Raw genomic sequence first — 131,641 nt, 5'->3', positions numbered from 1 at the left:
AGTTCCCAATTCTCTGGTGTCACACTTGGAAAACTTTACATTTTTATTGTTAGATCAATCTAAAGAAGACGCAGAATTTATTACTTATATTCTACAGAAAGGGTTAGTTTTAAAGTCAGTTACTGGATACAATACTGATTGTAATTCATTACTATCTCTCTTTCCAGGTGGATCTAAGAAGTGTCAATTTAACTATGTCCATCCTTATTATCAAGGTTGTAATTTAACGTGGAAACTCAAGTCTGTTAATTTGATGTAAAGTTAATAATTAAGAGTTATTAGAAAAAATTTAGTCAAATCATTTAACCATTCTTAATTATCAACTTCATGTGAAATTGACTTCATCTAAATTTTCATCACTAGTTTAATTTATGTACATTCTATTCTCTAAGACCCGCTTGTTATTTTGCCCTGCTTGTACGTGTAGCTTATAAAGTTATAATCCTTACTTTAAAATATTTTGGTAACTATATTCTCCAAATATTTAGTTTCTATTTAACTGCTTTTAATTTGATTTCCTCTCACAACTTTTGCAATGAATTGATTCATGGTATCAACGAGTTATAACTCAAATGGCATAATCCTCTCAAACTCACCGTGAATTTGAACTTTTTTATCTTTGATAAAAAAAAAATGAATAGATTCATAGTGGGCATTAAATATAGGAACTATAAAGAAGTAACATAGAGAGAGTGTGAAGAAAAGTGGAGGTGAAAGTGAAAGAATTAAGAGGAGTTAATGTGTCTCTCGCAAACCTTTTCCCTCACACCCGCGCCCCACCTCGCTCCCCACAACTCCCCCTCCACCCGTTCTCTCGCAAACCACTGCACACATTCTGGCTCCCTCGTGCATCTGCAATTGCCGTACACATCTGTGTTTTGTCGTGCCTCTCCAACCTCCATTGCGTGCGTCCCTCCCCTTGCCGTCGATCTTCTTCTTTTCCTCCTTCCACTGTGCGGGACACCCTCCATCAATCATGTCCTACAATATATATTTTTTTTATTATACATGAATGTTTCATTTTTATTATATATAGACGTGTCTTCTAAATTTGATGAATGTTACTTTTTATTGTACATGAATATTCTTTTGCTGCGATGTGGAGTGACTACGATAAAATAGAATAATAAAAAAAAATAAAAAATATAATTAAAAATAAAATGAATAATTATATTGAATTTTTTTTATTTAATAAATTTAAAATATAATCTATTATTTATATTATTTGTATTTTTTATTGTCTATATAACAGAATCAAATTGGATTTAATATTTGAAAAAAAAAAGTCACCAAAAAATTGGATTTAAGTTGAAACACTTCTTAATATTTGAGTTTGTCTTTTCTGTGCAGTCAAACTCAAACGCAAAGTAATGTTCCGTAACTAATAATATATAATTTATACTTTAATTAATATTTTTATATTATATAATATTATTTTTATTCGATAATTATTTATTTACATGAAAAAATAATGAACACGTAACTATTTTATATATATATATATATATATATATATATATATATATATTAAAAATATTATTTATATATTAAAATTAATTATTATATAATTTTTTATAAATATATATTATTTAATTTATTTTTAATATATATTTTATATTAATAACTAATTATTGCCAACGAATTATAATTTAAATGGTATATACTCCTTATTCATCTAAAAGTTATGAGTTTAAGTAATCTCACTTCTAATTCAAAAAAAAAAATAATTTTAATTATTACTTTGTATACACCTAGCTCTTTTTTTTATATATGGCTAGTTGGCTACTTCCTAACCAGGGGAAGATTCTGCCTGAAGCAACGTTTGAAAAAGTTGCTTCTAAATAAAATCCTTGAACTTTTATATAATGTTAACTAATTTTTTAATTTAGAATTTATAATTTGAATTCAGAATTTATAGTTTATAGCCTAAATTTTAAAATTTTAAATTTTCGATTTTAAATTTTACTATTTTAGAGTAAAGAATTTAATATTTATAATTTAAATACTAAACAAATCAAATTTTCACGATATTCAAATATAATATTTCTTGTACTTTTTAGAAATTGAAACAAACATCCACTAAATCATATATTTTTAGATACACGATGATAACTACTTTTCAAGCCATTATTTGAAATTTTGAAATAGTTAAAAAGTAAAAATCTTTTTGATATTTCAATCATAAATTTAATTTCGAATTTCTATATATTTTTTAATCAAACTAACTGAAATCAAATGGCCAACACAACCTAACTAGCAGTACTGCCATAGTCAAACAACACACAACCCAGCTAACAAGACCTTTGACCAAGTCTCTCCCATACTACCATGGCATAATCATGCAGCAACAAAAGAAGAAAGCTTTTAGAAGATCCTAAACAAAGCAATGAGTCAACAACAACAACAACAGTTCCGTCAACGGTCAACAAAATTGACAGGATCAGTACTCTACCGCACTCTTTGCTCTGCCACACCCTGTCCTTCCTCCCAACCACAACTTCCGTTGTTGCCACCACCAGCCTCCTCTCTCGCCGGTGGCGCAACCTTTCCTTACCAATGACAACGGTGAATCTCAGTACTATTGTACGGCCAACACACCATTATTCGCCTCGGTTGAAAAATTTCTTTCCCTCCGCACGACACGTGGCTTTCGAAAGATTCATCTCGACTGCGCCATTGAAGAAAAAGAACTAGGTACCGTGCAGTCATGGCTTAAAGCCGCCATTGGATCCAACCTTGAAGAACTACAGCTCAATCTCTTAGTAGAAGGAAAGCAGAATCTGGTGATGCCTCTCACCATATTCAGTTGCACGAAGCTCGTGACTTTAAATTTGCATACTTTCGGCGATGCCGTTACAGTACTAGACCAAGTCTCATCCTTTCACTTCCATCCCTCAATACATTGTCTTTGCTTCTCAAATCTTCCAATAACCTCGAACCTCTTCTTTCCGGTTGTCCAGTTCTTGAAAGTTGAAACCCTAAATCTTTCAATTATCCACATATGCCCTAACCCTAACCCTAAAAATCAACCAACTACGGAAGCGATTCGCGTGGTTTCTTCTTCCTTAAAGAAATTAACCATCAACACTCGTTATCGAGGTGTAATTATCGAAGAACTTGAGATAGATTCGCCATGTCTTGAATACCTTATATTATTATTGTTTGCTCACTACATTTATTTCGATCACTCATAGAAATTACTTTTGTGATAGTCAAATAATTCATATAAGAAATGTTATGTATATATAAAAAAATAATTAACTATATATAATCAGTATTATTTAATTTATTTTTAATATATATTTTATATTTAATATGTATTTTATATTAATAATTAATTTAGTAGTTAATTTTTAACATACATCTAACATGGTTAAATCCGAATAAACCAAAAAAGAATAATTAAATAATTTAGTGATCGATTTTTATTATTTTGGTCTTCAACGTTTGGATGGAATTTTAATTTAGTCTCTAACATTTTAAACGTCTTATTCTCTCCCAAAAAATTTTATTGATGTCTTACCATTAAAATTTTGACAATAATAAAAAATATAATCAAAATTTTCAAGTAACACTTCTTTTTTTTAATTTTCTTTTAATACAAAACTCCAAATCCTAACAATAAATCATCAATACTTCAAAATTGAAGAAAAAACTTTTATGTTAGTGATTGTTGATAGATCGATTTTACTTACACACTGAAATTGAATGTTATTGACTCTTCAATATGCAAATTATTTGTGTCAAATTTAATGGTGGAACAAAATTAAATCCGTTTAATTTTTTTTTTTTTGGATTGAAATAGGATATTTAAAAGTTTTTAAACTAAAATAAGACGTTTGAAATCTTAAGACGAAATTAAAATTCGACCTAAATGTTGAAGACCAAAATAATATTTTACTCTTAATAAAAAAACCACTAAAACGATAATTATTGACCGATTTTAATAACCAATTGCTTGACATGTGAGATAGATAACTAACTTGATATTATTTTATTTTAGGGTCTGCTACACATACAAGTAAAAAGACCGTACAAGTTTTACAAGTTATCAGCCCAAACTTTATTAACACGCGCACTAACTCATTTTGAATGGAGCGTAACTACACGCGCCCCACTCAAACGGTTCCTCTTCGTCTTCTTCTTCTTCTTCTTCCTCTTCCTCTTCCTCTTCCTCTTCGTCTTCTTCTTCTTCTTCTTCTTCTCTTCTTCTTCTTCTTCGTCTTCGTCTTCTTCTTCTTCTTCTTCTTCCTCTTCCTCTTCCTCTTCCTCTTCCTCTTCTTCTTCTTCTTTTTCGTTTTTTTCGATTTTCATGGTTTCTGAAATTCTTTTTCTTCTTGCTGCACGTTCTTCTTCCTCTTACTCTTCTTCTTCTCCTTTTCTTTCGTTTCTGCACGTTCTTCTTCCTCGTTTTCTTCTTCTTCTTCTTCATTTACGTCTTTTCTCTCTGTTTTCTCGTTTTTTTTTTTCAATTTTTCATGGTAAAATCGTTTTTGAAGAAGAAGAAGCAATAGAAGACGAGGAGGAGAAAGAGAAAGAGTTCTGAATTATGTATAAGATGTACTTCAACGAATTTTAGGTGTATTTTCTTAAATCCTTTGGGTGTATTTTCTGTAACCCTTTGGGTGTATTCTATAATCGTTTGGGTGAATTCTTGTAACCGTTTGGGTGTATTTTCTGTAATCCTTTGGGTGTATTTCTGTAATCATTTGGGTGTATTTGAGTGATATCTGACTGATATCTATGGGTGTATCTAACTCATATCTATGGGTGTATCTTACTGATATCTATGGGTGTATTTTTCATTTTAGAAAAAATGGCAGGCATTACAGAAATACACCCAAACGATTACATAAAATACACCCAAGAGATTACCGATTACATAAAATACACCCAAGAGATTACAGAAATACACCCAAACGGTTACAGGAATTCACCCAAACGATTATAGAAATACACCCAAAAGATTACAGAAAATACACCCAAAGGATTTAAGAAAATACACCCAAAATCATGCATAATTCAGAACTCTTTCTCTTTCTCCTCCTCATCTTCTGCTACTTCTTCTTCTTCAAAAAAGATTTCAGAGCTTGATGTCAAAAAACAATAGAAATCGAGAATAACGAAAAAAGAAAACAGAGAGAAAAGCACGTAAATGAAGAAGAAGAACAGAAAGAGTAAGAAGAACGTGTAGCAAGAAGAAGAAGAAGGAGGAGAAAGAGAAGGCAAGAAACGTACCTTGAATAATATTTTTTCGTTTTTTCTAGTGATTTTGATGAAGGGAAAAGAGAAAACGAAAAGAGGAGAAGAAATTTCAATAAAAAAAAGATGGAGGAAGAGAAGAAAAAGAGACATAGAGAAAGAAAAAGAAGAAGAAGAAGAAGAAGAAGAAGAAGAAGAGGAAGAGAAAGAGGAAGAGGAAGAGGAAGAAGAAGAGGAAGCACGGAGAAAGAAGAAGAAGAAAAAGAGGCACAAAAAAAACGTGAAACAGCATGAATAAAGCGCGTGTAAGTGACGTAGGAGTTACAACACGTTTTAGTGGATTAGGCATTAATAAACTTGTAATAGTTACAAGCCCTAAACGCTTGTATACTGAGCTTTTCCCTTTATTTTATTGTTCTAGGAGGGTGAATCACAAGAATGGAAAGAGCCCGAAGAAGTTCCTAATTGTTTTGTGTCACATTTGGAACGTGTTACATTTTACATGTATCATGACTCGGAAGAGGAAAAAGAATTTATTCTAAAACAGGGGCTCATTTTGAAATCAGTTAAAATTTGGGCGGATCCGATGGGATTTGATGTTCATACTTCATAGCACTGATGAGGAAGAGTTATATCATATACCAACTGGAGCTAAGATGTGCCAACTTGAGATTATATCATCTTAGCTTGTTTAGGTATCATCTCTATATCTATTCGAACTATGGGGCTATGGGCCATGTTACATTTCTTGTCTTTTTTGTGACATATAATCCTTATTTCATGGATCATCAATTTTGGAATCCAAATTAATCTATGTATATGATGACCATGCAATAATTGTGTTGGAATGGTGGATTGATAGTTGATGATGTGAAGGATAACAAAGATAAAGATTTTAAATCTTTATTAGAAATAGAGTGTTAGTTTGGTTAATTAGTAGTTTGTTATTAACTCTCTCCTTTGTGTTAGTATATATATCAGTAGTTAACCCTTTAGAAAGAATATAGCATTGTATTCATTTCATACATCTAGGTATTCATAAATCAAAGAATTCTTTTTTTGTTTCATTTTGTTTTCCTTTCTTTTCTTCATTTTTGATTTTTTGCTAAACTAGTTCGTGTTCCAAAGCTTCTTTATGGTATCAAGAACTTAGGTCTTTTGAAAATCCATGATTTCTCCGTCAGATGATTCTATTATCTCTGCTAATAAAGATTCAAATACTATAAATACAATTTTTTTTTCAGATTCCACTTCAATTCTTCAACCAAAGGCCCTTTAATCCGATTCAAGATAAGTTGGGGGGAAATAACCACAAGACATGAGAGCAACAAGCTTTGGCAGCCATTCGAGGATAAGCATTAGAAAATCACCTTTATCAAGAAAAGATCCCTGCACCTTTTGAAAATTCAGAAAATTAATCTGCTGGTATTGAATCTTCTCAATACAAACAATGGATTCAAGATGATCAAAACCTAATTTCATGGTTGTTGGCCTCTATGGATTCTGCTATCAAACCTAAAATGGTTGGATGTACTTATAGCTACCAGATTTGGAATAGGATTGAGGCATATTTTGTTGAGTCTATAAAACTTCGAATCAAATAATTAAAGGCACAGTTTAAGCTTATCAAGAAACACAACTTCACTGTTTCAGAATATATTTCAAAGATTAAAGTCATTGCAGATTCATTAGCAGTCTTGGAAAAGCCTCTCAAACTAGAAAAATAGGTTAAAGCTATTCTTGAAGGTCTAAATGAAAATTATCAAATGCTTATGACTACCATCAATTCAAAACCAGATATATTTACCCTATATGAAGTTGAAATTATGTTGTTAACTCATGATAAAATGTTGGACAAGTATAGAAAACTAGAGAATTTAGTGATGCAAGCTAACATCACACAAACCTCCTTTCCATCCATTCCAAACTTCAATTGTGGAACTGGAGGAAGAAGAGGGAAACGAGGTAAAAGATTCACAAGAGGAGGAAGAAGATCTTTCTATAATTCTTCTAGACCTCAGTGCCAAGTTTGTGGGCATTTTGGCCACATTGCTTGGCACTGCTTCTATCGATTTAATCAAAAAATTTCACCCCTTCTCAGTTTCAATCCTTTAGGCCTAATAATTCTAGATACAAGATTGCGTTACCAGCTTCCTCTTCACAAAATAATACCTCAACTTCTACTCCTCCACCACCAACTTCATCTTTTCATAATCCACAAGCTTTTCTAGCTGCACCATCTACCATTTCTGATCCAGCATGATTTTCAGATACAGGAGCCTCACATCATGTGACTCCACATCAATCAAACATGATATCTTGCTCTGAATACTCTGGTCTTGAGCAGGTTCAAGTTGGCAATAGTTCAGGTATCTCTATCTCTCATATTAGTAGTTCTTCTTTGTATTCTTTGGATTCTAAATGCTTGTTTTTATTGCAACAGTTAATTCACACACCTCACATTACTAAAAACCTAATTAGTGTATCTAAGTTTGCTTAAAATAATTTTATTTATTTCGAATTTCATGCAACTTACTGTCTTGTTCATTGTCAGTTCACCCAGAAAGTTCTACTGCAAGGTTTTAGAAGAGGAGGCCTTTATCAGTTTGTGAATATGGCTGTGCCTCAAACTACATCAGTTTCTAATCTTCCTCATGTCTTTACTATTTCTTGTTCTATTTTTTATTTGTGGCACAAACGTTTAGGACATTCAACTACTAAAATAGTTCATTTAGTTCTCAATCAATGTAATATAGCTCACAATACTTTCAATTCTAATTTAGTTTCTAAGACTTGTAATAATTGTGCTGAAGCAAGAATGCATAAACTTCCTTTTTCAGATTCTACTACATCTTATACTTCTCTTTTACAATTAGTTTATAGTGATGTATGGGGTCCTGCCCCTATTGTGTGTCATCTTAGTTATCGATATTATGTTACTTTTATAGATGCTTTTAGTAGATATACTTGTACTTATTTGCTTGTTAACAAGTCACAAGTTTTACATGCCTTTAAACAATACAAAAATCTAATAGAAAATCTTACTAATTGCAAAATTAAGGGGTTTCAATCTGACAATGGCGGTGAATATAAATCTCTTGCTTTTGCTAATTTTATAGCACAAGAAGGCATCTTACATAGATTTTCATGTCCTTATGTTCCAAAACAGAATGGTTGTGCAGAGAGAAAGCATAAACACCTCATTGAAATGAGTTTGTCTATGTTATCTACTGCCTTTATGCCCTTAACTTATTGGGATGAAGCTGTTATCACATCCACTTATTTAATCTGATGGTAATCAGTGGCTAAGAGAAGAGGGGTTGAATCTTAGCCCCTTTTTCTGAATATTACTTTCTGCCTTTTAAGATAGCTTCATGAGATATTTCAGCTTTTTGTCTCATAACAAGTCAAGAGACACTTTCTTTTTGTCTCGTAACCAGTTAGGAGATATTTTTTAACTTTTTCTCATACGCAACAAAAATAGAAATAGAGTAGAAGAGAAAGAGAGAATCACACCCAGAAGTATCTTGCTTCAGCTGCTAAGTGCAATGCAGCCTACATCCAGTCTCCATCACAACAGTGACAGAATTCACTATAATCATCAGATTACATACACCAATTCTTCTCTAGGAACTACCCAATCCTATATGGGACAAATTCAGATTCTATCCCCAAATCTGAACTTGACTTGGACACCTACCAAACTTTCAACTGCAAAGTGCTAACCCAACTTGCAAGGGAATCCCCATAGGATCATGAAACACAACATACAGATGTACAAAGTAACTCTTAGACATCTATGGCTTTTTCTTTAATTTTGCACTCTCTTTCCTTTTTCTCTCACTAGCTTTTTCTTACAAACCTCACTTTGTTTACCTTTTTCACCATGAGACTCAGACAGACAAAACTAAAGAAAAAAAAACAAAATAAAATACATTGAATGAGAAGAACTTCTGTTAGCTTAGGATAGCTATGAGAACTCTGTGCTTACTTTCCTTGTCTCAACCTTTGGCCGTTCACCCTTATTATAGAAGGGGAAGCTTCCAAGGTTGAAACCGATTCAACCAAGCCATCAACATCTTCTCCAACAAATAACCGGTTCAGATAGAGAAGAGAGAGAGAGAGAGAGAGGGAAAACCAAAGCTGAAATCAATATGCATGTACCTCTTTCAACCCTTCTCATCAAGCTTCTTCAATCTGAGCCTTCCATCTTGACTTTGGCCTCAAGAATAAATTTCAACCCTTGATGATTCTCTAATCCTTGACGGCTCCAACTTTTCCATATTTGCTTCTTCCTCTTCATAGCTCCAGTAGCTACTTTCTCTCTTGGATGAACAAAAATGGAACTGAGCTTTAGCCACAGAAATCTTCTTCTCTAACCAAAACCGATCCTTTACATTTTTGGCATGAAGATCTTGAAGTTTCTGCTTGAAATCTTTCCTTCAAAGGCAAAGATTTTAGCCACGTCATGCTTTAGATCTCTTCCTTTTGCAAAGGCCATCATCAACTTAGCATTTTCCTTCTTCATAACTTCACTGTGTCTCTGATAACTTGTTCTTGCTATCTTCTTCTCTGACAATGAAATGACCGAAACAAAGAGAGGGAAGAGAGAGAAGAAACAAAGAAACTTTCAAAGGAAGCAATGAATGATATTAAAATAAATTAATTTCCACTTCCATTCTCCTATGCATAAAGTAACGTGTGGACCATTTAATGCAATTAAATTAATTTTAATTTTCTCTTTCAGTTACCAATGCATGTACTTAATTGAATTAAAATTTGAATTTCATAATCAATGGAAGTAGATAACCGAATAGAGCATGCTCCATCTTTTGCTTTCTTTTCAATTTCGGACCAAGGCTTGTTAGTCTTTCAACCAAATTGTTTTGGGTTGCACATTGGTTTCCTGGCCCAATTCATCTTGCTATCCAATTAAATAATTCAACCACATTGCATGTGATATTTTTGCACAAAGGCTGAATACTTTCTTATCACATTGGGCTTCTATTGCCTTTTAGCCCAACAGAAAAATTTTATTTTTTTTGCACACTCACAAAACCATTAAACAAACAATTGGAAGCAAAATATTAAATTAACAATTTTTCTAATTAACATTTTTAAAATTTTGTTTGATCATCATAATAAATCAAGTTTTCCAAACTCAACATAATCAATCGTTTACCTACTGTTATTTTGGCTAACAAATCACCACATGAAGTCTTATTCAATCGTAAACCAAATTATAGTTTTCTAAAAATTTTTGGCTGTTCTTACTATCTATTATTGAGACCTTACACTAATAACAAACTTGAATCTAGATCTAAGAAATGCTTGTTTTTAGGTTATGCTACAAATTACAAGGTTATAAATGTCTTGATTCCAATGGTAGAATTTATATATCTCGACATGTATACTTTAATGAGTCTGAATTTTCCTACCTTGAATTAATTCATCAATCTTCTTCTGCAAATTCTTCACAGGTTTCTCTCAATACTGATCAGGTAATAAGTTCTAATTTTCCGACTTTGGTGTCACATAATAAGCTTTGCACTACTCTTAATTCTCCTTTTATCAGTATAGATTCTTTTATGCTAAGTAACACTAGCACTACCACTAATATTAATGATTGTCCTTCTCGTACTACTAGAAATGATGATATAGTTACCACTAATAATAATTTAAATCATCCTGACACTCAAACTCACCAAGATACTTTTACTACTAGAAATGATGATATAGTTACTACTAATACTGATTTTATAATACCCATATTAGATATCCACATAGAGCCTTCTTCTGTTGAGAGACAAGATGATTCTCTATCTGAGTCACAACAATCTAAACCTTCTCTAAATGTACACCCTATGGCAACCAGGTCTAAAACTAGTTCTTCTAGACCAAAAATCTTTACTGCTACGGTTAATACTATCACCAATAATCTAGATTATATCCCTAAAACACCAACTATTTCTCTTGGTATTCCACATTGGCATGGAGTTATGATTGAAGAGTATAATGCTCTTCTAAGAACTAAAACCTGGGAATTAGCCCCTATACCTCAAAATGCCAAAATTAATGGGTGCAAATGGGTGTACACAATCAAGAAGCTACCTGATGGATCAATTCCAAAATACAAAACTAGGTTAATTGCACAAAGATTTCATCAACAAGAGGGCTTTGATTTTGAGCAAGTTTTTAATCCCGTTATAAGGCTAACTACCATTAGATTAGTTTTAAGTATAGCATTATCTAAAAATTGGATCATTAGGCAATTTAATTTTAATAATATTTTTTTGAATGGTGATTTACAACACACTATTTACAAGTCTCAACCAATTAGATTTGAACAAAAAAGTGATACTCATATTTGTAAATTAAACAAGTCTCTTTATGGCTTAAAACAAGCCCCAAGAGAATGGTTTTTAAAACTCTGTAAGACTTTGAATCTATTTGGCTTTAAAAGTGCTAATTGTGACACATCTCTCTTTATTAGAAGGACTTCAGATTCATTAATCTACATCTTATGTTATGTTGATGATATAATTATAACTGGGAATAACTCTAATCAAATAACCTCTATGATTCAACAACTTGATCAAATATTTTCATTGAAAGATTTGGGACCATTAAGTTATTTTTGGGCATTGAAGTTCAAAACACCAAATATGATATCTTGCATCTGTCACAAACTAAATACATAACAGATTTGTTGTCTAAAGTTGGCATGGGAGAGGCATCTCCAATGCCAAGACCAATGATTTCTTCTCTGCGGCTCTTGTCTTCAGGAGCTGAAGCTTTTGAAGATCCTAAGTTATTCCGGATAGTGGTGGGTTCCTTGCAATATCTAACCATCACCCATCCAGATCTCTCTTTTTCAGTCAACAAATTAAGTCAGTTTATGCATGCACCTCTTCTTCCTCATTGGAACGCAGCAAAGAGGATATTAAGATACTTGTAAGGGACAAAGGAGTTTGGATTGACATTTCACAAATGCAATGATACAAGGCTCTATGCTTTCTCATATTCGAATTGGGCTGCTGATATTGAGGATCGAAGGTCAGTATCTGGATTTTGTGTGTATTTTGACACTAATTTAGTGTCTTGGTCTTGTAGGAAGCAATCTACTGTTAGTAGGAGCTCTACTGAGGCAGAATTCAGAAGTTTGACATCCTGTGAAGCTGAGTTAGTCTGACTTAAAAACCTTCTTCAGGAGTTAGATGTTTCCCTTCCAACTCCTTCCACTATTTACTGTGATAACCTTAGCACAGTTCTGCTTATGCACAACCCAATCTTGCATGAAAAGACCAAGCATTTTCAGCTTGAAGTCCAGCTGATTCGAGACAAATTGAGGGACAACTCCCTGCATATTGTGCATATCCCAGGGATTGAACAGATTGCAAATATCCTTACTAAGCCATTATCAGCTGCTGCCTTTGAGAGATTACGGGTCAAACTGCCAGTAGCTCTTTGACCATACTCCAATTTGAGGGGGGTGTGAAGGATAACAAAGATAAAGATTGTAAATCTTTATAAATAGAGTGTTAGTTTGGTTAATTAGTGGTTTGTTATTAACTCTCTCTCTTGTGCTAGTATATATACCATAGTTGACCCTTTAGGAAGGATATAGCATTGTATTCATTTCATACATCTCTAGGTATTCATAAATCAAAGAAGTCCTTTTCTACTTCGTTTTGCTTTCCTTTCTTTTCTCCATTTTTGATTTCTTGCTAAACTAGTTAGTGTTTCAAAGCTTCTTTAGATGACGGTGTTTGATACATGCATGTATGGATGTATCGTTGTACTTTATGTGTTAATAGTAATTAAGGTAGTGTTTGATTTTAGATACTAAAACTGAAATTGAGAGATTGGGATTTAATCTTATATTTAGTGATTCAGTCTTGAAATATAAAATTTTAGTTTTTTTAATATTTTCAAAAACTATAGACAAAAAAGACTGAAATTTTAATGATATTTTTTAAAAAAAATATTTTTATTTAATTTTAAATTTACCTCTTAATTTTTATATTTATCTTAAATTAAACATGATATTTAAAATATAACTCAATTTAGTATATTTTATACTAAATATAATATAAAAACTTAATTTATTCATAATTTCTTTTTCTAAACACAGCCTAATAAATAAAAACCATCACTTAAATTATCTTAATAATTATGTTAGGTATACAAAAAAAATTAACTATTAAATTAATTATTAGTATAAAATATATATTAAAATATAAAATATACTAAAATAAACATATTTATATATAAATATATAATAATTAATTTAGTAATTAATTTTTTGTGTGAGACGTAGTATTTATTATATCTTGATATGGTGTATTTTTCTTGTTCATCATGGTGTTAATTCCTATATGAATGCTCCTAATACTTTTTTCCCCTTTCCTTAGACAAATCTATTAAAGTTAAGAATTATATTCTAGAGTATGGCATATGGGAAACGCAATCATTTGGGACGTCTACGTTTCAATGAATATATATAGATATAGTTTCTACAATTGGTAATAATAACTCGAATTGGTCTTTTTGTTAGTTCTTTAACAGACTAATTTAACTTATATTAAAAGACTCATTTGACTTATGTTTATTATCTATATATCTGTTTTGATTTGTTAAAATTTATGCCTATATATATGTTTTCATTAAGCCTGTATTACTACGAGAGATACGCCGAATAGCAGCAGTTTTTATAGGGTTAAAAATCGCCGCAAAACAATATACTAGCGGTTTTGCAAACGTTGCAAGTTAGGGGTGGAGATTTGATTTTGCGACGATTCTAATGAACCGTTGGCACAACCGCAGCAAATCAGATAACTGATTTTGCAGCGGTTGCAAAACCGCCGCTATTTGGATAGTGGATTTAAAAAAAAACTGCGGCGGTTTTAAAACTGCCGCAAATCTATGTAAGTTTTTTTAAAAAAATGAGACGGTTAACTGCTACAATTTCATACATGGACTTATTTAAAAACTGAATAATTACATTCAGATTAAGGGAATGAAGAATTCAGAACAGAATAGGGGCATTTTCTTTTCTTTTTCCCTCTCTTTTCATTCAGATTGATGAAAATGATGCCTTTTTTCTTTCGCAATTGAATGTATGTAAGCATGTTCCCTTCAAATCACTATAGTTTCACAATGCAGAAGAGCCTGAAAAACGGGTTAAAAAGCTAAACAAGTAAATAAAGATGAAAGGACTTGGAAGAAGAGAGAGAGTCAGCAGGTATATAAAAGCTATTAGCTATATAGCTAGTGATAAAAAAGAAAGATATATTAGAAAGAGAAAGAATTTCACATCTGATGTATGTATATAGGTTAGGATAATGGTGATGGCTTCAGTGGCTTTCTTGTCCACGTGAAGTAAGCTAAACATTCCTTGGGCACAGAGACAAAGCTACTACTACTACTATTTCACCTTTTTATATATCTATCTTAACCATGAATTAACATACATAGATATATAGCAGAAAACAAGACACATTTCAAGCATACGTACTTGATTACTTGTCTGTCTTTCAGTTTGGGTGATTTCGGCTTAGTTATATCTAAATCTAATAAGCTCCATCTCTTTGCTTTTCTAAAAGAGGTTACTAATAAATTTATTCATAACACAAGTTAATAAAACCATCATGTATGTTAAGCTGTACTTTCTTAATTGCTTGAAAATTGAGGGAAAAAGCTAATGAAGTATAGATTAGGCATTCAAAGCAAAATTTTTTAATTAACAATAAAAAATAGAAATGTACCTGGGAACAAAAATGTTGGCACAAAATTAAACTCCAATGTGATACCTATTAAACCCAATGCTGGGTATGAGTAGATCATATCAAATTCAGATTCCACCATTCTAACATGTGTAAGAGGATTAACCTGATCAAAATCTTGAAGCTGTTTTATAGCCTTAGCAATTTTCTCCTGGTTTTTCTCGTCCCACTTTTTCTTTCTTTCTTTCTGCCAGTGAACATTTCATAAGAAGAAAAGGGAAATTAGATCTATTTACCAAGGGTAAGAAACCAAAAAGAAGACTCAATATTTCTCAAGATTGTGATTCTACCTTCAAACGAGAAGTTAATTCTTCTGTAAAAATCTCATAAATAAATTTGTAACCAATATGCCATTCACCAGAAGGATTTTTCTATGAAGTATTGATGATCAAAGATGCCCCTGTTCAACATTTTTTCATGGAACTCCAACCTCAGATAACAGCTTAATAATTGAACAATTTAAGTTCATTGACTAACAAGAAAAAAGTTGTGCAAAAAGAAAAAGAAAAAGACAATTGCATGCAAGCACACAAAGTTACAAAGAGGGAAAACAGAATGGAGAAAGAAAGAACACAGACAATTTGGAGAAGGAAAACTTAAAGGGCTTCTTGTTATAACAAAGAATAAAGAATCACCAAAACTGTTTGAAAGAGTATTTTTTTATCTTTAATATTAAAACACAATAGAACAAATGTGTTCCGAAAATATGAACAAGAGCATTGTTAATAAGTTTTAAATTAATATCTTGTGATAAAAAATTAAAATTGTATACAGCCTCATTATTTGAAGAATGTCAGACCATCATAACTTGCATATAAAGGCTATAAAAATGGTATATAGCCTCACTAGTTGAAGAATGTCAGACCATCATAACTTGTATATAAAGGTATTTAATATTCCAAACCACTAACCTGATGCACCGCAAATACAACCATCAGCATCAGCCTTCACCACCTTTGAGGTATCAACATCTCCACTGCCAGAACTGAAGATACAAAAAAGCAACATACATTTATTTTAAAAACTAATATAAACTCAAAAGTTATCAGCTAAGAAACAACAACAACAACAACAAAAGGTTTTCTTTGTACCAATCAATGACATCAAGAATTTTGGGTTTCTCATCTAAGGTAACCTGCAATCCAGCAGCGGCCGGGTCTACGCCAGAATCTGTAAACACGCAGATCGAATAATTGAACAAACTTGCACTATCATGTGAAACTGTAACAAATAACACCAGAACATACAAGTACACCAGAACATGCACACCAAAATGCATTTTAAAACTGGAAAACTAGATCCCACAGATCCAGTAGCTGAAAACTAGATTGCCACCAAAACAACTTTACATTATTACTAGTATGAAAATTCATCATTTAATATAAGGAAATAGCATACATGAATCTGATCATGAAGACAACAGGAAAAAGAAGAAGAGCAATAGTAATGCAAGTTTAGTAGTGCACTGTAGCATAGCTCATGAAGTACACAGCACGGAAAGCAAGTATATGATACATTCATCACATATATGTGTATATTGAGTTATTGACACAACGCAATACAATAACAACATCGAGTTTTAGTAATTAGAAATACTAATAAGAAGTGAAATGTTCCTTTTTTAAAAGCACTAAACGAAATAAAATACTCTGTTTCTCCTCCTTTATTTCAATATCAATGTTGTATTCAGCTTTCATTTATAGCATAGCTCAACAAATGCTGCAAACACAGCTAACTATTACATCACTAACACTATCTACCATTAACAACTAACTACTCATGCAAGCTCAATAACTCTTAGTAGTAGTGGAGCAAAACAAAGTGCTATACACTTAATTAATTTGGAAATTAACAAAAAGGAATAATGTAAGGGCAATCTCCTTCTTAGGCATGTGTGAGGCCAAGAAGGTTGTCTTGTTCAGCTTGAAATCGGAGGAAGCATCATCATCGTTGTCATGTTGAGGAGTGATTATTGAAGAACAAGGCATTGGCTTAGCTTTTCTCTCTCTCTGAAATCCAATCCCTAATTAATCAAATCACAAGAGTGTGTAGCTTCCTCACTCTTCAGTGAGTGTAGTGTCTGTTGCAGTGTGAGAAGATTAATGGTTATGATTACGAAGATGAGGTAGTTGGTAGTAACAATGATCGACACCAATGTTAGCACACCAATATGGTCCTTACAAGTATTTGCCAATGTTAGCACACCAACAACATCAACACCAATAGATTCTATTTTGTTAGCCCCAAACCACTCCAAATTAAATGCACTAGTGAAATCATCAACATTAAAAACATGAGTAAACTTACTAGTCTCAATAACAACCAAGGTTCATGACCTGTCTTCTAAGCTCCCCTTTCCAAACTCAAAGGGTATCACCTGATTCTGACAAATTTATAAAAATATTTGTAAAAATTATTCTCATACTGTAATTTACAACTTGGTTTAGATATTGAATGAAATATACTAAAAAGATTTGCTATTGAGCTTTCTCTTCTTCGAATAAGTAAAACAATCAATTTAATTAGTAGAAAAACCTAAGAGCAGAACTAGAATCAGGATTTAGAGTGAGCGAAAAATCTGAACAAAAAAAATACATATACTATGACGCCAATAGCTCCGAACATGACTTAGCGATGTCAAGGAGAAGACATATGCAAATATTGAGGAAAATAGGATTCAAATTTTGTAAGTAATCAAAAATGAAAACAAGAAAGAAAGAGCAATGTAGAAGAACAAACCAGTGATAGGGAGAGGCCGCGATAACTCAGATTTGCTCACGGTGGAGGAGAGGAGAACGGTCGATGGCGGTGAGAGGAGGATGTCTGGGCAGCAACGCAACTCAAAGACAGCACAAATGCACACGGGGAGTAGAGAATAGGGGTAGGTTGCGCACACCGTGAATGAGGGATTTGGGGTTTCACGCCCTGTAGAGTAGAGGGGAACGGTCGACAACAGGGAGAGAAGGTTGGGTTGGCAGCCATGCGACTCCACGGTGACACAGCGGCGCACGGTAGAGCAGAGAACAGGGGTTTGCCGCTTCCATTCTCCACAGGTTTTCCACTGAACAGATTTGGAGTGAAATTAGTATATTGGGTTAGGGTTAGCGGCGGGGCTTCATGAAATCGATGCTAATCCAGTTGATTCCGCGTCACATTGAAGAGATCGAATGCCATCCGCAGCTATCTTGGCTAAACTGGGCTTTAATCCAATTATTATTTGGTGTAGCAAAAAAGCTACATATATATAGTGACGGATCCAGAAAATTTTATCAGTGGGGCAAAATATATATATATATATATATATATATATATATATATATATATATATAACATAATAATAATTTTTATAATTATACTATGGTATTATAAAATATGATATTTCTCAAATTATTTAACTAACAAATTAAAACAATAAAATAATAATTCAAAATAATAAATAATTTAAAATTTCATTCTTCTAGGTTTCATACTTTGAAAAGATTAAATAATCTTTTTATTGTCAATACAATCAAATGTCTCTCTTTCTATATATGTCACTAAATAATCATTTAAAAATTTATCTCCCATACGGTTACGGAGCCGACTCTTTTTGATGTTCATAGTAGAAAAAGTTCTTTCAACTGATGCAGTTGCTACAGGCAAAACTAAAGCTAACTTCAAAAGAAGAAACACTAATGAATAAACAATATTTTTTCGAGTCTCAACCAATTTCTGAGAAAGAGCACCAATCCCATTTAAATTTGAGAATTGATCATCAGAACGCACATCTAATATGAAATTCTCAAGTTGACTATCAAGTGCCAAAAGTTGAGTAGAAGAAAATTCTAATAGATAGAATTGAGCTAACTGGATCAACTTCTCCTTATCAAATGCAAAAAATGAGTGTCTTAGATTCAGACAAGCTATACATAGAAGCAATTCAGTATTCACCTCTGTAAAATAATTGTTGAGTTCTTGAAGTTGTCTGTCAACTACTTGATGAACATAATACCACCTAACCTAACCAATGCCATGTTACACAAAGTCACGGTCTCACAGACACTAACCATTCCTTATTTCCTTTATTCTCCACGACCCCACCCCAAAATCTTATTTATTTATAATATACATATGCTATAAATCTATAATTAATTGGTTACAGCCTACAGGTAAACTTAAAATTATTTGGTATTTACCACTCTTGAAAGTTGAAAGGTTGATTTATTGGGTTTCCAAATCCTAATTATATACAAGAGCAAGAGTCAAAGTGCAAGACTGAACTCCAAGACCAGGAGGACGACCCAGTAGCAGTGCGACGCCAGCAGCAACAGAGAAGAGGATCGTACCCTAAGAAAGAAGAGCAAGAAGTCCAAAAGAGATTGATGTTTCCTGAAGAAGAAGGTAGAACCGTAGAACGGCAGAAGCATAACTAGACGCCGAACTGCCGAGTGCCGAAGCCCGAAGGAAAGAACGCAAAAGAAGAACAGCGACAGAACCACACAAATCACAAGCAATCAAGCAGTGACGCAAAAGAAGGCAGAACTTGAAAACCACCAGATGCGGTGCAGCGGCGATGCAAGGAGAAACCGACGGTCGATGGACTGGTGGAGACGCAGAGTAGCGGGCTGGCGACAGTAACTCTAGAGCCTGGAGGAGTGGAGGGTGAACCGGTGGAGGCTGGAGGCTGGAGGCTTGGAGCAATTAGGGATTTCAAATTTGAAGAGAAAGGGAGAAGAAGAAGCATCAGGGATTTAGAACTTTGAATTACTGGGAGCAAAAATAATTATACAGTGGGGACAATTATGGTATTTCACTTAGAATTACTACTTATTTTTTCAAATCTCATTAGGAGCAGTTGCCCCACTAGCTTATAAATAAATCCGTCCATATATATATAACATGTTGTAGTCGTTAGTGCATCAAATTCACGTTGCTTTTGCAAGGTGATGGGAGTGCTGTGGAAGCATCAAAATTGCCAAGTCTAGAATCAAGATAGAAGAGGAACATATAGAGTGGTTGTGAAGATCAATCCATATGGTGAGAAGTAGTAAAAGTTTATGATGCGTCGACATTGACACGACTCAAAACACAATACGATATAGAACATACTGAGATATAAATTTTAAAATTTTATAAAATATGGAGATACACGTATATAAAATATGATATATTTTTTAGAAAAATAGTAATAATATTTTGATATTTTATTGATATTAAAATATAAATTAATTTTTTAATTATTTTTAATATCTTATTTTAATTATATAAAATATTTAAAATATTTTTATTTTAATAAATAATAATATATACTATTTCTAAATTTATTTCAAAAATATATGTTAAGAATAAGGTTGGACACGCTGACACGCGTAATGGTGGTATTTAGATGTGTCCAAGTGTGTCCGAAAAATTTTTTATTTTTTATTAAGATACAGTTAAACACGGCAGACATGCGTGTCAGACGAATGTGGATAAGAGTTATGTCCAAAATGTGTTTGTGTCACGTAATATAGCGAAGTGTCTGTATTTCATAAATAGTAAAAGTGAATCAAGAAGAGTTATATATATCTTTTTTATTTTCATTTCAACCAAATGTATGTACTTCATAGGTAAAAGTGAATCAAGAAGAATTATATATATCTTTTTATTTTTATTTTTATTTGACTCTCCCTTCTTTTTTCTATTACTGCAGATTTCCTAAGTTGTTTTAGCGATATGTTTCTTCATCTTGGGTAGTACAGCATTTTGAGATAATCAATGTTCTGAAAATCAGACTGGACTGGCCGGTTCGAACCGGTTCAACCAGGAACTGACGTGAAAAACGGTCCAGTCCTCTTCCTAAAATCGTTGATCTTTAAACTGCTGAAAAATTGATAAATCGGCCGGTTGGACCGGACTGGAAACCAACCAGTTCATGTGAAACGGCACCGTTTTTGTTGCTGTTAAAAAAAAAAAAACCAAAATCCCCTCAACCCATGCGAGTCCTCACCCGGTTACCCACCCCCAATACACACACACCAAACACCCCTCATTCGATAAACACATTCACCAGCAAGCCCTAAGGGTCCCAAACCAAAAATCCAGTCTCGTCAATGGAACCGCTGTCGCCGTCGTCGTCCTGCTATCAGTGGCTCCGTGGACTGTGGTAACTAAGAAGATTATAACTGCTGCAGAAATTATTAGAAACACCAAAACCCCAACAACTAATGCTACATTGCTACTACAGGAATAGCTACATTATTTTTCTTCTTCTCATTTGTTTTGATGTGTTAGTTACATGATGATACAGAATTACATAGGTACGAATTTTACCTCACAACAGCATTTTCATATTAAAATAAAATGATTAAAATTAGATCAAGAATTAAGAATATCTTTGAACTTGTGATTTTAATTTACTGATTATTGATTTTGAATGTATTATGATTATTGATTAGTGATGAGTTGCTGAGTTGTTGTGTAATCTTAATGGAATCTCCTCTTTCTTTTGAATTCTGGAAACAGCATCATGTGTTTGCTTAACCCAAGGCTCAATTATAATGCTGCTTCTGCTGCTATTCACTCTCTTTTCTCTTTCAACAATCACTCATCTATCACAATTTCTTCTTATCAATTCAATTCTTTCCTCATTTCATTTCATGTAATCATATATATCATATTCTTTTTCTCTTCCATAATTAGTTGCTCTTTTTATTCATTGAAAAAATAATTTGCCTATTTAATTTAGTGTTATCAGTGCCTTGCTAATGCTAATGCTTGGTTAATGAATGCTCTGTTTTAAACTTTTGATATGTTGTATAATGTACTGATTTTGTTGTTTTTAGTGTTTAATTTAGTGTCATCACTGTCTTGCTAATTCTCTGTTTAATTTAGTGTCATCACTGTCTTGCTAATGCTAATGCTTGGTTACTGAATGCTTTGTTTTGAACTTTTAATATGTTGTATAATGTACTGATTTTGCTATTTTTATTGTTTAAGTTAGTGTCATCACTCATCACTGCCTTGCTAATGTTCTGTTTAATTTAGTGTCGTCACTTTCTTGCTAATGCTAATGCTGGTTACTGAATGCTCTGTTTTGAATTTTTGATATGTTGTATAATATACTGATTTTGCTGGTTTTAGTGTTTTGTTTAATGTCATCACTGCCTTGTTGAATGGTGTTGCTAATGTACTTGTATTGCTGTTTTAGTATTTTGATAATGTACTGATGTTGCTGTTTTAGTGTTTTATAATGTATTACTGTTTTAACGTTGCTGTTCGATAATGTACTGGTGTTGCTGATGTATTTTTGATATTTTAAGATTTATATTAGACTATAATTATATTTTAGGGTGTTTAATTATAATTTATTTATTATTTTATTCTAAAACAATTTTTTCGGTTGAACCAATAAACCAATAAACTAATAAATCAGTAATTAAAACGGTTCGATGACTGATTCGATTCTCAGTTGGAGATAATAGTTAATTGAAAAATTAAGACCCTTAAACAGTTAACACTTTATAGTTTGTTGTTCATATCGCATTAGTGCGCCATAATAGTAAAACTTATCATATTATAAAGGTTATGGAAAATTCTATATATTTTGCAATTTTATCAGTTTTTTTTTCTTTTTTCAAACTTGAAAATTCTAGGAAAAATTATTTTGAAAAATCGTTAGGAAGATTTAATTATTAAAAAGAACTTTTAATACCAAAATTAGTAAGAAGAACCAAATCTTTTTATAATATTTAAGAAGACGAACCAAATCTTTTTATAATAAAAAGATAAATCTTTTTATAAAAAGTCCTCTTGTCATGAAAGGTGCCCTTGAAGCTTAGCTCATACTGCTGAAGAAACAAATCCACCTTCCACTCCTCCATGATTTTATAGTCCCTTTTGGTGTAGAGTGGATAGTGAAGAGGCATTTGAAACTCTGAACAAGTAGTAGGATACTCTTGTTGGGTCAATCCTTCTTCAGCAGTTTTGTCAATAGGGTAATACTCCAAAACATGGCAAGCTGAGTGAACAAGCCATCTAAGAGCCATTTAGAGGCAGTAGTGCTCCAATTTTTGTTTCATGTGAATCTTGCACATATTAAACATGTTTATATATAGGTGCACTGTGCACAACAATAGCGTATACATGAAACAATTTCGGACAAAATTAATAAAAAAAATATTAAGATATTTAAATATTCATTCATATTCTTGCTAATAATTGAATGGTAGACATTTATTATTTGATTATTTTTTATTAATTACTTATTTATTTTTTTGTTTTTGTGATCTTTAGCTAACGAAAAAAAAAGACAAAAGATCATAAAAGTAAAAAATAAATAAATAATAAAAAAATTGTTAATATAAAAATTATAAAAATAAATAAATAAATAGTTAAAAATTAATATTTTAATAATTAAATTTTTCTAACGATTTTTTAGAGTAATTTTTTTAATTAATTAACTAATTAATCTTAAGTGAATATTCATACATATCTATATAACGTTGAGAATCAAACAACATATATTAAAGATTATAAAAAATAATTAAAGATATATTTATCTCCTTATAAAAAGATTTGATTCTTTTTTTTAAATATTATAAAAAGATTTGGTTCTTCTACTAATTTTGGTATTAAAGGTCCTTTTTAATAATTAAATCTTCTTAATGGTCCTTTATTCTATTTAAGAGAGCAGATTTGTTACTCTTACAGCTGGCAGAGTTTGATTAACGTAATTGCACACCTCGTTGCATAGTTATTACTAATTCAAATATATTTGAAAGATAATTAAAATTAATTAAAAATAATTTTATTTTATATTTAATAATTACTTCTGAAAAAATACATATTAAATATAATAATTAATAAGTAAGTAATTTTTGATAATATATACATGAAATTATAAATATTAAATTAAATAAAATAACTGTGATTATTATCTCGTTGCCATTACTGTTACTAATTATATATCTTCATTCAATGCCGTGCCTTAATATAGTATGTATCACATTATAAATGCACATAATAAATTTAGACTAACTTCAAAGTTTGAAATTAAACTACTTAATTTAGAAGCTGTGGGCTTCATTACTTCACTTTAAGAATATCTTTAAATAGATTAAACTATTAAAGTTTAAAACTACGATAATTATTGCATGAATTTAATTAAATTATAAAACTTAAGCATCACAAATCATTATTTCAATTATTTAAAGGCCTTTCAATATAAACAAAATATATTATTTTAACAGAACAAAGAAACAAGCAATAATAGGTATCTTTTTGTGTTGCCTTAAACAAGTTTTCAGTTATTTCTTGTACGCCAAAAAGAGTATTTTAAGTATATGTGCTTAAATGTAATGGAATTATTCCATGATTCTATGATAATATCCATAGATATAAAATTTATGAAAAAAATTATTTATTCTAAAAATTTTAATTAATAAAAAAATATAAATTTATCATATACCCTCATTCAATATCCACTAAATTAATTTAATTTTTTTAAATTATAAAAATTTTAATATTATATCATAATATCATTTATTCTTATCAAGAGTATATTGCAAATATTTTTTATTGAACAATTATAGTGTGATTACTCGTTTACTCTAAACCGTGTTTTTTTATTCCAAACGTTATATTTTTTAAATTATCAATTTTTTAAAAAAAAATCACAAATTATCAACTAAGTATAAACATTTCTAGCAATTATACGAATAAAATTTATATTATTTTATTTTCTTCTAATTTATATATGTATACTACTCATCTGTTATACCTGATTGGTATTTTATTGTCCAAGTTTAAGAATCATTGTACGTGTCTTAAATTAACCTTAGCTTGTGATTTATTGTTGACTATATATGTATTAAATTAGTAAAAACCAATCATATGAGTTTTGAAAGTTGGTGGCGAAAGTGACAGGTCTTCAAGAACGAATTCTTCAAATCCAACCACGGAAAGAATGTGATGCCCTTTGAGCTTCTCGTTACAAATTTGCATTTGATCAAATCTATGTAATTATCCTTCATAGTTAAGTTAATTAATCCGGTCTCTAATAATATTTCATAGAATATTCCGAGATCGAATTGTGTTATTATTTAATTTGTAAACTTGTACGGACAAGAATAAATCAAATATTGAAAGGTAAAAAGCACCTTTCCTATGAATACTACCTCTAATCTATTACGTATATATATGTTCGTCCTTTACAAAAGAAACAAAAGGGATTATATTTTTTTTTTCGTTTACATTAATTTATTGATTTTATTCTATATCTGCCAAAATTAAGGAGTCAAAAAAAAATTTAAAAGAACACAAGAAAAATATGAGATTTTCAAATATAATTTATGATAAATTAAACTGCCTTATATATTTATTATTTTAGAGTCATTATTTGGTGAATCATGCATCTTATTTTACTCAACTAGATAAATTATTTTATCATTTATTCATTTTAGAAAATTTCATATAAATATAAAAAATTATTAAATACCATAAGAAAAATAGTCTATTGCTACGTTTTTATAGCGTGTCAAAAAATAGAAAAAAAGCGTGACGATAATTTTTTGTCATGTTTTTTAAACTATCAACATACTTTTAAAAGAATCACATCTATAAACATGTTGAGTGTTGGTTATTCTATCGTCATATTTTTATTGATCTATTGACATTTTTTTTTGCCATATTTTATCTATTGTCACGCTTTTGAAAAGATGAGTTATAAAAGCGAGTTATGTTTTAAGCAAATTTTATTCTAAAGATAGGCTCCCTTGAATTATGTTTTTTGGTAAAAAATAAAAAATAAAAAATTAGAGAAATATTTTTCTTTATTTCTATTGGTTTGAAGCTTGCTGTGCAATCCATCCTACAAAGTGTTGACAAAGTCAAAAGTCAATGAAAGCAAGTTATCACACGCATTGGAATACTAAGTTACTTGTCTTAGTGCAACTCAACAGCCTCATATAAATAACTTCGATATAAAATCCAAACCTTCTTCAATAATTTAACAAATATCTTTCAACAAACAACTGCCATGTCGGTGAAGAAATCTCTATCACTTAACGGAGGAAACGCCATTGCCATCCTTAAGGGCCAGAAGCCGGCGAAACGCGGCCGGTTCAAGCGGTGGTTTTCGTCGGCAGAGGAGGTGCCGTTGGAGCCGGGTAAGAAGCTTAAAGAAATGGACTCAAACAAATTGAAAGATGAGATCAAGAAGTGGGCTAAGGCTGTTGTAGCATATGCACGCCAAGTTAGTGGCCGTTTCGGAAGTTCTAGAGTCTAGAGGCAAGTGATGATAGTCGATCATATCGCAAATTCAATTCAATTTGTTACCTAGATTATTTTCTATTAGTAATAAATATAGGCTCAATTATAATTAGTTAATTATTAATGACTAACTAATTACAATTGAGTCTGTATTTATTGTTAATGAAAAATGATCTAGGTAGCATCATTGTTTTTGATTTGGTGGAAGAAATTGGTGATGGAATGGAGAGTTTAATTTTAAGAAGAATATTATGAGTTTTACTTTTACATCAAATGTTAGCGGGAATTTGTGCATATCCGTTAGAGAATTGGTTGTTGATGTATATATATCTTGGTGGGAATCAAGGCGTGGATCATAAGAACTATAGATACGATGAATTCATTGAATTGCATGGTGAATCTCAATGTAGTAAATTATGTGTACATTATTATCTAGAATTGGCAATTTATTGTATTTTTTATTGAACTTAGAAATTGTATTGTGGTGTCTGAAATTTATTTTTATAAAAGAAAATAAAAAAAATAAAGATTGATTTTGGTTTTGTATTTGTATTTTTTGTTTTAATTTTTAATATTTTATATTCTTTAATTTTGTAAAAGAATAAAAATGAGAATAAAAATGAGATTTTATAGTTTTTATTATTCTCTCTCTTTTTTCACAAAATATTAAAAAAATTATTAAAAATAAAAATATAAATCCAATACATCCAAATTGATTTAAAATTTTATAGTTTTTATTATTCTCTCTCTTTTGCTTAAAGGTATTTTCTTGATTGTGAAAAGTTTGTGTGTGTTTAAATTAAACATCTAAATTGATTTAAAACATTTTATATGATATATTTTGATTTATTTTTTTAATTTTTTATTTATCAAAAATTTTAAATTTATTTTTGTCAAATAGATTGATTCCTTCATTATTTTTAATCGAAATTTTAACATACATGTTAGACAAATAAGTATATAATAAATTTTATAAAAAATAATTAGGTAAAAGAATATCATTATATAATAATAAAATTAGTTTACCTCTAAAATAATAAAATGATCAATCTGTCTAATAAAAATAATTTTTGAAAATTTATAAAAAATAAAAATTTAATAAAAACGAAAATGTCTAATTTAAAAAACTTTGAGAATATATATATTGTTAGGAGTTATAAGGCAGCAAGTTAACTTAGCCTCTCAGTTCTGTTTCAGCAGCCCTCCCTTCCTGCAGTTAATCTTGTTAATTCTGTTTTCTATTAAAGTTAATTACTGTGGGTCCTAGCTAATTCAGCAGCAGCTTCTAGTCACTTCTATAGTTTGTTACAGTTAGTTAGCTTAGTGTATGAGTCAAGTCAGTGTTAGTTAGCTAGCTATGTACGTATAAATTGTAATTCCTCACATGCTGTAATTTAGTTGCTTAGTTGAATGCAAGTTCACACTTTCTCAGCTTCTCTCTCTCTACTCTTCTCTCTCTGAACTTCTCCTCTAAGGCCTGGTACCTTTTATGGTATCAGAGCCTCCAAGCTTTGCTGCTCATTTAACAATGACGCAAGGATTCATAGCAACTCCTATATCGATGAAACTGGATGACAAAATTTTTCTGCAATGGAAGGATCAAGCAATCTCAACAATAGAAGGGAACGATATGCTGAGCCACGTCACAGCAAGAGGAATTCCTCCACAGTTTGTGCAATCGAGTGATGGAGCAGATACTGTAGTGAATCCAGATTATCAACAATGGAAGAGGCAGGATGCACTTCTCAAATCTTGGTTACTGATTTCGATGAGTAAGCCGTTCACCACAAGGATGGTAGAGTGTATGTTTACGCATCAAGTGTGAAAAAGGTTAGAGGATCATTCTCCTCTCAAATCAAGGCTAAGGTGATGCAATTGAAGAACAAGCTCAGCATGCTCCAAATTGGAGGATTTGTGACTGAGTACGTATTGATGAATAAAGGCACAATTGATGCTTTAGCATCCGTAGGAGAGTTAGTAAAGGAAAGTGATCATGTAAACACAATATTAAATGGCTTATCTGAAGAGTATTCTTTAGTATATACATATGTGCTTGCAAGATTGGAGAACATAACTGTTGCTGAACTAGAAGTATTGTTGCTAGCTCATGAAAGCATGCTGGCAAAGTTCAAAAAAACAGAGGCATTCACGCAAGCAAACGTAACTCAATTCGGAGGATACAATCAACAGATGCAAGGAAGAAGAGGAGGCTTCAGAGGAGGATTCAGGGGAAGAGGAGGAAGAATGCACAGAGGCGGCAGAAACTTATCCAATGAAGAAAGCATGGTTCAAGAATCTCATATTGTTCCGAGGGTTACCTGAAACGTAGAGCTCGGTCGTCTTGGTGAGACCCGAGGTGAGGGTTCCGTGACCCGAGCTTGATGCGCTGAGCGGCGGGTGGTTGTACCTGCAATGACACTCCGATGCTTAAGTTAGCATGGGTCCAAGCAGATATGTGTAGAATGTAGAATGTATGTTATACCTGGGTGCTCCAGTGTATTTATAGTAGTTGGCCGTGATCTTCCCTGGATAAGATATTCTTATCTTATCTTATCTTTGGGAGTCTTATCTCTATCTTTTGTGGAACCGCCTTTCCTAGGCCTTTTTCGGCCTTTAGGTTTTGGGCTTCGTTCCTTTTGATGGGCCTTCTTCTTTATTTGTCCGAGGTCCGACCTCAGGCGTGGGCCTTTGGGACGAGGTCGGACCTTCTGCGAACTTCCCGAGTTTGGAGAGCTCGGTCAGGGTATGAACAGTGCCCCTGTCCGAGTTCGTCCTTTTGAGAGGTCGAGCTCGGGCATAGTCGTTCTTTTCAAAATTTGAAAATGGCCGTTTTCAGCATTTATTGCTTTTTACCGTTTCTCCTCGATTTCCGTTCGGGCTCTGTGAAGGCATTATTTATTTGCCCCTTTCCTCATTTTCTTTGTTTATTCTGTTCCCTTTCCCTTTTTCTGGGTTTTTCGCTGCCTCTCTTTCGAGCATCTTCCTTCTTTCTCTCTGTTCTTCTTCTCTGATTCTTTCTGTGCGTTGTTTTTCGGGGTTTCCTCTGCGCCGCTGTTTTCGTTCTTCTTGCATCGGAGCTCGTCGTCTTCTTCCTTTCTCCCAGGTTTGTTTCTTGTCTTTACTTTTGCTGTGCACATATGCTGGGGTTGCCCCGGAAAGAGGCGCCGCCATTGCTTTGGTTGTTTGTATGTGGGGGGGGGGGCTCTTTTCTCTTGGTACTTTGTTTTCGGGTTTACTGCATTTTTCTTCTAAAAGAACTTTTGTTTTCTTGCTTCTGCTGAATGGGTTTTTTGCTGTCTGCCTATTTATGTGATTTTTGGCTTGCTGTTGTATTCTTCTTTGTAGGCAAGATTTTTTATGTCTCGAAAGGTGTTTCAAGCAATGTCGACCAAGATTCCGAGTGGTCTTGGTTGGGTAGATCCTGTTCCTCTAAGGGTCCCTTCTGTTGTAGATTCTGAGTATCTAGTTAGGTTCCGTAGGGAGTGTAGTATTTGTGAGAACAGGGAGTCTGAACGGGATTATGAGCTAGTAGCCCCAGAGTCCGAGGAGAGAGTGTGCTTCCCGCCTTTAGAAAGTTCCGAGAAGCTATTCTTTTATGCTTACGATTGTTTTTTCTCTAAGCTGGGTGTACGACTTCCTTTTACCGACTTGGAGTCCGAGGTCCTTTGGTCTTGTAACCTTGCCCCTACGCAACTCCATCCAAATTCTTAGGCGTTTTTAAAGCTGTTTCAACTTTTGTGTCAGTTTTTGGGCGTCTCCCCTTCTGTTTCTCTTTTTTCCTATCTGTTCGCGTTGACGAAGCCGGGGTCGGGTGCTGGGAAGGTGTCTTGGGTCTCTTTTAGGGCTAACCAGGGGAAGAAGTTTTGTACCTTGTATGATGAGTCGTTTCATGATTTCAAGAACTACTATTTCAAGGTCCGGGCTGCTGGAGATGTCCGACCTTTCTTTCTAGATGAGAGTGGGGAGCCTTCTTTTCCTCTTTGTTGGCAGGAGAATGTAGTGTCGGTTAAGTATACTTTTGAGAGTCTAGATGAGGTAGAGCAGGCTTTTGCGGGTGTGTTGAGCAGTTTATGGGGTCGGGCACCTCACTTGGACACGAAGAAAATGTTGGGAGATCCAAGCCTTCTCCGTTCCGAGTTAGGTAGTTCCCGACCTCTCCGAGCTTCATCCTTTTAGTATTTTGCCTGTTTTGGTGGAATTCCTGTTTGTGATAATCCCTTTCTTTTTGTTTCTGCAGAGATGTCTTCTCAGGCGGATTCCATGAAGTTTCTTCGTCAGTCGAAGAAGTCTGCGGCTGCTCGGAATATCGAGGCTGAGGTTTCTGCCCGATCTTCTCCGCAGAAGACTACCGTGGGTGTTCAGACTCGGTCGAAGACCATTCCGACTCCTCAGTTCCGGGCTATAACTCAAGATCCTCCGACCTCCGGACCTGGTCACCTTTCCCCGTCTTCGACCTCGGGTCCTCCCCCCAAGAAACAGAAGACCTCTCAAGAGCTTGCTGGTTTCAATGATAAGGATTTTGACGCTCTTGGTTGGATTGAGCAGCACATTCTCCCCCAGACCTTTATTTCTACTGATGATGCGTCTATGGAGCATCACTTTCAGTATATGGCGCGGAGCTGTGTTCGGATGGCTAGTCTTCATGCCGCTATTGCTCGGGAGTTCAAGAAAGCTCCCCTTGGGGCGACCAGCTCCCGACTTGAGAAGGCACGGTCTGAGCTTGATAAGATTAGTCAACTGAAGGCTGCCAGGATTACTGAGCTGGAGGCCTCTTTGGAGGAAGAGAAAACTAGGGCCACCGCGGCTGTGGCGGCGGCGAAGACATCTGAGGAGATGGCGAGGGTGGCGACGGAGAACTATACTAAGCTGTATGCCGAGCTTGTGGAGACGAAGGAGAAGTTGCAGTATGCTCGGGATGATTTTTACGAGCTGGAAGATAATGTGGCCAAGGGTATGGATGCTATGTTTGTGAATTTGAGGGATCAGGTCCGGGTTCTTGCTCCCGACCTGGATCTGAGCTTATTCAGTACGGAAAACATTGTTGTGGAGGGAAAGATTGTTCCTGCTCCTGCCGAGGATGAGGTTCCGGTGTCCGACCACAAGGCTCCGGTGTCCGACCCCGAGGTTCCGGTTGTGACGTTGCCGTCGATGCAGTCCCGATATCTATGTTTCAGCCTGCTGTCGATGTGGAGTCCGGAAAGGGCCTCGATCCTCTGTAGTCTTGTACTTCTTGGTGTTTTGCCCGATCTGTGGGCTCTTTTGTTTTTGGATGGTTTCTGTTGAACACTTTGGACACCTTTTGTTTTATTTAGCTACTTGTAGTAACTTTATTATGCGGTGTTTTTTGTTCGCGCTTGACTTTTTGTTTCCGCTTTTGTGCTTTTTAGTCGTTTTCGGATAACAACTTTTTAGCTAGCGTTTTGACTTCTTGTTTTCGCTTTTGTGCTTTTTAGTTGTTTTCGATTAACAACTTTTTAGCTAGCGTTTTGACTTCTTACTTTCGCTTTTGTGCTTTTTAGTTGTTTTTGATTAACAACTTTTTAGCTAGCGTTTTGACTTCTTACTTTCGCTTTTGTGCTTTTTAGTTGTTTTTGATTAACAACTTTTTAGCTAGCGTTTTGACTTCTTACTTTCGCTTTTGTGCTTTTTAGTTGTTTTCGATTAACAACTTTTTAGCTAGCGTTTTTCGAAATCTTGGTTCTTGCCGTTTTAAGGCTTCTTTCTTGGGCCGAGCTTTTTCTCGGACATCGGGTGCTCGAGTACCTCCTTTTTGTTAGGTCCGACTTTGTCGTTGGTCGGTTCTTCTGAGTTATTTCTGTAATCTCTTTTTATTTGGCTTTTTGAGCCATTTTAGAGTTACTTTATAACTTTTCCCTTTGTTGGGTCCGACTTCGTCGTTTGGTCGGCCTTTTTAAGTTATTTTTGTAACCTCTTTTTTATTTGGCTTTTCGAGCCATTTTCAGGGTTACTTTATAACTTCTCACATTAATTTGAACCTCGTCGCTTTATCTTTGCCGACCTTGTATGGTCTTTTGGCAAATGATTTTTTGCGTTTTGCCGAGCATAAATTAATGCGCCTTGGTGGGGTACTTTCTAGGATTTGCTTCATCATGAGGAAGAGAAAATAGAGAAATTTGATTAGTATTAAAAAAGAAAGAATATTTACACAGTGTTTACCCTTTAGGTCGGGTATCCTGCTTAACCGGGTGTCTCATTAAAAAACCCTTGTAGGGAAAAAGAGTACACCTCGGGTTAAGTTTTTCTAGCTGTAGTACCGTCTTAGATTACAGGCGTGCCAGGTCCTGGGCAGCTCATTGCCTTCTAGGTCGGATATTTTGTAGTAGCCTGTCCCTAAGACTTCTGTTACCTTGTAGGGCCCTTTCCAATTTGCGGCTAGCTTTCCTTCTCCCGACTTTGTGTTCCGATGTCATTTCGGATTAGAATCAGGTCGTGAATGGAGAAGCTTCGCTTTATTACCTTTTGATTGTATCTGAGGGCCGTTCGCCGTTTTAAGGCTTCTTCTCGAATCCGAGCTCTTTCTCGGACCTCGGGGAGGAGGTCGAGTTCTTCCCTTTGTGCCTGCGGGTTATCTTTTCGTTGTAGAAGATGACTCTGGGCGACCCTTCATCTATTTCGATAGGAATCATTGCCTCCATCCCGTAAGCTAGCCGGAATGGGGATTCTCCCGTTGTAGAGTGCGGGGTTGTCCGATATGCCCATAGTACCTGGGGGAGTTCGTCGGCCCACGCCCCTTTGGCCTCTTGGAGTCTTCGCTTTAACCCGGCCAAGATGACTTTATTTGCAGCCTCTGCTTGTCCATTGGCTTGTGGGTGCTCGACCGATGTGAATTGCTGTTTGATTTTTAGTTCGGCCACCAAGTTCTGAAAACTTGTGTCCGTGAACTGTGTTCCATTGTCTGTTGTGATGGAGTAGGGGACTCCGAACCTCGTGACGATGTTTTTGTATAGGAATTTACGGCTTTTCTGAGCCGTAATAGTGGCTAAGGGTTCGGCTTCGATCCACTTTGTGAAGTAGTCGACCCCTACTATGAGGTATTTGACTTGCCCCGGTCCTTGTGGAAACGGGCCGAGTAGGTCGAGTCCCCATTTTGCGAAGGGCCATGGCGCAGTGATGGTGATAAGGTCTTCGGGCGGTGCTTTGTGAAAATTGGCATGTTTTTGGCAGGGGGGCATATTTTCACAAACTCTGTCGCGTCTCTTTGTAAGGTCGGCCAGTAGAATCCGGCTCTGACTACTTTCTTGGATAGTGCCCGAGCTCCGAGATGGTTCCCACACATGCCTTCGTGGACTTCTTCGAGGACGCCCTTTGTTTCTGAGGTCGGAACGCACCTAAGGAGGGGGTTTGAGAATCCTCTTCTGTATAATACGTCGTGAATTAGCGTATAATTCTGGGCGTCCTTTGTAAGCCTTTTAGCTTCTTTTCTTTCTATGGGGAGAGTTCCTAACTTCAGGTAGTTGAGTATGGGGGTCATCCATCCTTGCTGTTGGTTGGATATATTTAACGTTTCTTCCTCTCTTAGCACGGAGGGAGATTGTAGGGTTTCTTGGAGAAGACTTCTGTTGTTGCCTCCGGGCTTGGTGCTAGCGAGCTTCGAGAGGGCGTCTGCCCGGGCATTTTGTTCCCGAGGTATGTGCTGGATTTGTATTTCCGGAAAGTGTCGTAATTGTGCCTGTGTTTGGTCCAGGTATTTTTTCATAGTAGGGTCTTTGGCCTGGTAACTTCCATTTACTTGTGATGTGACGACCTGGGAGTCGCTGAAGATCGTGATTCTCTGGGCTCCGACCTCTTCGGCTAGCTTTAGTCCTGCTAGTAGGGCCTCGTATTTGGCTTGGTTGTTTGAAGCCTGGAACTCGAATTTTAAGGATAGCTCTATCCGTGTTCCTTGGTCGCTTTCGAGTATAACACCGGCTCCGCTTCCTGTTTTGTTTGAGGACCCGTCGACATACAGATTCCACGAGAGTGGGGTTCCCGGGGTCTCAGTATATTCTGCGATGAAGTCAGCTAGATATTGAGATTTTATGGCAGTCCGGGCTTCATAGAGGAGGTCGAACTCGGACAGTTCCACCGCCCATTGTAGGATTCGTCCTGCCATGTCTGTTTTTTGTAGGATGTGTCTCATGGGTTGGTTCGTCCGGACTTTGATGGTGTGGGCTTGAAAGTAGGGACGGAGCCTCCGAGCCGTGAATACTAGGGCGTAGGCGAATTTCTCTATTTTCTGGTAGTTTAATTCGGCCCCTTGTAGTGCCTTGCTTACGAAGTATATGGGGTGTTGTCCTTGGTCATTTTCTCGTATTAATGCTGAAGCAACTGCCCGATGTTCGACCGAGAGGTATAATACGAGCTCTTCCCCTTTTAAAGGTCGGGTTAGGATTGGTGGCTGCCCGAGGAATTCCTTGAATTCTTGGAAGGCTTTTTCGCACTCCGGGGTCCATGAGAAGGGTTTCCCTTTCTTTAGGAGTGAGTAGAGAGGTAGTGATTTTATCGCTGATCCTGCCAAGAATCTTGATAGGGCGGCTAGCCTTCCATTTAGTTGTTGTACTTCTTTGACACACGTCGGGCTCTTCATTTTGAGTATCGCTTGGCATTTGTCCGGGTTTGCTTCGATGCCTCTTTGAGTCAGCATGAAGCCTAAGAACTTTCCGGCTTCTGCGGCGAAGGTGCACTTGGTCGGGTTAAGTCTCATGTTGTGTTTCCTGAGGGTGCCGAAGACACTTGTGAGGTCGGGAACCAAGTTTCTGTCTTCTTGTGTCTTTACCAGCATATCGTCGACGTATACTTCTAGCTGTAGCCCGATGTGCTCTGAGAATACTTTGTTCATTAGTCTCTGGTAGGTTGCCCCGGCGTTCTTCAGCCCGAAGGGCATTACTACGTAGCAGTAGTTTGCCCTTGGGGTTATGAACGAGGTCTTTTCTTGGTCGGGTCCGTACATCGGGATTTGATTGTATCCCGAGTATGCATCCATGAAGGAGAGATATCTGTAGCCTGAGGCTGCGTCGACTAAGGCGTCGATGTTTGGTAGTGGATATGGGTCTTTGGGGCAGGCTTTGTTGAGATCCGTGTAATCGACGCACATCCTCCATTTTTCGTTGGGCTTTTTTACCAGGACCACGTTTGCGAGCCATAGGGGATATTTTACTTCCCTAATGAATCCTGCATCTAGCAGTGCTTGTACCTGTTCTTCTATTGCCTGCATGCGCTCGGGTCCGAGCTTCCGGCGTCTCTGTTGGACGGGTCTGGATCCCGGGTATACTGATAGCTTATGGCACATCAGGTCGGGACTTATGCCTGGCATGTCGGAGGCCTTCCAGGCGAAGAGGTCGGAATTCTCCCTTAAGAGGGTTATGAGTTCCTCCTTTAGGCCTGCTTCGAGGTTTGCTCCAATGTTTGTTACTTTTTCAGGTGTGTTCCCGATTTGGATCCTTTCGGTTTCTCCCTCTGGTTGTGGCCGAAGGTCTTCTCGGGTTTGAACTCGCCCGAGTTCTATTGTGTTGACTTCTTTCCCTTTTAGGCTTAGACTTTCGTTGTAGCATCGCCGTGCTAATTTTTGGTCGCCTTTTAGGGTGGCGATTCCCTTTGCGGTAGGGAACTTCATACAGAGGTGTGGGGTTGAGACCACAGCTGTCAGTCTGTTTAGGGTTGGTCGCCCAATGAGGGCATTGTATGCTGAGGCAACGTCGACTATAATGTAGTCGATGCTTAACGTTTTAGATTGCTCGCCTCTTCCGAAGGTAGTGTGTAGCGAGATGTATCCTAAGGGATGGATCGGGGTGTCCCCTAGCCCAAATAGGTCGGTGGGATAGGCTTTTAGCTCTTTTTCCTCAAGTCCGAGCTTGTCGAAGGCCGCTTTGAACAGGATATCTGCTGAGCTTCCCTGGTCAATCAGGGTTCGATGTAAGTTGGCGTTTGCTAGAATAACGGTGATCACCATTGGATCGTCGTGCCCGGGTGTTATCCCTTGAGCATCCTCTCGGGTAAATGAGATAGTGGGTAACTCGGGCAGGGGACTGTCTTCTCGGACATGATAGATTTCTTTGAGGTGTCTTTTTCGCGAGGATCTGGATGCTCCTCCGCCTGCGAAACCTCCATTTATCATGTGAACGTGTCTTTCAGGGGTTCGCGGGACTTGTTCGGCCCGACCTTCATTGTCTCCTCGTCTTCTCTTCCTGGTCTCTTCTCCTTTCTCTGCTATGTATCTGTCGAGCTTTCCTTCTCTGGCTAGCTTTTCTATAACATTCTTTAGGTCGTGGCAGTCGTTAGTAGAATGACCGTAGAGCTTGTGATATTCGCAGTATTCGGACCGATCTCTCCCCGCTCTTTTGTGTTTTAGAGGTCGGGGTGGTGGGATCTTTTCGGTGTGGCATACTTCTCTGTAGATGTCTACCAGGGAGACTCGGAGGGGGGTATAGTTGTGGTACTTCCGTGGCTTGTCCGAGTTGGGTTCTTCTTTCTTCTTCTGTTCTCGATCTCGATCTCGGAGTGGGTAGGTTGATTCCTTCCTAGAAGAGTCTCTTAGCTGGGAGGTTTCCTCCATATTGATATATTTTTCTGCCCGCTCCTGCACCTCGTATAGGGAGGTCGGGTATCGTTTGGAGAGGGATTGGCTAAACGGTCCTTCCTTTAGGCCGTTTGCCAATCCCATGATAGCTGCTTCAGTGGGCAAGTGTTGTATGTCCAGGCAGGCTTTGTTGAATCGCTCCATGTATTCTCGGAGAGTTTCTTGGTTACCTTGTTTGATCCCGAGTAGACTGGGGGCATGTTTTGCCTTGTCCTTTTGAATGGAGAACCTTGTTAGGAATTTCTTAGTTAGGTCTTCGAAGCTGGTGATTGATCTCGGTGGCAGGTTGTCGAACCACCTCATGGCTGACTTGGTGAGAGTGGTGGGGAAGGCTTTGCACCGAATCGCGTCGGAGGCGTCGACTAGGTACATTCTGCTTCTGAAGTTGCTGAGGTGGTGACTTGGATCGGTGGTGCCGTCGTAGAGATCCATATCGGGTGGTTTGAAGTTTCGCGGTACCTTCTCCTTCATGATCTCTTTCGTGAAGGGATCATGATTGCCTTCGGGGGTGGTGTCGCGTTCTGTTCGATCTTTCAGGTTGGCCTCTATTTTCCGTAGTTTTTCTTCTAATTCTCTGCGCTTGCGAGCCTCCCTTCTCAGATCTTGTTCGGTTTCTTTTTGCTTCTTTATGTCCTCTTCGAGTTGTTTCAGTCGGTTTTGTTGTGCCCGGACTGCTTCTAGAATTTCCGAGCTCTTTTCTCTTTCGGGATTTTGTGGATCTTTGTTTGGGAGTGATGTACTTGGGCGATTCTGTTTGTTTCCTCCTGGAGTGCGTGGTGATAGAGGGCTGTCCGGTCGTTCTCGGTGTCAATTTCCTCCTCTTGTTCCGAAGCAGCGTGGTCATTGTTGAGAGGATCGTCCGCCATGGTAAAGGGATGACTTCCAGGTCCCCGGCAACGGCGCCAATGTTCCGAGGGTTACCTGAAACGTGGAGCTCGGTCGTCTTGGTGAGACCCGAGGTGAGGGTTCCGTGACCCGAGCTTGATGCGCTGAGCGGCGGGTGGTTGTACCTGCAATGACACTCCGATGCTTAAGTTAGCATGGGTCCAAGCAGATATGTGTAGAATGTAGAATGTATGTTATACCTGGGTGCTCCAGTGTATTTATAGTAGTTGGCCGTGATCTTCCCTGGATAAGATATTCTTATCTTATCTTATCTTTGGGAGTCTTATCTCTATCTTTTGTGGAACCGCCTTTCCTAGGCCTTTTTCGGCCTTTAGGTTTTGGGCTTCGTTCCTTTTGATGGGCCTTCTTCTTTATTTGTCCGAGGTCCGACCTCAGGCGTGGGCCTTTGGGACGAGGTCGGACCTTCTGCGAACTTCCCGAGTTTGGAGAGCTCGGTCAGGGTATGAACACATATGAACAAACAGTTCACAAGTGATGGTCAGTTCGCGAATGGAAGAGGATAGTCCGACAGAGAAGGCAGAATGTACAATTCAAGAAACTATGAATACGACAGGCTATAGTGTCAGCTGTGTAATAAATTCGGCCACACTGTAAGGACTTGCGGGTACAGATACAGTGAGGATCAATATGAAGAAGAAGGTTATGGTGGAGAAGGTTACCACAATGTGAGCTACTGTCAGAACACTCAACCACATGCAAATCTATGCAATCTGATAGCAACACCAGCAACAGTCCAGGACTCCAATTGGTATACTAACTCAGGAGCTATATATCACATGACACATGATGAGAAGAATCTGATATAGAAGGAAGAATACTGTGAAAATGAGCAAGTAGTAGTTGGCAATAGAACAGGTTTGCATATCTCTTTTGTTGGAAACTCTTATTTCAAGATTGACTTGAGCTCTAAGCTACCGCACATGAGAAACTTGTTGTGTGTGCCTGAAATTACAAAGAACCTAATGAGTGTGCATAAATTGTGCTGTGATAATCAAATTTTCTTTTAATTTCATGATGATAGGTGCTATGTAAAGAGTAAAGACACTGAGAAGATTGTGCTTGAAGGCACTGTGGAAAACGGCCTTTATAGATTTCCTAGTATTAACAAGCTGCAAGCACCAACTAGTTATACTGCTGCATATGCTACTGTAGTAAGTAATAGCAATAAAAGTGATTCCCTTGTTTGGCATGCTAGGCTAGGACACCCTAACCATGACGTATTGTCAAAAATACTAAAAGTCTATAAGCTTTCACCTATACCAGTCAAAATAAATTGCTCAGCCTATTGTATTGGGAAGTCTCATCAGCTCCCATTTCCTTCTTCACAAACTGAGTTCACACACCCCTTAGACCTTGTATACTCAGACATTTGGGGCTCTGCCCCAGTGCCAGATAACAATGGAAACTGGTATTATATTAATTTTGTTGATGTCTTTTCAAAATACACTTTGCTTTATCTAATTAAGTCCAGAGCTCAATTAAAAACAGTCTTTGAAATTTTTCAACAAAAAGTTGAATTGTAGTTGAACACTAAGCTTAAAATATTGCAAAGTGATAATGCAGCCGAGTATAGAAGTCTGTCAAAGATTCTGCAGGATAAAGGAGTTCAGCATAGGTTTGCTTGCCCTCATATTCATAAACAAAAGGGTTCTGCTAAAAGAAAACACAGGCATGTGGTAGAAATGGGACTCACCTTATTGGCAGGAGCTTCAATGCCTACAAGGTTCTGGGGAGAAGCCTTCTGCATAGCAGCAAAACTAATCAACATCCTTCCAACACTAGTTCTAAATGGTGTATCTCCAGTTGAGAAACTGCTTGGCAAGCAACCCTCGTATGACCAACTCAGAGTGTTTGGATGCCTCTGCTTCCCATATCAGAGACCATACAACAAGCAGAAACTAGACTTTAGGTCCTCTCCTTGCACATTCTTTGGGTATAGAACTGATAAAAAAGGCTATAAATGCCTTACTCAACAGGGAAAGGTCATCATCACACCAAATGTGGTGTTCTTTGAAGATCAATTCCCATTTAAGCAAGCTAGTCAAAGTCTCAAGACAACAACAGCCTCAGCTCCTCAACACTCAATTTCAACAATTTCAAGACTCTCAGCACCTACTCAAGCTCTTCCTGCTGACCACCAACCCCAATCCACCTTGTCCTAACAAAATACCTCAAACAATAACTCTCAGTCCATCCTACCTCATAATAATTCTTTGAACACTTCAACAAAAGTGCCTTTACATCAGTCAAAACAACCAACAACAACCTTTAACAACTATCAACCCTGCCTCCCTACAGTCACACCCTTCTAGCAGCCTGCAAGAAATCAAAGCACCAGTAGCAACTTCTTCAGTCCCAACTCCTATTCCCATCAATGACATTGAAATTGTTCTCCCTTTAACTAACCCTAAACCTAGAAACACTACACTCACCCAAAACACTCATCCGATGATGACAAGAGGCAAAGTAGGAATTGTCAAGCCAAGGCTGTTCTTAGCAAATGTAGAGCCAAGGAATGTTAAACAAGCACTCAAATTCCCTGAGTGGAAGGAAGCAATGGATCTGGAGTATGAGGCCCTACTCAGGAACAATACTTGAAAGCTGGTGAAGCTCCCACCTAATAGAGAGGCAATTGGAAGTAAATGGGTGTTTAGGATTAAGTATAATGCAGATGGTTCACTTCAGAAGCACAAAGCCAGGTTGGTTGCTCAAGGCTTTGCTCAAAAATCAGGTTTTGACTTCAAAGAAATCTATAGTCTAGTTGTTAAGTCCACCTCTATTAGACTGCTGCTATCAGTTGCACTATCAAGATCCTGGACAATAAGGCAGTTAGATGTAAATAATGCCTTCTTGCATGGTGATTAGTTGAGGAAGTATATATAAGGCAGCCCCAAGGATATGAGTAAAGAGATCCCTCATTCGTATGCAAATTTAATAAGGCTTTGTATGACTTGAAACAAGCATCCAGGGAGTGGTACTATAAGCTTGCACATGGGTTAAAGGAACTTGGATTTGCAGCTACAAAATCTGACATAGCAATGTTCACTCGTGATACAAATCACTTAAAAACATATGTCCTAGTATATGTAGATGATATCATTGTAACAGGTGAATGTGATAACTCTATTAGTTAAGTGATCAAACAGTTGAATAGCAAGTTTACTCTAAAAGACCTAGGTGATCTGCACTACTTTCTTGAAATTCAAGCCACAAAAACTAAGAGTGGAGACTTAGTGTTTACTCAGCAAAAATACATTGAAGAAGTAATAAAGAAGGCTGGTATGGTGGGATGCACAGCCTGTTACACTCTTCTTCCCTCTACAACAAAAATCTCTGCTCTTGGAGGGTCAAACTTTCATGATCCAAGTCTGTATCGCTCTGTCATTGGGAGCTTGCAATATCTAACCATTACCATGCCTAAAATCAGCTTATGTGTCAATAAACTTGCTCAGTTTGTTCAATTTCCTCTGGATTCACACTGGAAAATGGTGAAACGTGTGCTGAAGTACAACATTTCATAACCTGCACCTCAAGAAGGACTCTGCAATGAACACTGCTATGAAAATCACTGCTTACAATGATTCTGACTGGACTGGTGACCCTGATGATAGAAAGTCAATCACTGGTTATTGTGTGTTTCTTGGCTCAATTTGGTGTCCTAGGCTTTGAAGAAACAAATAGCTGTAGCCAGGTCCAGTACGGAGGCCAAGTACAGGAGTATGGCAGAGACAGTAGCAGAGTTAGTATGGATAAGAAACCTAATGGCTGAATTAAAGCTAGCTATCTCTGAAGCACCAATGGTGTATTGTGACAACTTGAGTGTTGTAATGTTGGCAGCAAATTCAATCCTCCATTCCAAGTTAAAACATTTCGAAATAAACCTCCATTTCGTTAGAGATCATGTCAACAACAAGGAAGTTCAAGTGAGTCATATCTCAAACTCAATGCAAGTGGCTGATATCTTCACAAAAGCAATACCCTCTGAGACTTTTCTACACTTTCGAACCAGGATGAACATTTGTGATTAACAAGCAGTTGCAAGTGCTGAAGAAAGGAAAAACTAGCGATGATGTTAGGAGTTATAAAGCAGCAAGTTAACTCAGCCTCTCAATTCTGTTTCAGCAGCTCTCCCTCTCTGCAGTTAATTCTGTTAATTCTATTTTTTGTTAAAATTAGTTACTGTAGGTCCTAATTGACTCAACAACAACTTCTAATCACTTCTATAATTTGTTACAGTTAGTTAGTTTAGTGTATGAGTCAAGTTAGTGTTAGTTAACTAGCTATGTACATATAAATTGTAATTTCTTACATGTTGAAATTCAGTTGCTTAGTTAAATGTAATGTAAATTCACACTTTCTCAGTTTCTCTATCTACTCTTCTCTCTTTCTGAACTTCTTCTCTAAGACCTAGTACCTTTTATATATAATTGTCATTAATTACGTGCATATTTTTATTTAATTTTTTTTATAAAGTCAAAAACTGACATAATTAATTTTCCTATGAACATATATAACACATGGATATATGATTGTCATTAATTACACGATGTATTGATCTAATGTTCTTTCACATATACTTTAGTTGTTAGATTATTTAAATTGGAATCTACTACTTCGACTATGCTAGATCGCCAGAAAGCATTATTGATATAATATTGTGGTTTCCGTATTTTGAAAAGACAAAGTTAAAAAAATATAAAATTCCAAAAGCAAAAATAGGTGAATTAAAAATATATATTCTTACTTTTCGCTAATGAAAAAAGTTAATATATTAGTCTGGATAAAGTATTGCTTTTAATTTTAATGTTTAAATTAAAAATTTAATTATTCTATTAGTTTTTATAATTTTATCAAAATTTTAATTAAACTAATGATCTACCGTAATAAAAATATTATTAAAATTAATAGAATATTCTATTAATTTAACATTTTTATCACAATAAAAATTTAACTATAAATCTAATACAGTATAAGAAGTTTATTGAATATATATATATATATATATATATATATATATATATATATATATATATATATATATAAAGATTTAATTAAAAATTTAATAAAATTATAGAGATGGATATAATAATTAAATTTAAATTAAATTCTAATTTAATATCTAAGGTATGAAATGTCTTTTTTTTGTCTAACACTTTATTGTGTTATTTTTGTTTCTTTTTATTTAAAATTAAAATTTTTTTTATTTAAAATTCATCTTTTTCTATTATTATAATTTTTATTGTATATATTATTCTATCAATTTTATTACCAAATTACTACAATCATCAGAACGACTGCCACAATTATTATGTGATTATTACTAATTTACTACTACTTAAAATTAAAGAAATTGATGACGAAAGAAAAGAGGATATATTTAGAAGAAAAAAATGAACTAAAAAATAAAATAAAATAAATAGAAAAAAAAGTCATTTCAAAGAAGGTTAAACAAAATTATTACTTAATCCTAAACATTAGTTTATCTTTATGAAGTACGAACACATTTTAAACACACATTTATCAATATTTGTCCGATACATATATTTGTTGTGTTTAATTGTATCTTATTAAAAATTAAAAAAAAAATTTTAAATACGTCTGAATACACACTTAAATACCATTACGTGTCAGCATATTCAACCTTATTTTTAATATGTATTCTTGAAATAAATTTAGAAATAGTATATATTATTATTATTTATTAAAATAAAAAATATTTTAAATATTTAATATAATTAAAATTAAAAATTAAAAATAATTAAAAATTTAATTTATATTTTAATATTAATAAAATATTAAAATATTATTATAATTTGTCTAAAAAATATTTTATATTATATATATATATGTTCCCGTGTCTTATAAAATTTTAAAATTTATGTATCACTATGTTACATATTGTGTCGTGTCTAGTATATCAGTCTCCCCGTATATCATAGGTTTACACTATTAATATATTTCTTTCTTAATATACTTGACTCTTGGCTTTCTATATTGGCTAGATAATTGACTAAACCTTCATAATATAATAATTTGCTTGCGAGAGAAGGTATAGATGTTATGATGGATTCCTGACATTATTATAAGAAGGTATTGATGAATCACTACATTCCATTCAAGCCAGAGAGTTACAACATGATTAACCCAAAGCTCTACCTTCCCTTTATTCTTCTTTTTATTTTTCATTTATTCTCTCTTGTCTTGACACGAAAAATATCTGAGGGTAAGTATGATCGTTTCTTTTCATTTCAATTTTGCACTCAAACAAAATAGTCGTACTATATATTGAATAATTTTTTTCCATCAATTTTATGTAAAAAATAATTACCCTTAAATTAAAAGTAATTGTATCTTAAACTTTAGTTTTAGAGAATTCCGTATTAATACTATATCTTGTTATATCCTTTATATACTTAAAAAAAATAATGTAATATATTTATTTAAAATATAAATATTTTTTCAATTATATATATATTTATTTATTAATATATGCATCATTAAAAAATCTTCATTATTTCTCAGAATTATGAATAATATATATAGATATAATACCAATTAATTTGGTCCATGAGGTTTTCACTAAGTAATCAAATTGATTTTTGAATTTTAAATTGATTAAATTAATACTATTATGACTAGCCATTAAACTAGTTGATACGATACTAAAAATGATGCATTAAAAATGAAGAAAATAAAATATATTTTTAAAAATATTGGATGAATGTCAATTATTTTTTTTAATCAAGTTTCGACTAAGTCTCTAAAATATTATTTTAAAAGAAATAAAAACAAAAAAACTTTTGGAAAAAACAAAAATTTCTTACAACCAACATAAAAATGTTTGAGAAAATTATTTTATAAAAACATAAATATTTTATATAAATAATAGTGGTATGAATAAGAGAAGAAGAAGAAATATGTTGAGAAGGAAGAAAATGAGAAGAAAGAAAAAAATTGTAATAACGGTGAAGAAGGAAAAAAAAAAACATGTTAGGAGACAAAATAAAAGGAGGAGAAAAGAGAGGAAAAAAGAAAGAAGAAGGTGGGAGGAAGAAAAAGAGAAAATAAGAGACAGAAGAAAAAGAAAGAACACTAATTTTATGTTTTGGACTTTTTGAGATATTTGATTTTGAATTTAATTTAATAAAAAATGACTTATCACCCAACAGTACTCTTATATTTTTAGTCTTTTATATAATATAAAGACCAAGAAAAACACATTACATTAAAATTGCCTTTACTTAATATATAAATCCTAGAGTTAAATTTATGGTAATCAATAATAGAGAAAATAAATTACATTTCTAATTGATAATTGAAATTATTTTAACTTTGCATCTTACCTAAATATATTCATTCATTTTTTTTAAGCAACAATTGTCTGCCATTTTTTTTAGTAATATTAAGAAGATAAAAAATAATTTAAATTTATTTTATTTAATATTTATTAATTTTAATAATAATTAATAAATATTAAATAAGATATTAAATTTTTTTAAATAATTTTGTTATCAAATATTTTTTTTTGGAATTTTTTTTTATTTTTAAACTTTCTAATTTCGTTAATTTTTCATCTTATCCTACTCATTTAGTTAGCTATTATCTCATTTATCACCAAAGCGGATTCATAATATATCCAATGGGATTAGAACCAATTCCTGTGCCGCCTCCGGGTTCACCTCCGCCACCCCCTCCACCTCCAGATTGGCCGCCTCGTCGGCCGCGTCCTCGCCCACCTCCTCGTCCTAATTTGCTACCTTATCATACTGATTTGTTGGGTTACCATTCTAATGCCTTTCAAGGGATTAAGAAAAACCCTATGTATACGTCTCACCTAGTTGGTTACTATCCTTATTATGATTATCAACCTTATATTCCTTTTCTGGTGCCTTCAACAACAAGCAATCACTATACTCATACATCTACCCCTCCTGCCTTAATAAGCATGCAAGATACTATTGGTAAGAAATTCTAATATTTAAAACTTCTTTTCTTTCTGCCATAGTCTTTTAATATTACAAGTATAACTTCATCTTAAAATGTTATTTATAGGTAAAATATATACGAATTTAATTTTGATGTATTGAAAATTTATATAAAAAAAAAATACGATAATCTAATTAGATTCATATGTTTAGATAAATTTTTTGAATAATAAATTTAAAAAATAATTATTTTTATTGATATAAAAATATACAATTAATTATTTATGTAAATGTAGGGGTAGAATACTTTGACAAGGATGTGAGAAACAATTTCAAGCATCCAACATTGTTGAAGGATTTGGAAAGAGGACAAAGACATGACCCTGCATATGTAGGTATGGTGAATTTCCAAATAATCTTGATTGCTTCTTAAAATAATTAATGATCATTCCAAGGACATTCCATGGATTATTCCTTCTTTATTACTCCTTTAGTTAGAGATGATCCCAGTTACTACTATCAAGGAGGAATAATGGTGTATCCAATGAAAATTGAACCAATTCCAACAGTTCCATATCCAAATCCAGAACATCCTTCTCCGATTCCAACTATACCAATTTTGCCTCCGCCTCTGCCTCGCCGTCCCCGTCCCCGTCATCGTCAACCTCCTAGGCTACGAAAAGTTAAAAGAAACCATGAATATCAACCTTCACTACAAGAAAAATACCCATTCAGCCACACTTTTTTTAAGCTACATTTGAAAAGCGTAGCCTATTCATAGAATAGGCTACGCTTTTTTCAGTGTTGTCTTTTTTTTAGAGAAAAGGAAACACAATTCTGGCATCATTTAAAAAGTGTAGCCTTAGGTATTATAAAAATCACTTATAAAACGTAGCTGAATGTTAATACCTATGGATTCACTTTTTGTGTCAAAGAGAATGCTTTTTGAGCGTAGCCTGTTTATTAAGTTTTGGGAATGCTTCAAAAGTGATGCCTAATGCCCTAATAAGCGCTTTTCCCTTTTTTTTTTCCCGATCCAAAGCAAACTCAAAACACTTGGTGAAACTTTTGTTCCCTCCAAAGCTCATTATCCTCTTTCTGAAACTCACAGCACTTGGTGAATCACAGTGCCTTTATCCCCTTTCTGGAACTAGACGAATCACATCGTCTTTGTTCCCTCTAAAGCTCATCACTCATCATCGCGAAGAACCCTCTCTGAAATTTTTGTTATCAAATGCCTTTATCCCCCTTTCTGAAACCCTCTCAACATCGCGAAGAACCACACGCAGCACTCACTATCGCCACTGACCGTCGCTCCTCTTCGCCCTCCTGCACTGAGCTGCGCCACTCTCAGCATCGTCATCTTTGCGCTTCTCATCGTCTTCCCCTTTCAGTTCGATCGTCATCTCTGTAACCATCACCTTCGCCATTCTCAGTTTCTCACCGTTGCTGGTGACCGTCGCCACCCAGTAACCACTCAACGCCAATCACCGTCGCTGTTGCTGCACTAATCATCGCTCTTCTTCGCCATTCTTCTCATCATCGTCTTCTCTGTGCTGCTTACATCGTTGAGTATGTATGTATTGATTTGTATTTGGTTCTACAATTTCAGAGTTTTAGGGTTCCAATTTTTGGGGTTTTAATTTGGGGGTTTTAATCTGTGAAATATGGGTTTGTAAATTGTGATTTGATAATATGCATGCTGTTCTTGATAAAGATGCATGGATTAATAGATTATTTTTCTGCCTGTTTTGTACTTATAAATAACTAACTCATTCGGGGGAAATTATTTCTGATATTCTGTTATTTATTAAGAATTAGAATGCTCATGATAAGACACAAGTAAAAACTGGAAGAAGTTAGGGAAAAGAGTATTGGCTTTTACAACAATGATGAAAATCTTGGTTCATTGAAATATTAATTCAATTGGACACAAGGGAAAACTTAAGAAAAATTTTTAGTGTGGTGAAAGACAAGGAAAATCACCATTCTCCTATGTGAATAGAATTGCAGCATTTGCAGGAAAACTGTTGATTAGTGAAAATAAATTCAGTTATTAATGAATTCTAACCTATGACTAGAATCATATTCAAATGCTGCTGCACATATAGACTATAGTGAAATTCTAACTAAAAGCATGTATCGAAGCTCAAAAATTATATTCATTCATATGATTGCTGATTGCAGATCCTTCTTCACGGGGCATCTACCTGAGGGAGGCTAGTGCTTTCCAACAATCTACTGAGGTGAGAGCATAATCAGCTTGTTGTCCATTGATGATCAAAGCATATCTTTAGGTCAGATATTTGAAAACTGTGATGTGAAAATGGATTAAAGATCGGAATGTGGGAAAACTAATAAATGATGAGTGATGACTGTGCATTTTCTAATTCTAATAAACTCTTGGATGAAATAACAAAAAATTGTTGAATTCATGAACAATATTAGTGTACCTTCTGAGGTGATAAAAGGACAAGAGTAGTGTTTCCTTAGATTTAGTTTGTTAACAGAAATTGTTGATGAGGCATGTAATGAAACTTGATAACAGTCTCACAATTGTTCTTTTGCTGGTGTAATTGCTGATAAGTGCAATGTTGTTTGCCATTCTAAGTTAATTGTAAATTTTAGTTTGTGCTCAAATGGCAATTTATTTTATGACTTGTATTTACAGTGGACAGTGGAAGTTGATCCAAAATTTCATGAGGATGCCAACAAAATTGGAGAATTGGCTGTGTTTGAGGAGCACATTGAATTACATTCTACAGATAGCTCAGTTGTGAAAGCCCCTGATTATCTACTGCTCACTAAGAATGGTCGTACCTTCAAGTTAGTCAATGTTCCTTCACCGTTATGTTTTCAGTTTTAGGGTACATGGCCATTTATTTAAAATGCAAGTGTTTTCAGTCAGGTGTGCTTTAGTCAATTAAGTTTATTTCTATGCTTCTTTCTGCTGGTGACTTAATGGTTTTCAAATTTTAAGATTATGTATAATGCATTGAGATCATGTTGTGTAGGCTATTTTCCAGTTGTCTTTTATTTTCTCTAATAAAGAAAGTGTTATTGGACACCTTACTTTGTCTTGAAATTGTTTTATCATATGGCATTTGTCGTTCTGGTCGAGTTTCTGTTCTCCAGTTGTCTTAAAAGCAATAATTGTGTTAAAATTTTTTGCTTCATTACTCCATTACGTGTTTCATTATATTTGAATGTTTAGATTGTCTTTTCTTATTATTCTGCTACTTTTGCATTTGTCTTTACTTAAGCATGTTTAGGTGTACCAATTAACAAAAGAAAAATAGAAATTTTGTTGATAGTTTAGACTTAGAGTATTTTGATTGTTTACTTGTTCAATTGCTTTTGTGTTTTTGTTCATTTATATATGTTTTGTAGGACTCATGATGACCTTTTTGTGCTTTCCTATTCTCTCTTAAGAGTAATTTTATTTTATCATAACTTTTTAGTAATTCATTATGCTTATAAGATATTTTTGAAATGTAAAGTTTACACAAACTGAGACTAACTTTTTCCTGAAGCACTGAGATATCCTCATATATGAGTTGGTTCTGCAAGTTATATATTACATATAAGTAAAATCAGAATCATCATCACTATATATATGGCCAAAAACACCCAAGGTTTGCATGGTTTTACTACCCTTCATGATCTAACTTATTTGAGGGCAGAATCAAGCTGCTGTTCTAAATTCTGAAGCTCTTTTAGACTTAAGCATTGCAGATCTTGTCCCATAAAATTCCTAAAAAAGAAAAATTAAAAAGCATATAATATAGGAACACAAACCCTTGCTTTTACTTAATTATTTTCTTTGATACCTTTGATTTCTCTCTAAGACTTCCACCCTTGCTTTGAGCCTTGCATATTCTGGAGTCCAATTTTCCTGACAGCGTGGATAGATATGAATAATTGAATAATCGTAGCGAATTAATAATAAGTAATTAGATAAAAAAAGTTAAACAATTCATTAGAAGAGTTAAATCCAAGCAATAATACTTCAGTTGTATTCATTATTGTCCTATTGTTAGAATCTTTGATAGAAATCAAGGGATTGCTGAGTGAAATTACTTGTTGTGTTTTCTTTGGTGTTTGCTTTGTACTGTGCTACATTTTCCTTATCTTGTTCCTCTCTTCACAGCAACATTTGGATTGACTCTGAGTATGCACCATATGGAACCTCGAGTGTATATTGGGTGCATAAAATCCGGCCCTGTGCTTGCTCAGAAGTAAGAAAAGCTTCGCTTTTACTTTTTAGATAAATTAAATTCGAATCCATTTTCTAGTGTAACTGTTTTACCACAGGGGAGTGAAATATCATAAACATGAATACTGGAAGTTTGGTGAGGTAGGAAACAAGTACTTTTATTCTGTGAATTTACTTTTGGAATTTCCACTATTGGATCATTGTTTTTGTTTTTGAATGTTGGATGATCTATTTTGTTATGGTAAGAAATATGCATGCTGAGATAGAGATAGGAAGCTTGCGCGATTTGTTAATAATGTTGATGGTTTGATTTATGAGCTTATTGATTGTGTGCTCCTTTTAGTGATTTTGCACTTGAGCTGTTTGATGAAATGCGCAATAGGCTTATACATGTAAAATCTTGATATAACAAAAATTCCATTTAATTTTTATAATTACGAATGTCATTATAAATATTCTTCTAACTACTTTTCTATATAATTATGCAAGGTATCAATGAAGATTATGCAATGAAGATTAAGCTGATTATAATTGTGGTTTATTGGCTAAGATAGAGTACTGTTTAGAATCTTTATATGTATGGTGACTAATGACTTTTATTAGAAAATACTTATGTACGTAGGATATGCTTTTTTGTAGAGTATTACTAGTAAATTCTAAGTGATATTATGGTTATTTTGATATGGCTATGCTTACTTTAGTGTGAAATGTATGAATTTTTACAATTAACTTCATTCTAGTACTTTTGGATCATTATTATAAATATATTTTGGTTAGAGATAATTTTTATTATTTAAAGAAATTATTTAGTATAATTATGTATTTATTTTTATTTTATAATATTCAACTCATTTAAATAAAAATGCAGAATTATTATATATGTAATTATATTATTAACTATTATGTTGTATTAATAATTATTAGAAAATTATATATATATATATATATATATAGAGAAAGAAAAAAAAGAGACCTAAGGCTACACTTATATATAGTAGCTATAGTATATATTAAAAAAAAAAACGAGGGACCTAAGGCTACACTTATAAAAAGTAGCCATGGTATACAATGTGGCTACGCTTTAAAAGTGATGCAGTAGCGTTGAAAAGCGTAGCCTATTCTGGCAAAAATGGAAGCTGAAAAGCGTAGCCTTTGGTCCTGGACAGCATCACTTGAAAAGCGTACCCTATTCCCAAACGCCAAAAGCGTAGCCCTTGGTGCAGAAAAGCGTAGCCTTTGAGAATAGGCAACGGCCGAATAGGAATCACTCCAAAAAGCGTAGCCATAGCCCAAAAAGCGTAGCCGTAGCCTAAGGCATCATTTTTTTTCACTTTTGGCTACACTTTTCAAGTGTACCTGAATGGGTATTTTTCTTGTAGTGCTTCTATTTCTTCTTTGATGCCTTCAACTAAAAGAAATCACTATACTCATTCAGCTACGTACCCATCAAGCCTTAAGCATGGTAGATTTTATTGGTGAGACATTCTAATATATTTATTAATTAAAACTTAATTTCTATCTTTTCTTTTTCTCCCCTAGCTTCATTATTATATAAAATTTGAAAGTATAATTTCATACTAAAAAGGCTTAATTACTCTTATAATCCTTATAATTTTATTCAATTTGTAAATAAATTTGTATACCTTTTTTCTTTTTAATTAGATTCTTATACTGTTTTTAATTTTGTAATTATGTTCTTTTTATGTTAAAAATATTAACAATAACAGGATATTTCTCTCAAAAAATATATAGTCAAAGATTTAATTAGATTCATAATTATGAATACCTTCAATTTGCAGAAAAATATTTAATTAACTCTAACATTTTTTACACTAGAAAGAACCTAATTATAAACATAAACCAGTGTAAGAATTCAATTAAAAAAAATTAAAAAAAATTAATTACAAATTTGATAAAATTATAACGACCATCCGAATAATTAAACATACTAAAAACAAACGTTTTTCTTTTTTTTTTATAATTGAGGAGGAAGCTCAATACTCATATACTCTAAAAACTAAGGAAATGAATTTTTAAAATATATATATATATATATACAATTTTGTTAGAGCGAGATGTAACAAATATTAACTAATTAATAGCCAATCAACAACAAAATATCCTCACATTCAATAAATCAAAAATTGCACATCTAAATTTTAAACCTACATAAATATAATGATGAAAATTTATTATGTGCAGTTAATTTATGCTGTGAAATTAATAGTTAAAAACAGCTAAATAATTTAATTAATTTGACTAAATTTTTATCTAACGACTCTGAGTTATTAACTTCATGTAAAATTCACTACACCTGAGTTTCTATCAAATAATTAGAATGTAAAAATCTTACCATCTTAACTAATCTTACATTTGTGATTATTACACACATTTAACTATAAAAGAGTGCACTAATATATACGTAGATATAAAGACTATCTTGGCTATTTATTTTCCTATTAGTTCACTAATTTTATTTCTTTATCGTTCTCTATCATGTCCTACATTTAGTTATTTGCACTAAAGTGCATGATAAGTGAACTTTTTATTAAAATCATAATCTTATTCTAATTAGCAATATTTCTTGTCAAAACAAACAAAATTTGTTATTATTATATCCTCAATATATATATATATATATATATATATATATATATATATATATACATTATGGGTTTGGGTTCTCTATCTAACTAACACAATAATAAAATCTTAACAGATAAATATGAGAATGATGGACATGAAGTGAGGCATTCAGAAGTTGAGTGGGAAACTTTCATGTATTTGCATCCAAAACATCTACCATGACACATAGCTAGAGTTAGAAAAAAAAAAAAAAAAAAGAGGCTACGCACACATTACTAATGTGACTATATGTGAGTCTATGCATGGAAATATAGATATTAGCTATGATGGATTGTTATATAACTTATTTATACATGTCCTAAATAATAAAGTATGCACCACTGTTCTTCTTTAATAGTTTTTCCATGTTTTATATATATTGTTATGATTAGTTTCTGCTAATTTGTTTTTCCAGTTTAGCTACAAAAATTGTAATTTTATATAATTCTTCGACAAGTGCATTAGGTCGTAGAAATAATATAAAATAAAATTGTTCTAAGTACCACGGTCAATTAATTTGGGAATATTTTGAACTTATAATGTAGGATGAAATTGACTAATTACATATTGGAAATTAAACCAAAAGTGAATAAAAGCAAATTATAAACACAAGAAGTTAATTGAGAAATTCAATAGGAAGAATACTAAGGCATTTGATTTCGCCAAATTATTGAATTTTAGTTACTATATATTTACCCAACTATTTAATAGTAACTTTTGGGTACGATTATAATAATATATTTACCAGAACATTTAATCTTTAATTAATAGAAGTTCTGATAATATATCAGAATATTATTTCTATCAAAAGTTTGAGCAAAGAACTTATGAATGAACAGAGCAACAATGTAAAGACAGTGAACCAAGATGTTACAGCAAGCATAGCATTATTTTATAGGAGTCACTTAGATAAAGATATTAAAAATATATTTTTTTAAGATGTTTTTAATAATAAAAAATTTAACACATATAACTGATTAAATTATAATATTTTTATTAAAATTAGATCAAAAAAATCAATTTAATCAAAAATTAATAAATTAAGTTTTAAATTGGTCTAAATTAATATTTTTTTTAAAAAAATAATTATAATATCCCTATTATAAAAAAATAACTAAAATATTTCTATTATATATATATATATATATATATATATATATATATATTTTTTAAAATTTTAAATTTTAACCCTATGACGGTAAAGAAAAAAGGATTAAAATTTAAAATTCTGAAAATTAATATTTATAATAGGAGTGTTTTAGTCATTTTTTATAATAGGAGTGATGAGTTTGAAAAACTCTAATTTAATTTGATGATGAACAAACATTATTAAAAATAATTAATTACAAAATTATTAATTTGATTTTAATTCATACTTGCTTAATTAATAATTTTGTGTGTGCAGATTTGTTATTGGGCCGAAAAGAAAAGAAAAATCCTAAGCCCAATATTTCAGCCTTGTGCAAGAAAATATTTGGCTGAATTATTTTTTACACCAATTGGACCAGATTTAAATGTGCAAGCCCAAATCTATTGTTGGTATATGACCAACTTGCTTGGTCCGAAATAAAAAGGAGTTGGGGCACAATATTGCTTTATCCATTTAACAAATAAAACCCATTCCTTTAATTATGCTACACACTTCCAAAGAATTCCACTCATACCATGTGATGGAATTTAAATCTCTTTAAAGTGAAGTTAATAAATGCATGGAAACTATGAGAGAAAATATGATTGATTAGATGACTAGTCTTAATGAAGGCACGCTACTCAACAAAAAGGGAAGCAAAAAGCAACTCACTTTTCATTATTTTATTCAAACTAAATTAATTGCTTCTCTTTCTACTCTAACTACTCTCTCATTTTTCTTCTTCTTCGGTTATATCACAGTAGAAACTATGGAAGCTAAGTCTAGCTATCAAAAGGAAGAAGAAGTAATCTACAATACCATCAAAATGATGGCACGAAAAAAGAAAACATAAAGTATGCTGTGGTTGAGATTCTTATCACTTGTAGTAAGATTTTGTGATGAGATCTTGGCTTCTTCATACCAAAAATGGTTGAAGAAGATTCGGCCAGTAAGGTGAATATCCTTGGAGGGATGGCTTGTCTCTGATTCTGCTCAACTACCATAGGAAGTAGCTAGGGTGGCTACGTGATGGAAGAGGCAGAGATTAGAGCAGATGAAGCTATCATCATCATGAAACATCAAGGGCCAGAAATTCATCTTGGAGAGCAAGCCAAGGATGGAGCGCTCGGATTGATGAAGATTGATGACCAAGAAAGGACTAGAGGTAATTGCATGTTGGGTTTTGCATGAGTTATCTCTTCTCTCTCTCTCTGGCCGAACTAGTTCTGTTTTTGAAGGAAGAAGAAGTTGGCTTGATTTTTGATTTCAACTGTGGAGGCTTTTCCCTTCTATAAAAAGGGAGAACAGCCACGGCTTGAAGCAAGGAGAAAGTATGAGAGTGCAAGGCACAGAATTCTCAGAGCTACCTGAGCTAACAGATTTCTCTTCTCCTTCAATGTATTCTATTTTGTAATTTTTTTGTTTAATTTTGTCATGTCTTGAGTCTCATGGAAAAGTCAAACAGTGAGGTTTGTATGAAAAAGTCATAGAGCAGAAAAAGGCAGAGAATGCAAAATTAAAAGAAAAAGTCATAGATATCCTTAGAGTTCCTTTGTTCATCTATGCTGTGTTTTCATGATTCTGTGGGAATCTCTTTGTAAGTTGGGTTAGCACTTTACAGTCTGTAATCAGGAAGATTATAGTGAAATTCCATCATTGTTGTGATGGAGACTGGATGTAGGCTGCACTGCACTTAGCAGCTGAATCAGGATATATCTGGGTGTAATATTCTTTCTCTTCTACTCCATTTCTGTTTCTACTGCACAGGAGATAAAACCGAAAAATATCTCGTGCCAAGTGACGAGACAAAAATAAAAGTCTCGTGGCTAGGAACAAGACAAAAATAAAAAAGTCTCCAGAAGTTGTTTCTAAGACCAATAAGGGTTACTAAGCAGAAAAAAGGGGCTAAGATTCAACTCCTCTTCTCTTAGCCACTGAAAACCATCAAGGAATATTGTAATTATTTTCTATAAAAAAATATTAATTTAGACTAGTTCAAGATTTGATTCACTATTTTTTCGGTCAAATTAATTTATCTGGCCTAATTTTGACAAAAATAACACGCTTTAATCGATTATATGTTTAAATTTTAATTATTCAAAAATATCTTTAAAAAAAAAGACGTTTTAGACGTCTTTATGTGAGTGAGTCCCTACTTTATATTGCACTCTTATGTACTAAAATTGAATAAATTTCTAACTAATTATGTTGCTTGACACTTAAGGCATACCACCAACTAACCAATTTAGATTCTATTAACCATTTTCATTAGCTTGTTCTCTATGTCATTATTACCTTCGCTATTATCCTTCTTACTTAGTAAACAAATTTGCCATATAAACAAAATCTATATAATTTTTGTTGATTAACTTGTTGTCTAATAAAGTGTAAGTCAAACTCAAACTGTTTGATTTTATTACATAAAATTAGATTAACTGCTAAAAAAAATATAGCATTGATATTACCACAAATCACAATAGAGGATAGTCTTAAATTAGAGAGACAAAAATTTTGAACTCAATCATGATATTTGTATCCAAATTCACTTCGAATAGTTACTTACTAAGTCTTCTATACTCAATCTTCAACGCTTGAACGGAAACATAATATTCATATGTTAATCTTCGATATTATCACTGTCATAGTCTCAGTCTGAACCTTAAAAAGCAAAAAGCCCCAAATATTTGATGATTCTTTTCACACAATTTTAGTGAGAACTCAAGGGTATGTGTGCATGTATTAATTGATTTTGTTTACAGGGGAAGAAATCATAGATTTAGTTAATACTATATTAGAATATTTGATTATTTTTTACTCATTTTATTATTATTATTATTATTATTATTATTATTATTATTATTTACATTTTTCATCTATTCACCACTTAGTTGAAGAAAAATAACTACTTTTTATTCTTTCTAGCTAAGAAAAATCCTACTCCTTTATCTTCATTTTTATTAACCATTATTCTCTCGACACTTGCATTCTTCATCTCTTTACTTCCCCGCACAGAGTTCACATTTCATCTTCGTTTTAATCAATTAATAATGGCTTCTATAATCTCATCAACAGTCTTGTATAGACTAAATTCCAAAGGCATCATAGGCATCCATTCATTGTTCCTTGAATACACTTCTAACTAATTATAGTTACTTTACAGTTAAGGGCATACAACCAACTAACCAATTTAGATTCTGTTAATTATTTTTTCTTTGTCTCTTCTATATTATTACTATTATTTTGTTACACATAAATAGTTATATCTTTAGTACAAAATTATATAATTATAATATTATTAAAGCTCTAATTAAAAAGGTTCGGTAGATTTTTAACAAAGAAACACAAAAGACTATAAGAAAAGAAAAAGAAAAACCATTGAAGATAGCCAGAAACAATAAGAGACATAAAACTTTAGAAACATGGGGAATGGTCAAATTCAAGATTGAGAAATGGTAATATGAAATTCAGAAATACCTCAATAGTATCTCATGGTTCAAAAATGCCAGTTAGGGCATTATTATACATGGGATCATGTTACACTAAGATCACCTTTCAATAAAGAATAAAGATTAAAGAGTGTTTATTAATTTTTTATAATGAAAATTGTTTTAAAAATATATCATAAGCAATAAGCAAGGCACGGTACTCTTCTTACAAATTTAACTATAATTTCCACTTTTTACTTAATTCTATCTTTCACAAAAAAACATTTACCTAACAACTATCTATAGGCATCCCCATGACAATAATATGAAAGATGTAGAGTACACGCATACGGCATATCCCAATCTCCATAGCATGCGATCTCCACCTCTTTATCTTTACTATAATGGCCAATAGATATTTGATTGGCTTGTACCATGGATGATTGGTGTTTGCTAGAGAATAAGGGATAATTAAGAAAATATATTGAATGTGAGAAGCTCGTGATTCAAAAAATCCATTATATTATCGATTTTAAACTAAAATATACCATGCATAGTTATTCGAATCGAACTGATAATTAACTCGGTCATACGACTGGATTACTAAATTATTGATTTAATTGATGAATTACTGATTTATCCGATTGATCCAGTTATAATTAAATAAAAATATAAAATTATAAAAATAAAATTAAAATTAAAAATTAAATGCATATTTTTAAAAAATATATTAATAACAATCAAATATCAATTCTTATATATAATTTATGGTGCAAAAAGAGATAATAAATTAGTCACGGGTATAAAATATTTTCTCAATTTAAATGAACGAGTAAAAACAAAAGATGACACAACTAATATCAATATGTTTATATATTATGTGTTGTTACTTATTTGGTATCCATGTTAATACATGCTTAAAAGAATAAAAAAATAAAAATTTATTGATGGTTTATTATATATTTAATTTTTGTCACATAAATTATTAAGAAGTAAGATAGACGGGAGCTCCTACGGTAGTTCAGCACCGCGCAAGCGCACTGTGGACCCACGTGAGTCTGGTGCGGTTTGAAACGTGAACCAATCATTTTTTAATAGATTTGACCACTGTTGACCGGTTCAAATATTGGTATGGTCTACTAATTAAATCGGTCAGATTATTAGTTTATTAATTTTTAGTCGAACCGGCCAATCCGATTCCATTCTGATAACTATGATACCATGTGACTCTTTTATTATAATTAAATTATTTTTTTAAATAAAAATATATCTCTTTTTTTAATCTTTTTTTTTATTTATCCACCTTATTTTTTATATGTTATTGTTAATTATTAATTTTATAACCAAAAATATATATCATATGATATTTTTCATTATAATTAAAATTAAAATTTATTATATATTATTAATTTAAAAATCAAAATATATCATACAACACTCTATTTTATTGTAATTGAAATAAAATATTTGGTGATACTATCTCTGTACAAATGTTCTTATAACTATGTTCAATCAAATTGGCACAAATTTAGCGAAAAAAATACATGCATATATATGTTGTCACTTCTCCTTTTTCACCTTTTTTAGCACAAAAAATTTTGTTAGAAATTACAAATATTATTGACATGGCACAAAAAATTTTACACATAACCAGGGCGGAACTAAATGAAATATTAGAGGGGGCAAAAAATATTTACACAATAAAATAAGACAAATAAAATTTTAAAGGGGACAAAACTAAAATTTACATATAATTTACATGTAAAAAAATTAAAATTAGGAGGCCGTCGCCCCCTTTCTCTCCATGTAGCTCCGCCCCTGCACATAACACTGATTTATCAATATAGTATAGAAATTTTTGCACATAACATGTAAATTTTTACTGCAAATATATTTTATTAGTTGAGTAAGTCAATATTTTAGGTATGTATTATTTCAAATATTTGTGTTACACATTATAACTTTTGTTCTATGCACCAAGATTTATGTGTTGTACATTAAAATTATAGGTTGTACCTATTTTATTGGTTGGGTGTTAATGTTTTAGACACGTAATTCTTCAAAAAATCTTATGTTATATACCAAAAGTTCGGTTGTGCACCAAAATTTATATGATATACATCAAAATTTCTATGTTCTGGTTTTCTAAATATATATAAGAAAAATAATATAAAGCGATGAGAACAATGATAATGATAATAAAGGATCGGAGGATGAGGAGAAAAAAATTGAAAAAATTAAACAACAACAGCAAGACAATAGTGAGTGGTAGCAGCAGTGACGATGACAACAACAATAACAATATTAAAGAAAGAAGCATGCAAAAAAGAAGACTACGACCACGAAAAAGAAGTAACGCGGCATGATGACTTGATTGAACGTGAAAAGAAGAAGACGAAGATGACAATGAAATGAAGTAAAGTAGCGCCGCGCAATGATTTGATTAAAAATTTAGTTTAAAAAATTACGCTTAATTTTATTGTAAAATATTTTTCTCAAAAATATTTAAGGAGTTCTCTTTTCCATTTTTACTCACTTTATTTCTCTTAGCATTGTTTATTAATAGTCTAATATATCATAATTTAAGGTAAATACTAAATCGGTACTCGAAAGATTTTGGTGCTGATAAAATGGTACCTGACTTTTATTATTGATTAAATAGCCTCTAAAAAATTTTAAAATTTAACAAGCGTGTTCCCGAACTCGTCAAAGTAAATTTCCAACAAACACTTTATTGTGTCATTTTTGTTTTTTTTTTTGTTTCAAAATTAAATTTTTTATTTAAAAATTAATCTTTTTTTATTATTATATTTTTTATCGTATATATTATTCTATCAATTTTATTACCAAATTACTACAATCATCAGAACGGCTACCACAATTATTATGTGATTATTACTAATTTACCATTAAAAATTAAAGAAATTGATGACGAAAGGAATGAGGATATTTAGAAGAAAAAAATGAACAAAAAAGAAAATAAAATAAAATGAATAGAAAAAAAAAGCCATTTTAAAGAAGGTTAAACAAAATTATTACTTAGTCCTACACATTAGTTTATCATTACAAAGCACAAACACATTTTAGACATATATTTGTTGATATTTGTTCGACACACATATCTGTTGTATTTAACCGTATTTTAATAAAAAATAAAAAAAAAATTGGATATGTCTAAATACACCTAAATATAATTACCTGTTAGTATGTTTAGTTTGATTTTTAATATATATTCTTGAAATAAATTTAAAAATAATATATATTATTATATATTATTTATTAAAACAAAAAATATTTTAAATATTTCATATAATTAAAATAAAATATTAAAATATTATTATGATTTATCTAAAAAATATTTTATATTATATATGTGTATATATTTTTTCGTGTCTTATAAAATTTTAAAATTTGTGTATCGCCATATTCCATATCACAAATTTTAAAATTTTAATAATATATATCTTTCTTGATATAGTTGACTCTTGGCTTTCTATATTGGCTAGATAATTGACTAAACCTTCGTAATATAATAATTTGCTTGCGAGAGAAGGTATTGATGAAATGTTATGATGGATTCCTAACATTATAAGAAGGTATTGATGAATCACTACATTCCATTCAAGCCAGAGAGTTACAACATGATTAACCCAAAGCTCTACCTTCCCTTTATTCTTCTTTTTATTTTTCACTTATTCTCTCATGTCTTGACACGAAAAATATCTGAGGGTAAGTATTTCATTTCAATTTTGCACTCAAACAAAATAGTTGTACTATATGTTGAATAATTTTTTTCCATCTGTTTTATGTAAAAAATAATTACCCTTAAATTAAAAGTAATTGTATCTTAAACTTTAGTTTTACAGAATTCCATGTTAATACTATATCTTGTTATATCCTTTATATACTTAAAAAAATAATGTAATATATTTATTTAAAATATAAATATTTTTTTCACTTATATATATATATATATATATATATATATATATATATATATATATATATGCATCATTAAAAAAAATCTTCATTATTTCTCAGAATTATGAATAATATATATAGATATAATACCAATTAATTTGGTCCATGAGGTTTTCACTCAGTAATCAAATTGTTTTTTGAAGTTTAAATTGATTAAATTAATACTACTATGACTAGCCATTAGACTAGCTGATACGATACTAAAAATGTTGCATTAAAAATGGAGAAAATAAGATATATTTTTAGAAATATTGGATGAACATTTTTTTTAATCAAGTTCTGACTAAGTCTCTAAAACATTATTTTTTAACAAAAAACATAAAAACAAAAAAACTTATGAAAAAAACATAAAAAATTTTATAATCAACATAAGATCGAATGTTTGAAAAAACTATTTTATAAAAACATATTTATTTTATATAAATAATAGTAAAACATTATTTTTTAACAAAAAACATAAAAACAAAAAAACTTATGAAAAAAACATAAAAAAATTTTATAATCAACATAAGATCGAATGTTTGAAAAAACTATTTTATAAAAACATTTTTATTTTATATAAATAATAGAGTATGAATAAGAGAAGAAGAAGAAATATGTTGAGAGGAAAAAAAATCGCAATAACGGTGAAAAAGAGGAAAAAAAACATGTTAGGAGATAAAATAAAAGGAGAAAAAAAAAGGAAAAAAAAGAGAGAAGAAGGCGGGAGGAAAAAGAAGAGAAGATAAGAGAGAGCGAAGAAAAAGAAAGAACATTAATTCTATGTTTTGGACTTTTTGATATATTTTATTTTAAATTTGATTTAATAAAAAAATGACTTATTCACTTAACATTACTCTTGTATTTTTAGTTTTTTACATAATACAAAGACCAATAAAAAGACATTATATATTAAAATTGCCTTTACTTAATATATAAATCCTTGAATTAAATTTATCATAATCAATAATAGAGAAAATAAATTATATTTCTAATTGATAATTGAAATTATTTTAACTTTGCATCTTACCCAAACATATCCGTTATTCATTTCTTTTTAAGCAACAATTGTCTGCAATCTTTTTTTGAATAATATTTATTAATTTTAATAATAATTAATAAATATTAAATAAGATAAATTTAGATTATTTTTTATTATTTTTTTTATCAAATACTTCTCTTTCTTTTGAAAAAAAAAAGAAATTTCTATTTTTAAGCCTTTTTATTACTTTGACATTAAATTTAATTTTTAGTTGTTAATTTTTCATCATACTTATTTAGTTAACTATTATCTCATTTATCACTAAGGCGGATTCATAGTATATCCAATGAGATTAAAACCAATTCCTGTGCCGACTCCGGGTTCACCTCCGCCGCGCCCCCCACCACCGCCTCCTGATTGGCCGCCTCTTCGGCGGCGGCGTGGTCCACCTCCTCGGCGGCGTCCTGGTCCACCTCCTCGTCCTAATTTGCTACCTTATCATACTGATTTGTTGGGTTACCATTCTAATGCCTTTCAAGGGATTAAGAAAAACCCTATATATACGTCTCACCTAGTTGGTTACTGTCCTTATTATGATTATCAACCTTATATTCCTTTTCTGGTGCCTTCAACAACAAGCAATCACTATACTCATACATCTACCCCTCCTGCCTTAATAAGCATGCAAGATACTATTGGTAAGAAATTCTAATATTTAAAACTTGTTTTCTTTCTGCCATAGCCTTTTAATATTACAAGTATAACTTCATCTTAGAATGTTGCTTATTATAGGTAACATATATATGCAGAGAGTTTAATTTTGATGTATTGAAGATGTAAAAAAATTTTATACGATTCCAATTAAATTTATATGTTTAGATAAAAAATTTAAATAATAAATTTAGAAGATAATTATTTTTGTTAATTTAAAAATATATAATTATATAAACTTTTTTTTGTATTAACGGTGTATAAAAATTAAATTCATATATCTAAAATATCTTTGCTTAACTAGGTACTAGTTTTATTTGTTCATTCTCTCTTTTTAGCCCCTTAATTTATGTAAATGTAGGGGTAGAATACTTTGACAAGGATATGTCGGAAACAATTTTTTCAAGCATCCAACATTGTTGAAGGATTTGGAAAGAGGACAAAGACATGACCCTGCATATGTAGGTATGGTGAATTTCCAAATAATCTTGGTTGCTTCTTAAAATAATTAATGATCATTCCAAGGACATTCCATGGATTATTATTCCTTCTTTATTACCTAAAGTTGAAAAGTGTTACTATTTTACTCCTTTAGTTAGAGATGATCCCACTTACTACTATCAAGGAGGAATAATGGTGTATCCAATGAAAATTGAACCAATTCCGACAGTTCCATATCCAAATCCAGAACATTCTTCTCCGATTCCAACTATACTAATTTCGCCTCCGTCTCTGCCTCGCCATCTCCCCGTCGTCGTCATCCTCGTAGGCTACGAAAAGTTAAAAAAAAAAAAAACATGAATATCAACCTTCTATTTTTTCTTTGATGCCTTCAACTAAAAGAAATCACTATACTCATTCAGCTACGTACCCATCAAGCCTTAAGCATGGTAGATTTTATTGGTGAGACATTCTAATATATTTATTAAAACTTTATTTTTATCTTTTCTTTTTCTCCCGTAGCTTCTTTATTATATAAAATTTGAAAGTATAATTTCATGTTAAAAAGGTTTAGTTATTCTTATGTTCCTTATAATTTTATCAAATTTGTAAAGAAATTTTTATAATTTTTTTTAATTAGATCTTTATACTATTTTTAATTTTATAATTAAGTTATTTTTATGTAAAAAATATTAACAATAAAGGAATATTTCTCTCAAAAAATATGTCGTCAAAGATTTAATTAGATTCTTAATTGTGAATAATATCTTCAATTTGCGAAAAAAATAGTCAATTAACTCTAAAAAGAACCTAATTATAAAATTAAATTAGTGTAAGAATTTAATTAAAAGAATATAAAAATCTATCTAATTGCAAATTTGATAAAACTATAAGAATAATTAAACCTGCTAAAAACAAACGTTTTTCAATTATAACTTTTTTTTTATAATTGAGGAGGAAGCTCAATCCTCATATACTCTAAAAACTAAGGAAATGAATTTCTAAAATATATATGTACAATTTTGTTAGAGATATAACAAATATTAACTAATTAATAACCAATCAACAACAAAAAATTTCTCACATTCAATAAATAAAAAATTGCACATCTAAAATTTAAAACCTACATAAATGTAATGATGAAAATTTAGATATAGTCAACTTCACTTGAAGTTATTAATAATTAAGAACAATTAAATAATTTACTAATTTGACTAAATTTTTATCTAACGTTATCAATTTTATGTAAATTTGACTGCACCTAAATTTTCACCAAAAATAATTTATAAAAGATATCTTTTGTTATTTTTTAAACACGAACCAAAAACGTCTAATTAGAATGTAAAAATCTAATCACCAAAAAAAAAAAGAATGTAAGAATCTTACCATCTTAACTAATCTTATATTTGTGATTATTACACACATTTAACTATAAAAGAGTGCATTAATATATACTAGATATAAAGACTATCTTGTCTATATATTTTCCTATTAGTTCACTAATTTTATTTTTTTTTTTTATCGTTCTCTATCATGTCCTTCATTTAGTTATTTGTACTAGAGAAAGTCTAGGGACTAACACTTTTATTAAAATCTGATCAACATTTAATCAGCAAAAAAAAAAATTTTATAATATTATATATAATTTTATACTATTAAAAATATTAATAATAACTAATTAATGGCTACAAATTAAATCATAAAACCTAGCACTCCTCTTTGCACTAAAGTGCTTGATAAGTGAACTTTTTATTAAAATCATAATTTTATTCTAATTAACAATATTTCTTGTCGAAACAAACTAAATTTGTTATTATTATATCCTCAAAAAAATATATACATGGGTTTGGGTTCTCTAACTAACACAATAATAAAATCTTAACAGATAAATATGAGGATGATGAACATGAAGTGAGGCATTCAGAAGTTGACTGGGAAACTTTCATGTATTTGCATCCAAAACATCTACCATGACACATAGCTAGAGTTAAAAAAAAAAAAAAAAAAAAAAAAAAAAAGAGGCTACGCACACATTACTACGAATTAGCTAATGTGACTATATGTGAGTCTATGCATGGAAATATAGATATTAGCTATGATGGATTGTTATATAACTTATTTATACATGTCCTAAATAATAAAGTATGCAGCACTATTCTTCTTTAATAGTTTTTCCATGTTTTATATATATTGTTATGATTAGTTTCTGCTAATTTGTTTTTCGAGTTTAACTACAAAAATTGTAATTTTATATAATTCCGCAAGTGCATTAGGTCGTAGAAATAATATAAAATTGTTCTAAGTACCAAGGTCAATTAATTTGGGAATATTTTGAACTTATAATGTAGGATGAAATTGACTAATTAAATATAGGAAACCAAAAGTGAATAAAGAAGTTAATTGAGAAATTCAGATTTCGCCAAATTATTGAATTTTAGTTACTATATATTTACCCAACTATTTAATAGTAACTTTTGGGTATGATTATAATATATTCACCAAGATTTGAACATTTAATCTTTAATTAATAGAAATTCTGATAATATATCATAATATTATTTCTATCAAAAGTTTGAGCAAAGAACTTATGAATGAACAGAGCAACAATGTAGAGACAGTGAAGCAAGAATAGAAATCTATTATTAGAAGTAAGAGCGAGTTGTTACAGCAAGCACAACATTACTTTATATAGCACTCTTGTGCACCAGAACTGAATAAACTTGTAACTAATTATGTTACTTGACACTTAAGGCATACGACCAACTAACCAATTTAGATTCTATTAGCCATTCTCCTTAGTCTTCTCTATGTCATTGTTACCTTCTCTATTACCCTCTTTTTATTTTTTATTTTTTAAAACAAAGAAAGCTCAACACATTAGAGTGGAGCAGCAAGAAAATAAACAAAATAAAAACAAATAAAACTTAAATAGATGAACTCCCGTCATTTTTGGCAGAGCTATCAACAACCAAAAGGATCAATACCAGACAACTCCTTATAGCTCAAAAACGTCATTTCTTGTATGTCCTCAACACCTGCTTCCCTGTTGTTGAAGATTCTATCATTTAAGATCACCGCAAAGAAACCAACCAACAACAGCTGCTTCTCCTTTTTTCTGGTATGCATACCAGTCCAACTCTCAAACAGTCTTTTCATGGTTCTTGGGACCACCCATGGTTTATCTAAATATCTGAGTTAGGCACACCATACCTGCCACGTAAACTCACATAAAAGAAACAAATGGTGCACATATTCTGTTTCTTTTTTACACAAGGCACAAAAACTGTCATTCCGATGAAACACGCCTCATCTGCTCAACCTTTCTTTAGTATTTACCCTGCCAATATCAGAACAAACCAGGCAAAAAGCTCAATTCTCGGAGGTACCAACCCTCCCCAAATTGATCTAGTAAAACTGTAGCTCATAATCTCTTTCGAGAGAGTCTCCGATTGCAACACCTGCAAGAAAGAGTTAGTAGAAAAAATACATTTATCATCAAATTTTCACACAATATTATCCTCTTTGCCAGTAGATAGTTTCACTGGCCTTAACCTTTCATGGAGTTGATGAACCAATTCCAACTCCCATTGGAACAACTCTGTCCTCCAATGAAAATTTCAAATCCATTCTATCCCATCCCAGAACCCACAGTCCCTTATCACTGATCCTTGTTGGTTTGAAATAGAGAAGAGCCTTGGAAAACTGGCTTTCAGAATACCACCTTGCACCCAATTATCTACCCAAAACCGCGTCCGTCTTCCATTTCCTACTTTCATCGCCAGGCCACTAATAAGTTTTTCTTTCACCTGTTGTTCTGCTATATTCAATTGACAGATGTCTTTTCATGACCCCCTTTACAGGAAGAGTTTGACTAGAAAGCATAACATTAGGAGCCAGATTATTATACGAACACACAACCCTCTTCCACAGCGGGCACTCCTCCTTTGAGAAACGCCACAACCACTTGAACAATAGCACTGTGTTCCTTTTTACTGCATCGCCGACCCCCAATCCTCCAGCCTTTTTTTGGAGTCTGGACCACTTCCCATTTTAGCAGGGGCATACCACAGTTGCCATCCTCTTTACACCACAGAAAACTCCTCTGAAGTGCAATCAGCTTGTTAGCGACCGCCTTCGACATCTTATACAGGCTAAGGTAATAAATCGGTAAGCTGTTCAAGACCAATTTGATGAGAACTAGCTTACCTGATTTGTTTAAGACCTTTGCCTTCCACAAGCTGAGCTTCTCTTTCACCTTGTCTATGATCGGCTTCCAAGTCTTTACCAGCCGATGATTCGCTCCTAAAGAGATACCGAGGTATCTAATAGGAAGCGCCGCTTGTTTACACCCCAGAAGACCACATACATGCTCCACCCACTCCTGCTCACAATTGACTGGGATCAAATTCGACTTATCAAAATTGATGCTTAACCCAGACATCAACTCAAAGCAACGCAGCAACCTCTTATAGTTCGCAATTGTTTCTGTCTCCAAGGGGCAAAACAAGATTGTATCATCTGCAAACTGGAGATGAGACAATTTAATATGATCTCTCCCGACCAGCAATGGAGCAATGCGCCCATTTCTTATAGCCTCTCCCAACATTCGATGCAACACATCAACCACAAGCACAAACAGCAGAGGAGATAGTGGATCCCTTTGTCTTAATCCCCTCTCCATTTTAAACGCCTTGGACGGTGAACCATTCACCAAGACAGACATAGATGCCGTACTGACACACTCTTTCACCCAATTCCTCCACTTTTGACCAAAACCCATCTTCTAAAGCACAATATCCACAAAGCTCCATCTAACTCTATCGTAGGCTTTCTAAAATTCTAGCTTTATGATTGCCGCCTTCTTTCTCCTCGACTTGAGCCAGTGAACTGTCTCACAAGTAATGAGGACGTCATCATGTATCTTCCTACCCTTAACAAAAACATTCTGTGTCTCTCCTACCAGCTCCGGCATTACTGTTTTCATTCTCCGCACTAAGACCTTGGAGATTACCTTATACACACATCCCACCACACTAATCGGTCAGAAATCCTTGATCTCTTTAGCATCCACAAACTTCGGAGCTAGCGTCACCCACGTGACATTTGCATCGTTTGGTAGCTTAGCACTTTGGAAGAACCCCATCACCGCTGCAGTGAACTCCTGACCAATATCCTCCTAGCATCGTTTGATGAAGTTCAGATTGTACCCATCACTGCCCGGGGCTTTAGAGGATTCACAGTCCCAAACAGCCTCCCTAATTTCCTCCACAGACAGCATCACCTTCAAAGCTACAGCCTCTGCTCCATCAATCTGTCTTACCAATCCATCTCGAAATTTGATCCTCAGAACAACTTCCTACCGATACAGGTCCTTATAAAAGCCTCTAATTGCAACTTTTATTCTTGTTTGATTCCTCACTAACTGGCCATGGATCATCAGAGCATCAATCCTATTATTTCGTCTTCTGGCCGAGGCAATATTATGGAAGTATCTAGTATTTTTATCCATGTACTTAGCATGATGAGACCTCGACATCTGCTTCCAGTGTAGCTCCTTCCTAACATACCACTTCTGGCAATAGCTCACCAACGCCTTCCTTCTAGCCTCCGTCGTACCATCATAGATACCTTCACTAACCATATTATCCAATTTATTAATCTCCTCCTCAAGCATCTTCAGTCTCTTATCCATATCCTTGAAATAGTTCTTGTGCCATAGTCGTAGCAGACCTGTCAAAACCTTCAACTTACTAGTGAACTGCGCATCTCCCAAATTTCTCCATTTATTTTTAACCATGCTCAGGAAACCCTCATGCGTAAACCAGGAATCTAGACTTTTGAAAGGTCGGGGGCCATCCCCAACCCTCTTATCCTCCACAATCAATGGACAGTGGTCTGACAGCCCTCTAGGCCCACCTTTTAGTCGAACATCAGGAAATTCCTCAACCCACTCTATATAACCAAGATCCGATCAATCCGACTGCAAGATCGACCCCTGAACCACGTTAACTTCCTATCATTCAGAGGCAAGTCCATCAACTGCATATCATGTACCCAAATTCTAAACTCTTCTGCTGACACCGGTAAACTACTAGTCCCTTTACGCTCTTCGATATGAAGAATCTCATTAAAATCCCCGAAGAAGCAGAAAGGCACCTGACACAGACCCGCAATATAACTCAACTCCTCCCAGACAACCCGCTTCTCCTCTCTCTCATGCGCCCCATATACCAAACAAAAAGCACAATTAAAATTATTTTTCGTTATCACTCCTTCAACGCACAACCATCCCTCCCCTTTATAACAGTTGTTGGCTTTGAACACCTCCTCATCCCAAATTAGCAACAAACCCCTCGAGGCCCCTGCCGACTCCACATACTCCCATCCCACAGACCTAGAACCCCAGATTCTTGCAACATCAAATTTAGTAAAAATCTGCCTCTTAGTTTAAATCAAACCTAACATGTTGAGCTTATAACAGTTCTTTAAAGATTTTATCATACTTAATTTGCCATTTCCTCTCAACCCCCGAATATTGTAACAGCTAAAAATCATTTAACAAATTTGCCTTCCAATTAAAAAAATCTATGTAATTTTTGTTAATTGACTACTTGTTGTCTAACAAAGTGTAAGTCAAACTCAAAGTGTTTGATTTTGTTACATAAAATTGAATTTACTGCTAAAAAAATATAGCACTGATATTATCACAAATCACAGTAGAAGATAGTGTGGAATTCCAGAGACACGGATTTTGAACTCAATCATGAGATTTGTAACCAAATTTAGTCCGAATTGTTACTAATCAAGTCTTCTATACTCAATCTTCAATGCTTGAATGGAAATATAATATTCATATGTTAATCTTCTATATTATCAATGTCAGTCTCAATGTGAATCTTAAAAAGCAAAAAGCTCCAAATTAGTGCAAGGATGAAAAATAATTCTCTGATCGCTAGTCAAATATTTGATAATTTTTTTCACACAATTCTAGCGATAATTCTGTTGAGTTTGGAAAACTCTAAATTATTATGATGATTAAAACATTGTTAAAAATTATTATTAGGAATTATTAATTTGGTTTTGGGTTCAAACTATTTGATAAATAATTTCTTTTTTATATGCAGAATTTTGACCATTGGGCATAAACAACAAAAAGCTCAAAATATTGACAAACAATTCAGCCTTTGGTTCAAAAAGTTTTATATGATACGTGGCTGATATATTTAATGGTTAACAAATGTGAATTAGGCAAGAAAATTATGGAACAGCCCAAAACCTTGTGTTAAAAGACCAATTTCTTCATGGTCCAAATTTGAAAAGAAAAAGAAAGGAAAGAGAAGTGGTTCGGTTACGCACTCCTCTCTTTTGGTGGAATTCAAATTCAATTAACTTGGTTTAATTGCATTGGAGAAATTTTACATTGATTTGGTAGCTTTTAATATCTCACACGTTACAATGCATAAGGATAGGAAGTGAATTTTAATTGATTTTAATTTTATTCATTACTTCCAAAGTTTCTTTTTCATTTCTCTCTTCTCCCTCTTGTTTTGGTATGTCACTTCCATCAGGAAAAGAAAATGGAAGAAGTTATCAGAGGTAGAAGCAGAGAAGCTATGAACAAGCAAGCGGTAAAGGTGATGATGGCCCTTACAAAAAGAAGATCTACAACATGGCGTGGCTAAGATTTTTGCCACTAAGGGCAAGATGTGGAGAAGAATTTTAAGATATCCATGCCAAAAGTGGTAGCAATCCGTTTTGGTCAAAGAAGAAGATCTCTGAAGTGAAGCTCGTTTCCACTTTTGTTCATCCATCACAGAAGGTAGCTAAAGAGGCTACGTGGAGGAGGAAGCAAAAATGGAACAGACGGAGCTGTCAAGGATCAAGAGTTTATCAAGGGTCAGAATTCCTTCTTGGGGACCAAGTCAAGATGGAAGGCTCAAATTGATGAAACTTGATGAGAAAGGATGAGAGAGAGGTACATGCATGTTGGTTTTGCTTTCGGTTTCCCTCTCTCCTCTCTCTGTCCGAATCGGTCTTGATATTGAAGAAGAAAAAGGTTGCCTCGGTTGAACCGTTTCAACCTTGGAAGCTTCCCCTTCTATAATAAGGGTGAACGGCCAAGGCTTGAGATAAGGAGAGTAAGCACAGAGTTCTCATAGCTACCCAAAGCTAACAGAAGTTATTCTCCTTCAATGTGTTCTATTTTGTATTTTATTTCTTTAGTTTTGTCTGTCTGAGTCTCATGGTAAAAAAGATAAACAGTGTGAGGTTTGTAAGAAAAAGCCAGTGAGAGAAAAAAGGCAGAGTGTACAAAATTAAAGAAAAAAAAGCCATAGGTGTCTTAGAGGTCCTTTGTACATCTATGTGTTGTGTATCATGATTCTGTGGAAATCTCCTTGCAAGTTGGGTTAACACTTAGCAGTTGAAAGTTTGGTAGGTGACCAAGTCAAGTTTAGGATTGGGGATAGATTCTGGACTTGTCTCGGATAGGAAGGGTAGTTCCTAGGGAAGAATTGGTGTTTGTAATCAGTTTGATTATAGTGAAATTCCGTCACTATTGTGATGGATACTGGACGTAGGCTGCATTGCACTTAGTAGCTGAACCAGGATACTTCTTAGTGTGATTCTCTCTTTCTCTTCTACTCCATTACAGTTTCTGTTGCATAGGAGACAAAATTGAAAAACATCTGAAAAACATCTCATTGGTTACGAGACGAAAAGAAAATGTCTCTTTGACTAGTGACGAGACAAAAAGCAAAAATATTTCCTAAAGCATTCTTAAAAGGCATCAAGTGTTACTCAGCAGAAAAAGGGGTAAGATTCAACCCCCTTCTTTTAGTCACTGATAACCATCAAATTCAAGTGTGTGCATGTATTAATTGATTTTGTTTACAGAAAAAGAAATCTTGGATTTAGTTAGTACTTATTATTATTATTATTATTATTATTATTATTGTTATTATTATTGTTATTGTTATTGTTATTGTTATTATTAACATTTTACATCTTAGTAGCCATTCTTCATCCATTTTCACCACTTAGTTGAAGAAAAACAAGTACTTTCTTTATTCTCTCTGAAAAAAGTTCAGCTGCTAGGTACAATGCAGCTTACGTCCCATCTCCATCATAACAATGATGGAATTTCACTATAATCAATCTGATTACAGACACCAATTCTTCCTAAGAACTACCCTTTCTATCCGGGACAAGTCCAAAATCTATCCATAATCCTGAACTTGACTTGGTCACCTACCAAACTTTCAACTATAAGTGTTAATCCAACTTGCAAGGGAATTTCCACAGAATCATGATACACAACACATAGATGTACAAAGGACCTTTAAGACACCTATGACTTTTTCTTTTAATTTTGTATCCTCTGACTTTTTTTGCTCACTGGCTTTTTCTTACAAACCTCACACTGTTTGTCTTTTTCACCATGAGACTCAAGACAGACAAAACTAAATAAAAAAGAGAAGAACTTCTGTTAGAAGGGGAAGCCTCCAAAGCTGAAACGGTTCAACCGAGCCAACTTCTTCTTCAAAATCAAAACTGGTTCGGACAGAGAGAAGAGGAAACCGAATGCAAAATCCAACATGCAATTACCTCACTCTCATCCAATCTCATCAAATTTCATCAATCTGAGCCTTCCATCTTGACTTGATCCCCAAGAAGAATTTCTGATCCTTGATGAATGCTTGATCTTTGACAGCTCCATCTGCTCTATCTTCTACCTTCTTCCTCACGTAGCTACAATAGCTACCTCCTGTGATGGATAAACAAAAGTAGAGACGAACCATACCCCAAGGATCTTTTTCTCTGACCGAATTGGATTTCTTCCATTTCTAGGTATGGAGATCTTGAAGCTTCCTCACCACATCTTACCTTTTGTGGTAAGGATCTCAGCCAGATCTTCTTTTTGCAAGAGCCATCATCACCTTGGCCTCTTGCTTATTCATAGCTTCACTGCTAATGTACTTCTTCTCTGATAATTTACTTCTTCTTCTTTTCTCTGACATGACCGAAGAAGAGAGAAAGAAAGGAGAGAGAAGGGAGAAAAAGCTTTTCAATGGATTTGATAAATGAAATTAAAATGAGTTAATTTCCACTCCCATGCTTAGTAACGTGTAACTCATTAAAAGCAATCAAATCAATTCTCACTTTCTCTTTCATGTTTTCAATGCTATTAATACAAGTTAATTGAATTTGAAATCCATTCAAAGAGAAAAGTTAGTGTTCGTGAAAAGCATGCGGCCTTTGCTTTCTCTCTTTTTCAATTTTGGACCAAGCTTTTGTTGGTCTTTCAACATAATAATTTTTGGGCTGCACCATAATTTCCTAACCCAATTCAAGTTGCCTAATAAAATAATTCAGCCACATATTAGTTAGGATTTTTTGTACAAGACTGAATCTATTTAGTATATTTGAACTTTAAATTGCATTGAATCTAATCACCAAAATCTGCATGTAACATAGAAATTATTAATTAAACATATTTGAAGCATAAATTAATTTAATAATTTTTAATTACTATTTTAATAATGTTTGATCATCCTCTTAATTTAGAATTTTCCTTTAGAAATATGGAAAATGGTCAAATTCAAGATTGAGAAATGGTAATATAAAATTCAAAAATACCTCAAAAGTATCTCATGGTTGGGAAAAATGTAAGTTAGGACATTACACATTGGATCATGTTACAGTGAGATAACCTTTCAATAAAGAATAAAGAGTGTATATTAGTTTTTTATAATGAATTTTTTAAAAAAAATATATCATAAGCAATAAGCAATGCACGATACTCTTCTTACAAATTTAACTATAATTTCCACTTTTTACTTAATTCTGCCTTTCACAAAAAATTTGCCTTTGCACATTTACCTAACCGCTATCTATAGGCATCCCATGACAATAATATGAAAGATGTAGATTACACGCATATCCCAATCTCCGTAGCATGCGATCTCCACCTCTTTATCTTTACTATAAATCTATAATGGCCAACAGATATTTGATTGGCTTGTACCATGGATGATTGGTGCTTGCTAGAGAATAAGGCATAAGAAAATATATTCAATGTGAGAAGCTTGTGATTCAAAAATCCATTATATTATTAATTTCAAACTAATTTTTTTTTGTCTAAATATGCAAAGAAACGAAGTAAATAATATTCTATATTCGAAGATGATTTGTTGAAGATCAAACTAAAATATATCACATGTGACTCTTTTATTATAATTAAATTATTTTTTTAAATAATTTTTTTTCTTTTTTTATCTCTCTTTTTTATTTATTTATTTTATTTTTTTATATATTATTATTAAGGTTTAATTACTCCGTTGGTTTTTATAGTTTCATTAAATTTTAATTAAATTTTTATACTTTTTTTTCTTTCAATTGGGTCCTTACACTACTTTTAATTTTGTAATTATGTCTTTTATATGTTAAAAATGTTAAAATTAACATAATATTTTTACCAAAATGCATGTTGTCAAATATTTAATTAAGTTTTTAATTATAAATATCTTCAATTTGTAAAAAAATATTCAGTTAATTCTAATATTTTTATACTAAGAAGGACTTAATTACAAAATTAAAATAGTGTAGAGACTCAATTGAAAGAAAAAAAAAAGTATAAGAATCTAATTAAAAATTTGGTAAAACTTTAGAGACTAACAAAGTAATTAAACCTATTATTAACTATTAATTTATAACTAAAATATATATATCATATGATCTATTTCATTGTAATTGAAATTTAAATTTATTATATATTATTAATTTAAAAATCAAAATCACAAAATGTATTACATAATCCTATTTTATTGTAATTGAAATAGTCCATTTGATTAGAAATGATGCCAAAACTAGGGGTGACGAGCAGGCTAGTCCCGCCCCAGTGTGCATAAGTTCTTGAACCTCTATTCACTCCACCTAAAAATTACTAAATTCATTAAGCAATGGCAACACTCAATAAAGGAGCTGCAAACGAGATAAATGATTAGCAAATAAGCTGAAAAGGTAGATACGACAAAGAAACAAATCTCAAATTTCACGTGTCAACAAAGACAGAAACAATCAAATACCTTCTAATCAGATGGAAGCCAAAAACAAAGAGCAAGAGAGAAAGTAACGCGATATGAGAAATGCGAATGAACCTGGAAAGCAATGATGATCTAATGCGATATGAGTACTAACGAACCAGCGATTATGACCTAATGCGACGAACGAACTGAAGAAGAAAACTGAAAATTGATTTTTCTTCTCAAACAAAAAGAAAGTAAAAAAAAGTGCAGAGTATTATTTAGTATATCTGAATATTTATTATAAAAATACGTCTTTATTATTATAATTCTTTTAGACTCTATAAATACCCTTTTATATTGTATCATTTCAAACAATACAACTTGAATACATTCAATAATATACCATCCTTTCTCCAGTTAAGTCTCTTATTTCTAACACAACCTAAGATTAAAAGAGCTTTATCCTTTCAGTTTCACCAAAATTAATTAGTGACTATGACATTGTTTATTAATTTCTCTTATTTCTTTTATTTATTTATATATTATGGTTACTTAATTCTTCTGAAAAACTTTGCTTAATTTCATCAAAAACAGTAATAACATAGAACTACTTTATGTGCTTACTTAGCTTCCTTAGAGGGTTTAATTTTCCACCACAAGATTACTTATTATTATGGTTATTGTTATTATGATTATCATTGATATCTTTTGCATTGAAACTACCAACTCACTACCAATTCCTTGTACAGAAGAAAGGGAAAAAAAAAGGGAAAATAAAAAACTGCATTTAAGAACCTTATTGACTCTTCTTACCTTAACAGCAACTCAGCTATATATCACCACAGATCACAAAAGAAGAAAAAGAACAAGTATAATTTTTAGGATTTAAGGCCTTCACTCTATTTGGCAGTAGGATCAGAGTGGGAAAAAAGCCTATGATTTTCTCTGTCAATCAGCAACAAGAGAGGAGAAAAAGAAAAGAAAAAACCTTTCTTTTCATCACAAAGCAACATTATTGACTAAGATTAGGTAGCTTTTACTGTTAAATCTTATCAGATGTTTCAGGTGGTGAGGAGGCTAGTGGCAAACATGTAAGCTTCATAAACTACATCTCTAGGTTAAGTCTCAATAAAGGCAGCGGGGTGTTAGAAGGTGTGTGAGTGTGTATATGAGTTGTATGAAAAAATAGGTGAATACTATGGTGTCTATCACTTTGTACTTAAGTTACTAAAAAAGATAAACAAATAATATTTAATAAATTTTATATGATTTATTTTTTATTTTAAATATTTTATTTTTTACTTTTAAATATTCGCATACAAATATTGTCTTGCAGGACCATTTTCCACATAGATGTTTGAAATATGAAGTTAAAACCTGGCATATGCTTGTGATTAGACTTGATAACTCTGCCTAGTTCATGGATATATCTACTGAGAAATATAAATTCAGAGACATTAAAAGAAAATAATGAATAAAGATGTGAAAAGATTGAAAAGCTTCTACCTATTCACTTCAACTTCAATCGGATGTGGGAGATTCTGGCTTGATGGGGGGACGTGATAGCTCTGCTTAGTTTTGCTTCTGCATAAATCTGACTTAGCTATCTTTTTAGGGCATGTTCCACATCATAAAGGCTATAAATGCTTTGCAAGAAGTGGTAAAATTTTCATCACAAGACATGTTTTGTTTGATGAAAATCAATTCCCTTATGCAGAATTTTTTCCATCAAATATCACTGTATCAAACCCATCTCAGTTTCCTCATACTACTCTTTCTATACCAATACTTACCTTTCCAACTACTTCTGATCAAACACAACCTCCAATCCCTTCTATTCACACACAAACCAATGACTTATCAACTACTACTCAGTCTGCCCAAAACTCCCAAACACCTGTATCACCTATTCCTACCTCTTCTGTCTAAAATCAAGAATTACACAATATTAAACCTCCTGATAGTATTCCTATAGGTGGGGTAGTTGTTCAATTAGAGAATTCACCCTCTACAGCATACACAAGGCGGGTTTCGAACCCCCGACACTTGTTTAAACGGACGAGTGAGTTGACCACTCGACCAATCCAAGTTGGTTTTTGTTTGTATGATTTTGTTGTGTTTGTGTAAAGAAAATTAATTAAGTAACAAGGGCCCAAGAAAAAAGAAATAGAGCTCACATACATACCAGCCCAAAACTCACAATTATAGTCCAATGGTCAAGTACCTCTACCATAAATGTTTCTCATCCAAAACAAAGATTCAAACCCATTCGAAGAAGCATAAAAAATACTATTTCAGAAACTTGAACCCCAAATTTAATTCAATTGAAATTTATTTTAGCTTCCACCGAAAGTCAAACCCTCTCTCCTCTCTCCTCTCTCCTCTCTCTTCTCTTTTATCACGTCAATCTTTGAACAAAGAAGAAAGAAAGAATAGGAAATTTTTAGGGCTAGGTTTAGTGAAGAACAAAAAATATGTTACCAAGTTCAAGCAAGTTTTTGAGCTACAACAAAAGAGAAGATTGCATCCGATCAGAACATCTTCAAAAGTTAATTTTTTCATTTGAGCTACTCCAACACATATCGAAGAAATTCACCAAGTCTCAAGTACAAATCAAGCAACCATGGAGAAAGTGAAGTCAAATATAGTCAGAAGTTTATCAACAATCAGAAATAAATCTTGGGGCAAAGCAAAGCTCAACGGACAAGATCAAAGGAGCTTGAAGAAAAAAGATGAGAGAGATGGTAAGTTGCATGTAACAGATTCAAAGTCCTCTCTCTTCTGATATCACCGCTGTGAACTCTAATGTTGGAGGAGAAGATAGCATTGGGTTTGAACTTGTTTCAACCTTAGAAGTTTCACTCTTCTGTAAGAGGGGTGAACTGCCAAGGGTTGGAGCGGAGTTGGAGTTGGGTCATCCTTGCTGCAAGAGTTTGTCGCCGGAAGAGGGGAGGTGACGGGAGTGGAAGTTTTCGCCACTGTTCTGCTCTGCTTACTGAACAGTGCCGGAATACCGTAGCTACAGCTGCCAAAGGATGCCCTTGCAGCTACCAAATCCCATCCCACTCCAGTTTGGGTTCTAGCTCTGGTTCGTTTATGCCAGGTTTTGTTCTCCCGAGTGTCAGAGCCTCCGTCTTCTTGGTAAGCTTTAGCCTTGTTTCAGATTTCTTTCCTTGTCCGTTGAAATCCTTGTTACGGTATTGGTTGTCGCTTAAATCGTATATGTTTGATGATGTTGTTGCAGTGAGTTTTTTCGCTGCTGGTTGAAGCCGCCGTTGTTGGAGCTTGCCAGAGTTAACCCATGGAGCTACGGCTGCGCTATACTTAGTTTCTTGTTGGTACAATAATTCGTTCTTGCTCCGAAACTCTTTTAGTTGTTGTTCTATTATATGTGGTTGAGGTTTTGCAAAGCTATTTGCTATTTGATTGAGTTTTGATTATTTCTTATTGCGATTAGAGTAGCTGTGGTTACTGCAGAAGTGATTTAGAACTGCGATTGTGGCTTCTGTTGTGATGAGTTGAGGGAAAAAGGAATTCAATGCGTTTAATTATGCGAATTGTGAATAATTGAGGTAGAAATTTTTCTTAAAATTTATTTTATGTTACAGAGTTGTTATAAATAGATATTAATGTGAAAAATATATTTTTGTGATTATGTTTGTTGGACTGGATTACTGATTGCTTGAGTGGTGTGCAATTGTTGATAAGAAATTGATTTGTAAGGTTATTGAGTTGATTATTATGAAGAGTGGTTTTTCTTGATTTTGAAGTTAATTTGATAATATAAATGAATTGGCTTTGGAAATGATTAGAGATATGAAAATAAATTGATTTTGGAAGCGGTTTGATTTTGAATTACTTTGATTTTATAAATGATTTAATATCTGCATTTGTTTGATTTTGAAAAAGATTTATTATTAGAATTGGTTCGATTTGAAAATAATTTCATATAAGAACTGGTTGAATTTTGGAAAATGATTGAGATTTGGAAATGGTTGAGAAGGATTTGAGGAATGTTTGGATGGGACCCAAAAAGGGTGGCAGAGTTTGAATTTTAGAAGAGATGCTGTCAAAATTTTATAAAAATTGGAACTTCGTTTGAAGTAATTATTTAAAAAGATTTGGTTTTAAAGATTATATATTTTAAGTTTGATTTATTTAGAAAAGAATAAATTATGTTTTGAATTGGGATTGTTGATGAATGGAATGAGAGGGTGGATGATGATGATTGAATTTGAATAAAGGATGACGAGGATTTGTTTTAAAGTATGATTTTTGAAATGAATGTGGAAATGAGATATGAATTGATGATGATAATGAATTAAAAGTATATAAGACTTACAAAATTGAGACAGGTGACTGGGCACTTTAACTCTTCGGTTTTCTCCATGGGCATGCATATAGATATGAATTTGAGCTTAGGGCTTTGTCTCTCCCCATGGATGAGCTTGGAATTTTTTCCATTAATATTATTGAGCTTGGGGATGCGCGTACAGAGGGATTGTCGAATGGTTAGCTACCAGGACATGTCGAGTTGGCTGTATAACCGACAGATGAACTCATTAGCCATAGCGTAGATATGCATCATATGCATTTGCATGCTTTATTTGAGTTTGAATTTGTTTTTTTTTTTTGCCTAATTGCTTAACTGTTAGTAACTATTATTTGAACTATTTGCTGTAACAGATATCTATACTTGTGCATTCCTTATCTGTTTTGCCTGTGTTTGCTCTAGTATGGTACTTTTGTTGATTGAGTATTGGTGCTGAATTGATGATAGTGTTGATTGATTTCGTGGTTGGTTTCTGATTAAGATTTAGTAAAGTATGAAATATCAAGCTGGTTCAGTATAGACTTAATGAACCCATGTTTGGAACAGGTTGATCATTCATACTGATAGAAAATTTTTAAGATTCTTTTATAAGAAAAATGAGTTTGGATTTCTGGACAATTAACTGATTTCTTTTAAAAAGGTTTTGAATTTTTTATGGTTAAACCATTGGTTTTTAAATGATTCATAAGACAGCGATAATCATTGAGCTTGAAAACGATTTTTTTGTTAAATATCTTCTTATGACAATTCTGAAATTCTGTGGTGAGACCGTGTGGTTAGGTTCTCACTCTCCTACAACTTTATCTTTTCAGGAGACGGATAACGAGGCTCACGAAGAATTTTATTGCATTTTGCTTATTCGATGTTGCTTAGTTATTATTTATTTATCCCTCGCCATCAATATTATATTCTGTAAAAGGGATAGGAATTATATGTTTTGCATATATATTATATTCATATGCTACTTATGTAAAAACTTTTGTATATAAGTATATGCTTGTTTGTTTTCAAGATAAAATATTTTTTCGCCTTTTCAAAGAAAACAGAGATACGATTTCGAGTCAACGGCTCCTATTTTATTATTAAGTATATGAAGTCGTCTAATATTTCTTGCTATTAAAGTGGCACAGTAAAAAACGTGACATTTTAATAGTAAGAGTGTTACACAGTATATTCACATTAAATAAAAAACATAAATTAATTCCAATCCTTTTATTCTGCATGCCCTGTTGTAATCTCATTGAGTTCAAAAAAAATCTCCATATTCCCATATTAGACTAATTTTAGCGACCAATTTTATTCTGATTGTATAAAACTAATTGATCACTAATTTGATGGCTATTAGTGACTGGTTCTATTAGTCATTAACAGTTGCTAACTTAATAATTAGCAACCAATTTAGCGACCAGTGTGTTAGCAACCGAATTAGCGATCAAACAGTTATTCACTCTATTTCACTATGAGTTGCAAAATCGGGAGCGACTGATTTTGTGACCAACAGTCCCAAAGACGTTACTTTCTATTTTGATTGTTAATTCGGTCGCTAAATTACAAATAACGACCAATTTTAGTGATCAGCTTTATTCTAGTTGTATTAAAATCTTATCGGTCGCTAATTCGGTTGCTATTAGTGACTGATTTTGTTGGTCGCTAAAATCAGTTGCTGAATATAATTTAGCGACCAATACTTTTTTGGTCCTGAAAATTCTATATCGGTCACTAAATCGATCGCTATTAGCAATCAAATTTTTTTTTGTCGCTAAAATCGGTCACTATTTTAGCATTTTCTTATAGTGACAACGATAACAACAACACTGAAGAAAAAACGTGCAAAAAAAAAGACTACGATGACGATGAAGAAGTAGCGCATTTGATTGAACGTGCAAAGAAGAAGACGTCGATGACGACGAAGAAAAAGTAGCGTCGTGCGATGACATAATTGAAAATTTAGTTTAAAAAGTGACATTTAATTTTATTGTAAAACATTTTCCTTTAAAATAATTAAGGAGTTCTCTCTTCCTTTTTCTGAGCTTTTTTAACCAATATAGTCTAATATGTCACGGTTGTTGCTATGACACTTTTTTTTAGGTATTTTAAATAGATTCTCTTAATTTTTTTAACAATTGAGTAAGTAAAATGTGATCTCTAACTCTTCAATACTTTTTCTCTCATATTTTTTCTTGATTTCACTTATAAAATTAATATTAAGAGATTACATTTTACTCTCTCAATTGTTAAAAAAAAAATTGAGAGAATCTATTCCCCTTAACTTGAAAGCGACTATCTAAAAAACACTTCTAACAAGAAAAATATTAACCCATAAATCGTTCACGGCACAAAAAGTACTGAAATAGAATACGAATCTCATTTTTTTCCTTTCATTTGATAAAATCTTTAATATTTATTAAAAAATAGATATTATTATTTTTAAAATTTTATAATAAAAATTAAATATTGAAATATAATTTATTTTAAAAAATTTAATTTTATAATAAAAACACCAGTGCTATATATTTTGACAACCGATTTCTATATATCTCACTCGATGCTTTCATTATTAACTTGGGCTTCTATGCAATGTGCAAAGGACGTATAGAAGAGGAGCAAATTGCAAAGGTTTTCACACGACCAGCAAATTTACATAAAATATATAGAAAGGGAATTAAATAGAAAAATTAGAACGGTCCATTCACATGTTAATAACTATAAAAGTTGAAATAATGGTATTTTTCTAATTACATACATGACTCTTGGCTTTCAATATTGGCTATTATTGTTATTATCGATTTTCGATTCTTAACCTTTATATATAATGAGGTATTGGATCACTTCATTATACATACTTTAATTTCTTTCTATTAGCCTTGGCAAAGAGTTGTTATTACAATGCATATGACTGACTCAAAGGCCTATCTTCCCTTCATTCTTTTTGTGTTTCTTCACTCGTGCTCTCATGTATTGACTCGTGAACTATCTGAGGGTGAGTTATTAGTTTTCTCTTTGATTTTTTTTTTCATTTTTTTCTCCACACACACTCGATGTATATCAAACGGTAATATTAGAAAAGCAAAATAATAATAATAATAATAATAATAATAATAATAATAATAATAATAATAATAATAAAACTTGTCTTATTTAATAATTATTAATTATTACAGTAATTAATAAATACTAAATAAAATAAATTTTGATTAAATTTTTTTAATTACCAAATATTTTCATATATCAAAATAGTGTAGCGTTAATTAATTATGGTTAACAAGATAAGGCAAGTTAGTAACATTATTGTTAGTATCTTTCATGAATATTTTATAATAATGTTACTCTTACATAAGTATATATATGGTGATCTTAAGTAATTGTTCAAAAAATTATTTCTCCTAAAAGGTTACATTGATATAAGAAGAGTCATATGTATTTTGAATTTTTATCATAAAATTTCTAATATTATGTAATAAAAAAATTAATTTTTAAAAAATTTAAACTAATAAAAATTGACACATTAATAAATAATTATATTTTTAATAAAAATAACCTATTTAATTTTATTAATTAATTACTAATATATCATACATGTAGGGGTAAAGTACTCTCACAAAGATAAAGGAAACAACTTGATGAAGCATCCAACATTGTTGCATGATATGGAAAGAGGGCAGAAACATGACCTTGTGGATACTGGTAATAACGTGACTACCAAAAAATAGATAGAATTTATTTTATTTAATATTTATTCATTATTATTAAAATTAATAAATATTAAATAAAATAAAATTGAGCTATTTTATTATCCTTTACTAACACTTTTATGCGTTTTTTATTATTTATTAAATCATAAATAATATGTTTGGTAAATGTTGATAAAATCAGTTGTATCTTTGGCTTATTTTGTTTACACTAGAAATGGTTTTTGTCAAGAAAATATTTATTTTACAATCTTAATTAAATTAACACATTGTTTTTTCGTTTATTATGCATTAGAAGATTCAACAAGTGGCGAAACTGATTACTATCAAAAAGAGAGATCCATGGTATATCCAATGCAAATAAAACCGGTTGAACCGGTTCAACCAATTCCACCGATGGATCCATATCCAACACCGCCACAACGTCCAAATCCAGAACCGGAGCAAGATTTTCCTCCTCGTCACCATAATAATATTCATACAACTAATTATTTGATTGGATACTACCAACCTTTTATTACTTCTCCAATGTCTTCAACTAAAAGGGATCACCATACTTATTCAAAGGTTCATCAGCCATTAAGCTTGGAAGATATTGGTGAGCATTCTAATAATATATACTTTTTAAGGTGTGATTGCTATAGTGACTAAGTTTAGTGTCTAATTATTAAAAAAAAATAGTTAATATATTTAATTTAAAATAAAAAATTAATAAATTTTAAATATTTAAAATTTATTATACAAAATAATTTCAGATAAAAATTCGACGTCAAATAATAGACACCAAAAAATTGGCTATTATTTAAAATTTATTTTTCATTTTTTTTTTGTCTCCATCGGTCAATAATATTATCTTCTTTTATTAATGATTTTATGGGTTGTTTATTATTTAATAAATTATAAATGATATGTTCGGTAAAAGTTAATTGATAAATATCTTGTTTATACTGGAATAATAGCTACTGGTTTTTGTCAAGAAAATATATTTTTAAAACATTCTGATTATTATGAAGAGAAGTTGATTAGATTTTTAGCAAAACGAACTTTTTAAGTACCAAACATTATTATGCACTCTTAAAAAAAACTTATTTCATATCTTTTAATCTCAATATTTTTTTATTATCCATGTTTAATTTATAAAAGATGGATTAGCAGGCAGTTATTGCCTATTAATATACTAATAAATGATAATTGAAGCAACTTGTCTTATTTAGTATTTAATAATTATCATAATAATTAATAAATATTAAATAAAATAAATTATGATTATTTTTTATTAATTTTTTTATTATCAAACATTTTTAAATTAACTATTAATACAAAATATATATTAAAATATAAAATACACATTTAAAATAAATTAAACAATATATAAATTTTTATATATATAGTATATATATAATAATTAATTGTAAATTTGTGATGATTAATTTTAGTATACATATAATATTTCTCTAAGTGAAATTAGTTTGACTTCACATTTTATATATATCCATTAATTTTTAACTCTCCAAGGCGCAACTAAGAAAATTGTCAACTTTTAGAAAAAACTATATTAACAACCCCCCCCCCCCCCCCCCCCCCTCCTTTACAAAGGTTCCATATATTTACATTTAAAATCAAACTAATATCACATTTACAATCAAATTTCATAAAGAATATAATAAAATTAGATTTATATTGATGATCAAAATACGAATAAAAATATCAAAATACATTGTGTCATTTTTTGTTGTTATGAAAATTTGGTTTTACTATAAATGTCTAATTATTTTGTTAGTTGAATACTTGAATTACTTTATTAAGAAAACGTGAAACACAATACGTGATAATTGATTTTTAATCTTCATAAAACATTTTTTTTTCAACCTTCCTATATTATTTTGACATGAACTTTATTTTTATGTCTTAAAATTTAAAGACTTTACAATCTTAATACATCTATCCTTTTGTTAAATATATATTTTTTTAATTTATTAACTAGAGTATAAACTTCCAACAGATAATGCAAAGGTTTCTGCGTTATTAGAAGATTCAACAAATAACCAAATTGATTATCCAAATTTGCCATCAGTAAAAAAGAGAAAACATCAAAAAAATCCACATACAAATCCACGGGAAAAGGAGCAAGATGCACATCCTCGTCACCATATTCATACAACAAACTTGATTGGATACTATCAACCTCTTATTCCTTCTCCAATGTTTTCAACTAAAAGGGATTACCATCCTCATTCAATTTCTCATCAACCATTAAGCATGGAAGATATTGGTGAGACATTCTATTATTTAAAACTCTTTTTTTTTTTTTACTCTTTCTAATAAGCCCTTTTATTTATTAAAAGTATAACTTTATTCTAAAAGCGAATATTCTTTGGCAATTAGAAATTAAAACATAATAATTCTATTCTAACACTTCTTGAATTGTTATTAAGCAAATAAACTTGTTATAAAATAGAGTGAATATCCCACTCGATCATTGACAATTATCTAAAAAGGACTACGAGACCCCTAAAAAAAACATCTAACCCGACTTTTGATCTTTTTTTTTTTGGACTGATTAGTTCCTGTACACAAAAAAAGTTTGACACAGAGACTAATCAGCCCCATAAAAGTAAAAGGTCAGGGGTCGGGTTGAATTTTTTTTTAAGGATTTTATTGTCTTTCGAAGTAATTATCAGAGGCCGTTTAGGATTTTTTTTCCTATAAAATATGATTAAGGATCAAAATGCTAGTAACTTTAGGTAAATGTTATGAGGCATTGAATAATTTTTTATTTGTGTAAATTTTTACAAAATCAATTATTAAATTAGAAATTTATATCGTATATAGATAATTTCTATAAAACTTTATGTCAATTGAAAATGATCTAATATACTTTTTATATGCTTAAAAACTAATATATTATATCATGTTTTTAAATTAAAATGTATATTAATTAATATGAGTGATTCAATTATTTAGTGTGCATATCTATATATGAATTGGAGTCTTCTAATTAACTATTAGAATAAATAATATTGTAGAATCAAATAACTTTGAGGACGGACATAAACCAAGGCCTTCAGCTGATATTGATTGGAAGACTTTCATGCATTATTTCCAGCCAAATCTTTTACCATGATACATGGAGAAAATACAGGTTATGCATAAACATAGTTGTGACATTAAATAATTGAATCTATGGAATATACATAGCTATGATGCATGAACCATATGATCGATGGATCGTAATACAAATTATGTATGCCCTTTGTCATAAATTATGTAGTATCGTATGTTCTTTAAAAGCTTGAGATAGTTTGTATGTCTGTTGTTTCAACTATTACTAAAAATGTAACTTTATATTATATTATTGATGGGGGCATTTGATATATTGAAGTATGTTATATAACTATTGCCGATTAAATCATCCGTGCATTGCAAATACTTCATTATTTTAACATTATCAGCAACAAAGTCTAGTAATCTTTCTACGAGCCAATATAAATTGTCAGTAATCTTGACAAGCAATCTGCTACACACCCCTTAGTAAAGGATGTCATACATAATTGAATTTGTTGAAGACATAAATAATACGAGTTGATTTGATTGAAATTCCGGCATTGAAATATAGAATTTTGTCATCAGGATTTTTTATTTAAAGGTTATGATTTTTTCAAAAATATCCCTAACGTTTAGTTTCATTCAATTTTATCTTTAACGTTTTCGATTTGTATCAAAATTACCCCCAAATTGTTAACTCCATGTGAAATATTAGGGACAAAATTGAAAACTTTTAGAAATAGTTTTGACACAAATAAAAAACGTTAAGGACAAAATTGAATGAAACTAAACATTAGGAGTATTTTTGAAAAAACTCGCAAATGTTAAGGACAAAAAGAACTCTTTACCCGAAATATAATTAGATCACATTCCTTTTTAATCCAAGAAAATCCAAAACAGAAAAATAAACATAAAACTGAAACTCTACATTCCACTGATATACTTATTAAAAAAAAATTAAATTCATTTTAATACATGTATTCACAATTATAAGTAATGAGCTATATAGTATAAGTAGCATTACCAACACCTAAGGTCTGGAGTTTGAAACTTTATGAATGCAGCTATCCCTGTTGGAAGACTATCTATCAAAGCCAAAAATGCTACCGGCCGGGTTGGGTCTGGATTAGTCGAGGCCGAACCTCAGACACCGGTCGGAAAAAAAAAAAAGTCTACCTAGCAATTTCTTATCACCACAGTAACAACAAAATCCCTTCCTAACAACATACAACAAAAATAACAAGCCTGGCTTGTGCAATTTTTCACCACCTTGCAGCATTGAAGTGACTTCTAAGATTCAAAAAAAATAAACATCATCAAAACTTACTCAATCTTCTTCAGCTCTCTTGTCTTTTCTCCTCCAGAAATGGTCCTCAAGAGCCTCTTAGTATACATGTCTCGTGCTTGCGAACTGTTTTTCGCACGGGCGGCTCTAACCCAAGCTGGTTCCTGTGATGAAAAACAGTGACATAGAGCAACATAATGTGTCATGTCACATGAAACAATTTGAATTGGAAAGTAATGAAATGTAGAATGTTAAAACAATGAGAAGAAATAATGTCCATTACCGCAGGAACCAATCGAGAGAAACCGAACTTAATCAACAATAGAGCATGCTCCATTATCAAAATCACGACGAGTCCTGGCTCGATCTTCCATTTTCCCTCCTCATCGAATAGCCATGCTAGAAGTGCACAATTAGTGCAAATGGACATCAATATGAGAAACTGCAAAACAGAGAAAATCTCTTCTCAGTGTGATATAAAATTAAAAACTAGGTATAATGATTTATAACATGAAGAACAGTGTTTAGAGATGAAATACTCATTCATGTTAGAACACAATCTGCCTATTTGATATGCAACTTTTATTACTAAAACACCCTCTAACCATTTTTGTTTTTTATTAGTATCTGTAATAACTTCCATGTTCTAATAATATTTTCATAATATACTTAAAAACTGGATATTGGCAAGTTCCTGTCTATCCACTAGTTAAGAAAATGAACCTTCTATATTACAAATTACTTGTTGAACACATGTTGTAATCTATCAGTTGTAGGGGATTGTTGGAGGATGAAACTGGGCACAATAGTAGGATCTGTGGTATCTTGCAAGTTGCAACTTAGAGGTTAAGGATTCATATCTCCAAAAAAACAATCTCTTTGCTTGTGCCGCAAGGGAGGGGGATTTGCCCTTCCCAAATGGTACCAAATGGCTTGTGCAATGAGACGCCCTCATGAAGAGGATCATGCGAAATAGTTGGCATTACGATCTAAAGTCAATTAACCAAATACCTGAAAAATGTTAAGCCAGGCTCCTACTGTTGCAGACGCACGAGGGACAGGCCGCTTCATCATTGCTAGTAGCTTCAAAGCATCTGTCCTGATTTCCATAATGTTGTTCTGAATATGTAGGAATTAAGTTGTCAATAACAATGTTTAATAAAAGATAGTTAAACTATGGGTCATTTAAACGAAAAGAGAAAACAAAAGGAAGGCAGACAAAAGCATTTATACCAGAGCAGACATAGCGAATGCAGGTGGGAATGCGCAAGCAAACATCAAAATCATTCCAAACTGCAGTGCCAACTCCAAAAAATCTGCAATCAAACAAGGATGTTATAGTTAAATCCATTAAACAATGTTACCGTTGTAAACCCAATATATATACACACAAAATGTTTGTCTTGTGATGCTTTTGAGTTCTTACTGGTGCATACATTCGATCATCCAAAATGAAATTAACCAAGAACTACGTATTTATGTGCAATTTGAAAGACTAGTGGATTCAGAAGTACCATCAAATAACCCATCCTCAAGCTCCTCGCCAGTGCTGGCAGTGTAAGAAGCCTTAAGGAATTCTTTCTCTACTCTAGAAGTAAACTGGAATGTTCCAGATGATCCTTTCTCCTCCTTCTCCTTATTTTGTCTTAACCAATGAACAGTAATTAGCTACTGCACAGTGGCAATCTCATAAACAAAGTAAACCTTGCATGATCCATGTCTAAAGCAACAAAAGCTCTTACCGAACGGCATATTTTTTATAGTTGTAGTTGATATAAGGCAATGAAGTTTCTATCAAGTTTTGAACCACCTGAAAAATGTTTTCTTTTGTTCAAATAAGCTAAAATGGAAAACCTCAAACTGAAGTAGGAGAAAAATAGGTAAGCAAGGAGAAGGATAACAAAAGGAAATCATTCTATGGAACCTCAGAAATTAGGAGCCGCTGAATCAGAACTTTGCGAAGAGTACCAAAGTTTCGGTGCAACAACGCGTGATAAAAGATTCCAATGTATGTCTGCATAAAGTACAGACCAAACACCTGCACAGGAGAGTAATCCCTTAAGTTCCATGTCCAGTAGTATTAAGGAAAAGTAAGGCACACGGAACCTTTTAATTTCCCATTTTTACCTTGTAGACCAAGCTATCAGCTCGTGTTTCCGGGTTTTCATTGTGTTCAAACATGATAAGTTTAACAGAAACCTTGCCACCAAGCTTAGTAATGTACTGAATGGTAGCAAGATAAATAGCAGTGAGCCCAAACCTGAACCGCAGCATTTGACAAGAGAGTCATCTTAGTAGTTATAAGGGAACAACCTAGAATTATTGAAGTAATACAGAACAACTCAAAGAAAGAATTAAGAAGTTGAATAAGAGAATAATAGATTAACACTAGAAAGTAGAAGCATGAAAAGAACGACCTGGATTCTTACTTAATTATATCTTTATTAAGAACTTCATAAAGATGAGCATATGCCAACTCAAATGGTAACTGGAGGCATATTATGCTGATGATAATGAGTGCATCGTTCCTGATTCGCAAAAGATGATTAAACCACTCATATTTCGTGAACACTTTCTTTCCCTTCACTCTATCAGCCTCGAGTAATTTTATGAGGTCCATTGGGTTCTGTCGGGGTTGAGCATTACCCTTCATGCCAACAACCTTGTATTCTTCATCAACTGCATTTCCATAGGTAATAGGCCACCTGCAACACAAGACCACAGAGAAATGTGTGAAGAATCGCAGAAAGCGAAGGCGTTCATATCAAATTGAATGTGCTGATCCCAATAGAAGCAAGACACACTATGTAAAAGATATTACCTGGCTAAAAGTGCAGCATTTTTCCGTTTCCAGAACTGAGAAAACATAATAGCCCATAGTATGACCGCAATGAAGAAAGCAGGGAGCACTACTAAATTCGCTGACCTAAATGTAATAAGGAAGTCTGAAGTCATTAATCATTCAAGTATGTGTTTTGTGTCATGTTCAAGTCCAGCAAAATTTTGAAGTTGGTGTGTCCCAATGTCCCTCGCCGTGCTGGTGCATCATAACAGAAACTATCAAACCAACTATTCATATTGGCTTACCCATAATCTATGAAGTACACAATAAGCCCAACCACAGCAGGGAAGAGCAGCCACTGTGTATACATTCCAAGAAAAGCAAAATAGATTGCGATCTGCAGTTCATCATTCGAAAATTGGATGAGGAGAATGCAAGTTAATGTTTTCAAAAAATGTTCCAAAACTCATAATCATGTTCACCTTTGAACCATAATATGCATAAATCTCATCTACTGGCTGAGTTGTGAAGTCCCACCATTGAAGAGCCCAGGTTTTAAGGAGTTTCTTTCTAATCTTGTCATCTATCAGCCAAAAGCAATATATATTAGCCCAAGCTTCAAGTAATGCAAAATCTAAAGTAAAAATTAATGGATATGTAAGTGAAAAACACCATGCAAAGGAAATATTTGCTTAATAATGATCTCTGATTCCAATTTTGGAAGGAGATGCTCTCCGACTTCCCAACGGATTTCCCTTCTATTGAATTTAAGGATTCTGCTTGATTTGCTGTTGTTTACCTGCATATTCAAGTTACAACAAGGATCAAAACATTGTTCATTATTCATCACAAGAGCGCATTTGCTAATAAGTACAACTAAATAAACAAACGAAAATTTGGTATTAGTTTATAGCTAATGCTGAAGCACATTCCTGATTAGGACCATAATCGAAAATTTGATAAACGGCTATGACAAGAACTCACAATTCCGTGCATTAAGTGGCAGTAGCACTGAAAACGTTCGTACCAACTAAAAAGTGAACCATCTGGCTGTTTGACAAAAGCATCAACCTCCACCATATCAAATTGCAAATCCATACCTGCAATTGAACATGAGATGCATTAACATAAACAATGAAGCGCCGCATCATTTCATCATGCTTAGGTTGCAAATTTATCTTACCAATGTGAGTTCTTTTCATGATTCTTAGTTCAGCTGCAGCCCTCCCCAATGTCTCCAAAGGTGCAGCCACCTTAACAAACAACAACTAAGTTTCAAATACTCAAGAACAAGCTTAACTTAGACACAACTGAAAACAAAAATAAGTATCACAAAATTGCTTGTTTGGTAACTGCAAATACAATGCAAAAAGACATAATTCTTTCCTATCTTGTCTCTATCTCACATTATAATTATAGAAATATTTCAAGAGAAATCAATCAATCAATCAATCATATTACCATAACAGAGAACAAAAAAAGAAAATAAAATAATGATATTCTGCCACAGTATATATATGAAGAATTAAGAAATTTGAGGAAGAAATTGTTGTAACCTTGAAGAACTCATCTGAATTGCCAATAACTCTGTCAACAACCAAGCCTGCATTCTTAAGCTCCTTGGCAAAGACATTGCCGCAATCAAAGTCTTCATCTCCTTTAAGAATCGCCTCTCTCTTGGGAATCACCACACAAATCTCAAATACCAGTTCCACATTCTCTTTCATTTTCCAAAACAAAAATTCCCCTCCTTCAACAAGTATTTCCAAGAAGGGATTTAAAAAATAAAGAACGAACCTTTAAATGAATGTGAAACTCAAAAGGCGAGGCATTCTAAGAAAGTGATAGAATAAAATAATAAAATGGAAATAGAAAGAGAGAGATGAAAGAAGAAGGGAAAGTGAAATGAGAATTGGAAGGGAATGTAGTTGTGTCATAGAATGGAACGGCCATTCGGCAGAACAGAAGGGTGTTCTTGTCATTGTCCACGTATAGATATACATAGTACATGCTATCTTTGGCGGTTTCTTTCTATTTATCCCTATATTTCCTTCCTCAATTCAGTTTCTACTTCATTGCACTCTCTAAGAGGTTTTGTACCATTTCACTTGTCAGGTGGCAAATTAATAAATAATAATACACTTAAATTTTAAGGGGGTTTTTAAATAAATGAAAAATATTCATATTTATTTACCATTTCAGATCATATCATCATATCATAATACAAATATTTACCGTTTACTTAATATTTTTTAACTTTGCAGACACATCATTTTCCAGCCAATGTCTACAAAATATAAAATATATATTGTTTATAATTCCACAATAGTACCAGCAAAATTAGAGTAGCAGAAAATAATTCAATTTATTAATATTTATGTTTTAAAGTTAATGGAGAGTAAATAAATTATTAAATTATTTTTTATTAATTTTAAAATATAAATATTAATAAAAAATATTTATATTTAAATTTAAATAAAATATTAAAAATTTAAAAGGAATAAAAATATAAATTTAAATTTTATATTTTAGTTTAAATTCACAAAAATTTGAGTTTTTATAAATTTAAAAAAAAATAAATTCATTAAAAATAATCTTTTAACTCGTTCGCATGTAAAAGAATTATTATTGAAACTTTTAGCGTTAAAAAAGTTAATATAAAGATTTATAATGTCCTATAACAAAATTATTTTTTAAGTATTGAATTTAAAAATTATTTGTTTTTATTGATGTAGTAATATATAATAAGTTATTTACACAAAAAATTTTTGCATTTTTGAATTGGATTAAATATAAAATTTTTTAGGTTATTACTATATTAAAACAAAACTTTATTTTTATTTATTAAAATTGAATTTTTAAATATAAAAATTCAGATTTAACTTTTTTTTTTCCTTTGATCAATATTGTTAATGTGTCACAATATGAATAAAATAAAATAAAAACTCTTATTTATTTTTAGAACTCAAAAGATTCTCATTTCATTTCCTTAGTCTACATCACATTTCAAATCTACTTTTAACTATGAGACTAATAGACACTAATCAATATGTGAACTACTGTAATTAGGTGATTATTCATAATTTTTTTATAATAGTTAAAAAATATTAGATAATTTGATATATTTAATGAATTTATTTAACATAATACATGTGTATTAATTATTATTTTTACATAAAAATATCTTTATATGGATAATCATTCTCTAATTAATTTGTTTTTCTTTAAATTATTGCTAGCATGTAAAATAATAATTACGACGATAAAAAAATCTTTAATCTTATAAATCAATGATTTTAAATATTGATCCTAACAGTAAAATACAAAATAAAAAATATATATATTTTGTATAAAGCTGCAAAATATATTTTTCTTGTTATTCATTTTCAAGTGGAATTTAATTTGTATACACAGTACTTAAATCATTAGAATATAGCATAGGAAGCAGTTGTCTAAGATCTATGTTATTTTAATTAAAATCAGTTACTAATACATAATATATATTTAAATATAAATATATTTTAAAAATAATTAAATAAACAACCATAATAGATATATAGCAAAATTTACAATTAAAATTAATTATTAATATAAAATATACACTAAAAATAAATTAATAACTAAATTTAATATAAAAAATATTTTTATTAAATAATATATTTTTATATACAAATATATTGTTAACTAATTTTAATATATAAATAATATTTTTTATTTTTTTTCTTCTACTAATATACCAAATCGAGTTTCAAAGTATCAATCAGTCATTTTGATTCTTTCTTATATTTTTTATTAGTTAACATTCGTCAATAATACTATAATAGACATTCATAAATAAGTATACATAATTAATTTTCTAAGTTGTTTTCTTTAATGTTTATTTTAGATGGCCATTTAATTAGTTGATAATTATTGGTAGTAGAAACTTTGCCACGTGTCGTGTAGTGATAGGGAAGCCGTCCTGGTTCCATTTCCGTTTCACTTTTGTGCTCTCTCTCTCTCTCTCTCTGACACGCACATTTCCTACAACTTAGTTGGAGTAGTCGAGTAGATACCATCATACCAATGGCTTCCTTCACTTTGTTCCGTCTCTTCATTGCCATCATCCTCCATGTCTTTCTTGCCGCAACACCCATCTTCTCATCATTATCAACATCAACAATCCCCACCAGGTTTCTCGATTTTGCCAAAAAGCCTGAAACTTTCGATTGGATGGTGAACATCAGAAGGAAGATTCACCAGTACCCAGAATTGCTCTATGAGGAATTTAAGACCAGTGACCTCATAAGAATAGAGTTGGACAAATTGGGAATTTCATATAAGCATCCAGTTGCTGGAACTGGTGTTATTGGATACATTGGAACTGGAAAACCTCCTTTTGTTGCTCTAAGAGCTGATATGGATGCTCTTCCTATGCAGGTCATATTACATGAATTCCATAGTCTATATCTAAATATTCTTTACTTATCACATGCTTCATATCAGGCCTTTAACTTTTGAATCCTGATACTATAGTACAATGTCTATTGATTCATGTAGTTGACCCTATTTCATGAAATTAGGTTGTTATTGTTGTTACAAGTTTAAAAGCAATTTTTCCATGTCATGAAACCATTCATTCCAAAAGTTGAAGTCGATAGAAAAAACAATATTAATGGATATATCTTTTAATACTCCTCTCAACAGCCTTTTTGAATTTGCTTGATTTTTGTATAGTGCTCTGATACTATGTATCAAACCACTCATCTTAAAAGATTAATCTAATGGGAGAAGTCAACATTAATGGTTATATCTCTAACATGTCATTCTTCAATTTTTGCATTCATTGAATCTTTTTTTTTTCACTTTTTTTTATATATGTTATTGAATTATTGCTGTATATAACCTTAGGAAATGGTGGAATGGGAGCACAAGAGTAAAGTACCAGGGAAGATGCATGCTTGTGGTCATGATGCTCATGTTACTATGGTTCTTGGTGCTGCTAACATTCTCAAACAGCATGAAAAAGAGATCCAAGTTTGTTTTCTTATAGTTCCCTTTTTCTTTCTGCATAATGTTATGTTCTTTTCTTATTATGCTTATGTGTTTTTGGTTTTATAATTCTCATCATATTAAGATCAATGATGGCTTAAACTGTTCAACATATGGGATTGATACCAAATTATTTCCAATTCCAATTTACCAACAGTTGTAATTTGTAAAAGTATGATATTTATCATGTGCCATACATCTTAAATCGAAGAAATTATTAGCTGTTCATGGAATGGAACACTTAGGTAGTTAAGTGGATCATGTTAATGGCATTGATAGAGTAACATTTAAGCTAAACATACAAGATTATGGTAGGTCTTAGCTAAAATGTGGCACCTAATACTTTCTCCTTAAATCATGAAAGAATTAATTGTTGGTGCTTTTTCTTAGAATATAGGAGAATAGAGAAAAGAAAACAAACAGATGAAGAAGTTCTTACTGAAGCATCATCCATCTCTCCCTGCTATTATCTTCTAAATTGTTAATAGATCTTCGATGGACTAATTATTTCGTTGCGCAAACAGGGAACTGTTGTACTTGTTTTCCAACCAGCAGAGGAAGGAGGTGCAGGGGCTAAAAAGGTTATAGAAGCCGGAGCTTTAAAAGATGTAGGTGCTATCTTTGGATTGCATGTTGCCCCTAATATTCGTGTAGACGAAGTAGGCTCAAGGTCTGGTACATTAATGGCAGCAAGTGGTTTCTTTGAAGCAACAATAAATGGAAAGGGGGGTCATGCAGCTATTCCTCAACATTCTATAGACCCTATATTGGCAGCTTCTAATGTGATTGTTAGCTTACAACACCTTGTATCTCGTGAATCCGATCCTCTGGATTCCCAGGTAATTTCAGTTGATTTCTTCATTTTCTCTTCCCATGATTCTCTTGTTTGCAATTGTTTCTGTGAAAAGTAGTTAGCCTCTCTTCTACATGCTGAATTGTGCTGTATATGTGCATCAGAATAACAATAGAAAATGATGGCAAGGCCTGAGATAGCAACCTAATTTGTTTAGCTATTTTTCAGCTTTCATAATGTGTTTATGCACATAAACTTCAGAAATACCAGTTTGGAACAACATAATTTGAGATCTTAGTTTGTTGAAAGAACTGAAATGATTCTTTGTATATACTGTACTCACTAGTGTCTCACTCCACAAGATAATTGAATGCCTTTCCTTCCTCACTCCCTCCCTTTTACTTCATTCCACTAACAAAGGGAACCTTGAAACAACGGTTAAGTTGTCTCTGTGTGACTTCAAGCTCAAGATAACATGTTCAAGCCATGTTGGATCTAGTGAAAGACTTGTTTCCTTAAGGGTTATTCTTGTGTATGGAGACCATAACTCTTTTTCATACTAATGTAAAGCATGTCCCTGTAGGTTGTGACAGTTGCAAAATTCCAAGGAGGTGATGCATTCAATGTTATTCCAGATTCTGTCACAATTGGTGGCACCTTCCGAGCTTTCTCAAAAGAAAGTTTCTTGCAACTGAGACAGCGCATTGAGCAGGTATGCTATGTAGCAGAATAAATTAATTTTTATGTGCTAAACATTAACTAAAATTAATTATCTATACTTTTGTTACATCATAACCTCAGCAATTAACTTGTGTTCTTTCCTTCTTATGGTTGTTAAACCAGAAGGCTATTTCATCAAGGTGTTACTTAAATAATAAAATGAGTAATCACTACATGTATTATGAAAATTAAAACTCTCCCTTTTTAAACAAACTTATATGAGTTATGTTGCAACTTAAAGAACTTGTTTATTCGCTGCAATTCGGAACTTGCTAAAGCCGATTTCATGAGGAAAGGTGCTGATTTTTTTTTTTTTCTGATGTATGATTAATTTTGTTCTCTGGATTTTTGTTTATGCTTTCTGCTTCTTCATGAATCATATGCAGGTTATTGTAGCGCAGGCCGCAGTGCAGCGGTGCAACGCAACAGTGAACTTCCTAGAGGGAGAGAAACCTTTCTATCCTGCTACCATAAATGATGGGAAACTACACAAGCATTTTCAAACTGTGGCAGGGACTTTGCTGGGTGCAAGTAAAGTTATTGAGGTTCCACCAATGATGGGAGCTGAAGACTTTTCGTTCTATCAAGAGGTTATACCTGGCTACTTCTTTTGGCTTGGAATGCAGAATGCATCAAATGAAAGGCTTCACTCGTTACATTCACCTTTTTTCACAGTCAATGAAGATGCACTTCCTTATGGTGCTGCACTTCATGCATCACTAGCTGCTACTTACCTTCTAAAACATCAGAATGTTGTGCCATTTGTAGAAGCCATGTATAATGATGAATTGTAATTACTTCTCCAAGTAAATAGTCAAATTAATCTCCGAAAGATGTTTTTAATCAAATCCGTCCTTTAAAGATTTTAAGTTAATCATTTTAGTCATTCCATCACTTTCGTTATTAACGGCGTTAAAATTTGTTGATGTGACAGTTAAGTGACACCATCACACACACCTAGTAGTCCTAATTGACGGCTAACATGACAAGTTTATGAAATTAGATCAAATCAATCAAAATTGAGGGATTCCAATGCCTCAAATTCTTTTTTCAATTAGGTTTTGATTTGATCTAATTTCATAAACCTATCATACTAATAATCAATTAAGACTTCTATGTGTATGTTATAATATCACTTAATGTATTAAATTAACAAATTTTGGCGTTGTCAACAAAAAAAAATGACAAAAAAATTAACACGACTCATTTAAAATATTTAAAAGATGAATTTGATTAATTTTTTTTAAAAACTAATTTAAAAAACGTATAATATTTTAGGGATGAATTTGACCATTTAACATGATATTTGATGTTGTAATAATTGTATTAGTTTAGTTGAACAATATACGTATCTAGATTTTTGTCCATAAAAGTAATTTTATCTGACACAAACTTATAAATAGGAGAAGATTATATTATATGATATACAAAAGAAATTTATACATTATATTGCACTCTACTATACTATTATATCCTATAATTTAAACCACTGAATTATAACGAACACGGTTGAATATAGTTGTTAGATATAGTTATAAACATAGCATTCTTGAAACTAAAATGGTGTGAAATCCATATATTCTCTGACTTGTTGCTTTTAGTTTTCTCAAGCACCTTCTGAAAAAGTACTCTTTTGTTTTAAATAGTATCTAATTATCTATCAATATAAATTTTGGGAGTAAATTACCATTTTAGTTTCAAAAGATCTTTGATAAAACGTTTCCAAAAAAAATTATATTTTAACCTTCTAAAAATAATTTCAGTTTAATTAAATTATTCAAGATAAAAACACATATTCGAAAAAAAAAACTCTAGAAATAAAATTTTGAAAAATGATTTTTGCAAACTTGTCTAGATAAATGAGATTTTTCCATTTTCCTGCTGAGCGATTTTTTTTAATTATTTTTAAATAAATAGAAAAAATTTCAAAAATATTGAAAGAAATTTAGTATCAATTTTTTTTTTGCATAAACTTCATAAATAATTCTTCAAATATTTCAACAAAAAAGTGGATCAAATACATGAACTATTTGTCACTAAGAAAAAAAAAATAGCACATTATGTCAAACTAAAATAATCTTTAAAAATCAAAGTATCATTTTTTAAGGTGATTTTATTATTTTATCAAAAATAAAATTTTTTTAGAGCAAAAATGTAGTTTAATTCTTTAATATGAACAAAACATTATTTTTATCTAAGAAATTATAATTTAAATAACATAATTTTTTTATATTTATTTAAAAAATTATGAATTCAATTTTTTTTTTAAATTAAAAGTCAGACTCGAATCCCATATTTCTAACAAAAATGAAAAACTAAAAAACATTCCCATTTTTACTTTTTCTGTTTCACTCCCACTCCCACTGAGTAGATACTAAGAGAGTGCCAATGGCTTCCTTCACTTTGTTCTTTCTCTCCATCACCATCATCCTCCATGTCTTTGTTGCCGCAACACCCTCCTCCTCAGCTTCAGAACAACTCTCATCATCAACAATTCCCACCAGGTTTCTCGATTTCGCCAAAAAGCCTGAAACTTTCGATTGGATGGTGAATATCAGAAGGAAGATTCATGAGTACCCAGAATTGCAATATGAGGAATTTAAGACGAGTGAGATCATAAGAGCAGAGTTGGACAAAATGGGAATTTCATATAAGCATCCAGTTGCTGAAACCGGTGTTATTGGATACATTGGAACTCGAAAACCTCCTTTTGTTGCTTTAAGAGCTGACATTGATGCTCTTCCTATGCAGGTTACATTACATTTATATTGATTCAAAATATGTTCTTTACTTATATTACTGTAGTAATTTATTCTCATATTTTTCATGTTAAGCAGTGAAATGAGGTATAGTAATCATAGAGGGTTCTATTCTATCTTGGGTTATTGTTTTTAGAATTTAAAATAATAGTTATTTAGGATTATTGTTGTTAGAACAATAGAAGTTAGAATAATAGTGTTTTTTTATACATATTTTTTATGCTATTGACACTATTTCTTCTATGTCTATGTCATTGACTTATTGATTGTTGGTGTATGTAACCTTAGGAAATGGTGGAGTGGGAGCACAAGAGTAAAGTAGATGGAAAGATGCATGCTTGTGGCCATGATGCTCACACTGCTATGCTTCTTGGTGCTGCAAAGATTCTCAAACAGAATGAAAAAGACATACAGGTTTGTTTCTTTATATTGGATTTATTAATTTCATTTTCCTTTTCGGCATAATGCTATTTTCTTCCTTAGCTTATCCTTTTCCAAGGTTGGTTAAAAATCAATTAACTTTGTTATGCATTGATTACAATATAAGTTTGAAATTTTTTCTATTAGTAGATTCCTTAACTGCTTATCAGAACTCTTTTGTTTTCCTTTAATGATTATGTGTTAGTTTTATTTTTGTACTTCTGGCTGTGTCAAAATCAATTATGGCTTCTGTTTCTGGTTTCTAGCATATGGAATTGATGCCAAATTATGATTAATTAGACTATTTAGACCCACGTGATGTGGATAGCTAAACAAATTAGACTATATACATAGATTTGTATAATAATGAAGGTCTAATATTTTAAAAGGTCCTACCTTGTTTGGAGATTGACTAGAAAATATGTTAAATTGATGTTTGAATGAACATGTAATTTTTTCATTTTATTTATAAAATTCACTATTTGGTTATTGTAATTATGTTTTTTTATGCAAAGAATATTTTATTATGTTAATGACTTCAATTTAACATCACCAACATAAAACACAGCAATAGATAGAGGTATAATTAAATTGACAATTTAAGAAAGGTGTAGTAGCTAAGGTTTCAAGTTTTCAAGAATGCCACAAGTTTTCTTGATGCACCTACATGCAAAATAGCACCAACATAAGCAAATTCATATATTGGAACAGAGAAGACAAGGGCATGATGAGAACATATTTTCTTCTTTCTTTGAGTTGATTATTGACATCTAAAAATTGCTGACTTACACAATTAGAAAGAGTAATATGACAGAAGCTCATTTTATAATAACTTGGTATCAACTTTTATATAATACAAGTAGGTTCTGAAAATTTTGAAAAAGTTAAGTTTACTATGCAGGGATTGCATTATAAGTTTAATTCCATGTTACCAGCATTTGTAAATTATAATATCTATCATCTGCCATATATCTTAAAGTATTCATTTCTTTGTATTTGCTCTTAGAACATAATCTAGAAGAAGGGAGAAAAAGGAAAAACAAAAGGGAAAAAAGTTTGTCATCTTTACATTCTACTACTGTGATGAGTGTTACCCATATCGGCTACTATTTTCTGAATTCATATTCTTTTGTAATTTGGACCTTTTCATGGACTCGTTATTTTGTTTTCTACACAGGGAACTGTTGTTCTTGTTTTCCAACCAGCAGAGGAAGGAGGTGCAGGTGCTAAAAGGATCATAGAAGCTGGAGCTTTAGAAAATGTTTCTGCCATCTTTGGATTGCATGTGATGCCTAACTATTGTGTAGGAGAAGTCGCCTCAAGGTCTGGTGCAATAATGGCAGCAAGTGGCAGATTTCAAGCGACGATAAGCGGAAAGGGAGGTCATGCAGCTATTCCTCAACATTCTATAGACCCTATATTGGCTGCTGCTAATGTGATTGTTAGCTTACAGCACCTTGTATCTCGTGAATCCGATCCTCTTGATTCCCAGGCAAGTCAGTTGATTTCTTCATTTTTCCCTACATATTGCCCTTAGATTTGAAGTTTTTGATCCTTAGTTTTTCACTATAATAAATATATGTTCTTTACATTTTTCCAGTCAAATAATCCACTGTCTCCTTGTTAAAATGGATCGGAAAAAATTAAAGAAAAGATAAAGAACTAGAATACCTACCGGTTTACCCTGTTTCGGTCCTGATCGAGCAAGCAGAGAACCACATAATTTACTACTTCTCTTTTACCAGTCCTGCTAAATAAATGTCTAGATCACAAAGATGATGGATAGATCTTTTAGGCAAAGATTTAAAAGCAATGTCAATGGAAAAATGAGATAGAGCAAGACAAATCTAGATCTTTTGGAAGTTTGCATTCACTTCTGCTCATAAACTCTTATTTTCCAGATGTGATGATTAGTGATTGTTGGATACATTAGTTTTATTTCCTGAAGGGTTTTCTTGTGTATGACAACCTTGCTCTTTGTCTTACTGATATAAAGCATCTCCCCATAGGTTGTGACGGTTGCGAAATTCCAAGGAGGCGATGCATTCAATGTTATCCCAGATTCTGTCACTATTGGGGGCACCTTCCGAACTTTCTCAAAAGAAAGTTTCAAGCAGCTGAAACAGCGCATTGAGCAGGTATGTCATGTCAAAGAATAAATTCATTTATATGCATGACATTATCCAATGTTAATGATCACTATTTTTGTTACATACATCATAATCTCTACTGTAACATTCATGCAATAACAAACAGTCAAGAACCATATAAATGCTGCACAAGCTTTATATATGTAGTTGTCATACAAAACAATAGTCAACTTCACTGCAAATAGATACATAAACTACACAAATTTGGGGGGATTATCCTAATATCCATTAGGGGGTCGTTGATCATTTGTTAGAATAATATGGGTTGAGAGGTTTCTCTAATACCCTATCTATATTGTAATTCTGTGCAATACATCAACAAACACTGATATTCTGATACCATTCCCATCATGCTAATTTCTGTGTGGTAGGTTTCATTTTTTCAGTGTAAAATTGAGAGTAAATCCCCATAATAGTCCCTGAATTCGTGTGAATACTCAATGTAGTCCTCAAAATCCCAATTTCCCCATAGTAGTCCTCCAGATAGAGCTGTGAGTACTCATAGTGGTCCCTGTGCATATTTCTGGTGATGAATCATCACCGGAGCGCTTACGTGGCGTTGTTTCGCCACGTTGGAACCAGCTTAGCTGGCACGTTTCCAATTTATACCCACATTGGTCCCTCTATATTTAACCCTAAATTCCGAAATCCAAATCCCTAATCTTCTTCTCCGACAGCTCCCAGACCCTGTCAAACACCAAACGGGCAGCCCATTTCTTTCTTCAAATGCAAAGAAGACAGAGATCTTTTTCAAAGTTCACACATCACAACAAATGCAAACATTCGATATTTCTTTTTTTCTAAGCTTCCTCAACAACCAAACATTGATCACCAAACAAGAATGAAAAGTTCAAAACTAGAAGAGAGGAGATCGGCGAAGAGATCTAACCGGTGGCGAGAGAGAGTACAGAGGAAGTGACCGAGACTGAGAGTACCATGCAATTGGACTGGTGTGCAATGCACCCATTCATCATTGGTAACTTTCGTTAAACTCTACCACCTTAATCTATCTGGCACTTTATCTCCTAGAATCTGTGACCTTCTAAGGCTAATTGAGTTGAATCTCTCAAAGAATTTCCTTTCTGGTCCAAATTCAGATGGTTTTGCTAATTGCCATAGTTTGGAGATTCTAGATCTTTGTACAAACAGGCTTCATGGAGAAATTCTAACCCCAATTTGGAATATAACAAAACTTAGGAAGCTTTACCTTTGTAAAAATTATATGCATGGTGAGGTACCTGAAGATCTTGGGAACTTAGCTTCACTTGAGGAGTTAGTTATATATAGCAACAACTTAACAAGGAGAATTCCTAAACCAATTAGCAAGTTGAAGAAGCTTAGGGTTATTCGGGCGGGACTGAATGCGCTCTATCAGGGCCAATACCAGCCGAGATTAGTGAGTGTAACAGCTTGGAGACATTGGGTTTGATGCAGAATCAGCTAGAAGGTTCTATTCCAAGGGAGCTTCAAAAGCTTCAGAACCTTACCAACTTGATTCTATGGCAAAACTCACTGTCCAGGGAGATTCCTCCTGAGATTGGGCGCAATTGCTTGCTTTGCATATGAATTCGTTTGTCGGTGATGTCCCGAAGGAGCTTGGAAGAAAGAAGTGGGATGCTGACAGGGTCAGAGACTGGGAGCTGTCGGAGAAAAAGATTAGGAATTTGGATTTTGGAATTTAGGGTTAAATATAGAGGGAGGGACCAATGTAGGTATAACTTGGAAACGTGCTAGCTAAGCTGGCTCCAAAGTGGCGAAACAACGCCACGTAAGCGCTCCGGTGATGAGTCGTAAGCGCTCCGGTGATGACTCATCACCAGAAATATGCCCAGGGACCACTATGAGTGTTCGGAGCTCTATCTAGAAGACTGTGGGGAAATTGAGATCTTGAGGACTACATTGAGTATTCACGCGAATCTCAGGGACTATTATGGGAATTTACTCGTAAAATTGTGTATGGATGCATAATTCCAGGCTCACTAAAATCTTGTAAACTGCATTACAAGTCGCGCATCTCTCAAAGATATAGTCTCTAGGTAGTTTATAGGTTTAATTACTCTGTTGGTCCCTATAGTTTCACCAAATTTTCAATTAGGTTCCTATACTTTTTTTTTTGAATTGGGTCCCTACATTGCTTTTAATTTTGTAATTATGCCTTTTCATACTAAAAACGTTAAAATTAACTGAATATTTCTCCCAAAATACATGCGGTCAAAGGTCTAGTTAGATTTTTAATTATGAATACCTTCAATTTACGAAGAAATATTCAGTTAATCTTAATGTTTACAAAATTAAAAGCAGTGTAGGGACTCAATTGAAAGGAAAAAATATATGGAGACTTAATTGAAAATTTGGTAAAACTATAAGGACCAACAGAGTAATTAAAACTAGTTTATAAGTATGACACAATCTTCACCTCTTGAGCTAAGACCGATTCGTGAATCATATGCAGGTTATTGTAGGACAAGCTGCAGTACAGAGGTGCAACGCAACAGTCGACTTCTTTCAGGAAAAGAAACCTTTCTATCCTGCTGTTATAAACGACGGCGGATTGCACAAACATTTCCAGAATGTTGCAGGGAGTTTGCTTGGAACCAATAAAGTTATGGAAATGCCACCAGTGATGGCAGCAGAAGACTTTGCATTCTATCAAGAGGTTATACCTGGCTACTTCTTTTTTCTTGGAATGCAGAATGACTCAAGTGAAAGGCTTCCATTAATACATTCACCACATTTCACAGTCAATGAAGATGCACTTCCTTATGGTGCTTCCCTTCATGCATCATTGGCTGCTACTTACCTTCTAAAACATCACCATGATGTAACCATTGTAGAGGGCAAAAATCATGATGAATTATAGCTACTTCCCCATATAAACTGATAAAAAGCCAATATTGGCTTAATTCTTGAGCACAACCTAACATGTGATGTTGTAATAATTGTATTGCTCTATACTTTTAAATTGTAAGAACTTGATTGAAAAATTGAAAAAATTATAAAGGCTAACAGTAAATTTATTGGGGTAGAAACAATGCCAAAAAAAATTATGAGTTATAAATTTATAATATTTTATATTGAAATGATTTTTTATATTGTTCTATAGATATAAAATTGTTATTTGATATGGATCATGAAACCTTATAATCGCTTTCAAGTAATACTGAAGCAATTGTCAATAAGTTGTAGCTCATGTGGCATTTGTCTCCCTTCTCTGCATAGAGATTTTGGATTTGAATCTCTACTGATGTAACTAAATATAAACAAATAGCGAATAAATTATTCACGCCGAATTTGACCAAAAAAAAAAACTATTATAATGGAAAAGAAACGTTTCGTTCTCTATGATGTTACAAGTACATTGTTCATAGATAAAATTGGAAACAAGGTAGAGGAAGCTTGTAATTATACAACATGATGATAACTTTTATTAAAATAGAAATGATTTTTATATATATAAAAAAAAGTAATAAGTCATTTATTAATGACTTTGGCTTTATGATTAAGATCTTTTGTACCAAAAGAGAAGTTTTTAGTTCAAGACTCACCTGAAATATATTTTTATATAAATATATAATTTATACATATATATAAGTTGCGAGTTAGTCAAATAGGATTGGGGTACGTGCTGCCACCTCTACAATCATGCACATACACTAGGATTTAGGATAAGGAAGTTCAAACATTAGGCTTAAGGAAACGTTCCAAAGCTTAAGAGAAAGACAAGACATTACCATTTAGTTGTTGTAAGAGGGGATTTAAAGCGAGACCTTAGATTTGGATGCGAAGCAATGATTCTATTTGTGCTTAACTAATTTCATCTGAGTAAATGGTTAACTTCATATTTAAAAGATTATCCGTTTCTCAAATTAATCCTTAAAAAATATTTTTAATCTTTTAAAAATTTTAAGTTAGTTATATTAGTCTTTCTGTTACTTTCATTTTTTTTATTATTATTGTTAGAAATATCGACCCAAAAGAAGAGGATTATTTAGACAAATTACAAACAACTCATAATCTCAAAAAGATTAACTCCTAAATACCTATTATACTTAATCACGTAAAGAAATATTTTTCTTCAATCAAACCACATAACCATTTCATTAATTTCCGTAGTATCTCTTCGATATTGCCATCAAGACACTAGAAGACTAATAATATATGTAAAATTATAGCTATTAAATCATATACAACACACATTACTAGTTATACCAAATCACACAAAATTCATCACTATCTTTTGCTATTTGTCTCCAATTCTCAATCAAAGAAAATTTCTTAGACTTTGTCAATATAAACTCGATGTTTCTGAATTCTTACAGCAAATTTCTTAGCCTGTTTCTTTTAAAATTTTGTGTTCAGTAACTCCTAGTATCCACCCTTTGCCATTTGATGATACTTTCTTCTACAATTTTTATTACAAGTTCCTCAGGTTGTCCTAGTGATTCATCAATAACAAATTGTACAACGATTTCAACACCATAGACAACCGTCATTAACCTGTTATCTGCACATATTAGTTCACTTACAATGGCCAGCAAATTGTTATTAGTACCAAGAACATATCTGCCTACTGTACATCTCTGTTTTTCTGGAATAAATTCAACACATAACCACCAATGTAGTTTATGAGCCAATTGTGGTATATGAAGAGAAAGAATTGGACTCACTTGATTTTTTGTACACACAAACCTCTTACTTTGAACTTTTTTCCACTCTTTCCAATGACTCAATATCTCCTCCCATGCCTCCTCTTCCTTCGTTTCTTTCAACTCAAAGACTCTATGATTTCTAATCCTCCATGTCACCCACATAATTGCAAAGAAAAGATTAACCCATTTTCTAAATCCCATGGCCATACCCTTTTGCGCACACCAAGTTTCAAAGAACTCTCTAATACTACTCGGACTTACCCCCACCACACCCCCCAATATTAAAGCTAAACACCACAACTTGTAAATAGGGGTGAAAACAGGTTAGGCCAGGCCAGGCTTTGCTCTTAACAGGCCTGACCTGTCATATAGTCAATTGGCCTGAGCCTGACCTGCAGCCTGTTATAAACTTTTTTTAAAGTATTAAGCTTGGCCTGTTATTCAACCTAGCCTGGCCTGAAGCCTGTTAAAAGGCCTGATAATTTTTTTTTACAAAAATAAAAATATTATTTAAAAAAATATTTTTTAACAAACATATTTATATGTAATATGTCATATTTAATATTTATAAAAAAATTTAAATTTTAAAGTATTTAAAATATACAAAACTATTCATAATTAAATATAATAAATTTAAAATATCTCATAATTTTATTAATAATAAAAAATTATTTATATATGTAATTATGTATTAGCAGGCTCAGGCAGACGTGACAGGCCAATAAGGCTAATTAGTGAGCTTAGGCCTGACCTATTAACATAATAAGGTTTTTATAAGAGTTTGAACCTGTGCCTATTTTATAACAGGTCAAGGTAGACCAGGCCAGGCTACAGGCCCCTAACAGGCCACTTGCCCTTTTTCCACCCATACTTGTAAATATATTTACAATGCACAAATAAGTGATCCTCAACCTCTTCATCTGCATTATACACAATACATTTAGAATCATCTCTACTTATAATATTAATCCTAGCTAGCCTTTCTTTTGTATTTAGTTTACCTAGTAAAGTAAACCATCTCATCATCTCCACTCTAGGTGGTACCATTCCTCTCCAAATATTGTAAAAAAATGCCTTGATTCTGCCACCCCCAACTTTTCTTCCATGGCGGTACTAATTAGTGATTTCACCGAAAAGCACCCATTCTCAGAAAGAGACCAGATAGTATCATCTTCGGTACCTGCATTGAGAACAACATTATGTAAAATAGTGTGTAATTTCTCACAGTGTTTATTCTCTCACTCAAAAAAACGTCTTCTCTATAAAATGTTCTAATTCCAACAGAAACCATCCCAGAAGCCACAATTTGAGATCAACTCAAATTTTCGCAAAGAAATAGAATACAACCTTGGAAACTTATTCTTCATACACCATTCGCCCACCCAGACATCTTTCTAAAAATTTTTCTTACCTCCATTTTCCACACACATTCTGAAGTCTTTCATTGCTATTTCTTTAAAAAAAAAATTGTCTTCATTTACCACTTGTACAATATCTCTCCACAGTCCATTCGATTTTGGCAAACCACTTTCTACCACATGATTTTTCAGATATCCCTCGTTACAAGAGATAACAATTTGTTTTTATAGTGGTTTATCTTCCTTTGCAAATCTCCACAACTATTTGAATAATAATGTCACATTCTTGATGGTGATATAACCCATCCCCAAACCGCCAAACTCCTTTGGTTTTTGAATGTCACTCCACTTTATTATTGGCATCTTCTTCCTTCCATCTTTGAAACCCCAGAAATAGTCTGATTGAAGAGATATGATCATTTTCGCCACCATCTTTGATAATTTGAACAAACTCAGATAATAAAGCGGTAGGTTATTGACTACCGCTCTTATCATATGTATCCTCCCTATCCTTGATAATAACTCTAATTTCCACTTACTTAATTTCTTCTCAATTTTGTCTAATACTGGTTTCCATGTTTCAAGTCTTCTCGGATTATCCCCTAGTGGAATCCCCAAATACTTCATTGGTAGGACATTTCAATTCTTGGGCTAGACATCTTGCTTCCAAATCTGAAATATTTATTGGAATAAGCACAGACTTCTGATAATTGATTAATCATCTTGACATGATATCAAAACACGCCAAAATTCTCCTGTGGTTCCTTAAGGTTCCCTTGTCCAGTGGTGCGGAATTTATAGTCCACAAACTAATCGGCAAGTGCACCGAGTCGTACCAAGTAGTACCTCAAGTGAATGAGGGTCGATCCCACAGGGATTGATGGATTAAGCAACAATGGTTAAGTGATTTACTTAGTTAGACAAACAAAAAAGAGTGTTGAGAGTTCAAATACATCAAACAGTAATTCAAAGAATCAAAAAATAAGCAATAAATTGAGGTGAAATATATATGGAGAAAACAGTTAAGGTTTCAGAGATATCTATCTTTCGAATTGACTTTTCTTACTAACTATTTTAATCATGCAAGATTTAATTCATGGCAAACTATATGTGACTAAACCCTAATTCCTTAGACCTTTTTAGTCTCCTCTAACCTTCATCAACCTCCAATTTCTTGGTCACTTAATTCCAATTAGAGGGTGAAGTTCAATTCTAGTTTATATGCCATAGAAACCCTAATTTCCCAAATATAAGAGGATTATATGTCACGTATCCCATTAAGTCCAGATAATTAGAAATTTAGGAGAAATTGTTTTCAAGTTGTTGTTCAAGTAAAGAGCTTTTCCAAGTTATACAAGAACTCAATTAGAACAAGGGTCATACTTCCGTTCCACCCAAATTTATAAGATAAAGAACGAAAACAATTCTTGAAATAGAAATCAGTACATGAATTAAAATAGAAAAATAATGGTATCAATCCATACAATAGACAGAGCTCCTAACCTTAGCAGTGGAGATTTATTTTCTCATGATTCAGAGAGAAAATAAGGATTCCGAAAAATTGTAAATTGCGGAATGAGTTAGAAGAGAAGAGATGAGCCCGAAGAGCTGATTCTTTTCCCTTTTATATCTAATCCTAATTAATGTAAAATATATTTTCTAAAACTAAAAAATATATTTTTTCTATTTTAAAATAAAATAAAGTTAAATAAAAAATTAATAAAATCTTTGCGTGCTGCTCCTTGGAAGAATGGGGGACCACCAAGTTCATTAAGGTTGGCACCAAATTTGGAAAATTCCAAGTTTGGCGCCACTTCAACCGTATGCAATACCACTTTTTCTTCATCTTGGCGCCAAACTTGGAGAATCCCAAGTTCAGCGCCACCAAAGCAGTGTGTTTGGCGAGTTTGCAATGATCATGGCGCCAAATTTGGAGAATCCCAAGTTTGGCGCCAACAAGGCCGTTCAATCTGGAGAAAAAGTGTATACTATTATATGGTGTTAAAAAGCTCTGAAAGTTAGCTTTCTAATACCATTGGAACCGCATCAATTGGATCTCTGTAACTCAGGTTATTTCTATTGGAGTGCAAGAGGATCAGGGGTTGACAACATCATTCACTTTCCCCCTTTTCTGCTACAAAACTTCGTCAAATCCATCCGAATGCTACCTGAAATAAACAGAATTGCACACAACTCAAATAGCATTCACAATGGCTAAAAAAGATATTAAAATATTGATTAAACTTAACAATTCAAATGTAAATTCACTAGAAAAAGATAGAAAAGATGCTCACGCATCATCCGGCGAGTAAAATTAGATAGTATCATCAGCAAATTGGAGACGAAAAAGCAGTATTTTATCTTTACGCACGTCCAATCTCTTGATGAAACCTTTTTCCTTTGCTAACTCTAACATCCAATTCAACACTTCAGACACTAATATAAAAAAGAAAAGGTGATTGGGGTCACCTTGTCTGAGTCCTATCTTCATAGGAAAAGGATCCAACAATGAACCATTGATGATAATTGACATAGTAGCAGTTTTGAAAAGTTCTTGCATCCATCCTCTCCAAACTACCCCAAACTTCATTTTTTCCAAGATAAGATCTAGAAATGACCACCTTACCATGTTATATGCTTTCTTGAAATCCAACGTTACAATTACTCCATTTTTCTTTTCTTTTTTCAGCCATGCCATCGTTTCGCATGCGATGAGAGCACCATCCAAGATTTGTCTGTCTTGAATAAATGCTGATTGAACCTCCCCCACCAAACAATTCATAACTCCCTTTATTCTCTTGACCAGAATTTTTGATATAATTTTGTAGATACTTTCAATTATACTAATTGGCCTATAATTTTTCATCTCTAAAGGCACATCCACTTTTGAAGCCAAGGTTACCCACGTCATGTAAAGATTCTTTGGGAGGCAACTTGTTCTGAAAAAGTTCAATACGGATTCACTAAACTCAACCCTGATGATATTCCACGTGTTCTTGATGAAGAACATATTAAATTTATCAGGACCAGGAGTCTTAGTGGATCCACAACTCCACACCGCCTCTTTAATTTCATCGAGAGTTGGCATTTTCTCCATTTCTTGTGATTGCTCCCATGATATCTTATTCAACAATCCTTCTTGAACAGTAATCTCCGAAACTTTCTCCTGTGAGTATAAGTTTCTATAGAATTTCCTGGCCTCTTGCTTTATTCTCCTAGGGTTCCTTATAGCTCTTTTCCAATTCTAAATTCAGAAACTAGCTTTCTTCTATTTCTAATGGATGTCATGGTATGAAAGTATTTTGTATTTTTATCTATCTCTCGAATATATTTGTCTATAGACATTTGTCTCCAATACTCATCTTTTTTCTTATACCATAATTCTAGTTGACATTCCAACATTTTCTTTCTTGCCAAATTTAACTCTAGCTCCGCATTCCTTTCCAAATTCAAATCCACTCTAGCCATTTCCTCTTCCAACTTCTTAATTCAGTCATCAACATTTTCAAAAACTTTCTTATTCTGTTTTTTAATAATTTTTTTAGTAGTTTTATTTTCTCTTAAATTAGTATGTTGTCGAGCTGATTTCATTCCTTTTCGATCATTGGCATAAATGATGTGTGAGAAAATCATATATCCAACAACTTGAAAAGTTTAGCCCCAATCAGTGTCATCCACCTTCAAACATAAAGGTACATGATATGATCTTGAATACTTTATCACTTCTATTATAGATTTTGAAAAATTTTAAATTCAACTTGGATCAACACAAATTTTAGTGATGTTCATTGAACATATATATAAGATGTGAAATATTGTAACAATTTAAATATTTCAGAACTGAATACCATTTGAGAAATAGTATAATCTTTTATCGCCTTAAGTACGGTCTCCTTAGAACTGAATTCCATTTCCACGGCAAATTCACCATCTGTCATAACAGGAAGCTCTGCTGCAATCACGCCATAAAATTTATATTTCGATAAATAATTCTTAAATACGTGTCACATTATTAAAATCCATGATTCATAAATCAAGAATAAATCATTCAAAAGTTAATAACTTTATCAACTAGGTCATCAAATGACATTTAATAAGTTAATAATCACACAAGAATGTGAAATACTAAACTCCTCAACATATATGTTTACTTGATAATTAAGAATTAAACAATTATAAATTATATGCTATATTTTACCTATTTACCGATGCCTTAAATATTTGTCTCAAACTCAAAACCTATGTATAAATCATAATTTAAAATTATTACATAGCTGCATTTATATATTGAGGAAACTCTGATGCATGCATGGCCTCCAAATCCAACAACCGCATGAAAGTCAGCTCCTCAAACGGCTGCTAGTTTGCTAGATCATTTGCCACATCTGCCACATCTGCCGCCATAGCATCGTCAACTTGATCTTCGTCTACACCCGAATCAACGACCTCATAGTTACTTTCAAACTCTTTCTCACTAACACTGTTGTAATCTTCCAATTTAATATCTTGATCTGCCGCAGATTGCTCGAACTCAATATACAATTTAATGAACGATATTCAAGACCGACTTTCTAGATACACTGAAAACATTTCTTGCATGCTCACTTCATCGGTCATGTATTTCGTTTGAAATTGAATAAACCCACCAAATACAGATATAGGATATCTGTATAGAATACACGATACTCTCCTAGATATTAGAAAATCTATCTTCTCACAAATCACACTTTTTAATTCTTCAAATGGCAGTATGAATGAAATTATAATATCTAATGGATTTTCACACACAAATTTTACTCCTTTAGATGTTTGTAATAAAATTTGACCATGATAATACACTTTTAACATCACTCTATCATCTATGATAATAGAGAAAAAGAGAAAGAACAAGACGAGCCTCAAAGATTTGAAGAGAAGAGTGTGAGAAGAAGAAGGGTTTTCTAGGGATTTCTAGAGATATATAGGGTTTTCTTAGGGTTTCTTAGGATTTTCTAGGATTTTCGAGGATTTTTTAGGATTTTCTAAGGGTTTTGAGGATTTTTCTAGGGTTTTCTAGGTTTTTCAAGGATTTTCTAGGGTTTTCATATGGTTTTCTAGTATTTTTTAGGGTTTCCTAGAATTTTCTAGGATTTTTCTAAGACTTTCTAGCGGTTTTCTAGGATTTTCCAGGGTTTTCTACGGTTTTTAGATTTTTCTAGGGTTTTCAAGAATTTTCTTAGGGTTTTCTAGGATTTTCTAGATTTTCTAGGGTTTTCTTAGGATTTTCTTCTATTTTTTAGAGTTTTCTAGGTTTTTAGGGTTTTCGAGGGTTTTCTTAGTATTTTCTAGGGTTTGTTAGGATTTTCTAGGATTTTTTAGCATTTTTCTAAGATTTTTTACGGATTTCTAGGGTTTTCTATGGTTTTCTTAGGGAATTCTATGATTTTCTAGAGTCTTCGTGGATTTTCTAGAGTCTTCGTGGGTTTTTCTTGGATTTTATAGGTTTTTCTAGGGTTTTCTAGGTTTTTTTAGGGTTTTAGGATTTTCTAGCATTTTTTTAATCTTTTTTATAGGATTTTTTAGAAATTTTTAGGGATTTATAGGGTTTTCGTAAGGTTTACTACGATTTTTTACGATTTTCGAGGGTTTTTTAGGGTTTTCTATTATTTTCGAGGATTTTTCTAAAGTTTTCTAGGATTTTCTAGGGTTTTCTTAGGGTTTTCTACGGTTTTCGAGGGTTTTTTAGAGTTTTCTATGGTTTTCAAGTATTTTTTAGGATTTTTCTAGGATTTTCTAGGGGTTCTCAAGGGTTTTATTGGGTTTTCTAGAGATTTTCTAGGGTTATCTGGGATTTTCTAGAGATTTCTAATAGTTTTCTAGGGTTTTTTGGGTTTTCTAGGATTTTCTCGGGATTTCTAAGGTTTTTTCTACGATTTTCTAGAAATTTCGAGGGGTTTTTAAGGTTTTCTATGGTTTTCGAAGGTTTTTCTAGGGTTCTCTAGGGTTTTCTAGGGTTTTTCTGGGGTTTTCTAGGGTTTTCTAGGGTTTTATAAGGTTTTTTTAGGGTTTTCTAGAGATTTCTAATGGTTTCTTAGGGTTTTCTAAGATTTTCTAGGGGTTTTCTAGGATTTTCTAAGTTTTTCTAGGATTTTTCTTGGATTTTCTAAGATTTTCTAGGTTTTTCTAGCATTTTTTAGGGTTTTCTTTGGGTTTTCTTCGGTTTCTTAGAGTTTTCTATGTTATCTAGGGTTTGTGAGGGTTTTCTGGTATTTGTTAGGATTTTCTAGGGTTTTTTTAGGTTTTTCTAGGGATTTTTATAGCTTTTCTAGGGTTTTTCTAGTAATTTCTAGGATTCATTAGGTTTTTCTAGGTTTTTTTGGATTTTTCTAGGGATAACTATTGATTTCTAGTGTTTTCTAGGGTTTTTTTAGGGTTTTCTAGGATTTTCTAGGGTTTTTCTAGAGTTTTCTAGAATTTTCTATGATTTTCTTAGGATTTTCTTCAGTTTTTTAGGGTTTTCTAGGTTTTCTAGTATTTTCGAGGGTTTTCTTAGAATTTTCGAGTGTTTGTTAGGATTTTCTAGGATTTTCTAGTATTTTTCTAGGATTTTCTAGGGATTTCTAGAAATTTCTAGGGTTTTCTATGGTTTTCTTAGGATTTTTCAAGGTTTTCTTGGGTTTTCGAGGGTTTTTTAGGACTTTAGAGGATTTTTCTAGGAATTTATAGGTTTTTCTCGTATTTTCTAGGGTTTTCTTAGGATTTTTTAGTATTTTCTATGTTTTTTCTAGGGTTCTTTAGGGATTTCTAGGTATTTTTAGGATTTTCTAGAGTTTTTTTTAGGGTTTTTTACGGTTATCTAGGATTATCGAGGATTTTTTAGGATTTTCTATGGTTTTTAGAGTTTTTCTAAGGTTTTCTAGGGTTTCAATAGTTTTCTAAGATTTTCTAGGATTTTTAGGATTTTTCTAGGTATTTTACAGGTTTTTCTAGGGTTTTCTAGGAGTTTTCTAAGGTTATCTAGAGTTTTCTAGGATTTTCTATAGTTTTTCTAGGGTTTTCTTTGCGTTTTCTATGATCTTTTAGAGTTTTTTAGATTTTTTAGGATTTTTGACGGTTTTCTTAGGGTTTTCTAGGGTTGTTCTAGAGTTTTCTGGGATTTTTCTAAGATTTTCTAGGATTTTTTAGGGTTATTTTTGTTTTTTAGGATTTTCTTAGGTTTTTCTAGTGTTTTCTAAGGTTTTTTAGGGTTTTCTAGGGTGTTCGAGAGGTTTTTTATGGTTTTCTAGAATTTTTCTAAGATTTTCTTGGGTTTGTTAGGATTTTCTAGGATTTTTTAGGGTTTTCTAGGGATTTCTAATAATTTCTAGTGTTTTGAGGAGTTTTTCTAGGATTTTTTTAGGGTTTTATAGGTTTTTCTAGGATTTTATAGAGTTTTCTAGGATTTTCTAGGTTTTCTAACATTTTCTAGGGATTTCTAGGGTTTCCTTAGGGCTTTCTACGGTTTTCTAAGGTTTTTAAGGATTTTTTAAGATTTTCTATGGTTTTCTAGGATTTTTCTAGGATTTTCTAGGATTTTTCTAGGATTTTTTAGAGTTTTCTAGAAATTTCTAGAATTTTCTAGGGTTTTCTAGGTTTCTCTAGGATTTTCTAGGGTTTTTCTAGGATTTTTTAGGATTTTCTAAGATTTTCTAGGGTTTTTTACGATTTTTTAGAATTTTCTAGGTTTTTTAGGGGTTTTGAGGATTTTATAAGGTTTGTTAGGATTTTCTAGGGTTTTTCTACGATTTTCTAGGGTTTTTCTAGGGTTTTTAGGATTTTTCTAAGATTTTCTAGGTTTTTCTAAGTTTTTCTTGGGTTTTTCTAGGATTTTTCAGGATTTTCTATGATTTTCGAGGGTTTTTCTAGGATTTTGTAGGGTTTTCTAAGATTTTTCTAGAATTTTATTAGGATCTTCATGGTTTTTCTAGCGTTTTCTACGATTTTTAGGGTTTTCTAGGATTTTTCTAAGATTTTCTAAGTTTTTTAGATTTTTCTAGAATTTTCTAGGGTTTCCTTACGATTTTTTACTATTTTTTAAAGTTTTTGAAGTTTTCTAGGGTTTTCAAGGGTTTTCTTAGGGTTTTCTAGGAGTTTTTAGGGTTTTTCTAGGATTTTCTATGTTTATCTAGGGTTTTTTTTGTGTTTTTTTAGGATTTTCTTAGGGTTTTCTAAGATTTTCTAGAGTTTTTTAGGATTTTCTATGCTTTTTGAGGGTTTTTCGAGGATTTTCTAGGGTTTTTCTAGGATTTTCTAGGTTTACTAGGGTTTTAGGGTTTTCTTGGGTTTTCTAGGATTTTTCTAGGGTTTTCTAGGATTTTCTAGGATTCTCTAAGGTTTTTGAGCGTTATTCTAGAATTTTCTAGGTTTTTCTAGAATTTTCCAAGGTTTTCTAGGGTTTTTTAGGATTTTTCTAGTATTCTTTAAGTTTTCCTAGGGTTTTCTTGGGTTTTTCTTGGGATTTCGGGAATTTCTAGTGTTTTCTAGGGTTTTCTTAGTGTTTTCTAGGGTTTTCTTAGTGTTTCTTGGGTTTTCTAGGGGTTTTTTTTATAGTTTTCGAGGAATTTTCTAGAGTTTTCTAGTATTTTTTAGGGTTTTTCTAGGATTTTCTAGTATTTTTAGGGGTTTCTAGTGTTTTTCTAGGATTCTCTAGGTTTCTCTAGGGTTTTCTTAGGTTTTTCTAGGATTTTCTTAAGGTTTTCTAAGATTTTCTAGGGTATTTTAGGATTTTCTATGATTTTCGAGGGTTTTCTAGGATTTTTCTAGGATTTTCTAGCTTTCTAGGGTATTAGGGTTTTTTTGTGTTCAGGTTAGATCGGATTCCACTTGAGCAGTATGCGTTGGCATTTAATGGGAGACACCAATGGGGTTATATGACTACTAATCTAGTGGAATGCATCAACTCGATACTGAAAGAGGCGTGCAATCTTTCAGTCACTGCACTTGTTAAGGCAACATTTTACAGGCTTAATGAATTGTTCACCCGTAAAAAAGTCGAGGCTGAGGCTCGTATTAATGCAGAACATGTGTTCTCTGAGCTTGTGACCTCCAAATTGCATGCGAATCAGCAGACAACATCTAAATTAGTTGCTTTGACAGACTGAATGAGGTATTCGAAGTCCGTGAGTGTCCCAGTGATGTGGAATATGCAGTGGACCTACATCGACAACGGTGTGACTATGGTGAATTTCAAGTAGACCATCATCTGAACCATCACCGTCATCATCATCAGCATCATCTGCATCCTCATCCTCATCTTCAACTGCCTGGTTGCTCTCCTGAATTAGACCCATCAGAATACGACGTGAGTTTTCGCTCTGTATGATCCCCCTCGTGGCATCATCACTCCTATTCGAGTCAGCAGAAAGTCTACCTCCGAAATTACCAGAGGAAGTGCGAGGTTGAGGTATCGTATCCAATGACAATCTACCTGGAACAATACTTCTCGGATGGGCCTTCTGGTTGGCGGGATGTGAGTAACCTAACACAGGAGCCATGAATCCAAGCTGTTGGCTAAACGAACCATGTTCCCCTATTATTGCTGCGGGACACTCCAATACTGTTGATGTAATGGGAATGGTGGTGTAAAATAATCCGCAAAATACATGTCAGGAATATATAGTGTGAATTGCTCAGGCTTTGCTGTGATTGTGTCTTTGGCGGTGGCGGTGGCTGTTGCAGTGGCGATTGTGGTGGCAGTGGTGATGGTTGTGCTTGTTGATTCTCCTGATTATGAACAGGATCACCCTCCTAATTCTCTTGCAATACGAGATCTGACAGATGCAAGTAATCACCATATGTACCTTGGTACCAATGCATGTAAATACCTAGACGATGCTGTGAGGGCACCATGTACTCGACAAGAACATGACTATACCGATTTGTCCAATGCATAACCCAAAATGAGTGGGTTCCAGACCAATCTTGATTCTTAGGACATGTCAGAACTTCGCCGTGTGCTTCACTTAGATCCTGCTTTTGATGAGGAACGCCCTAAGTCAAACCAAATTGCCTCCTCAGTCTATCAGATGCATGCCACTCAATGCATTCAAAATATATAAGCGAAACTATGGCACTCCAAATAATCAAATGCTGACAGATGTTAAAAGGAATCACGTCTGGATCTATGCGACCAATTGCATAAGCCTCCTAAACAAATTGTACACATTATGCAAGTAATGGAGGATTACACACCAAATACTCATACAGCTAAACAAATACAAATACTTCTTTATTACAACATACATGTCCTTCTTGCAGATCATCTAATGCTTTTCTAAAGTGAGAAAGACTACGATATCTGTAAGGCCGATCAGCACGCTCCTAGTTACGCCACTGATGAGCGGATAATTTGTATGCTTTTTGGCATTGTTTTTAGTATATTTTTAGTATGATCTAGTTAGTTTTTAGTATATTTTTATTATTTTTTAGTTAAAATTCACTTTTCTGGACTTTACTATGAGTTTGTGTGTTTTTCTGTGATTTCAGGTATTTTCTGGCTGAAATTGAGGGACCTGAGCAAAAATCTGATCCAGAGACTCAAAAGGACTGCAGATGCTGTTGGATTCTGACCTCCCTGCACTCGAAGTGGATTTTCTGGAGCTACAGAAGCCCAATTGGCGCGCTCTCAACGGCGTTGGAAAGTAGACATCCTGGGCTTTCCAGCAATATATAATAGTCCATACTTTGCCCAAGATTTGATGGCCCAAACCGGCGTTCAAAGTCACCTCAAGAAATTCCAGCGTTAAACGCCGGAACTGGCACCTAATTGGGAGTTAAACGCCCAAACTGGCACTAAAGCTGGCGTTTAACTCCAAGGAGAGTCTCTACACGAAAAAGCTTCATTACTCAGCCCAAGAACACACCAAGTGGGCCCGGAAGTGGATTTTTATGTCATTTACTCATCTATGTACTAGTTTTCTATAAGTAGGACCTTTTACTATTGTATTGGAAGACTTTTGGTAGCTATCTTTGTTTTATGCTATCTTAGACCTTTGGGAGGCTGGCCATTCGGCCATGCCTAGACCTTGTTCTTATGTATTTTCAACGGTGGAGTTTCTACACACCATAGATTAAGGTGTGGAGCTCTGCTGTACCTCGAGTATTAATGCAATTACTATTGTTCTTCTATTCAATTCCGCTTGTTCTTTGTCCAAGATATCACTTGTTCTTCAACATGATGAAGGTGATGATTGACGCCCATCACCATTCTCACCCATGAACAAGGTGACTGACAACCATTCTTGTTCTACAAGCATCTGAGGCTTAGTGAATATCTCTTGGATTCCTGATTGCACGATGCATGGTTGATCGCCTGACAACCGAGTGCTCGCCTGACAAACGAGCCAACCATTCCGTGAGATCAGAGTCTTCGTGGTATAGGCAGGACCTGATGGCGGCATTCAAGAGAATCCGGAAGGTCCAACCTTGTCTGTGGTGTTCTGAGTAGGATTCAATGACTGAATGACTGCGACGTGCTTCAAACTCCTGAGGGCGGGGCGTTAGTGACAGACGCCAAAAGAATCAATGGATTCTATTCCGGTCTGATTGAGAACCGACAGATGAATTCCGCTATGCTGTGACGGAGCATATGCAATCGCTTTCACTGAGAGGATGGGAGGTAGCTGCTGACAACAGTGAAACCCTACACGAGCTTGCCATGGAAAGGAGTAAGAAGGATTGGATGAAGGCAGTAGGAAAGCAGAGAGACGGAAGGGAAGGCATCTTCATACGCTTGTCTGAGGCTCTTACACCAATGATATACATAAGTATCACTATCTTTATCTTTATATTATTTTCGTTCATCATCATATACAATTGAGTTTGCCTGACTAAGATTTACAAGATGACCATAGCTTGCTTCAATGCTAACAATCTCCGTGGGATCGACCCTTACTCACGTAAGGTATTACTTGGACGACCCAGTGCACTTGCTGGTTAGTTGTGCGAAGTTGTGTAATGCCATGGAATTGAACCACCAAGTTTTTGGAGTTCATGACAGGGATTATGAGAGTTGTGAAAAGTATTGTTCACAATTTCGCGCACCAAGTTTTTGGCGCCGTTGCCGGGGATTGTTCAAGTTTTGAGCAAGCTTTTGGTAACAATGCCGGGGATTGTTCTAGTTTGGACAACTGACGGTTCATCTTGTTGCTTAGATTAGGTATTTATTTTTTCAAAATTCTTGAAGATGAATTCTAGAGTTTCATGATGATTTGTTGAAATCTGGCTGGCTGAGAAGCCATGTCTAATCTGATTGGACCGAGGTTTCAACTTATCACCACAAGAGCTTGTTGATTTTCATCAATTTTGCTTTTGGAGCAGTGATCTGCTAAGGCTTGGCTGACCTTTGGTCATGTCTAGTGTTTTGGACCGAAGCTTTCCTTGAAAGCTTGGCTGGCTGTGAAGCCATGTCTAATGCCTGGACCGGAGTCTTAGACTAGCATTGCACTGATTCCTGGAATTCTCATTAAGAATTTTGATACCTTTTCCCACTTAATTTTTGAAAAACAAAAAAAAAATTACAAAATCATAAAAAAAAAACCAAAAATATTTGATGTTTCTTGCTTTAGTCTAGTGTCTCATCTTAAGTTTGGTGTCAAATGCATGTTTTTGTTATATTTTTCGAATCCATGCATGTATTTCTTTGTTTTGATCTTTAAATTCTATTGACTTGAGTATTCATGTGTCTCATATAGTGTCAGTAGCACACAAACTGCTAAGTTTGGTGTCTTGCATGCATTGTTAATTGATTCCTGTTGCATTTTGATTATTAAAAATCCAAAAATATTTTTAATTTGTGTCTTCTCAAGTCAATGATACAAAGAATTGAAGATTCAGAACATACTGCAGAGGAATTATACAGAAAAAGCTGAGCATTCAAAAATGCCCAGTGAAGAAGGCAGACTGGCGTTTAAACGCCAGCCAGGGTACTTGGTTGGGCGTTTAACGCCCAAAGAGGTAGCATTTTGGGCGTTAAACGCCAGAATGTATACCATTCTGGGCGTTTAACGCCAGGATGGTGCTAGGAGGAAGATTTTGTTTTCAAATCAAATTTTTTTTCAAGTTTTCAAAGTTTTTCAAAATCAAATCTTTTTCAAATCATATCTTTTCAATCAAATGTTTTCAAAATTAATTTCTTTCCTTTTTCAAAGATACTTACTAACAATTAATGATTTGATTGAACATCACAAGATTGTTGCCTTTTCTGTTGAGAAAGGTTTAATGTTTGAATCATATCTTTTCTTGTTAGGCAAGTCATTTATTTTTAAAATCAAATCTTTTTTTTTAAAATTTGTTTTCAAATCATATCTTTTAAAATTGTTTTCAAATCAAATCTTTTCAATCATATCTTCTCAATCACATCTTTTTTAAAACCATAACTTTTCAATCAAATCTTTTTAACCTCATCTTTTTCAAAATAGTTTTCAACCAAATCTTTTTGACTTCTAATTTCAAAATCTTTTTCAAAAATCACTTTAATTCTTCCCCACTTTCAATTTTCGAAAATTTTCAATCAATTTTTAAAATGTTTTTGACATCTTTCTAATTAATTTTCGAAAATCCTCTTCCCTCCTTCTCACATCCTTCTATTTATGGAGTACTACTCCTTCTTAATGCACAATTCGAACTCTAACTAATCAAGTTCGAATTCTTCTACCTTCTTTTCTTCTATTTTTCTTTTCCTCTGACACTTCAAGGAATCTCTGTACTGTGACATAGAGGATTCCACATTTCTCTTGTTCTCTTCTCTTTCATATGAGCAGGAGCAGAGACAAAGGCATTCTTATTGAAGCTGACCCTGAACCGGAGAGAACCTTGAAGAGAAAACTAAGAGAAGCCAAGGCACAACTCTCTTTAGAGGACCTGACCGAATTCTTCAAAGAAGAAGAACACATGGCAGCCGAAAACAATAACAATGCCAACAATGCAAGGAAGGTGCTGGGTGACTTCACTGCACCTACTCCTGATTTCTATGGGAGAAGCATCTCTATCCCTGCCATTGGAGCAAACAACTTTGAGCTTAAGCCTCAATTAGTTTCTCTAATGCAACAGAATTGCAAGTTCCATGGACTTCCAATGGAAGATCCTCATCAGTTCTTAGCTGAATTCTTGCAAATCTGTGACACAGTCAAGACTAATGGGGTTAACCCTGAGGTCTACAGACTGATGCTATTCCCTTTTGCTGTAAGAGACAGAGCTAGAATATGGTTGGATTCTCAACCTAAAGAAAGCCTGGACTCTTGGGAAAGCTAGTCAATGCCTTCTTGGCAAAGTTCTTTCCACCACAAAGATGGAGTAAGCTTAGAGTGGAAGTCCAAACCTTCAGACAGAAGGATGGAGAATCCCTCTATGAAGCTTGGAAAAGATACAAACAATTAATCAGAAGATGTCCCTCAGACATGCTTTCTGAATGGAGCATCATAGGTATTTTCTATGATGGTCTCTCTGAACTATCCAAGATGTCCTTGGATAGCTCTGCTGGAGGATCTCTTCATCTGAAGAAGACGCCTGCAGAAGCTCAAGAATTGATTGAAATGGTTGCAAATAACCAATTCATGTACACTTCTGAAAGGAATCCTGTGAACAATGGGACTAGTCAGAAGAAAGGAGTTCTTGAGATTGACACTCTGAATGCCATATTGGCTCAGAACAAGATATTGACTCAACAAGTCAATTTGATTTCTCAAAGTCTGTCTGGAATGCAAAATGCACCAAGCAGTACTAAGGATGCTTCATCTGAGGAAGAAGCCTATGATCCTGAGAACCCTTCAATGGAAGAGGTGAATTACCTAGGAGAACCCTATGGAAACACCTATAATTCTTCATGGAGAAATCACCCAAATCTCTCATGGAAGAATCAAGAGAGACCTCAACAAGGTTTCAATAACAATAATGGTGGAAGAAACAGGTTTAGCAATAGCAAGCCTTTTCCATCATCTTCTCAGCAACAGACAGAGAGTTCTAAGCAGAATACTTCTGACTTAGCAACAATGGTCTCTAATCTAATAAAGACCACTCAAAGTTTCATGAATGAAACAAGGTCCTCCATCAGAAATTTGGAAGGACAAGTGGGTCAGCTGAGCAAGAAAGTTACTGAACTCCCTCCTAGCACTCTCCCAAGTAATACAGAAGAAAATCCAAAAGGAGAGTGCAAAGCCATAGACATGGCCGAATATGGAGAGGAAAGAGAGGAGGAGGACGCCACTGAGGAAGACCTCAGTGGGCGTGTACCAATCTCCTCTGAGTTCCTCAATGAGGAACAATGGGAATCTGAGGCTCAAAATGAGACCATAGAGATCCCATTGGACTTATTTCTGCCATTCATGAGCTCTGATGAGTATTCTTCCTCTGAAGAGGATGAGTATGTCATTGAAGAGCAAGTTGCTAAATACCTTGGAGCAATCATGAAGCTAAATGACAAGTTATTTGGAAATGAAACTTGGGAGGATGAACCACCTTTGCTCACCAAAGAACTGGATGACTTGTCTAGGCAGAAACTGCCTCAAAAGAGGCAGGATCCTGGGAAGTTTTCTATACCTTGTACCATAGGCACCATGACCTTCAAGAAGGCCTTGTGTGACTTGGGGTCAAGTGTAAACCTCATGCCCCTCTCTGTAATGGAGAAATTAGGGATCTTTGAAGTGCAAGCTGCAAGAATCTCATTAGAGATGGCAGACAATTCAAGAAAACAAGCTCATGGACTTGTAGAGAATGTTTTGGTGAAGATTGAAGACCATTACATCCCTACTGATTTCATAGTCCTAGAGACTGGGAAGTGCATGGATGAATCCATCATCCTTGGCAGACCCTTCCTAGCCACAGCAAAGGCTGTGATTGATGTTGATAGAGGAGAGTTGATCATTCAAGTGAATGGAGAATCCTTGGTGTTTAAGGCCCAAGGACATCCCTCTATCATCATGGAGAGGAAGCATGAAGAGCTTCTCTCAACACAGAGCCAAGCAGAGCCCCCACAGTCAAACTCTAAGTTTGGTGTTGGGAGGCCACAACCAAACTCTAAGTTTGGTGTTGAACCCCCACATTCAAACTCTAAGTTTGGTGTTGGGAGGTTCCAACACGGTTCTGAGTATTTCTGAGGCTCCATGAGAGTCCTCTGTCAAGCTAATGACATTAAAGAAGCGCTTGTTGGGAGGCAACCCAATGTTTTATAGTTTACTATTTTCTTTTGTTATTTTATCTTTTTTGTAGGTTGATGATCATAAGAAGTCACAAAAACAATGAAAAAAGCAAAAACAGAATGAAAAACAGGAAGAAAAACAGCAAACCCTGGAGGAGAAGAAGCTGGCGTTCAAACGCCAGTAATGCTAGCTGTTGGGCGTTTAACGCCCAGTCTGGCACCATTCTAGGCGTTTAACGCCAGAAAGGGGCACTAGACTGGCGTTAAACGCCAGTAAAGGGCAACAACCTGGCGTTAAACGCCAGGAATGGGCACCAGCCCGGCGTTTAACGCCAGAAATAGCTCAAAACGTGATTTTGAGCAACATTTGGTGCAGGGATGACTTTTCCTTGACACCACAGGATCTGTGGACCCCACAGAACCCCACCATCACTCTCTCTCTTCTTCCCCCATTCACCAATCACCTCAATACCTCTTCCCCAAAAACCCTTCACCTATCAAATCCCATCTTTCTCTTCACCACTCACATCCATCCTTCATAAAACCCCACCAACCTCACCCTTCAAATTCAAACCACTTTCCCTCCCAAACCCACCCATAATGGCCGAACCATTACCCCCCTCTCTCCTATATATACCCTTCTTCAACCCTTCATTTTCACACAACCTAAACACCCCTTCTTTCCCTTCTTGGCCAAACACACCACCTTCCCCCTCTTCCTCATTTCTTCTTCTTCTACTCTCTTCTTTCTTCTTTTGCTCGAGGACGAGCAAACATTTTAAGTTTGGTGTGGTAAAAGCGTTGCTTTTTCGTTTTTCCATAACCATTTATGGCATCCAAGGCCGGAGAAACCTCTAGAAAGAGGAAAGGGAAGGCAAAGGCTTCCACCTCCGAGTCATGGGAGATGGATAGATTCCTCTCAAGGGTGCATCAAGTCCACTTCTATGAAGTTGTGGCCTTGAAGAAGGTGATCCCCGAAGTCCCCTTTTCACTCAAAAAGGGTGAATATCCGAGATCCGCCATGAGATCCGAAGAAGAGGTTGGGAAGTACTTACCAACCCCATTCAACAAGTCGGAATCTTGATGGTTCAAGAGTTCTATGCCAATGCATGGATCACCAAGAACCATGACCAAAGTGTGAACCCGAATCCAAAGAATTATCTCACTATGGTTCGGGGAAATACTTGGATTTTAGTCCGGAGAGTGTGAGGGTGGCGTTCAACTTGCCTATGATGCAAGGAGATGAGCATCCTTACACTAGAAGGGTCAACTTTGATCAAAGGTTGGACCAAGTCCTCACAATCATATGTGAAGAGGGCGCACAATGGAAGCAAGATTCAAGAGGAAAGCCGGTTCAATTAAGAAGGCATGACCTCAAGCCCGTGGCTAGAGGATGGTTAGAGTTCATACAACGCTCAATCATTCCCACTAGCAACCGGTCCGAAGTTACCATAGACCGGGCCATCATGATCCATAGCATCATGATTGGAGAAGAAATAGAAGTTCATGAGGTTATAGCCCAAGAACTCTACAAGGTGGCGGACAAGACCTCCACTTTGGCAAGGTTAGCCTTTCCTCATCTCATCTGTCACCTCTGTTATTCAGTTGGAGTTGACATAGAGGGAGATACCCCCATTGATGAGGACAAGCCCATCACCAAGAAAAGGATGGAGTACACAAGAGACCCCTCTCACCATGAGATCCCTGAGATTCCTCAAGGGATGCACTTTCCTCCACAAAATTATTGGGAGCAATTAAACACCTCCCTAGGAGAATTGAGTTCCAACATGGGACAACTAAGGGTGGAGCATCAAGAACACTCCATTCTCCTCCATGAAATTAGAGAAGACCAAAGAATCATGAGGGAGGAGCAACAAAGACAAGGAAGAGACATTGAGGAGCTCAAGCACTCCATAGGATCTTCAAGAGCAAGAAAGAGCCGCCATCACTAAGGTGGACCCGTTCCTTGATTTCCTTGTTCTTTATTCTTCTGTTTTTCGATTTTTATGCTTTATGTTTGTCCATGTTTGTGTCTTGTGATCATTAGTGTCTTAGTGTCTATGCCTTAAAGTTATGAATGTCCTATGAATCCATCACCTTTCTTGAATAAAAACGTGCTTAATTGAAAAGGAAAGAATTGCATGAATTCTGAATTTTATAATAGTTTAATTATTTTGATGTGGTGGCAACACTTTTGTTTTCTGAATGTATGCTTGAACAGTGCATATGTCTTTTGAATTTGTGGTTCATGAATGTTGGCTCTTGAAAGAATGATGAAAAAGGAGACATGTTACTGAGGATCTGAAAAATCATTAAAAATGATTCTTGAAGCAAGAAAAAGCAGAAAAAAAAAGAGAGAGAAAAAAACAAACGAAAAAAAAAATTTCGAAAAAAAAAAGAAAAAGAAAAAGAAAGAAATAAAGTTGTGATCCAAGGCAAATAAGAGTGTGCTTAAGAACCCTGGACACCTCTAATTGGGGACTTTAGCAAAGCTGAGTCACAATCTGAAAAGGTTCACCCAATTATGTGTCTGTGGCATGTATGTATCCGGTGGTAATACTGGAAGACAGAGTGCTTTGGGCCACGGCCAAGACTCAAGAAATAGCTATGTTCAAGAATCATCATACTTTACTAGGAGAATCATTAACACTATCTGGATTCTGAGTTCCTAAGGAAGCCAATCATTCTGAATTACAAGGGATAGAGTGAGATGCCAAAACTATTCAGAGACAAAAAGTTAAAAGCCCCGCTCATCTAATTAATACTGATCTTCATAGATGTTTTTGGAGTTCATTGCATATTCTCTTCTTTTTATCTTATTTGATTTTCAGTTGCTTGGGGACAAGCAACAATTTAAGTTTGGTGTTGTGATGAGCGGATAATTTGTATGCTTTTTGGCATTGTTTTTAGTATATTTTTAGTATGATCTAGTTAGTTTTTAGTATATTTTTATTAGTTTTTAGTTAAAATTCACTTTTCTGGACTTTACTATGAGTTTGTGTGTTTTTCTGTGATTTCAGGTATTTTCTGGCTGAAATTGAGGGACCTGAGCAAAAATCTGATCCAGAGACTCAAAAGGACTGCAGATGCTGTTGGATTCTGACCTCCCTGCACTCGAAGTGGATTTTCTAGAGCTACAGAAGCCCAATTGGCGCGCTCTCAACGGCGTTGGAAAGTAGACATCCTGGGCTTTCCAGCAATATATATAGTCCATACTTTGCCCAAGATTTGATGGCCCAAACCGGCGTTCAAAGTCACCTCAAGAAATTCCAGCGTTAAACGCCGGAACTGGCACCTAATTGGGAGTTAAACGCCCAAACTGGCACTAAAGCTGGCGTTTAACTCCAAGGAGAGTCTCTACACGAAAAAGCTTCATTACTCAGCCCAAGCACACACCAAGTGGGCCCGGAAGTGGATTTTTATGTCATTTACTCATCTATGTACTAGTTTTCTATAAGTAGGACCTTTTACTATTGTATTGGAAGACTTTTGGTAGCTATCTTTGTTTTATGCTATCTTAGACCTTTGGGAGGCTGGCCATTCGGCCATGCCTAGACCTTGTTCTTATGTATTTTCAACGGTGGAGTTTCTACACACCATAGATTAAGGTGTGGAGCTCTGCTGTACCTCGAGTATTAATGCAATTACTATTGTTCTTCTATCAATTCCGCTTGTTCTTTGTCCAAGATATCACTTGTTCTTCAACATGATGAAGGTGATGATTGACGCCCATCACCATTCTCACCCATGAACAAGGTGACTGACAACCATTCTTGTTCTACAAGCATCTGAGGCTTAGTGAATATCTCTTGGATTCCTGATTGCACGATGCATGGTTGATCGCCTGACAACCGAGTGCTCGCCTGACAAACGAGCCAACCATTCCGTGAGATCAGAGTCTTCGTGGTATAGGCAGGACCTGATGGCGGCATTCAAGAGAATCCGGAAGGTCCAACCTTGTCTGTGGTATTCTGAGTAGGATTCAATGACTGAATGACTGCGACGTGCTTCAAACTCCTGAGGGCGGGGCGTTAGTGACAGACGCCAAAAGAATCAATGGATTCTATTCCGGTCTGATTGAGAACCGACAGATGAATTCCGCTATGCTGTGACGGAGCATATGCAATCGCTTTCACTGAGAGGATGGGAGGTAGCTGCTGACAACAGTGAAACCCTACACGAGCTTGCCATGGAAAGGAGTAAGAAGGATTGGATGAAGGCAGTAGGAAAGCAGAGAGACGGAAGGGAAGGCATCTTCATACGCTTGTCTGAAGCTCTTACACCAATGATATACATAAGTATCACTATCTTTATCTTTATATTATTTTCGTTCATCATCATATACAATTGAGTTTGCCTGACTAAGATTTACAAGATGACCATAGCTTGCTTCAATGCTAACAATCTCCGTGGGATCGACCCTTACTCACGTAAGGTATTACTTGGACGACCCAGTGCACTTGCTGGTTAGTTGTGCGAAGTTGTGTAATGCCATGGAATTGAACCACCAAGTTTTTGGAGTTCATGACCAGGGATTATGAGAGTTGTGAAAAGTATTGTTCACAATTTCGCGCACCAGCCACCTGACATCAGACAATTCGTTAATTAACTTTTATCAATCAAATTTAAAATACAGCATACTACAATTTTTCAAAGCAGATAGTAATTAAATCTACCTGTTTACAATCGGAAATAGTCGAGGATTGACATGAATCGGCACAAGATATGGTAGATGGATCCAAGCCCAGGTAAGCAAAAGTGTCAGTGGACCATCAATCTCCTTGCAGTCGACACGAGTTGCCCTACACAACGCTCTATACAAGTGTGCCAGGCATGCCGATCCCCAACTAAATTGTATGATCCCAACAAAGTTATGGAGTAACGGCTGAAACTTCTAGTGCACCCCTGCCCCAGACTTATCTCCAAATATAATGGTCCTAAATAATATTATGTGACATTTCACGTACCTCTAAATGTGAATATCATCAGCCAACACTAAACGATCTTTCAGTCTTCAAAACCATGTCAACTTGATGAAGCTTCCTCTACACTCTATCTTTCTAGGTGCAACACCAAACTGATCCAAGCATTCCTAGAAAAACCCTAGAAAATCCTAGAGAAACCTAGAAAACCCTAGAAAATTCTAGAAATTCCTAGAAAACTCTAAAAAATCCTAGAAAATCCTAGAAAAATCTTAGAAAACCATAGAAAATCTTAAAAAACCCTTAAAAACCTTAAAAAACCGTAGAAAGCCCTAAGGAAATCCTAGAAATCCCTAGAAAATGTTAGAAAACCTAAAAAATCCTAGAAAACTCTATAAAATCCTAGAAAAACTTATAAAACCCTAAAAAAATCCTAGAAAAACTCCTCAAAACACTAGAAAATCCTAAAAAATCGTCAAAAATCTTAGAAAATCATAGAATATTCTAAGAAAATCATAGAAAACTCTAGAAATTACTAGAAATCCCTAGAAAACCCTAAAAAATCCTAGAAAATCCTAACAAACCCAAGAAAATCTTAGAAAAATTCTAGAAAACCATAAAAAACCTCTCGAAAATCCTAGAAAACCCTAAAAAACCTTAGAAAACACTAGAAAAACCTAAGAAAATCCTAAAAAACAAAATAACCCTAAAAAAATCCTAGAAAATCTTAGAAAAATCCCAGAAACTCTAGAACAACCCTAGAAAACCCTAAGAAACCGTCAAAATCCTAAAAAATCTAAAAAACTCTAAAGATCATAGAAAACGCAAAGAAAACCCTAGAAAACTATAGAAATCCTAGAAAACTCTAGATAACCTTAGAAAACTCCTAGAAAACCCTAGAAAAACCTGTAAAATACCGAGAAAAATCCTAAAAATCCTAGAAAATCTTAGAAAACTATTGAAACCCTAGAAAACCCTAGAAAAACTCTAAAAACCATAGAAATCCTAAAAAATCCTCGAAAATCCTAGATAACCGTAAAAACCCTAAAAAAAACACTTGAAAATCCTAAAATACCTAGAAATCCCTAAAGAACCCTAGAAAAAACATAGAAAATACTAAAAATCCTAAGAAAACCCTAGAAAATACGAGAAAAACCTATAAATTCCTAGAAAAATCCTCTAAAGCCCTAAAAAACCCTCGAAAACCCAAGAAAACCTTGAAAAATCCTAAGAAAACCATAGAAAACCCTAGAAATTTCTAGAAATCCCTAGAAAATCCTAGAAAAATACTAGAAAACCCTAGAAAATCCTAACAAACACTCGAAAATTAAGAAAACCCTCGAAATACTAGAAAACCTAGAAAACCCTAAAAAACTGAAGAAAATCCTAAGAAATCATAGAAATTCTAGAAACTCTAGAAAAAACCCTAGAAAATCCTAGAAAACCCTAAAAAAAAACCCTAGAAAACACTAGAAATCAATAGTTATCCCTAGAAAAATCCAAAAAAAAACCTAGAAAAACCTAATGAATCCTAGAAATTACTAGAAAAACCCTAGAAAAGCTATAAAAATCCCTAGAAAAACCTAAAAAAACCCTAGAAAATCCTAACAAATACCAGAAAACCCTCACAAACCCTAGATAACATAGAAAACTCTAAGAAACCGAAAAAAAAAAAAAACCCTAAAAAATGCTAAAAAAACCTAGAAAATCTTAAAAAATCCAAGAAAAATCCTAGAAAAACTTAGAAAATCCTAGAAAACCCTAGAAAATCTTAGAAAACCCTAAGAAACCATTAGAAATCTCTAGAAAACCCTAAAAAACCTTATAAAACCCTAGAAAAACCCTAGAAAACCCTAGAAAAACCCTAGAAAACCCTAGAGAACCCTAGAAAACCTTTGAAAACCATAGAAAACCTTAAAAACCCCTCAAAATTTCTAGAAAATCGTAGAAAAAACCTTAGAAATCCCGAGAAAATCCTAGAAAACCTAAAAAAAAAACCCTAGAAAACCATTAGAATCTCTAAAAAATCCCAGATAACCCTAGAAATCTCTAGAAAACCCAATAAAACCCTTGAGAACCCCTAGAAAACCCTAGAAAAATCCTAAAAAATACTTGAAAACCATAGAAAACTCTAAAAAACCCTCGAAAACCGTAGAAAACCCTAAGAAAACCCTAGAAAATCCTAGAAAACTTTAGAAAAATCCTCGAAAATAATAGAAAACCCTAAAAAACCCTCGAAAATCGTAAAAAATCGTAGTAAACCTTATGAAAACCCTATAAATCCCTAAAAATTTCTAAAAAATCCTATAAAAAAGATAAAAAATGCTAGAAACTCCTAAAACCCTAAAAAAACCTAGAAAACCCTAGAAAAATCTATAAAATCCAAGAAAAACCCACGAAGACTCTAGAAAACCCAC

General features: G+C 33.3%; 6 protein-coding genes and 2 long non-coding RNA genes across 11 annotated transcripts; 6 read left to right on the top strand and 2 right to left on the bottom strand.

Annotated features, from left to right (window-relative positions):
- Positions 1 to 15,271: 15,271 nt before the first annotated feature.
- LOC130947960 (uncharacterized) lies at positions 15,272 to 16,143 on the bottom strand. Its single transcript, XR_009072878.1, has 3 exons — positions 16,079 to 16,143; positions 15,899 to 15,972; positions 15,272 to 15,387 (listed from the first exon to the last, which is right to left on the bottom strand). It is a non-coding gene; the product is annotated as an uncharacterized LOC130947960 (long non-coding RNA).
- Positions 16,144 to 43,779: 27,636 nt separating this feature from the next.
- Positions 43,780 to 50,561, top strand: LOC130948153 (uncharacterized). 2 transcript variants are annotated; one of them, XM_057876871.1, is made up of 8 exons: positions 43,780 to 43,921; positions 45,291 to 45,659; positions 45,920 to 46,018; positions 47,811 to 47,869; positions 48,295 to 48,449; positions 49,774 to 49,861; positions 49,938 to 49,980; positions 50,329 to 50,541. In XM_057876871.1, the coding sequence occupies exons 1-7, from the start codon at positions 43,795 to 43,797 to the stop codon at positions 49,953 to 49,955; spliced, it is 915 nt and encodes a 304-aa protein (XP_057732854.1). In that variant the 5' UTR covers positions 43,780 to 43,794; the 3' UTR covers positions 49,956 to 49,980; positions 50,329 to 50,541. The 2 variants fall into 2 exon arrangements, with proteins under 2 accessions (XP_057732854.1, XP_057732853.1); XM_057876870.1 differs by lacking the exon at positions 49,938 to 49,980 and having other exon boundaries at positions 50,329 to 50,561.
- A 10,096-nt stretch (positions 50,562 to 60,657) lies between these two features.
- On the top strand, positions 60,658 to 65,118 carry LOC130947586 (leucine-rich repeat extensin-like protein 6). Its single transcript, XM_057876289.1, has 4 exons — positions 60,658 to 60,747; positions 62,287 to 62,658; positions 63,033 to 63,136; positions 64,998 to 65,118. The coding sequence occupies exons 1-3, from the start codon at positions 60,660 to 60,662 to the stop codon at positions 63,092 to 63,094; spliced, it is 522 nt and encodes a 173-aa protein (XP_057732272.1). The 5' UTR covers positions 60,658 to 60,659; the 3' UTR covers positions 63,095 to 63,136; positions 64,998 to 65,118.
- Positions 65,119 to 77,473: 12,355 nt separating this feature from the next.
- LOC130951161 (uncharacterized) lies at positions 77,474 to 80,436 on the top strand. The gene is made up of 3 exons (XR_009073850.1): positions 77,474 to 78,279; positions 78,383 to 78,476; positions 80,284 to 80,436. It is a non-coding gene; the product is annotated as an uncharacterized LOC130951161 (long non-coding RNA).
- Positions 80,437 to 82,324: 1,888 nt separating this feature from the next.
- On the top strand, positions 82,325 to 86,546 carry LOC130951720 (uncharacterized). Of its 3 annotated transcripts, none has more exons than XM_057880427.1 (5): positions 82,325 to 82,451; positions 83,054 to 83,155; positions 83,456 to 83,758; positions 85,163 to 85,432; positions 86,187 to 86,544. In XM_057880427.1, the coding sequence occupies exons 1-5, from the start codon at positions 82,358 to 82,360 to the stop codon at positions 86,282 to 86,284; spliced, it is 867 nt and encodes a 288-aa protein (XP_057736410.1). In that variant the 5' UTR covers positions 82,325 to 82,357; the 3' UTR covers positions 86,285 to 86,544. The 3 variants fall into 3 exon arrangements, with proteins under 3 accessions (XP_057736410.1, XP_057736411.1, XP_057736412.1); XM_057880428.1 differs by having other exon boundaries at positions 83,459 to 83,758; positions 86,187 to 86,541; XM_057880429.1 differs by lacking the exon at positions 85,163 to 85,432 and having other exon boundaries at positions 86,187 to 86,546.
- A 639-nt stretch (positions 86,547 to 87,185) lies between these two features.
- LOC130951532 (anoctamin-like protein At1g73020) lies at positions 87,186 to 92,027 on the bottom strand. The gene is made up of 16 exons (XM_057880206.1): positions 91,829 to 92,027; positions 91,456 to 91,525; positions 91,257 to 91,372; positions 90,945 to 91,071; positions 90,755 to 90,855; positions 90,578 to 90,669; positions 90,312 to 90,416; positions 89,920 to 90,195; positions 89,618 to 89,750; positions 89,415 to 89,528; positions 89,233 to 89,300; positions 89,005 to 89,135; positions 88,724 to 88,806; positions 88,502 to 88,609; positions 87,774 to 87,932; positions 87,186 to 87,654 (listed from the first exon to the last, which is right to left on the bottom strand). Exons 1-16 carry the CDS (start codon positions 91,997 to 91,999, stop codon positions 87,529 to 87,531), a joined length of 1,980 nt encoding a protein of 659 aa, XP_057736189.1. The 5' UTR covers positions 92,000 to 92,027; the 3' UTR covers positions 87,186 to 87,528.
- Positions 92,028 to 94,289: 2,262 nt separating this feature from the next.
- Positions 94,290 to 97,829, top strand: LOC130951859 (IAA-amino acid hydrolase ILR1-like 4). The gene is made up of 5 exons (XM_057880601.1): positions 94,290 to 94,691; positions 95,163 to 95,288; positions 95,828 to 96,142; positions 96,680 to 96,808; positions 97,203 to 97,829. Exons 1-5 carry the CDS (start codon positions 94,338 to 94,340, stop codon positions 97,608 to 97,610), a joined length of 1,332 nt encoding a protein of 443 aa, XP_057736584.1. The 5' UTR covers positions 94,290 to 94,337; the 3' UTR covers positions 97,611 to 97,829.
- Positions 97,830 to 99,139: 1,310 nt separating this feature from the next.
- On the top strand, positions 99,140 to 105,175 carry LOC130947747 (IAA-amino acid hydrolase ILR1-like 4). The gene is made up of 5 exons (XM_057876454.1): positions 99,140 to 99,567; positions 99,864 to 99,989; positions 101,173 to 101,487; positions 102,005 to 102,133; positions 104,598 to 105,175. Exons 1-5 carry the CDS (start codon positions 99,205 to 99,207, stop codon positions 105,003 to 105,005), a joined length of 1,341 nt encoding a protein of 446 aa, XP_057732437.1. The 5' UTR covers positions 99,140 to 99,204; the 3' UTR covers positions 105,006 to 105,175.
- The last annotated feature ends 26,466 nt before the right edge of the window (positions 105,176 to 131,641 follow it).

This window comes from Arachis stenosperma, chromosome 9 (assembly GCF_014773155.1).
Source record: "Arachis stenosperma cultivar V10309 chromosome 9, arast.V10309.gnm1.PFL2, whole genome shotgun sequence".
Lineage (NCBI taxonomy): Eukaryota > Viridiplantae > Streptophyta > Magnoliopsida > Fabales > Fabaceae > Arachis > Arachis stenosperma.
Note: the sequence above shows the minus strand (reverse complement) of the source record. Positions and strands in the feature narration are given on the sequence as shown.

Excerpts from the sequence above, each read along its gene's own strand:
- LOC130947586 (XM_057876289.1), top strand. The coding sequence starts at position 60,660 with ATGATTAACCCAAAGCTCTACCTTCCCTTTATTCTTCTTTTTATTTTT. Across the intron at positions 60,748-62,286 it reads GACACGAAAAATATCTGAGG|GCGGATTCATAGTATATCCA; the intron begins GTAAGTATTTCA and ends TTTATCACTAAG. Across the intron at positions 62,659-63,032 it reads AAGCATGCAAGATACTATTG|GGGTAGAATACTTTGACAAG; the intron begins GTAAGAAATTCT and ends ATGTAAATGTAG.
- LOC130951532 (XM_057880206.1), bottom strand. The coding sequence starts at position 91,999 with ATGAAAGAGAATGTGGAACTGGTATTTGAGATTTGTGTGGTGATTCCC. Across the intron at positions 89,751-89,919 it reads CTTAATAAAGATATAATTAA|GTTTGGGCTCACTGCTATTT; the intron begins GTAAGAATCCAG and ends GCTGCGGTTCAG. Across the intron at positions 88,610-88,723 it reads CATTCGCTATGTCTGCTCTG|AACAACATTATGGAAATCAG; the intron begins GTATAAATGCTT and ends CTACATATTCAG.
- LOC130948153 (XM_057876870.1), top strand. The coding sequence starts at position 43,795 with ATGAATCACTACATTCCATTCAAGCCAGAGAGTTACAACATGATTAAC. Across the intron at positions 43,922-45,290 it reads GACACGAAAAATATCTGAGG|TTAGCTATTATCTCATTTAT; the intron begins GTAAGTATGATC and ends CTACTCATTTAG. Across the intron at positions 45,660-45,919 it reads AAGCATGCAAGATACTATTG|GGGTAGAATACTTTGACAAG; the intron begins GTAAGAAATTCT and ends ATGTAAATGTAG.
- LOC130951720 (XM_057880427.1), top strand. The coding sequence starts at position 82,358 with ATGCATATGACTGACTCAAAGGCCTATCTTCCCTTCATTCTTTTTGTG. Across the intron at positions 83,156-83,455 it reads ACATGACCTTGTGGATACTG|AAGATTCAACAAGTGGCGAA; the intron begins GTAATAACGTGA and ends ATTATGCATTAG. Across the intron at positions 85,433-86,186 it reads ATTAAGCATGGAAGATATTG|AATCAAATAACTTTGAGGAC; the intron begins GTGAGACATTCT and ends ATAATATTGTAG.
- LOC130951859 (XM_057880601.1), top strand. The coding sequence starts at position 94,338 with ATGGCTTCCTTCACTTTGTTCCGTCTCTTCATTGCCATCATCCTCCAT. Across the intron at positions 94,692-95,162 it reads TGGATGCTCTTCCTATGCAG|GAAATGGTGGAATGGGAGCA; the intron begins GTCATATTACAT and ends ATATAACCTTAG. Across the intron at positions 96,143-96,679 it reads CCGATCCTCTGGATTCCCAG|GTTGTGACAGTTGCAAAATT; the intron begins GTAATTTCAGTT and ends ATGTCCCTGTAG.
- LOC130947747 (XM_057876454.1), top strand. The coding sequence starts at position 99,205 with ATGGCTTCCTTCACTTTGTTCTTTCTCTCCATCACCATCATCCTCCAT. Across the intron at positions 99,568-99,863 it reads TTGATGCTCTTCCTATGCAG|GAAATGGTGGAGTGGGAGCA; the intron begins GTTACATTACAT and ends ATGTAACCTTAG. Across the intron at positions 99,990-101,172 it reads AGAATGAAAAAGACATACAG|GGAACTGTTGTTCTTGTTTT; the intron begins GTTTGTTTCTTT and ends TTTTCTACACAG.